Source organism: Aythya marila (genome assembly GCF_965140915.1).
Source record: "Aythya marila genome assembly, chromosome: 5".
NCBI classification, from domain to species: domain Eukaryota; kingdom Metazoa; phylum Chordata; class Aves; order Anseriformes; family Anatidae; genus Aythya; species Aythya marila.
In genome coordinates, this window is record NC_139046.1 from 26411230 (window position 1) to 26555117 (window position 143888).

A 143888-nucleotide genomic window follows, 5' to 3' on the forward strand; every position below is an offset into this window, starting at 1 on the left:
CGGCCCCGGCCCCGGCCCGAAGCGTGAGGTTTTGGTGCCCCTCTGTGGCCGCGGCCGAGAACAGCAGGGCCCGGCCTGCTCGGCCTCTGGGGCCAACGCGGCCCCGAGGCTCGAGGTGAAAACCCGTGATGGCTTCGGCCCCTTCTGCTTCTCCCCAGGAGCAGCAGTACAGAGCTGAAAGTTTATTCTGTTTCAAAACGTGATTCAATAAAGATGGCAATAAAGATTAATAAGGATCTTTCAGGAAAAAAGGTTTCAACAACACTGCCTTTTATTACGGGTGAAGGAAGCTCCCAAACTCTGCTTGACTGGCCCAAAGAGTCCACCCGGGGGAAGCTGCCTTTCGCCTTGGGGTGGGAGGGAGCCCGCTTCTGTCAGTGGGGGGCATTTGATCATCAGAAAAACAGCAAGAGCCACCAGAGTGATTTCCTACAAACCCCTATTTAAACACTCATTGGGAAAAAAACTTAAGGGCAAACAGAACATAAAGACACATTTTACTGACTGAACAGCTGACTGAAAAGAGCTCCAGGCATTAACTGAGACAATTCAAAGAGAGTTAGGGGGAAAAAAAAGACACCAGCAATACACATTCACTGGGGGTACCCTGCCTGGAAGCAGCAAGCCACTGTCTGGACAAAAGCTGAGAGCACAATGAAGTAAATTGGGGCTCACGGTACAATGCAGGCACCCAGTGTATGGGGGTACAGACATTTCAGTGTGAAGCAGAGGTGTAACCATCCTGGCATTGCTCCATGAATATTTGCTGCTGGGACCCGGTACCAACTGCAGAATGGCAACAGTTTGACGGTACTGATTTATAAAGACAGAGAAATTCAGGCTCAATTCAGCAATGACAACAGAAGGAATGACCTGGCAGGGACAGGAGATGGTGACACAAAGCAAAGGAGAATGCATGCTGCATATTAAGAAAACCTGGGCAGGCTGTCTCCCTTGGTATGAATCTGTTTAATCATCTTTATGAATGGCTGAAGATGAAGGGACTCTGGAGAAAAGAGTCCTGGGCTGGTTTTTCAAACTAAGGTTCTGCAGCATTTTTACCCTTTATCACTTGAATCCTTGCACACTATTTCTAGTCTAATTTTTGGCCAAAAGAAGATTTCTAACGTGAAATGGGCTTCCTAAGTCTTATTCTCATGCTCTGCAGCAGAGAAAAGAAAAGAAGGAGAAAAAAAAAAAAAAAAAGGCAGAATTAACTTAGCAGAAAACACTCCCCTCCAGGCAGAAAGATGATGAAATTATGAATGCCTAGCTTTCAGCAACAGTGGGATGGAGATTACTTTTTTTCCTGTTTTCAGTGCAATATGCAACAATATAATCTACTCAGAACACAGAACTACTCAGAACTACTTTACACCAGATCACAATCTTCAACAATTTTAATCCACAGCATGGGACCAGCTCATCCCATGGGGTGACTACACACAATCCCCCTCCAAGAGCCCTCTAACAAGCAGCTATGGTGTGTTTGCTTCAACAGTTTAACACACTCAGATACCTGCCCCTCTCAGAAGACAACAGGCACTGATGCTGTTGCAGGACATACAGAATAGGATGTATTGAGTACAAGCCACCAGTACCAGCAGTTTAAACTAATGTGTGAGTGCAAAATACAGCTGCTAAAGTGCAGAGGCATATTCCCTATTGACGTTCTAAAAATTGTTCTGTTTAAAATTCAGCTTGAAAAGGGCAAGCTGTACAGGTGTTCTCTGCTCGCACTTTATGTTGAACCACTAAAATCATGTAACTAACTGTCCAAACACCTAGATTTGTTGCTTGTTAAAACAAGAAACCTTATTTTGATAAGAAGAGCCTTTTTTCTTAGTACAAAAAGATGTTTAGGTTTATTTGACTAGTTTAGTTCAAAGACTTACTCACTGAAAGCTGATAAAACAACGGGGAGTTGAAAACCAGAAAGGCTTACTTTTCTTTTATAAAACATTAAGAAAAATAAGGAATGAGACTGTATATCAAGTTAGTTTCAAATACTGAAATGCATCAACAAACAGAAATAATCTGTTCAATTCCCTAAGTAGATGGGTGGTTTTTTTTTAGAATCAGATTTAACCAATTAAATATTTTCTTAAGTTTTAAGTAAGACTACCTTCAACAGTCTGGATAGATAACTAATAAAAATGTTAAGCTGATTTTCCATTGTAATTGAATTCCAATTTCAGTCCAATTAGATCTTGACACAAATTAATCTTCTGATAAAAATGAACCCACGATTTTCTAGTATAATAAAATGTAAAAATTAGGAAACTACATCCTTGCTTAACTCAAGCCGATACAGATAGACATAGTACATCTCTCTGGTCAGGAGTAGTAGTATACTTAGCATACTGACCTTTATGTATTTACCAAAAAAAAGAGGGACTTGATGATCACCAAAATAAAATTAGCATTTCCTCAGCAATTTAAAATGTAACATTGTATGACAAGATTAAAATAGATTAAAAATCACATTTCCTGTTTCTAATATAAGTCTTTGATCTGAATACATATACCCTTGCAAAATCCTGTAATGGAAATAAAATTGGACAAAGAAATTGGATTTTAACTGAATTTGTTAATCCAAAGGACAGGATAATGAATCTGATGGATTACTTTAATCTTCCTCGAGTTACATGGTGCTCAACAGTGAGAAAATTCTTGATTTGCAATGGATTTTCCTTTGACTTAAACTCTTCCTTATGAAAACAGAAGTTTAGCTAGAAAAGCAAACCTGAAGCCTTCCCCTTTCCTTACTCCAGGCAGTTGAGAAACCTTACTAAGTGCCACCATTCTTCCTGATCAATGGCACATATGAGAGACAGGGAAATATTTTTGGCCTTAGGTCTATGCACATGAACATACTGGAAAAAAAGGTCTCTCCTACCTGGCAGACTGATCACCCAGACTACTACAGCTTAAAAGGATTACCTGAAATCACTCAAATGCAGTTTTCAGATAGCTGCCATTTAAAAAGAAAACATGGTGTTGCTAAACATTAAAAAATACCACCATACAACTCAAAAAGATGAGATTTTAGTTGAGCAAATAAAAAGAAGAGGTGCTGCATTTTTCAAATCACACTGAAAAATTATGAATTATATACTTGTAAGACTAGAACAGGGTAGAGAAGGGAACTTCCAGCTTACAAAATTTTCTTGATTCTGAACCCTAAATTGTCAAACCTTTACTAGTCAACAGGCTGAGTACTGCTATTGTAGCTCGGCTCAGGATTTAAGATTTTAGATCAAAGATACTGTTCTAGTGAAAGGCTCAATACCTCATTTACAACCAGATGGAAATATTACTTTCAAAGAATTGTTATTTTTGTATCCAAACTGTCATTTTTTAGCAGAAAACATTTTCATTTCTCCACAGACTCAAACAAAAGGGAAAAGACTTCCTAACAAACATCTTCTCTAAGGAAGGTAGGGGACATCTAGAATCAATTCAAGTAGAAGGTATCTAAGCACCGAAAGTTTGATTTTCTCTGAAGGCATCAGTCTTATTAGTTTACTCATCCCTGGTGTTTTATCTGCTTTGTCTTTGGACAAAAAGCTGTATTTTCAATCTATTGAAATAAGCAGAAAAAGTCCCACTACCTTCTTCAGGGCCTGCCGCATATACACCTTAAGGCAGAGCACACAACACTGCCTTGTGCAACGCCACACACCCTGTCAGCACTAGAAATAACAGAAATCTCTCCCTGAGATAGTTCTAAGACAAGAGCATCAATGTGCTTGGGAAACAATACAATATAGTAGCTCTTTTTCAGACATACAAGATTTTATGCCATTCTTTCAGTTCATGACAATGAAATGTTTAGTTGCAGTTGTGCATGCCAGGCTCTATGGTACTTCCAGCAGAGAGTCGTCCATCCTGGAAAATGTTCCAGCTGAAACTAATGGGAACAAGGGGAGCACAACAGCTCAGAAAATCAGGCAACTTCTTCAGAGCCCAGCAGATTCGGATGCAAGTGGATGAGCATTCTCAAACTTTTTTTACTGGTAGTGATGTGCAGTCAAAACACACTGGAGATGACTGCTCTACAAAAATGGACTCAGTATCCCTATTGGAGCCATTTACCTTTACTCCAGACAGATTCTTCACCTAGGGACCCCTTTGTCTGTTCTATCTATGTACAAACACAAGCAGATACTCAACAAAAACCTAAATATATTTGTTTGTGCTACTTCAGTAGTAATTGCATTGAGAATGTGGTTGCTGGAAGCTCTCCTCTGACCCTTCTGAAGACTGATCTCATGTTTGTAGTCTTTTAAAAAGTTTTTCCTCTCTTTGATGTTTTGTCCAAGTGAGTAAAAAACTGACTAGATGAACTGGTACCCTCAGACAACCCTTCTGATCTATTGAATACTCTCGTTTCTTAGCATTTTAACCCTCTTACAGTACAAGAGAAATCGTTTTCCATCAGCTCTTTACCACAACTCTGTACGTGTACAAGAGTTGTGTTTTTTTTGTTGTTGTTGTTGTTTTTTGTTGTTGTTGTTGTTGTTTTGGTTTGGTTTGGTTTTTGTTTTTCTCTACATTTCAGCAGATTTTCCTTAATTTTAAGCCAAAAGTCTGTGAACAGTGGATGGGTATTTTGTGTTTTGTGCTCTTTTGCACTCTCTTCTCTCAGGGGTGACTGATCCATCCAGTCTTAATTCTACAGGTCAGTAGGATTCTCTTGACTCACTTGCAAATGACTTAGTAGTTCCACTCACAGTGCCATCACTAAATTTTTTTCCATCCACATATTTTGATTTTGTCAAACCAGTTCCATTGAATTGATGACAGGAACATGGATCTGTCACAGAAAGTATCCATAAACAGTTTAAGAATGGCTAAGAGTTAGCAGTTTAAGAACGGTAGGATTTGTCCTGCTATAAAGTTGGAAGAGGTACATCTACCCAAGACAAGTTTGTCAGTCATTTTGAGTTGGAAGTTCAAGAACTGACTTTGCATGATTTAGTTAGATTTGCTGCAAGGCCAGAAAACTTCAGCTGTGGTCAGGTCTACTTACATTTTATGGGCTGACTTTTGCATATGTTCTTCTGATTGATATGCATTTGCTGTTTCCAAGAAAGAACAGATGCTGTCTTAGGGTGGAAGTTCTGGCTGTACTCCATTTCAGAGACCTGCCAGCTGCTATACTGGAAGAATTTTCTCTCTGAGGGTGAACAAGAATGTGTATGACAACAAGAGATCACTTTTGTCCCTTACTATAATGCAGGAATCATCAAAGATATGGGAGCCATTGAAAAAAGACTGCCTGGGACAGAGTCAGGCAATAATCCTGGACTAGCATGGTCTTTCCTCAGGTCCTGGAAAGAGAATGGAAAGTATAACCTGCCTGTCATTTCACTGACCATACTTTACTCTCCTCTCTGAAACCAAATCAATAATTACAGATTGATTAAATGCATTTGCAAACTCCCTCTGTCAGAATTCAACCTGGGACATGACAGCATTCTCAGATGGCAACATCCCGTGAAGAAAAATAAAAATCAATGACTGTGACCTTTCTGGCCTCTGTTAAGGACACTACCTGGCTGCATTCTGCATTTTAAATTCTATTTTCCAATAAGGTTAATTTTTAATGGTATTCCTTCTGAGTCTCTGGGGAATCATGGGACTGCTTTGCTTATTCTCCTTTGGGAATCTCAAGCTGATCTGCCATGTTCTAAATCATTTCTCACAGTCAGGCCCTATTAATCACCAGGACTTTGCACAGCTGGGCATCATATTCTCCATTGATAATTCCATATATTTTTACAGGGCTGGAAGGATCTTCAAGTGCTTTTAAAATTATGTAACAAATCATCCTTTTCACACAGAAGTCAACTCAAGTACAAACAAACTGTAACATTTTTCAGGACAGGGGTCAATATCTTCAGTGATTCTGCAGTGTATAGAACTATGGGGTCCTGGTTCAGCCCTGTGATTTTACCTCCTCTGCAGAAGGAAGTATCTCCAAAGAATGATGCACAAACATATTTCTACCTGACTGAGTGTGTATAACCCAAGTGGATGGAGGATGAAGAATTAGCTTTTTCTTCTGAAAACAAGCCAGAAACACAGCCTTAAAAATGTTTAAGACAGAGAGATGGTTCATAGGAATGGCAGTTCCATGGATACACTTCAGAATGTCAAGACATCCCAGCATCCTTCACATCCTGCCATGAAAGATCCACCACCATGCTCCCTGCCTGCCTTCTTCCTGCTCAACAACCCTCCTTGGAAGGTGTAGTGCCACAACACACAAAGAAGCCTCCAATATGTTCTCTGCTTCTGGCCTGATGAAGAATAGATACTACTGAGCCTCAGGAGTCAGCTCACCCAGTGACAGTAGCTGCTGAAAATGGGGTATGTACTGAACAGCTGTACAACGGCTATACATAGCCCTGTTAAGACAAAGCTGTAGCTACAGCAGCATGGCCAAAGAAGTGGAATGACTTCACATGACCCTATGCAAGCATGCATCTTATACATCAGACAACAGGCATCAATCTCTCTCTGACTCAGGAAGGAGTATGTCAAGTTCACTTCCCATGAAAAGTGCTCAGTGCCTCCGTGCTGTTAGGCCGGGGAGGAAACACTGGAGGAACCACACACACTTACATGCCACGCATGGAATGAAGGAAACTCAGTCTCAGGCAGACTGACACCTCTTGAAAAGCAGAAAAACACTCAAGAGAGAGCAGAAGTAAAACAACACAATGCAAATTCTGTAGACATCTTCTAACTATCTGGAAGTCACAAGGGCCAAGCAACAGGAGAATGAGGCCTCTGCTTCTACAGCACAAATTATTTCCAAGCAGGCTTGAAAGATAAGGCAGTCCAGAGCATTATGGATGAGACATATTTATCTTTAGGTAACTAACAACAGCCTGACTAAAGGCATAAGCTTAGCTGACAGCAACATCTCAATAACTGCTGGGAGTCATCTCTACATACAATGAATAAGTAGATTTTAGAATCTGGAAGGCAAACAAAGGAAGTCCAAACATCCAGTGCAGATAGCAGACTTTGCCAAGAGCCTGATGGATCACATCAACTCTATCCCTCCATCAACTTGGACAGTATTTCTCCTGCTCAGGGGAGAAATAAAATAGCTAGTAATGTGGGTGTGCAGCGGTTATCCTTCTCTGTTCCCTTGAACAACTTTGAAGTATGGAAAATTTGCTAAATAATAGTATTCAGTTCTAAAATACAGTAAGAATCTTCCCTCTGTTTGGGATTCAATATCTTTCCCATTGCCCTGTCTGTGGAGGTCACCTCCTTTTTATCAGTTCCCACTAATTAAAAGATTAGGAGATCAGGAAAGTCACCCTGAGGAATCAGTTATTACTAGCAGTAACAACAGCTGACAAAGTGGCAGGCACATATTACAAAATGTCCTAACCCCCTTCTGTCTACACAGCCTCCAAGTTCATCAGAAGGGGCAGTAAGGGACTGGACACAATACTAAACATGATTGTTTTTGCTTCTCTGGCCTACAAAATTCATTTCTACTCTCCCAGTGAATATGCTTCTAATGATGTTTCATCAAGAACTGCTTTCCAAATGACTGCTGTATGCAAGCCCATGTTGCCAGCAGCAGTCTTCATCCTCACTAACTCAATTACAATCTCAGTTCGTTCTTCAGTGGCACATACACATGCGTGATGAAGGCCTCTGCATCCAATTGCTGGGTCACTGATTGGCAATAACATATTAACCCATGACACATTGTTTCTTTTCATTTTCAAGGCAACACTAGATACTTTATGTTTAGACTGTGTGCCTTCAGCATCGTGATGGCAGCGTTGTCTGTCGCTGGTGCCATAAAGGAGACCATGTGAGCCTCCAGTTGTTCTAACACTTGGGTAGCGTTGGAGAGGCTCTGGATTACTTCTGCTGATGCTGTTGCTCCCACAAACTAACAATGCATCCTCTATCTAGCCTTGCAGTTGTTTCATTGATGTTATCATATCAGGGAGCAGTAGTCATGGGCTTTGGCATGAATTAAGAACTAGGACTCCCGAGACAAAGCTCCAACACCTTGCTGGAAGCAATAAGTTCCCCTTGCTATTCTGAGGATCTGAGCCTCTTCCTTTCCCTGACAAACTTTCCTCTCTGGATTTCCCAGTCACCTTGCCCAATTTGACATCCTGCTCTGTGATTCTGTGAGCTTATTCCATGCAAACCACTAGCCCCCAATGTTAAAGACTTCTCACAACATTAACCTTTCTTGAAAGTGCTTTGAGAGTCATGGATAATAAGTACTATGAATTGCAAAATACATTAAGTGTTTTGGAATCATTTCCACATGACTTGGTTGACAGTGGGCCTTCTCTCTCATATTAGGGCCTGACAGCTATTATAAAACACTCTTATAGTAACAAACTATCTCAAAACAATTTCCAGCGTGAAATACCCAATAATGTTTCGTGTTTGCACCACCCTCAGCCACAACTACAGGAACATTCTTGCAGTAACACATATGGCAAAAAGAAAGCAGATTTCCTTGCTAGACATGAGCAATAACTCATAAAACTCTCAGTAGCTATAAAGAGATTCCGGAGACCACATTTCTTACACCAGACAATGACAGCTTTACACCAAGAATCATGCATGGGGCCAAAGTCTGCCAACCTGACATGAGTGGAGTTCCAAGCACTCCAAATGGAGCCACTTATGACAAAGCAGAAGTGAGCCTGTTCAGATATCAGGGAGACCTGAAACAGGACAGCATCTTAAAGCATCCTGGCAAGAAGTTTACCAAAGAGACAAAAGATTCTCTCATAGCAACAGAAAAATAATGAACTGTCTAGATCAGTTAAGTACGCTCCTGTCTGTACTTTCATAAATTGAAAACAGAAAGACTTCCACAGGAATTTAAAAAAATAATAATTATAATAAGTAGAGTTCATCAATTCGAAGACAATGATGCCCTGCCTCCCACTTTACTGTGAAATATCAGAAACATAAACAGCTTAGCACAACTAGTTCTATTACTATCCAGGGTTGATTTTTTTGCTCTCAATGTAAAGTTCTTTGAAACAACCAGACCTACAGACACCCAGCTTGTTCATCTTCACCAGACTTTCTAAGAGGACTGACTGACAGCCTGCTTGGCAGAAAGACTGGCAGTCTTCCATGATAAAGTCTTTATGTCTGGGTCTTGAAATTAATAGCTGCAGCCACTGAACCAAAAGAATTTTGTTCTAGTAAAAACTGTCAAGCTGATAACTCTGGAGACTGAGGTGTCTCATTTATTCACAGAACAATTAAATTATAGAAGGCACAGGGCACATTCCTCCCAAATATGCCTTTCAGATGTTACACCAATAAAATCCTTGTTCTGAGGCATTTCTGTTGGGATGAAGGTGGATTTTTTTATGGCTATGGATGAACCTGTCAATGGAAAGGGGCAATTAGTACAAATCCCTGACTGTAGATGTGCAATGGGAACATCTGTCTCAGCAGGAAAGACTGACATTCGAGATGTTTTGCAAAAGCCAGAGAACAGGCAACAGATGGCAGCAATTTTCAGTCTCCAGTGACCAGCTTGGACTCTTTTCTGGCTAGCAACTGTGAATGGCTCAATTATCTGGCCAGTTCCTCAGACTTCTGCATCTATCTAAAGCATCTATCTAAGAGAAGTGTACATTTGGTGAAAATTGTTTTTAAAATGATGTAATATAAACAGGGCTAGCAACATCCCCCAATTCCCATGAAGTTCAATGGGAGAGCAGGGATACTTAACTAACCGCTCACAGGCTCCAACCTGCGTCTTGTCCAGTGGCCAGACTGGTGATGTACCTGCTAAGTTAGAAGACCCACATTTTACAACAGGATTCTGGCTTTCTATCAGGAGTCTGACATAGGTACAAAAAGACCAAATAGCCAACAAACAGATGATTCACCCTTTAGGAAAAAAAAATGCAGCAATTTTTGCCTCTCATTTTGTGCACCTGTAATAGTTCCTGTACATGGAAACATACAAAAGCACATAAGCACAAGTACTCCATCTACCCAATGATAAAGCCAACCTACTGCCTGAAGACTTCTCCCCCTCCTAAATCCACCGAGCAAAACACAGGCAAATAAACATTTAGGATTCCTGGCAAACTACTCCTTTCCCAGCACACACTAAACAAATCCTTGCTATCTAACAGGGTGAGAGGATGAATTAACATAACCACTTCTCCACACAGCAATTAGCAAATGAAATCAAAACAAAGGAAATGTCCTCCATTAATCTTTCCCTGCCAAAGAGCACCCGACTGCCATATAATCCACAGCAATTAGCCAAATAATGGGAGCGCAAGAGATTTATCTTGAAGCAGGAATTAGGGAGGGCACGATTAATGTACTGTACATCAAGAGTACAGGCAAAAGCTGGTGATCCCTCCGTGCAGGGTTGTTTGAGGAAGCTGCAAAGCTTAGTAGCCTGGAACCAGTTTGTAACACATACCCCCTAAAATTCCCCTTTAACACATCCTGTGTAAACCAGAGTAGCAGTCACTGCATATGGTAGGATCTGAGTTGTACCCAGTCTTTAAAATCTCAGTGGTGCACCTAGGAACTTACCACTGTTTTCAGTTAAAAGAGGCATTTCGAAAGAAGATTTGAAAATAAATAAATAAATAAATAAATTTGCAGGCATGCAAAAGAGGTGGCAGTAGATCAGTAGAGATACTGATGATATGTCCCAGCTCACAAGCAGGACCCACCTGCTCCACTGGGCTTGGTACTATTTACAAGGGAAGTTATAAGCCAAAACTCAGGACACGTAGGCCCTTTGGCAAAAGACAAAGCAGAGTAACACCAGACTCCTGCTTTTAGTATTCACACCTACACTGTCTCTCCAATATTATTCTGGTGCTTAGCAGGATGCTGAGAAATATTTTGCAGATATTTTCTAACTGCAGCATGGTCTTGCTTTGGGCTACAGAAGGGCCGCCATGTTCTAGCCAGTTTGTTTTCTCCAGAGTCCCATGAAACTGAATACCGAACATGGAACAGCTTGCAGGGACACCACAAAGCTCTTACACTCACATTTGTATCAGTAATAGGGAGAAAATGAAGAGACAAAATCAACAATCCAGAGAGAAACAATCTTTGTTCTAAACTCTGCTGTTAGGCAACATGAGCCTAAAAGCTTTTGGCTTCTTTAGCAAAATAAACAAGAAGTCCAAAAAAAAAAAAAAAATAGCAATATGCTTAAACATTACAAAGCAATAAACTTAAACATTACACATTATGATAAACACGCAGGTTTTCTATCATCCAACAGGCTGGCACAGAAGAAGACATTTAAGGAGATTTGCAAAGATCAAGAGCTGTGCCAGAAATGTCTGCGCCAAAATGTTACCGTGGGACAGTAAACAATTGTCCTGTGACATTAAATGGAACAGGACACAGAGTAGGATATGGACTTATCCAAAGACTTATTTCCAGGATACTTTCAACACTACTAAAAATGAGACTTTAGCCAAAAGTAATAGGAAGAGTCCAGACTCTGCCTACTGCTAAAATCAGTGCTGAAGTGGTGTGCAAATACTGTCTTGTCATCAACTTACCAGGCAAGCCAACAGGGAACTTGCTTTGGGCAACTGGTCTCACATAGGTGTTGCTGTTATTAAGGCTTTTAGGTATTCAGACAGCTCAAGAGAAATTCTGAGGGCTATGTAATGAGATATATTTTAAAATGATCAGATTTAATCATAGATGTGAAATTTATTCTACAGAAAGCCTAGAAACAGATTTAGTCCTCCTCCACTGAGAATACGTGGCTTCACAGATTCTGTCAGCTGCTACACTGCTGCTTCTTTTCTGTGCTCTAGACCTGTGTCCAATGTCTTTCACACAGCAAATATAATAGAAATAAAGTTGATACAGGGTGGATCCACAAGGCATTCTTGAAAAAGCCTGCATGGACTCACATTTCTCCGCCTATGCTCTTGCAGTTGACTTGTTTCGATACAGCAAGCTTGATTCCAAAATCCAGGCTCTCTCCTACTCCCAGTCTGTCATACTTGTAATCAGGAAAAATCATGTACGTTGCAGTTGAAGAATACATGTATTACTTGTAAGTGAAAAAATACTCAATCCATATTCATCTAGAGGAGTTACTAATATTTCACAGCATGGTTGAGACCCTACTCAGTAAAAACATTTCTGTTTTCTTTCCTCTCTACTTCATCTTTATGTCTTACTTCTTTTCTTTCTCCTCCCTTCCTTTCCTATCCCCTCTCTTGCTTCCTCTCCAACAAATCTGAAGATCTTTTCTGTTATCCTGTCCTTTAAGCTGCACAAGAAGGACACGTTCAATCCTGGACTATATTGTATAGATCTTCTATATGTGCATAGCATACTCAAGAGTGGGGATGTGAGGTAGCAATAGCAAGGGAAGTAAGAAGCTACATGAAACTTCAACTCTCTTGATGTTCTCACAGCTGCAATCCTTCCCATTTCCCTGGAGTTCCATCAGCTGACCCAGCAGGGTCACTTTGCCCTGGTTGTGGCTATTTGATGTGGTTTCCCACAAAATCAGTTGAGTTGTTTCCCTCTCTCACATAGAACTGACTTCACCGTTGTTCCCATGGGTCTCTTTCCTTTTTTGAACTGTTAATGTACTGTGCTTCCTAATCATCAGTATTTTTACAAAGAAGTGATAGAACAGAACAGAGGATACCATTTCTGGTCTCCTCTTTCCAGCATACAGCAGTCATTTACCGAGTCCTGCGGACTAATGAATCTTCAGCTTGTTTGCTACTTTCCAACAGATGACCATGTTCTTGCCACCTTGCACTGGGGCTCCTTCTAAATGTGCATGAGAAGATAACAGCAGGTGACCCTCGGTACTGCCCTCTGGGGCATCCTTAACAGCAGCAAAACAAAAAGATTGTGCCAAACAGTTCATCCCTTAAGCAGACATTTCCACCTTCTCCCACAGTCTGTCTCCTGCCCATCGTGGTCAATACATTCCCATGACACAGATCAGCACAGACCTGCCAACAGAGACCAGCACAACTCCATCTGGCCACTTAGAGCAGTCTTTCTGCCAGCATTTGTTTCAAGGGAAGGGAGAAAAGAATGGCATTCAGCCAGTTTACTTGCCCAACTGCCTCGCAAAATGGAAATTGTGGGCAGAGCCTCAAAGATGGTCAAGTTAGGGCTGCAAGGTAATCTTTCTAGCTGTTTTGCTGTGAGCAACCCAGTGGCAAAGAAGATGTTGTAATAAATTTTTAGTCACTGGGGTATTAACAGACTTTTCCCATGACCCATTCCTAAATCATATTTGTAATGCCTGCCTCATCACGTAGACCAGCCTTTGTTTTAAGTTCCAACATTGCTGGCTGAAACTCTTTCAATATGAGTGCTCTCATTGTCATCCAAATATAAGGATGAATTTCCAAACCTCCTTGTTCACACAACATAAGCAACAATCACGGTGGAACCCCGGCAGCCAGAAGAGCATGGCCTGGTGGTATTTAGTAGGGCCTAGGCTGAACAAAGCTACAACCACACAAGGCATTCTTGACTGTCTGTACTGTGCCCCTAAGCAGGGACGTTGTTGTACATTAATTTGACAGCAAGAAAATAGGGATCGGTCTAAAAATAAAGCTTTATGTCACGATTTTCATCCTAACAGACAGATTTGGGACAGAGTCCTCATAATACTGATTGTTGAAATTCTCCTTTGTGAAACTGTGACAAATCTTATAGTGCATGGGGTGGATATTTTTTAACAGAGTCAACATACAGACGGATGGGTTTTTAGAGAGACAGAGACAGAAATATATAGATTTCAGCCAAATACAAAGAGGGAGAAACTGCCTGGAAAAAAATAACTGAGAGCAACTCAGCACGGCTTGGTATCGGGAGCTGAACTTGCAGCTTTGACAAGGCTGACTTTAAGGCGACCTTCAGTGGAGCTCCTTAACAGTGTATGCTGGGCAATCGCTGGTAAATCTTTATTAATTTTAATTGGCGGCACCCATTTATAAGAACCATTAAAAAGGATAAATTGAGCCCATCCGGCGTAATGTCTTTTGTTAATTAGTTTGTCAGCACTGTTTTAATATCCCCTAATGACTTCATATTTCAGGCCTGACATTAAAGGAGACGCTGTGAGAAAGGAAATGGTCTTATCACCGTGTACATTTTTTTCTTTTTTTGAACAAAAAGTGTCCTTCCAGGCCTGACCAAGGTTAGGTGTCATTTAATTCAGACAGACAGGTACCACAAGACTTGGAAAGGCCCTATCACCCTATCCAAACTTCACCTTGCTACTTACCAGCATGCTCTGCTGAGATTTTCTCTCTTTAGAGACCTGCACAACAGCAGAAGACATTCAAAATCATGTGTTGCTAAATTCCCACCCTCCACAGCTTGTCATGGGCATATCTCCAGTCTCAAAGCACATCCATGTGAGAAAGATAGGGGAGAAGCCTGAGACAGAATCACAGCAATGTCTCCCTTAAGTACAAGCAGGTTAAACCCCACAAAGCTGGTCTTTTGATTCACAAGGACATGCACAGCACCAATGATCCAGTCTATCCTGGGGGACACAGTCTTACAGGTGAGAAGCTGAAAGGACCAAGTGCACCAACAAAGAATGCTTCATGTGGGTTAAATGTTGAACTAGATGATTTACAGCTCTTTTCCAACCTAAACGAGTCCATGTACAAAACTGATTTGCAAAAGAAGATGAAGAATAAACTATTTCTCCAAGTATGATGCTTGGGCTGGAATAAATATAAGAGAATAAATCTGTGATTTTGGTTTCAACAGTTCTGTCCTTCCTCCCTGTCATGGTTTTGACTGGGACAGAGTTGAGTTTCTTTGTAGAGGCTCACACAAAGTTGTGTTTTAGTTTTTTTAACAAAAATAGTGGTGATAACATACTGATGTTTTTAGTTGTTGAAGAACAGTGTTTTCCAGAGCCAAGAATTTTTTTGCTTCTCATGCTGCCCAGCCAGCAAGGAGGCTGGGGGTGCACCAGGAGCTGGAAGGGGACACAGCCAGGACAGGAGACTGACCAAGGGGATGTCCCACACCATATGGCACATGCTGAGCATGACAGTAAAGAAGAAAGGAAGTAAAGAAGGAGGAAGGGGGGACGTTTGGAGTGATGATATTATGCATGATGAGCCCTGCTTTCCTGGATGTGGCTGAACACCTGCTTGTCGATGGGAAGTAGCAAATGAATTCCTTGTTTTGCTTTGCTTGTGCATTCTGCTATTGCTTTACGTAGTGAGCTGTCTTTATCTCAATCCATGAGTTCTCACACTTTAACCTCTCTGATTCTCTCCCCCACCCCACCTGGAGAGAGTGCATGACTGGCTGGGTGGCACTTAGCTGCCTGACGGGGCTAAACCACAACACTCCCCTGTGCTCATCTTGTATTTCTTGGAATAGCACACTCAAACTGCAAGCCTAGAAGATGGGAAAGTTGGATCCAGTTACAAATGTTGGAAAAACATGGGTTTAGTACTTCTACTAAGCACCATATTTTAGATCTTTATGTCTCAAATAGGTTATACAGATTTTTTTAAGTTTAATTTTATATTAGTTAATAAAAGTGACTTTTCTTCACTGTGAGGATGGTGAAGAATGGGATTAGGTTGCTCAGAGAAGCTGTGGATGCCCCATCCCCAGAGGTGTTCAAGGCCAGGTTGGATGGGGCATTGGGCAACCTGGTCTAGTGGGAGGGGTGTCTGCCCATGGCAGGGGTTTGGAATTGAGTGGTCTTTAAAGTGCCTTCCAACCCAAACCATTCCATGCTTCTATGATTCTGTGTTGATTAGGTCAAACTTGTAATCCTTTCTCCTGAGTGTGTGTGCACTTGGTAAGTTTTATTCAAGTAGGAAGTGTATAAAGTAAGGGTCAAGAGGAGGGTTAACAGTAGCCATAACAAAAGGCAATGAAATCTAGTACTGTCCTAAAGTTTCCTTTCTGGGGTTGACCATGTTTTCTTAGTCACCACTGACTCTCTCCTCACCGTTCTGCCCCATATGAATGTCTCTGAGCTGAGGAACACTGGAACTATTCACCCAGGGAACCATTCCTTACTGTGCAGTCTGCAGCACTGCGCTTCTTATCCCTTCTTAGTCTCAACAGTGCTTGATCACACAGACTGGGAGATCCCCAAATAATGTTCTCTGTCTGTGAAAGGCTTTGTCTTGAGGGCTAGATTCTATTAGTTAGTTTTTATTGAGGATTTCAGTTGGTAAGCAATATGAGGAAAATAACATTCCCCACCAGCTAACATCACACCTGATGCTTTGATGTCTGGTGTTAGGTAAGTTCACATGAGGGTGAAGTAAGACAGAAACAGATCATAAAAAAATTAGCTTTTCCTCTGTCTTATGTAGCTTTGTAAACCAGGAAGAATTTCAACAATTTTAAGGTGTTTGCATTTACACTGATAATAGTAAAAGAAAGCTAAATGTTTAGCTGACAAAATAGTATTGTCTTTTCTATGAAATTTCAGGGTAACCCATAAATGGCTCTTTATAAGCATCATACTGAGAATTGTAAAGAGGCATGTTCCACTTTGCTAGATCACCTTTCTGCAAAAAAACAAACAGGTAATAACTGTAAAGACTGAATCAGTTATTAGTTTTATTACTGAGCAAAGTCCTTGCCTCAAAGTCAATGGAAATCTTGCAGTAAAAGTCTAAAGAACTAACAATTTTTTACTTTTTCCATGAAAATTTAAGGCTAATGATTTCACCACTTTTTTTTTTTACTTCTTTTTTTTTTTTTTGGCAGATGCAGACAGCACTTGAATATTAAAAGCTGCTCTGTGATCTCCCAAAAGCCATTCTACCATCATTGCAAGACTGTGCCTTATTTCATGTTTCATGCTAATTTAATTTTTTTCAGGGGACTGCTAAAACTATGCCCTATGTGAAGCACACAGTAAAAGCCTGCCTAGGGTAAAATAGATATTCCCAGCAGGATGAACACCTCTTTGAATGAACTGCCTTTGCAGCTAAATAGAAGTCTTACGTTTTTCCTCTAACCAGCCTGTCTCTTGTGCACTGATGTGCTCTACAGAATTCAGCCTTTCATAATCAAAGCTCTGTGCTACACTGCCGGTATAGTTGGTACTTACTCTCCATTTTGCAGCTCTGACAAATACAAATTTACATAATAGTCTTTCATTTCTATAAAACATCATCCTTCATGATGCATATAGTTTCAGTTTTCACAACAGAGCAAAAACTTCTCTTTCCACTCTCCTAGTATTTTCAGCTTTCATTATACAAAAAATTCTACCTGCATAAGTATAATTTTTGCTACCTAGAGAGTGATGAGAGATTTTCTTCATATGCATTAAATGACCACTGAAACTCAGCCGGGAACTAAAAAAGAAGGAAACATATATTCCTGTTTTCAGTTACATGTAAAAGCCCTGGAATGACATCTACCACTGCCGAAATGTAGCAAACTTGTGCCTAGGACTTCCAGTCTGTTCCCCTACATGTTGCAGCATTGTTGTCACCAGTTGGTACCTGTCCTCATTTCATATAAAACTTTCTGTCCTCCTGTACCTCATTCTTGCTTCCGGTCTTCAAAATTTAGGTATCTGCTAATCAAATTTCCAAGTACTAATAAAATTTTTATATTTTCATAAAATAAAATTTAAAAGTTTCAAAATGCAGAGCTCTTGACCTTAATAAACCCAGTGCCTAGCATATTTCAGGTACTTTAATAAATATTTAATACTTTACAGTAAATTGCTAATAAATCTATTTTGTATCCGAAATGCAGCTTGCAAAACTCAATCCCTCACACAGACAACTTAGCACCTAAGAAACATGGCACCCATTACAATAACCTGACTAGTCAAAAAATTAGCCTATATTGTTAATTTTAGAAGTGTGTATGAACAGAACTACTGGGAGGCTCAATCCAGACCCTGTTCATTCCAACACAAGTTCCCTGACCTCCATGCTGGTTGTGGCCTCTTTACCTGCCAGGAATCATTCAGGAATTCACATGGATTTATCTGTGTGTCTGGATTACTTAGTGTATATGTTGAAAATGTTCATTTCCCTGACAGGGGACAGAGATCACAACCCCTATTTTCAATAACACGTTTTGATTAATAAAGTTATTGTTAGTAGAATTAAGTTGTGACTTATAACAGCAGATAACTAGGCATAAGAAGGCATTCCCTTCACACAGCTCACTCCTTTGCACACCATGCACTAACTTGCAGTTTCTGGCTGGAGCAGCAGCTGAGAGGCCAACCCCAGCTGTCACCTCACAAGCAGAGGATTGTACTCTCAGTGGCTTCCAGGCAGGTGCTCAAAGCGTGACAAGGGGTCCCTTGTTCCTGCTGCTGTATATATTTACCTGTGGTCCCTGTCTGCAGATATCAGCTACCACAGCCTCAGATATGGTATGAGTCACGCTGCCCGCTGTTGATCCTGTTGTTTGCTGGTGGCCTTTGACAGATTTGGCTGACTCTGATGCTAATTTATCAATGCTTGTAGATTTGATAGCACTGCTAGCCTCCGGACCTTATCAGTTTTTGGGAGGCTTTCAGACATGACTTCTCAGCATATACTTTTCCCCTCTTTCACTTGCTGTCTTCTGGTGCCCGTTTCCACCCCACATCCATTAAATGCTTGCAGAAGCCACTCCCTCAGAAGGAGCCTTTGCAACACACACGCACACACAGGAGTTTTTGGCACTTCTGCAGAAAAGCAGAGCTATGAGGCTGGATCATGTGAGCTGTCCTGCCATTTGCAGTAGATCAAGCAGAGCCAACCAAAAGGCGACCTACCAAAATTAGAGTAAAAGCTACAAATTGAATTGTTCACAGTGCATATGGATCTTTTTTCTCAGGGAAACAATTAACTATAATGGTAAAACAAAGGTAATGTTGCTCAAGTGCTTTTTTATTAACTGTAGTGAATTGTCTCCCAGCATCTGATAGCTCATCCCCTTCCCTTGTCATCAATTTTTATTCAAATAAAGCCATCCACTGAATAATCTGTGTGAATATTCTTGATCTGGAGCCTACGTAAAACTAGTTTCTTACATGTGTTTTGTATAAGAAATAATCTTACTTCTGCTCTTTAGCCAAAAATCCTGTAATTTTGGAACAAAGTTCTTGCTGAGACGGGGGTACTGACTTGCCACTAGATGGCAGAGAGAGTCCCCACCTTTAATCTCACTTCGCTAGAAAAAAAAGAACACAGAAGCCCTTTAAAAGCACCGAAAAGGTCTGTCCCTGTCTTCTCCCCACTACATCATGGATGGGCTTCTTACAACAGGCAGATGATAACCGGTCCAGGGCTAGCTGAAGTGCCCGTAGCCAGGTTTTACGTGCACAGTTTAACACAGATTGAGCACTGTGTTTGGGGAGAGGTGAGGGAGGAGATGCTCTCAGCCTGAACTGTGAAAAATAAATGGTGATGCCAGAAGACTGGGGCAAAGTGAGTGCAGACATCTGCTTCACTAGCCACACAGTGAGACCAGTGTCAACAGCATGTGCCTCTTGCTGTCTTTGTCAGCAGCTCAGCTTCTCGGGGAGATGAGCCCTTCCCATGGCCCAGCACTGCACCAGTTCTTTGGTCAGAGGCAAAACTTATTGGGTTGAGTGAGGCTCCCTGCTTTCCTGACCACTTAGGTTGGCCTAGGCACAAACTAGTTTAACATCTGATACAGGATGAGGACGACATTTTCATCCAAATTCATGAATTTACAAATTAATTTCCATGAACCATACAGACACAGACTTTGTACAAATGGCCGAAGATTGAGATAACTCCTGCACCCCAGGCTCTACCCCACATATTTTAACAATGTTGGCATTTAAATTCATTAGCTTGATACTCTGCCAGCTGGCTACCACCTATTTGACTTTAATGGAATTAGAAAGACATTAAGCAACTTTACAGCCTTAAAGGAAGCCGTGACTAGTGACCCTATCTTTTAGCATCTACTGTCCTGTTTATCACTGCCCTTCCCAGCTTTGCACACTCTGTTCGGCCATCACAACTGAGCTGAGCTTGTAGCTAGGAAAATTACCTTACACTTAAATTCAAAATGTTTTCTGTCCTGCTCAGTTCTGATCCAGGGAAGTAGATTAACTAATTTGGTAGTAAAAGTCTTCTTCCAAGTGAAATTTTCATCTCTGCTTTTCTACCTGAACCAGCCCTGCAAAGCTCCCACCAGTTCCTTGCTAGTATCCCCCCAGAGAGTCTCACCAGGCCTACTCCCACTGCTCTGTCTCTCTTCAATAAGCAGACAATTAACTTCTAGCTTCTCAAACTGCAGCAGAAGATTATGTAAGAGATCTCCTCTGAGAAATGACCTTTTTACCTCTGTTTTGATGCTGGAACAATTTCATGCATGTATTTTATGTTCCAACAAAAACATAAATTCTGGATGGCTGAGAGAGTCACAACTTCCCTCTGAACTTCTCTCTGCTGTAACAGTGCGACATAAACAAAAGGAGAAATGAATGACAGAGAGTCTGCTTGACAAGATCCTTTGGAAGAATAAAGATGGTTAATTAAAACAAAGATGAATGTGATGATGTTTTCTAGACCTGAGAGAAGACTGGCATCTTAGGAATTGTTGGAGGGGTGTCAGATCCTCAGTATAATATTGGCATGTAGAAAGGAGTCAGAAAGGCTTAGAGACAAATAAATGTACATTAAACCAAAAAGAACGATGTTCTTCCTGGTTCTGGCATTTGTTTTCTTGGGCATTACTCATCAAAGGGAGGGAAGTATTTGCTGAGTATGTAGAAGAATTTAGTGGGTCTGAGGTGCTGATTCCTCAAGCCCAGACACTTAGCATGCTCAATCCAGGAAAAGCAAAGAAACGCTCCGTTTCAGTGTACTTAACTCTCAGAATACTTTAACAATCAGCAGCGACATCCTTCAGAAGACAGCCTGCACAATCCCATCAATTGCACCAGGAGAGGCAGTGACAAATCCACTTGGAAAGCATCAAAGTGTGTGGACAGTCCCTGCACATTTTGAAGGAGATAGTTCTTTCAGATCCAGTTGTTGCTCAGTTAGACAGCTCACAGAAACAGCTCTGCATTTCCCCCATGCAGAATATTAGGGTACTAAGCAAAGTACAGAAAGATTCAGGACCTTGCACTGACACAGTTTTTGCTATTTATTCTGCACAGAGATCTCATACAAAACTCTCTGCCCTCGGGGTGATGCAGTAATATGAGTTCACTCACATGAACTCATTCATGATCTGAGCTGGCAAAAAAAAGGCAGTTCAATTGTTCAAAAACAGTATTAAAAAGTATTAAAAAGATAGGAAAAAAAGTCGCATAGTTGATTTTATGACCATTGTTTGCACAGTTTTCTAGAGATGGCCTAGTTACATGAAATACAAATAGCCAAATATTTTATAAGACAGTAGAATTCCCTTGTTCACTGACAGCTGTGCAGTGACATTGATCAAGTCCCTCTTCATGACAAAATAAACCAGATATCACCCTCATCCATGCAGAAATAGCAAACTGGGAATTGTGGATTTTTTCTGTAAACTGAAAATCAAACTAATTCAGCAGAAGCAGTTTGTTACACTCCATCCAATAAGCATACTATAGATCTTAAAAGAAGGAGGATTCACTTTTCTATTCATACATATCATTTATTTACTAAGTCTTTGAAATCCCTCAGAATCTGATGAAGCACGGGTTGGATAAATGGACTGTGAGGTAGACTGCAAACTTGCTGAACTGTCAGACTCAAAAGGTTGTGATCTTTGTCACAAAGTCCAGCTGGAGGCCAATCACTAATGGTGCACACCAGGGGTGATACTGGGGCCAATATTAATTAAGATCTTAATTAATTGTCTAGACAATGGGATAGAGCACACTCTTAGCAATTTTGCAGCTGATACAAAATTGGGAGGAATGGCTGACACACCAGATGGTTGTGTTGCCATCCAGAAGGACCCTGAAAGTCTGAAGAAGTAGGCCAACAGGTGTAGTCAATCCTGCACCTAGAGTGGAATAACCCCATACACCTGTACAGACTGCAGGCTGACCAGCTGGAAAGCAGCCCTGAAGAAAGGGATATAGGGATTCTGGTTGAACATGAGCCAGCAATGAGCCCTTGTGGCAAAGAAGGCCAAGGGTCTCCTGTACTGGATGAGGGACAGTACTGTCAGTGGTTTGAGAGAGGTGATCCCTCTGTTTTGCTCAGTACTGGTGAAATCCTACCTGGAGTGATGTGTCCAGCTCTGGGCTCCCCAAAATGAAGGATGTAAACAAATTGGAGCAAGCTCGTTGAAGAGCCACAAAGATGATTAAAGGACTGAAGCTCTCTGTCATACAAGGAGAAGGTGAGAGAGGTAGAGTTGTTTACCCTGGAGAAAAGGCAGCTCAGGGGGTATCTTATTAATGTGTACAAATCCCTGATGGCAGAAAGTAAAGAAGATGGAGCTAGATTCTTCCTAGGGGCATCCAGTGACATGTCAAGAAGCAGTGGGAACAAACTGAGATACAGGAAATTACATTTAAGTATAAGAACAAACTTTTTCAGAGTGACTGTCCAAATATTGTAATAGTTTTTCTGGAGAGGTTTTGCAGATAATCCTTGGAGACTATTCAAAAATGTGACTGGACATGGCCTTGAATAACCTGCTTTAGTTTTGAACGGACTTGGGACTATATGATCTCCAGGGGCTCCTCAACATTTCTGTGATTCTGTGAGCCTATTCTGAACTTTAGCTCAAGATTTATTACTTTTAGTAGGCAGCAATCTCCATGATGTGGATTGAGGAGATGATACATAGGAGGTACTTCCTAGAACACACTATTTCATCATAACTTTATTCAATGGCCACGTATTGTTCTCTAGAGTTGTGTATTCTGGCTGATGCACATAAGCATTCAGCAGTGTTCAAGATCCAATTTTCTGAGCAATCACAATCACATACTCCCCAACTAGCAAGTCAGGAAATATCCATGTAATGTTGATATCTAGCATAGTTCATGTCAATTCTGAACTCACTGCACCCTCAAAGGTTATTTGGAATGTTCAGGACATGCTGAAGTGCTTCACAGTAGTGAGACACGATCTTTGTTTCAGACTTCTGCGGCTTCTTGTGGGTTGGATGTATCTCATGCATACCTGGAACCAGAGCTTTTGGTTCCATTTTTTCCAAATGATTTCATATGTGGTTCACACATACCTGAATCATCCTGTAATATGATTCTGTAGGAGTGTGCAGTTAACAAGGGCAACCAGACCTGATTTAAAAGCACACAACTGTTCAGAAACAAAGCATCAAAGTAAAGGAATTGCAGCTGATGTTTATTTGTGGATCAAGTCCCAACTAGACTGAAGAATGAATATCCATCTTTGAAGCATTCTGAAGGTGTACTCCCCTAGGACAACCCAGTTAGCTACATCCTTCCTTGACCTGCTTAAGTAGCAGTGTATTTGTATTTACGAAAATGTATTTATGAAAAACTGCTGAAAACAGTAGATGTTACCTTCTTCATCCCAATCAAAATTTTCCTGGTGTAGTATTGCTTCATAAAACCAAAATCATAGAAAGATTTTATTTAAAGATGCACAAATGTGAGATCTCATAGAATTTTAAATAATTTACAGTTGTTACACTGTTATGAAATTTTATTTTTATAGTACTGCTTATAAACATAAAAACATGATTCTGTTTCACCAGTGTGACTCAAGAAATTAGTGTTATGTTGTGAGCCCAGGAATTGAGGGTTTCTCAAAAGTCTTAGTATGCACAAAGAATCAACAACACCCAGCAACATAACTGTGTCACAGGAAAAACAAAGCTAAATGAAAACTGCAAGTGCAAAGCTTTTGGCAGGAGGTTTGCACAGCAGAGGGAGCAGCTGCCCTGAGTCACTTTTTTTTCTTTTCATCATACTTTCTTCTCCCCACCCCCCCCCTTCTCTTGAGGAGGGGGAGTGAGAGAGCAGTTGTGGTGGAGTTTAGCTGCCCAGCAGGGTAAAACCACCACAGGAACAGTGAGAGCTGTGGGAAGCAACACTATAATTTGCTATAAAAACAGTATCTTCAGAGAGTCCATAGTTTATGATAACATTTAGGGTTATGGTTTTTAGTTCCTAAGATTGTTTGTAGAAAGTGTTTTGAAAGATTCTCTTGAGAATAAGACATGAGAGATAAAAGGTGAACAAAACGTATGACTTAAAAAAGAGTAAAGAATCCTTGCTCAGAATGGAACCCAATAAGAGCTACTCAGTCATCTGTGAAAGAAGTAACTACATGATTTATGATTAAAAGCAACACCTGGATTACTTTCAATAAACAAGACCACTTAATCTGCAATAAATTGCCAGAACTCCAGAACAGCAACATATAAGAACCAGATTTATCATAACCACATCATACGAAAGCAACCTCCACTTTTTAGAGACCAAGGAATTGATAGATGTTGTCTGCAGCATCAACTTTCTTTAAAGAGTCACTTTTCAAGACAGAGGGCATCAGTGTCCTCAGCAAAGTGAGTGAGAATGCCTCCAAGTGTGGCTGTTACCTCTATCTGCCTTGCAGCTGGCCACGCACTCACAGTGCATGCATCAAGGGTACTGACTACCAAGAAGTAAAACAGGACTCCATATGCTCAGCTCTGAGACAGGCAACAACCACCTATTTGAACAAAAGTACAAATTGGCCATCACTGTAACCCAAATGACCAGAAACATACAACTGGTGAGGCTCCGGCCCTTTGTAACAGCTGGTCTCAGTCCAAGAATAAGCTAGGCATCCATAGGGATGGCTGTGAATTGGCCGGTTTCCATCCACAAACACAGAAAACTGCTGCAGTTCAACCCACAAGTGTTCTTGGAATCTGCTCACTACAGCTTTAGAAGAGGTCAAATAGAAGGTGCTTCAAAAAAATATTTATGCTGCAATCGCTCTGGCTGCTTTACTTGGGCAGCTAACTCTGTGTTGTGACAGACAGCTGGGACATACAGACAGTGAGAGTCTGATCTGTATCCACATTTAAGCACTCGTGTTTCATGCAGGCACATGAACTATACAACAGGAATTTAGGGGATATAGCAGCTGCATTACGAGGAGAGATTTCTCTCCTTTATTTGGAGACGTGCAGGCTGTGGGGGATATAAGTGAGAATTACAAAATCTTGAAGGTGGTGGAGAAAGAACAGAACTGTTACTCACCAAACTTTGTAATATTAGAAGTAGGGGCACTCTCTCAAACTATGTGCAAGATAGCTAAAGCAGACAAAGTAAATAACTTTTCTTTATGAACAGAGCAAGTAATGAATTTGTGGAATGTGCTGTCACACAAGATTGAGCAGAACAATAATATCAGCAGGCTTGATGAAAAGAGCAGACTGTACAAAGAGGATTAATTTATGGGCAACAGCTTCAAAACAGGTACGGAAACAGGCACATGTGTACCTCATTATTACCCTAAATCCAATGACTGTGGATGTTAGGGAAGAATGAGGGGAATGCACAACAGGAAGCGTTCAGGATCATGTCTTAGCCCCAAATACAATTGCCTGCTGTTACTGCCAGAGGTAGATATACTAGCCTAGATGTGCCATAGGTTTGGCACAGTAAGGCGCTTGTAACAATTTTATGCTTGAAGCCATGGCTGGGGTAAAGTCATTGACACCACAGGCCTAAGAGCCCTGCCTCCCTGTATGAAAAGCAGCTAGTATAGCAAGCAAAATTACAGCACCCTGTAATTGCTGTCATACCACATAATGTACTTGAAAATATGTGTAGAAGTTCAAAGGTGATAGTACAAATTTTGGAGATCTGTTGCCCATTGGAGTACAGAAGCTAAATTCAGAATGGTTTCTTTTATATCCCTCTAGCTGCAACTACTGCACTGCTGGGGAAAAAAAAAAAAAAAAAAAAAAAAAAAACCACTCCTTTGTTTTGTTTTCCTCTATATGCAGTTCCTGTCCATAACACTCCCTGATGCAAATGAACTGTTTTGGGTTTTTTTTGTGCCTGTTGTAGTAGGGACTTCTCCACAAAACTTGCATCCAAATAAGCTTGCCTTATAACTTCATAAAAGAGGCACTTAACAATGACCTAGCAATGAAAAGCTTGTCCCTTTCTCACAGTATGAGAACACAGATCTTTAAGAGAAAATTCTGTCATTTGCTAGCATTCCGACACATGCTGACTTCCTCTGAGCACAACAAAGCTCACCTGCTTCCTTCCTTCTCCATTCAGACCCCACAGCTGTGACAGACACGTTACTGAAACACACAGCACCTGCGCCACACATCCTCTTACCTCTCCATTTCTGCAGCCCTGAAGAACTGAAAGGAAACAAAACTGGGCAGCAGCCGTCTGGATGTATCCAAGGCCCCACCAAAGACTCATGAGACCTGACAAACTTACTGCTCCTTCTAGGTGTTAAATACCTCTTTTTTCCAGAATTCTTCACAACTACATGTGCATTTATATGCTATGCATCCCCAAAGCCTTCTGGAGTACAGGATTTGCTGTATTACTTTAACTACTGACCCAACTGCAATGGCCAGTGCTCTACAAATAGAAGAAAAATTGACACAACAAACTTAACCAACTTTGTACTGTAATGGATGGGCAGGGGGATTGCTTGTGACTCCCTGGGAAGAAAGGTAAGAGAGAGAGAGACTCCATCTTATCACAGTGGAGCCCGCTCATTTCTCAACTCTAAGGGAAATGTCTGTTTCCATTGTTCCTGAAGACAGTCAGGCCAGTGAGAACACACATTTTTGGTTACTTAGATCTAGAAAATATGTCTATACACTAGCTCATTTCTTGGCATTCCAAATTTAACCTGAAATCATAGTGTTGTATAACACAAGAAGCCAAGCACTGCCAAGCAGCAGTAGAAATTTCATCTAGCTCATGCTTCAATGGGAACCGGACAGATGGAATTTGTCTGTTAAGTAGCTGGTAGCGGGATTAGTTACATTGGTCTGATAGCCTAGAAACTGAGTCCTCAGAAATTAAAACAGGAAAGAACCTATTAAAACTACACATTTTCTCTACCTGGCATGATGTGGGCATAACCCACTGTACCGTTAGACAGAACACATTTGACAAGGTTGCTGAGCTAACAGAGAACAGGGCTGGGTGACAAAAGTCCTGTCCTACACTAGAATCCTTCCCAGTGTAAGATTCTGGAGCAGTATCAACTCTTCTAACACCAAGAGCAATAAACAAGAAAGTTAGGTCCTCAGCAGAAGAAAATAGTTGATCTTTGCTAAGATCAGTTTCTTTTCAAATAATTTTTCCTCACAACTGAGCAATTCATAAGATGACCTTCTTCCAACCCCTAAGTAAAATCATACAGCCATATGATCCTAAAGTCGTTCTGGCTGTGGGAAATGGATAGCTATATAAAAATATTCCAAAGAAGAAACAAACTGTGAAACAGAAAATAAAAACAGGATGTCATTTGAACACGTTGAGAATAGCCAGCCTTTGGCATCAGACATCAAACTCACTCCTTGGCATCAATCATCAAACTTAAGTCTAAACTGATGTATAAATTTCAGTTTTTATAAATTCTACATGAATCATACGTCAATTATTAGGAATAGCTTTATTTTTAATTTTCCCGAGGGAAAAAAAAAAAAAAAAAAAAAAGTTACGCACATTTTCATTACTAAACCACTAGATGTCACTCTTCCCATTTTTTCTCATGTCTACACCATCTGTAACATTTCTATTCCAAAAAAACTGCTAAATAATCACGATAGTGATTAGAAATGATCAAATATGGCACAAAGCCTACACAAACACAGCCTCTTTGTAAGCCTGAAGAAAAAAATCTAGAGGGCAAATACTCATGGGTCAAGGTGTTTTGGAGCTGAGATTCAGCACCACCTCCAGTTGGAGAGGGTGAAAAGTATGATATCCATAGTTATAAACACAGACTTATTAACCATTCAGTGAATTTTGAGTTTCAACACTAACAAAATTAACAACCTGGGCAGAAAGCAACACCTCTTGAGCCTTTGCAGGCTCAATGCTCATACCCCCAGTATATAGGTATTAGGCCCTGCAGTATATTACTTATACAACATTCCCTCAGTAAATTTATCTTTTTAGCCCACAGCCAGAAAGTGGCTTCCCTCTAATACAGCTCAATGTGACAACATCGAGGAACCAGTGCTCTTTGCACTACCCCTTAACTCCCATGTAAACCCCATCCTATTTCAGAAATTTGCAGCCACAAATTCTCTCCTCTGCAGGAATATAGATGTCACTGGGTAGCATAAAGCACATTCAACAGGGTACCTACAAAAGATACAACACATTAGTTAATGTATAAGTATCATTGCCAAGAGAGTAGCAATTTTCAGCAAACCAAGGTAATAATGAAGAGCTGCACTGTACATTTATTTAAGGATAGGACTGGGTTTGTTGTAGTTTGGCTGGGACTCTCTTCAAACTACTTTTGTGTTGTTTTCAGGTCCTCCTTTGGTGTCCTAATGTGCCAGCTTTCCTCTAAGGAAGGAGATATATACTGCAAAGAAGGAATGAAGAAAAACTGATCCATTGGTAAAATATAAGCAGAGCTATTATTCTGGATGGCTTTCATGTTGGGAAGTGCATTTTCTTTTCCTAAGGGCCTATATATTTCTGGGAACTAAACTGGAGAAAATTGAGTTTGCTCTGAACTCAAGTGAAGTGCAAACTAAGACACCAGAGCAGTCCCTCTGGTCCTTTTCTTATGCTATGACTCAAGAGTTTGCAGAGGTTCTGTTTGAAGAAGGAAATGATGCGACTCCTACAACACTTTTCAAAGACTTTTTAACTCGTTGAATGGGGATCATCAGGAACACACTGCAAGCAGTATCCACTCACATTCCAGTTCCCTCACATTTCCCATGCTTGTCAAGATGGGAGAGAATGTTGCTGACTTACTCTACAATGAATGTCTAATACATTGTCCAAATCAGTGCTTCCACTCTGCAGACAGCACCAAGAAATAACTCCATCTTCACATTCTTGTCAGTAAGTTTGGCGTAATAGGGCCGTGAATAAATTAGTAACAGTGTGGAGAAAAAAAAATAAAATAAATAATAATAAAAAAGCACATCAGGAGCCAGGAGATTAACACTGACAAGAAGAATGTACCATTTATTAATAAAGTAAACCTAGTTTTTGAATGAAACATTTTACTAATATTCTTCTAATAAAATCCTCAGTGTAGAACAATTCCTTTCAATTTATGACATAATAGTGCAAATCAATGTATTGCTGCTCTAACTTCAATAAAGGAAAGATGGAAGTCTGGTCTATCAAGATTTAATTTGCATTTCCAGCAGTAAAAACAAACTAAGCACTTCCTTAGCATAACTAATCCCATTCCAAGTAATTCTCTCCAGTCCCCAAGATTCATCTCGTTATAGGAATTAACCCACTTTCCAAAAAATATTGCAGAGAAGACTTTCCAGAGGGACAAAATTTTCATTCCCTTGCCACTTATGTTGCCTAGAAACAAAAGACTGCTGGTTTGTGGCCCCATCAAATCTCTGCTCTGCCAAAATCTTCCTGTGTGATCTTGGCCAAGTCACTCAGGACAAGTTTACACCTCACAGCAGAGAGTGCAGCCAAGTTTGTTCCCAAATCAGGAATGCACATGGCATGGCACTGCTCTACCAACACGGGCCAGAGCTGGCACTGGTGCATTCAAATATCACTGCGTGGAGGTGTTTCTGAACCAGTCAGCTGGCTTACTCCACTGCCTGAACTGCTGGAGGTCAATGATCACACAGACAGCTCAGGTGGCTTTGCATCTTCAGTAAAAGCACGTGCTCAGGTTCTCTATCTCTTTTCTCCATTTGCAGAATGGGAAGAATAGTACTCTCGTGTTTTGCAAAGATGCTGTAGGTGTACCATCAAGAAAACAGATGAAGCATGGAGACAACACAGTACCAGAGAGGAGGAGAACAGAATGCAACACAGATCTCTGAAGCCCCTGGAGCACTTCAAAGTTTCTTTGGTGCAGTAACTTTATCCTAGGCTTCAGGAAACAAAGCATCTGTTACTACTGAACCACACAGATAAAACTGGAAACGCTAAGGATCAAGCTGTAAACAGCAAACTGCTTAGGACCAATTTTACTGAGAAAATAATTAGAATTAATCAAAAAATTCTTGAGAAAACACCTCTGTTCTTGCAAAACACCAGTTTATTGAAATTGGCTGAAGAAAAACAAGTTTCTGCTAAGAAAGGTTAGTTGGGTTCAGGGAGGATTTTCTGATCAAACCGAAAGGGAGAGATGCCAGTTCCAGAATGTCCTGACAATCTGTAGGGTCAAAGATAGGAGAGACTGAAGTTCAAATCGCATGCACGCTGGGACTTGGCACAGGGAATTGAACCTAAGGTTCCACATAAGCTCCTGAGCTACTGCACCTGTGGCTAGCTTGGGAGAAGTGTCTTTTATGTATATAGTTGAATGCTCGTTTTCACCCATAGAAGAAAGCCTGGCATTGCAGTCCAAGGTCACTACACCTACTTGAATGTGAGAAATGTATGCTCAAATCTCTATTCCACATGAAGCACTGGTGGAATTTGAATGTTGTTCCTCCAACAAACCAAATACATAGCCTGAATGTTCATGCATTTGTTATTCTGGTTCTAGTTAAACCTTCCAGAGGTGTCTGTTTTTGGTACCGGTGCAGAACAGGAAAAAGGGTCTTACGGGAGTAGCCCGTTTCCTCCCCACCTCTAGAGAAAATATCAGATAGAGAGAAAAGATAATAAGAATTTTATGATAAAAGAACCTTCTAGTTTTTTTTCTAAAAGCTCACCAGAGAAGGTAATGAACTTTAGAATCAGGTATACTTATTTCCAATTTATGCTACCCAGGTGTTCGGATTTTGTTTTTGATGTGTTTGGGGTTTTTTGTTTGTTTGTTTTGGGTGTGTTTGTTTGTTTTTTATGTAGTGTATCTTCAGACTCTAACTTTGCTATGTCTGTTTAGCACTCCTATAGAACAAGAAAGCTCTATTAACTGTCTTGGGACTCCTAAATCTGGAGTTTGCCACTCATCTTCAGAAAACAAAGCCTTTTTCCTTCCCAGCTAGGTAGAACACTTAATACCTGTTATCTATTCAATTTCCTTTCACAGAAATTTGATGTAAAACCATTTCAATCTATGGTCTTTCTCCGAAGGAAACAGCTGAACTTCAGAAAGCATCTACTCTTACCATTCTTGCACCAGGCCCCCAGGTATCAAGGTGCTTTTTCTGTTCCTTCTCCGGATTAACTAATCTTCAGATGCCACTTCTGCACACAACTCAAAACTCTAGCTTTTGGTCTCACACCCTGCCTCTAAGCTGGGGTGGCAGAGAAGCAAGACGTTTGTCCCAACCCTGAAATGTCACAGCCAAGCCCTGTCTAAGTCCCTTTCATCAACAGGGTTATTACTAAGAACAAACGAGAAACTCCAAATAAAACAAACCCATTGTAAAGTTGTGATCACCATGTACAGTCTTTGCCTCGTCCCAGTGAGTCCTATCCTTCCAGCCTTCTTGCATCCTGCTGTCTAGATCCCTACATGCAGGAAGATGTGTGGCTGGTGTATTATTCACCGTGTGACGGATGGGATGAGGGGTGCCATGTGACAACGTGCTGGGTTATGTGACATGGCAAGGTCGGTCAGTTGTGCCATAGCTCAACAGGCCGATGATAAAGGAAGATAAATGCACAAGTTTCACAAGTATTTGCTGACATTTCAGTAGTTGATTGGATCCATGCCTCTTTCCTCTTAGATCTGACCTACATAAGGAAAGTACTCAGTATAACTGCACCTGAACAGGAAAACATGTGCAGTCACTGTATTGGCCACTGATGAAGTCATTCTTAGCTGCCCACAAAACAAGGGCTGTTCTGGCACTGTTATGCCAGTCAATTGCCCAGACGGACTAAAGGTTACATTGGCCTTGCAATCAAATAACAGAACCTTTGCTGTTATCTGTAGAGATCTTCCTGAATAGACCTGCAGCAAAAGCAGAATTAGGGGCAAAGGTAGAATTCCTGCTACGAGCAAAGATCTGCTGCAACGTATGTATAATACTTGGCAGTACACTGACCTCACAAAGGTTTCCTGCACACCAGACAATTTCATTGCACTAGATAAAGACAATTTGTGTAATCAGGCTCAAGGCAGTACAGTTGCAAGCTGGAGAAAACTAAACACAGATAAAGGAAACAACACACAAACAAAAACCACCACTTAAAACATGACTTGCAAATCTCTATCTTTAACTGAAAGTAGCTTCAAAAAAAAAAAAAAAATCAAACAAAAGAGGTAGTTTGCATAATCTGTAAAAACAATATTAGTAAGAAAATTTCCATTAAACCACTCTGCTCTGATGTTCCAGCCTGATATACACCATTTCTCTCATTTAAGTGCACTAACTGGAAGCCATGAGGCTGTTTGTATGAACAAGGGTCAGAGTTTAGCTTACTTTACCACCAAGAGAGCCCTTCAAATCAGCAAAAACCCTCCCCCTCTTCAGCGAACAATACATTAGGCCATTGATTTTCAGTCAGAGAAGAAAGGGCCATAAAGGCATTTTACCAGGTCACACAGGTCCTTCTCCCTCCTCCCAAAAGCAGGATCAACTCTAACTAAACCATTCCTGACTGAAAGCTGATGAACAGTGCTTGAAACTTTTCAGTGATACGGACTCCATATTTTGCTTAGACCACTCGTTCCAGTTTTCCATTGTCCTTGTGGAAAGTTTTTCTAATTTCTAACCCTCCCATTACATTTTAAACTTACATCCCTTCTTGTTCTGTGTATCATGGAAGTGCAGAACACACCTATTTTCAGTGGCCTTTTCTGTACCTAAAGACTGCAACCTCCCAGCCTTCTCTTCCCGTAAATTAAACAGTCAGCTCCCCCCTTTATTCCACATGACAAACTGAGAGTCACATAAATACATTCACAGAAGATTGCATACAAATAATACCATACCTTACGTAATTATTTTGCTTAGAAAATCTGCAACTAAGAAGCTGCAGAGGTTTCCTCCCCACCCCTTCACGGAGCACAGCGCTCTGCAAAGCCCTCACATCCCTCGCAGCCCACCAAACCCCAGCTGGCCAAACCTCGCTTCCTGCCCTCCGGCCCCTCACTTCCTCTCACAGCTGCCACCAGAGTCAAGCCTGGAAGAAAACCTGAATCAAGTCAAGCCTGAATCTCCAGGAATGCCCCACAGTTTTCCTGTGGGTGCAAGGGGAGCTGTGGTACCTCGGAGCACAGTTCGCGGGGGAAGAAGCCTCACCTAGTATGCTGCAGGCTGCCTGGTGTCATATGGAGGCTCTGGGTGACTCAGGCCAGTGGAGAAATCTGCTCAAACAAACTTACAGGTGCCTCTGAAACAAGCATTCTGAACACACACGCAAATAAACAGAATATTTCTTAAAAAAAAACACCGAAGGAAATTGAATGTTTTCTGATAACAGCTTTAGAGCCACATCAACTGCAGGAAATAGGTTAAGAGAGATGCTGATTTGTCACAAGAGGCTGTTCACTGAACTCTTGAGGCATGTAGAAAAGGGAACCCACTCTGAAGGTTTCAAAAAAGGAACTGAGCAGCACAGAGAAGTTCAAATCACAAAGAGGCCAAGACAGCACAACCCCTGTCCATGTTACAAGCAACACAGTGCTACATGAAAGGCTCCAGTTCACGCTAAGAAACTGCATATGCTAATTAAACCATGGAAACAGTGACCTAAAATTGCCACCAAGAACTAGAAATTTCTGGTAGGTGTTTTAATTGCTGTTATGCAAGTTCATGGCGACACTGCTTAAATAACAGCCTGATGCTGTTGAATATTTAAAATAAGAAAATAAATAAGTGACAGCATACACAGAAATGATTGGCAGAAATCATTTCATCATCAAAAGATGAAATATTAATCAAAATGTAAAAGACATTACAAAACAGAAAGCATTATCAGTCACTACTGTCCATGTTTACAGAAACAAATTTTGGAGCTCTTTTAACAAAGATGAAAATCCCAAATTGCCTGTAACAGCAAAGGCAAGATTTTTTTTTGCTCACTACACTACTTGAAGACATTCATCACATATTTTGTATCTCCTGAACAATCTTATTCAAAGAAGTTCTGACTTGATTTCAAGCCTTTCTCTATCAATGTTTTTTATTCTTTCACTAATAGCAAGTCTTAAACTCCCTGTCGTAGTAAAACTTCACCCTTTCAAACCTTCCTCAGTTGTGATTCACAGAGAGTGCCTGCACAGCCTTACCCTACAGAGGCTAGACAAAAGAAAGCTCTATATAATTATTATTAAAGAAAATTGAACCATCTTCATAAAGTCATGGAATGGTCTGGATGGGACCTTAAAGATCATCCAGTTCCAACCCCCACCTCCCACCAGACCAGGTTGCCCAAAGCCCCATCCAGCCTGGCCTTGAGCACCTCCAGGGATGGGGCATCCACAGCTTCTCAGGGCAATCTGTTCCAGCATCTCACAATCCTCCAAGTAAAGAATTTCTTCCTAACATCCAATCTAAATCTACCCTTTTTCAGTTTAAAGCCATTACTCCTTGTCCTACCATTCCACTCCCTGACAGAGTCCCTCCCCAGCTTTCCTGTAGGCCCTCTTTAAGTACTGGAAGGCTGCAATGAGGTCTCCCTGGAGCCCTCTCTTCTCCAGGCTGAACTAAGCCAACTTCCTCAGCCTCTTTTTATAGGAGAGGTGCTCCAGCCCCTTAATCATCCTCACGGCTCTCCTCTAGACTCATTCTGACAGGGCAATGTCCTTCTGGTGCTGGGGGCCCAGAGCTGAAGGCAGTGCTCTTGGTGGCTTCTCATGACAGCTGAGTAGAGGGGGGAGAATCACCTCCCCCTTCCAGTATCTGGTTGTCACAGCCACAGTAATCTGCTGCCAGCAACGAGAGGCAGCGTTTGCCATCCATTACACAGCCTGTGCCACAGGTAACAACATTCACAGACAAGGAAATGCCAGCTGCAGAGACAAGGCGGAGACATCTCTGTCTCTGCTGTCACCCCACGCACGGTCAGTCCACGCTGCAGGGACCAGCTCGCTCAGCACAGCTGGGCTCTGTTTGCTCTGTTCTTTCCCAACTAAACAAAACATTGTGCTGTGTTATTACCTTAAAATACTGATCTCCTGCTGTCGCAACGTTATTTAAGTGATGGCCAGAAGGGAGGGACGCTGCCTAATAATTAACTCAGACAAACTGAAACAAAGAATCCCCTGATCAGCCTTATTTTGAGGCTTGCTGGAGATTATCAGCTACATTTCCTCTGAGTGTGCATTTCAAGGCATTAAAGATACATGGATAGTATTGCACTTCTATTATAGCACATCATTTTAATTCTTAGAAAATAATAATTCTTAATGGGCCACAAATGCTAACTAATCTTAAAAATATATATATCTCTGGATGCAAGTCAGGGTTATTAGCGTTTCCCTCTGACAGAGGGAAAAGCTGAAGCACAGAAGGCAATGAGAATGACCAACCATGAATTAGTGACAGAGTTCAAAACTGAAGCCAACATCCTTGCTTCTATGGCAGCTATACTTAAATTTAAGCCGGGGGAGGCAATCCAGCTCCAACAGAAGCATTTAAAAGCTTTGCATTGTCCTTTCCCTGGTGCTGTCACTGCAACTACACCTGCCACTCCACAAAAAAAAACAGTGCTGTCCCCCAGTATGGCACTAAGCCGCCATCTCATGCTGGGCACACTTCTGGTCCTGTGTTTGGAGGAGCTAGGGGAGGAAGGGATCGTGGAACGGGCATGGTGAACTGGTTGGACCAAACATGTCTGCTCAGGGGCTATAGTGGCTGCTGCCACAGGCTCTGCTGCCTCTTAGTATAAGGAGTCAACTTCCACCAGTCTCCACTTGCACACAGGTAAGAGGCAAAGACAACTGTAACACTAGAAATCTTACAGAAATGATTGATCAGCACTGCTCAAAGTCCCCACACAATAGAAAATCCTCACTCAGAGAAGAAGTATGGGTTAAGTATTATGGAAGTCAGTATAGGCTGCGTGAAGCACTACTAGTAGCCTGTTTTGGAGGCTAGGGAAAGGAAGAAAAAGGGGCATGCATTTAGCTTAATTTTCCTGAGAGAAAACTCACTTTTTGGCAATTTGGGCGATGTTGAGTTCAAAACAGATGCTGCATTCAAGTATTGTGCCCTCAGAAATAATCTCATGCGAACATCTGCCCACAGAACATTACAGGAAAAGTGACATTTCACTCTGAAATCCTCTGGCAGTCTCCATAAAGGTTATTCCCAGTTCTCAGGACTGCAGATCCCACAGCAACCATCCCCAGGATGTGTTTCCTTCATCCCCTACCCTGCTGCCAAACAACAGCCCTTTGTGTGGCTTGCTAAAGGCGAACATTTCAGGATGCCCTTTAGCAGGTTCCTCAACAGCTGACACGTTGCTGGGTATGTGCTTCTTTCACTTGGTGTCCAAGTTACAAAACACCTTTATGCTAGAGCTCCCATAAACGCATTAATGACATGTGGGACGTTCATATGACACGGGCGGGGAGGAAACACGGCCAGCAGCCCTGCCCATGCCCATGGGGTCTGTAAGAGGACAGCGTGCTACTGGCAGCATGCGGGATGCGGAGGGGCTCCCAGATCCGCATTTTGCTGAGCCCACTCTGAGCTGTATTTTGCCATACCGCGGGAGGGCTGCAAGCAGGCTGTGAAACCAGACCAAAACACCTGGTTTTTTTCTTTTTGCTTGCTCCATCGCCGCCCGTTATCTCCCGGCCCAGCCGGGCCCGGCCTTATCACCCCGGGAAGCAGCAGCAGCAGCAGCAGCAGCAGGAGCCCGGCGGGCCCCGAAAGCCGCCGGGGCTGGGCGGAGCGGGGCTGGGCGGAGCGGGGCCGGTCCCTGCCCGGCCCCTCCGGGGCGCGGCGGCTTTGTTACCCCGCATGCAGCAGCAGCAGCGGCGGCAGCAGCAGCAGCAGCCCCGGCCGGGGGGGCGGCCGCTGTCTCCGCCCGCCCCGCGGAGCGCTCGGGAGGCGGCGCGGCGGGGGCAGCCCCGGCGGCAGGCCCGGCCCCCTCCGCCCCCAGCCCCGTTGCGGCCCGATGCGAGCCCCCTGGGCGTGAGGAGCCGCCCGGCGGCCAGGCTGCCCCGGGGGAGCTGCCGGCCCCGGTTCCCCGGCCGGGCCATGCGGGGCGAGGCCCCCGGGGGCCCGGCGGCGGGCGGCGGGCGCTGAGAGCGGGCGGCGATGCCGATGCCGGGGGGCGGCGGGGCCGCGGCGGCCGCCGCCAGGCGCCCCCCGGGCGGCGAAGCGGCGGCTCCGGCTCCGGCTCCGGCTCCGGCTCCGGCTCGGGAGGAGGAGCAGGAGGAGGAAGGCGAGGAGGATCTGCGCGACGGCGGCGTGCCCTTCTTCGTCAACCGCGGCGGGCTGCCGGTGGACGAGCCCACCTGGGAGCGCATGTGGCGGCATGTGGCCAGGATCCACCCCGAGGGCGAGCGGGTGGCGCAGAGGATCCGCGGTGCCTCCGACCTGCCCAAGGTGAGAGCCCGCGGGGACCCCCCCCACAAGGCGCTGCCCGGCCCGGCCCGGGCCCCGCAGGGTGTACAGAGGGAGCGGAGGCTCGGGGCAGGGCCCCGGGGGGGCGGGAAGGTGATGGGGGGTGAGGGAGTGAGGCTGGAGGCCAAAGAGTTGGGGTGAGAAGCCAGGTGGGGTGCTGAAGCAGAAGAAGCCGGGTTTGGGGACCGTCTGCAGACAGGATTCTTGCACAGAGCTGTGCCGGTGGGAGAAGGGACCCCTGATGCCCAGGAGTTGTAAGAGGAGTTATCTAACACTCAGAGCCTGTTGCTGGTGTAGGGCCAGATGTGGTTTCTGAGTGCATCCCTGGCCTTGCTGTGGAGCGCTCTGTGAAAAGAGGAACCGATGATCGTTTCGCTTAACCTTGTGCCGGACTGAATCATTCGCATGTGAACCAAACCCTTGCCATAGCTGCTGTCTGCTGTTGCACCTCAGCTGGAGAAAAAGCTCCCCTTTCCATTGGCATCCTGTGAACAAAAGGCACTGCAAACACTTGGTGTGTCACTCCATTGACCAGCTAGGGGAGTGTTCCCATCATGCTGTTAGGGGAAATTCGAATACAAAAGGATGAAGGGTTTTCTTCTCAGGCTTCCTATTGCAAGGACTTAATTCCTTGGGATGGAAAATTGAAGTAAGTGAAACCGTGGTGTTATACAGTGCACAGACAATCAGCACCACTCTCCACGAGGAACTCTGGAGCAGTGTGTGATCTGAGCTCCTTTGTGCTGTGCACCCAGAACAAATCCTGAATCCTGATTATGGTCCCTCTTCTAACCCCACAAGACTTTGCTTTCCCTTTCACATTTCCTTCTTCTTGGACTGTCCTGAGCCTGGGCAAAGGCTGAAAGCATGTTTCTGATCAGTCAGAACATGCAGTTCTTAATTTCCTGACCAAAAGGGCTGGTTTGGTAGGGGAAAGGGAAGAAAGAAGCTCACAAGCAACAGAATGGTGCATGAGGGGAGGGAAGTACTGTGCTCAGTCTCTGCTTTGGGTCTTAATGTGAAGTACTTCTGCTTTTGTTCTCACTTAGCTGTCTTATACAGTCTTAGTGCCAGATGGTTACGGTTAGGGGACATAGCAGTACGAGCTCCTCTGGAATAACATGACATTAGTCTGTCCATTTGTGTGTGTGTGTCTGCTAGCACCCCTGGGAAACAGATCTATAAACTCTCGTCGGTGCTCTGCAATCTGAGATGCCATGCCCGAGCTCACCAGGCGTACAGATGAGAGGATGCTGGGATGCAGGAAACAGCTAGGATGAATGAGCTGATATCCTAGCTCCTTTCCCCCTCTAGGGGTGTATTTTTACCTTTGAGGTTTGCTTATATCACTATGCATCTCTGTGCCACTAAGTTTCTTTGCATGGCTGATGCAACAGATGAGAATTAGAGCAGTGAGTGTACTCTGCAGGGCCAGCTCCTCTGAAAGGGTGAACGCTGTCCATATGCTAGAAGGCAAATATGTCTTTAGGTGTTGGAGTCAGACTGTGGTTTGCCTACTTCCAAATTTTTGCCTTGAAGAGCGGCCAGTATTGGCTGTTGGGGAAAATAACTCTTTAAAAGAGTTGTCCATAAATTAAACTTACTGCCTTGAAATGATGACGGCATGAGGCTGTGATCAGACATGGAAGTGTTCACAGATCAGCAGGGGTTGTGTCTTTCACCGAGTTGTTGAGAGCTCAGAAATCTCCTCAGGGGTCCAAGGTATCCTTCTGGTAGGTTTGGGGTACCCACCAAACAAGCTGAGACAGGTTGGCAGGATGCAGTCGATTGGCTGTGCACACACAGCTTGTGAGTGCCAGCCTCTTGTAGGTTGTTTCCTTTCTAGCTACAAGGTGTGGTATTGCTTTGCTTGGAGCTGCACAATGGAAACAAAAAATGATGTGCACTCATCTCATTAAGAAAGGCAGGATTTTAAGTGTGGTAGTTAGGAGGGCAAAGACAGGAAGTATTGCATCTAATGGGTATAGATGGAGAAGCAAAAAATACAAGTTCTTTAGTCAGGCTAACAACTGGGATTGGTATTGTTCCCATGTGGCTTACAAAGGGGAAATAAGGGAGGAGTTCAGATACATAAAAGCACCATAACAGAAGCTGTTGCTAAACTAGGCTGGCCAAAAACATACCTCTGTGATATGGATAAGGGTGGAGCTTCTTTCCTCTCTCCTATCTGCCTTGTCTCATGTACAGTGTGTCCCATTTAGTACAGGAAAATCCCTTGTTCTCTGGATCCCCTTTCTGAAAGTAGAGTCTTATGCATACAGCCAGCCTGTCCACGTGCATGAATCTAGGAGTGGGGTGATGCAGCCCCTCCACGCAAGTGATGAGGGACCAAGGACACGTTCAAGCAGTCTGCTAAGCCTGGCAGAGGTATGTGCTCTGGGAAGTCTGGGCTCTCTTCCTAGCTCTCTCTCCAGCTTTCAGTGCAACTAAAGGGAAAGCAAAATAGATGTGATTTTCCCTCGTTTCTCTTCCAAATTAATTCTTCTTTGATTTCTGGAGGATTGTGAGGACTGCCTAATATTTATAGCCCTTCTGAGATATGCAGTGGATGGTGCCGGGCAAGAATAATGTGTTAGCGTGTCCAATCCCATCTGTGTGGGTTTGAGGGATGGAGACTTTATTCCTCTCCTCTCTTGCCCCAGTAAAATGCTGTAGACCTGATGCAAAAGAAACTGTAGCCCAGTCTGGGCTGCAGGCCCAGATCTGGGAGAGAGAGAGTGAGCACGCTGTACTTTCATCAGTTTAATTACTTGAGGTGCAGGCGGCTCTTCTGCATTAACTAGTCCCCTGCTGAACTGGTTGCCAGTTCGCTGTGTCAGTGCTACGTGGTCCTCTGAGGAACAGGGGATCTGGGGGGCTGCAGCAGTGAAAGGAGGAGTACCTGGCCAGAGTCATTAGTCTGTGCTGCCAACATGCACTTCATCAGTCTGCTTCCACCCAAAAAGGATGAGAGTCTCCACCATGAAGAAATGAAACAAAGTTAAATAGTCAGGCTGTCCTGCTTGATACCTCTCTCATTGTTTCTGCCTGGAAATGATTTCCTATGACTCGGTGTATCAGCTCACAGCATCCAAACTGACTCAGCTCGCACAGTTCCAGAGATGGCTCCATCCCTGCCCTGCTCTCTGGAGCCTTCCCTGCTCCTGCTGTGGCTGAACAAACCCAGTTTCATATCTGCCCCTGCTCTTGTGCCGTTTTCTGCAAATGCCTCCCTTTGCTCCAGGCAGGGCATGGAAATAAGGCACTGGAAATAACAGGTAAAGTGCTGGGGAAATGGGTACCAGTAGCCAAATGATGCTATTTTCTTTTCCCCCAAAAAAGAAAAGAAGGGTTAAAAACATGGGGGAGAGAAAATAGATAGAGACTGAACACTCAACGTTTACTTGCTGATGGTGTTTGGAGATAGCTTGAAAAAACACTTACAGGTTAGTTTCCAGAGGCAGGGCCAGCCCCTGTGCTGCGCTGGCACAAGCAGCGTGTGGCTGTGTGGCAAAGCGGGTCAGGGAACAGCTCGCACTGAAACCTAGCCACGCGCGCTGGCTCGGCTTTCAGCTGGTTCACTGGCCACCTCCGCCAACCCAGGGCGGGGGAAGACGCTACGGAAATGAGTGGCCACAGAAATGCATGTGGAAGGTGATGAGTGGCTTAGCAGTGCTGCTGGCTACACGTCTGCAGCTAACAGTTAGTGCAGAGCGGCGTGGAAGGCCCCAGGGGACGAGCTGGCTCTGACTCACTCTTTCTTAGGTGGGGGATAGCCCATCTCTGGGGGAAGTCTGAGCAGGAACTGAAATGCTCAAAAGCCAAGTGCTGGGGAAAGCTGCAGCCTGGTATCAGACGGATGTGGGAAAGGCAGGAGCTATCCTTCAGAGGGAAGGTGCCGGTTTCTTTCTTCAAGCCCGTCAGTAGCACCAAATTTGTGCCTTTTCCATTATATTTGTTGAATGGATGTGTCGTCAGGGCTGTCTGCCATCCAAGCTTGCCGGTCCACTGTAGCTGAGCAGACAGGACTGTTCTCCCTCCTTAGACACATTTTCTCAGCTGCCGACAAAGCTGCAGTTATCCCATGTGGAGCAAATGGAGAGGAAAATTGGACTGGGCCCATAAGGCTGAGGCCTCAGAATAGGACAGCAGCCTGAATGGGGAACTTTCGGAAGTCATTCTCTGACTACGTAATTCAAGACAACAGACACTGAAGGTGGGGAGTCATTATGCTGTCAAGCCTGTGTCTTAGTCAGTGCCAACTCACCCGAGGTGCCAGGAGGCAGTACGGGACTTGTAAGCCCTTGCTCACAAGCCTGTTCCGTGCTCCAGTGGCTTTGGGGAAATTCATTCTCAACTTTTGCCTCCCTCTGTCTCCGTCTTGTTTTTGTGTTGTGCCTTCCGGTTTGCATACTCAAACGAGCCCGAGCTCTCTTGGCTGATGGCCTTGCTGTCTGACATTTTGCCTTGTCACTTAATTGATCTAATTCTTCCCTGGTGATGCTGCCGAAGAGCCGGACCCTTTCACGTGGTTTCTCTGACAGCTCAGTGGTGTTGCCAGTTTCTGAATCCATGCCCAGCTATCAGGATGGGAACAGAAAGCTACCTGGTGTGGCCACTTCAGGCAGCAAAAAGGGGCCGGTTTTAGAGGAACACGCTCTGTGTAACTACATAACACTGAGTTCAGCGAGAAGCTGGAGGGGTTTGGAAGCGGTGATTGATGTTCTGCTCCCCGTTTCAGATTCCCATACCGAGTGTGCCTGCGTTCCAGCCGTCCACCCCCATCCCTGAGCGCCTGGAAGCTGTACAGCGCTACATCAGGGAGCTTCAGTATCCTTTACTGTTACCTTACTACATGTCAGAGATGCTGAGAGCCAGGTCTCAGAGGGACTGCAGTGTGTCACTTCACTGCTAAGGCATAGGTGAGCTGTGGTGGAGGGAGAACTTCCTCTCGGGTCATCCTACTCGAGCACTTGTCTCTGTAACTGTCTTAAAGGCGAGCTGGCAACCCTGCTTTTGTGTGTCTGTGGCATCCAGCCCCTCCGTGTGGGCTGTCACCATGGACTTTTGGGAAATGGAGTGGAAACCTGTATACACTGAGGAGGGAGAGAAAAACAGACAAGAAAGAAATACAGGAGTAAGGAGGGACTATAAATGGGAGAAATGCAGGATAGCGAGGAAGGAATTGTCTTGCTTTGGTGTTATATTTGTAGCATCCTGACTGCTGTGAGAATAGTAAGTAAATAAAGTTCTTCAGAAAGGTTTTCTTCAAGCTCTCCTTTCCAAGCTGTCAAGCCCTTAACGTCTTGTCTCCAGGTACAATCACACTGGGACACAATTCTTTGAGATTAAGAAGAGCAGACCTCTGACTGGGTAAGTGCTGGCAGCCTCTGCCACATTTAATCCTTGCTTTAAAATGTTAGGGCCCTGCTGTACCCACTGGCCAAGGTTAGCTGACAGTCAGTGCTTTCAGTGCTGCAGCTCCATCCTGCTTTAGCTGACTTCATTGTCTGTTGCCTGGGGTATGGCTGGACAGAGCTGCGTCTGGCCTGTCTCAAGGACAAGGGTAGGTTTTGTTGTCGTGAATCAGTAAATCCAGTAAAATAACAGAACTGTATTTCAAAGATGTACAGATCCTGCCCTGCTTTTAATTGCTGTATAACTACATGAACTTGATAGATTCTGAAGCTAGGTCCTGCCCTAAATGAGCCCTGTAAAGCCAAGCATCTTTACAGGGCTAACTTCATAGTACTTGTGAGCGCCTTTGCAGTATCCAGGCTTGCAAAACTCCTGCAGTATAAACCGAAAAGTTTATACTTTGAAGAAGGAGGGGAGTTCTGACCGCAGACTTCGGAGAACTGCACATGATAAGCTCCTGGAGATAAGCACCAGATGTTCATTGGTTTTATCAGCCAGCATATTGAGACTCTCCCCAGACTGGCTTCTTACTCTTGGTCTAGTCCATAGGTTTATGTAACCCCAGATGTTCTGTGTTGTAGTCAGTGCAATGTCTCCCCCACAGTACTTGCTGAATGAAGAGCAGGGTTGTTTGACGCCAAAGAAGAGGCCTTCACTGCCCTTGAGCCTTGTGAGGCAAATGTTGTTGGCACTTGGTCCTTTGAGCTGCTTGTGGTCACATAGGTGTCCACCCAGAACTTAATAAGCTGAGAGCTGCTGTCTCCCTGTGAAAAAGGATGGCCATATAGGCAGCTTTTTTGTTGCAACTCACTGAAGGAGCAACTTGTAAGCAGTGACAGTAAGTGGTGGAGAGTGGGTTTGGATTTCACAGCTTCCTAAGCAAGATATACACCTGTTCCCTGTCCTCGATGGGCCTTTGCCTCTCCTGGAAACCCACCTTGCATATATGCAAAAGAGCCGAACTGGCCGTGTTTGCATAGTGCAAGCCTCCTAACTCTCCTCGTCTTTCCCTTGTCCCACTCCACAGGCTGATGGATCTGGCCAAAGAAATGACCAAAGAGGCCCTGCCAATCAAATGCCTGGAAGCTGTGATCCTGGGAATGTATCCTTTCCTCCTGGAATTGTGCATGCCTGCCCATCCCTGCATTTCCTCCTCTGCTCTCTTATCATGCTTTGAGACTGCTGATAATGTCTCCAAACCCCACATCCGTTTTCCCTCCCGAGGTCTCCCTAAAACCACTGCCAATAAAATCCAAATCCAAGCAATCCCCTGAAATAGCCAAACTAGTTCTTCAGAGTTGTTCTTCCCTCCCTAAGAAGGGTGGTGCTGCTCTGGAAAACTCTGGAAGCAAGTAAAAGAGAAAGAAAGGATCTAAGGAACACGTAAAGGGGGGCAAGAATACTAGCTAGAGTTAGGTCAGGAGGTCCTCTGTGGATAACATTGTTCCCTTACTGCAGTGTTGCCTGCACGTGTTCTACACTAAGATAAATTAGGGATCCTCCCCAACATCTAATTATGGTGTATGTCACTTCAGTATTATGTCCAACATGCAGATTTCTTGCCTGTCAGCTTAGGCAATACCTTTATTAGTTCTTGGCTTGTGCCTTCTTAAAGAATATGTCTTTCCCAGCTACCTTCTAGGCATTACCTACGTCACTTGGGCTGGTCTGTTGGTGCACATTGGCAAAACCACCGGGAGGGGCACAGATGGCGAATGGTTCAGAAAAGTGGTCTGATGAGTACTTTGTCCTGGAGGTTCCTCAGTCTCTATTTGAAATAACAGCTAGTAAAACAGATTAAAACAAACTGATGAATAATGCTACGGTATTGCAGCTAGGTAACTAGGGAATATAGCACACTCAAGGTGTTAGTATTGCAACTTCTGTGTCACAAAATTGCCTGGAAATTAACTTCCCATTGCTGACTGCCTGATTTCTCCATGAAAGTAGGACAGCTTGCAATGAGCTGGACTGTTGATTTGGAGAACAAACCCTGTCGATGTGATGCCTGAATCGGCGGTGAGTGTGCTGAGCAGGCTGGCAGGGTTTGGAGCAGGCAGGAAATCTCTTGCCACACAAACAGTATCACTGGTTGTTTCCTGAACAGTGGCTGCTGGCAGTTACCTCACCAACAACATGACCACGCTGGACCGTTTCCCCATCAGCTTCAAAACCCACTTCTCAGGGAACTACTTCCGACACATTGTGCTGGGGGTGAACTTTGGGGGCCGCTATGGGGCACTGGGCATCAGCCGACGTGAGGAGCTCATGTACAAAGCACCCGTCTTCCGCACACTAAGCGAACTCATCTTTGACTTTGAGGAGGCGTATCGCCGCTGCTGGCACACGCTCAAAAAGGTGAAGCTGGGCCACTGTGTGTCCCACGACCCGCACAGCGTGGAGCAGATCGAGTGGAAGCACTCCATCCTGGATCTGGACAAACTAAGCCGGGAAGACTTCCGCAAAGACCTTGAGAGGCATGCCCGTGACATGAGGCTGAAGGTGAGCGGCGAGGGTGGAGCAGTAATTCGCTGCAGCATCCGCTGTCTTGCCTGGCCTGTGGCATGCTGGCGGAGCGAGTGGCAGGGGGCAGTGGCAGGTGGTGGAGTAGATGGTGAATTGGAGGCTCTTCTGCTTTGTTTTCAGGCTGGTTAACTAATGGGCACACACGCAGTACTGCTGTTGTGATACCTTGCACTGTATAGCCTCTTGGAGCCGTAGCTGTGATTGTAGCTTGTTTTCTATTTTCTGGCTTTTTGGCTTCTAAGTTTTTGATTCACTTGCCTTGCTTTTTTCTCTTTTATTCCCATATAATTAACAGCTGTTAGGCTTTGTGTTTTCCAGTTACTACTAGTATTTTTTTTTCCTGCTTATGGTACTCTTTTTTCTTTGGTAGATTGGCAAAGGAACAGGGCCACCATCTCCTACCAAGGACAGAAAGAAAGATGTCTCCTCCCCGCAAAGAGGTCAGGCCAGTCCGCATCGGCGCAACAGCCGCGGGGACCGACGGTGAGTGGGGCTGCTGGTCAGGAGACTTACCAAGAGCATCTGCTTTTTGGTGGCTTTCTTTGTTTTGTTTTGTTATTTGATAGACTGCCTTGCTGGGTTTCCTGGTTTGTTTTGGTTTGTTTTTTTGGGGATCTTTCTGATGACTTACCGGGGCTCTTTATAACAGGGAAGACTTCGCAGACCTGCATTAGCATTTTTCCCCAGTCTGTGTCTTTCTGAGTTTATCGCTGCTTGAGTGGCTGTTGTTTCTTTTTTGCTGTTGTTTATCTGTGTTTGTGTGTGTGTTTGGTGGTTGTTTTGTTTAAGTGGGGAGGAGAAAGGCTGCTTAAATAAACAGTGATCATGGTACCTGGTACTTAACCTTGCCTAGGGGTCTGAGTTTATATATCTCACAGACCTGTGAGATTCCACAAATTAGACTGTTCTCTTGAAAATGGTCTGGGGTATTGGTGTGGACTTACTATTCTCCCTGACCTATGTTTTCTTCCTGTGGAGACTGCTGGGAGAGTTATTGAATGTTACAGAATAATCCTGCCTTCAGTAGTACAGGATAAGTCTGAAGCTTTTCTGCTTGCTTCTCCTGTGCTGGCTTCTCTATGTGCAGGCTCTTCTGACTGGGAGAACAGTTTATTAATAGTTCTTAACCTCTTTGCTTGCAGGCCGTCTGGTGAGAAGAAGCCTACTGATTCCAAAGCCATGCCAGACCTCAACGGGTACCAAATCCGGGTGTGAAGAGAGCTGTGCCTTGTGTGCCTGGCTCCACAGACTTCTTGCTGGCCATAATTGGGACCTGCACCTGCAGCAATTCTGACAAAGGGGATAGGGGAGCAGGAATGGAACAGAGTGCTGGTCTTCCCAGGTACTTCGAGTGGGCCAGTCCCAGAGCTGGATCCCATGGGTCCCATAGGGTTCACCTGCCTGTTTCTGGGAGAGGTGTCCATCTTAATTCACTGAAACGAGTATTTTTTTAAAAAGAAATAAAAAGATCTGTACATTCGTGGGAGTGTGCTGCAGGGAGAATAGGAAGTGAGTGGGATCAGCGGACTTGTTATCAAATTTTTTGGGTTGACAGCACATAGATGAAGCATCTCGTCAACAGTACTTCTTCCCTGTCTGCACAGAAGTCTCGAGCCCATGCAAGGCCCACAGGGCTGAGGGAGGAGTGATGCTGGAATGGGATGGCCCCTGCGTCTTGTGCAAAAATTTCTGGTTTTGTCATTCTGCACACTTTGTTTAGCATTGCTCTTGTGAGAAGGCAGAATTTGCTCAGCCTGATGTATTGATCATGCAAGGGCCTCTCATCTGGGGTAATCATATCTTGTATGTTTGATCCTGCTTATTTCAATGCATTTCATTGACTCTGAGGTGGTAGATGGTGGGATGACAATCCTCTCCACCCATTGTGATGCTGAGGAGCTGTTGCAATATGTCCTTTTGTGGTAAAGTGGGTCAGGATATGCCCATGCCATTGCCATGTGAAAACAGGCACAGAGACATCAATCATCTCAGCAGTGGAGGCAGAGGGAGGCAGGGGATGGTCGGTAGCCTGAACTTTGAGTCACCCCTTCATCAGTCTTCTATTAACTTCTAGTGATTGCTACTGTGAAAGCTCGTGGAAGACATTTCAGTCACCAAGGTGTAAGTTTTAAGAGTGAATAGCTAATAAGGATTTGAAGATCTGAACAGGTTTTACAAGCATTTTTCCTTTCCACAAGGGTCTTTCTCCTCTCTCGCTGATGCTAGTGCTAGAGTTACAGGCACCTGTTGGTGGGAAGCCCTGCTCAAGGAGATTGCCTTCTTACCACTTCAGCTTGGAGCCTCCTGAAAGTTATTTCCCTTCCCAGTCCCAGAGCTGTGCTTGTGTTCTGGCTCTTCCAATTGCGCAGTATTTAACAGCACCACTTACACTAGCCTTCCCCAAAGGGCTGGGCCGGGCTTCTCTGCCTGGTTACAGCCTTGATTCTTCCTACCCTTCTTTTCACAGGAGTGTTGTACTACTGATTAAGCTGTGTAATGCTTGTCAGAAATCTGGAGTGTTGTCAGGCCTCTCTTTTGAGGCCTAGGGCTTGGACACTGGGGTTGCCAGAAATCAGAACAGTATGGCCTCAAAGAGATCTGGACACATGGATCCAGGGGATGCAAAAACTGAGCCTGGGAGTTGGTGTCCTGGAAAGAAACTGTCTTGTTTTATAACAACACTGACAAGGAGCTGAACTTTCTGAAATACTGAGTATTTAATTTTCTTAGAACTGGGCTTATGCTTTCTTGTGGACTCGTTAGAAACATGATGGAGCTTAGCTCCATCAGTACTTTTTGTTGTGGTATAGCTGTGCCATACTCATATAAGCAGTGCTATTTTGGTGGCGGAGAATGGGCTCCTATCCCCACACAAATCATCTCTTCTGTAGAGTTAAAGCAGTATTAATCACTGAAGCACCACCCACAAGCGATTTAAATGAGGCCTTACAAGTTCTTAATTGTAAATCCTTAATTGTCATACACATGGAGCTACATCCATGCCATGCAGTCTGTCCTTTCAAGCTCTCTTAATTATCTTTAGTTTTTGGCGATGCTACATGACTAGGAGGACAATCCAAAGGGAGATCAACAGCAAGTTAGGCTACCTAAGATAAGGTAGTTGCAAAAGAAGCAGCCTATTTCCACAGTGCAGTACAACACCTGTCCCCTCCCTTGCACTCCAGCTACATGCAATAATTTGAAATTAGATGTCATTAGCAAGCCAAGCAGCCATTTGAATGCATCCTCTGATCAATTTTGTGGCTGTAAATGAACATATTTAGTGTCTGGATACTAACAATGATGTTAGCTGTAACGGTACCGCAGCTAACTTTAAATAATATCGGTGACTTGGAAGCCAAAAACTGCCTTTGTGTACTGTTTGCTATGCAGCAGACTGAAAGTTCAGGTGCCACTGTGAATCATATAAAAAATGCAAGCAGCAAAGGAGACTGCAAGTCAGGCTTCATTAAAGTGGATGAAATCTAGATGGGGAAAAAATGTAATAGTCACTTACATGAAACTGGGATGCATCCTCACCATGATTTTGGTTAGTTAAATCAGAGCAATTGGAAAACTCTTGAGAATAGTCAGTAGCTTCATACAGAGCACGTTCAATAGCTGGACAGACCTAAGCCTTTTTAGCTGCAGAGGAGAAATGTGTTGAGGGGTCAGCTGCATGTTAATGATGCTTTTTTAAGAGCAGGGCAAAAGGGACGTTGAACAGTGTTGGATCTGCAGGGCAGAATGGCTTAAAACAAAATGCTTTGTTTGGCCTGGTAATTAAGCACTTTCCTGCAGGATGTAACTGAGGCCAATAGTTTAGAAAACCAAAGGAAGTGGATGTTTAAGGAATGAATGACAGGTAGAGTTCAAGGTTTCTTAATCTACATCCTCAGCAGTCACCACCTGTAGCCAGACAAGAATATCCTCTTTTGAGATGTAGTTGCACAATTGTGTACATTAGGAGGCATTTAATTCTTCTTACGCATCTGGTATTGACTTCTTAAGATGGACACAGGAGCAGACAGCCCTCTGCTAGGGTTACTATTTCAAGCATTCTTCTCTTTCTCTGTGTGGAAGAAGTTCTGCCCCTTACTGTCTCAGTATCCCCAGTTTAACAGATGGTGCAAAGAAATGGAAAATGACCAGTTTTCCCCTCCTTGCTCTTGCTCTACCCCCGATGAATAGCCTCAATACAAAGCTTAGCTTCCTTGCTAACAAACAAGACAGCATTCCCCTGTGACACAGAATCAGTGCAATCCATTTTTTTGCCCTAAGAAACTTGTGGGTACAAAGAAAAATGAACCCTGCTTTTGCACTTCAGCTCCCTCATCCAGCTAGCCTGGCTTCTTGTCTGTCTGCCTTTAACTGTGAGAAGAAAGGCTGAAGGCATGTCCTTCTCACTTTTGCAGTCTTGAGAGCTACAGAGAAGGAATGAAAATAAGGAAGCAGGGTGTATCTTGTACTCCATAGTGCCAGCAGGACAAAAAAGATGGCTCTTGAGGAGTCCTATTAATTATTTAATGTTAAATATTAACCTGACTGCTCACATAGCTCTGGCCTGTAAACTTCCACTATTCAGTAGGTCTCATCTGATATCTGTTCTGCAGCATGAGCCCTTCTGAACCCCTTGCAAGGGCATAGTGACCATACACTGAGAATGGATACACACTGCCTATGTTGTATGTGAAGTCTAGGTCAGCTTTGAAAGACTCGACTTCAACAAATGCTGGCCTACTACTAGCAAAACTATTTTAAATGTAACATAAACCTTGAAATAAATAATTTCTCTTTATATTTTATGTAGACAGGTCCCTTGATAGCTGGCCAATTGCAGGTTTTTTTGAATGGATAAAAGCATCAGTGAGCAAAACCAAGAACTTTCTGCTATGGTGTCACACTGGCATCAATATATACTGTGGAGTAGGATCAAGACTCCATCAGCCTGTGACACACTAGCTTTTTTTTTTAATTCTAATGTGATGAGCTAAATGAATCTTTAGGAAGTTAAGGTATGTTAGCAAGTGTTTTAGCTGGGAGTGGAGTGCTTTTATTCAGTTGACTATGACTGTTTCACCTGTGTGCCACTGTATGGGTCAGTACAGAGTATGCTTGGATGCCTACTGGAATAAATGACTCCAGAACTGTGGTTGAAACATAGTTTGTGTTCATACAGTAGCTGTGTTGCTGTTGCCTGTTTAACATGATTTTTTTTTTTAATTATTTTTTAAGTATTTCAGGTGAAAGCCTTAACCAGGTGCCTGCCCCTTAAGGTGGGCTCATGTGTGGTGTTGTATAGACTGAAACATGACTGTCCTTAAAACTGCAGATTTTAAGAAACCATAATGAACAGAAGAATCCTATGGTTGCCAAAGGGCAAGAGTCTGGATTAGATGGGCTTTACCCTGCTCAAGTGGTTCTGGCTAATTACTTTAGGTGGTTGCTTTAACCACTTGCTCCTTCTAAGTCAAGTGTTTAAAGCAGTCCCAGTGATGAGGTGCCAGATAGGAGCAGATAGGATGCCCTGTGTCCCATGTGTACTGTGTGTAAGTAGCTGAAATAACACCGCGTATCCTAGTGGTCTGACACTGTTGTCTTGTCAACATTAAGATCTTCATTATGGAGTTTATAACTTAACCTAAGAAAGCAAGTGCTATTCTAGCTTGGTTTTCACTCTGCCAGAGCAAGGTGGAGATGGTCCCTCTGCAGCCAAGCTGAACTCCTTAGGGAATTTACTATTTTTGTCTGTTTTCTGAGCAGGTGTTTACCTGTATCACAACCACTCTCCTTCAGTGATGCCCTGGCCCTGCCTGCTCAAAAGCAACTCAATTTAGGCCCAGAAGGCTACTGAATCCCCTGTGATCTCTGCAGAGCAGAGTTTCCCTCCAGGTCAGGGTTGAGATGGTGCTAGTGGGACCCAAGCGGTCCCCTTCCATGCACATCAGTATTCTACTCTAGCACTGATAGGGTGCTCCAAACCATTGACATCTTTATCACTGGTACAGCTCAGAACTAACTTAAGAAATGGAAGGTTTCTTTCTTTTAAAATTATATCATGTGTGTCTTTTTGTAATTAATCAGTGTGGTTCTGTGTCTTTATGTAGCCAGCACAGAACCCTTATTTAGAATTAGTTCTTACTGCACTCCCCATAGCCCTCATGTTGATACTTCTTCCTGCTTCCTTTGACACTTAGACAATAAAATTCCCTCTGTACTGCTCTCAGCTTGTGCAGAGAAAACAAGATGTCTGTACTGTCTTTCTTTCTGATTTAAACTTTCCCTTAGTCAGTTGAGAAGGCAAAAGCACAGCCTTGCGTGATGGTATCAGACAGATTAAGTATAGATGTCCTGTACTTTTGCAGCATTATGGAAAAAGGACACGGAAGAACCCTCATTGTCCATCAAGCATGTGACCAGGTAAGCATGTCCGTACACAACACAGCAGTTGCCAGAGAGTAAGAAGCATGCATGTGGCTGTGCAGCAAAGGGTAAAACTCATCTTTTCCTCCTCGGCAGCCATCTGCCAGGCTGTATGGAAAAAAGCCAGTGGATGAAAGAACATAAATGTCTGTCTTGAGTTGATACTCCTAAGGGTTAACAAGAGCCTCTCCTTCCACTATCTACTTACTCTTCAGCATATGATCCAGCCTCCTTTCCTGGCCAAAAAAGCAATTCTGCTTAAGCACTGTAGTTTAGTGACCTTCCAGACTAATGACCTCACCAGGACTCCTCAGACAAATGCTGGGTTAATAAAGGACAGTCAGCTGCAAGACTCAGTGTATTCCCCCAGCAAGGGGGATCCAACTTTATTCAGGCTATCATCTTTCAGGCATAGCATACCCCTTCCCTCGAGGGAAGTGAGTAATAGCTGGGACTGAGGCCAGGACGTAGGCAAGCTTACAGCATATGCAACTGTAGAGGAGAGGAATAAACATCCCCTACCCTGTCACTCCAAAGAGTAAGGCACATGCAGTATTCCCTCTTAGCCAAGTTAATTATACAAGCAGCCTCTGTCTTGAGGGAAAGTAATTGCACAGTACCTAGTAGGCGGTATGAAGGGACAAAGAAAGTAACCACATCATAAGACTTTGAGGTCTGTGCTCAGGCCCAGAAGATAATACAGAAACAGAAGGTGGCTTCTTGCTCCATGTTCTCCTGTTACTGATCTTTAAGCATTTAGTAAATGCTTAAAGACTGAAGTGGTGCAATTTCTATAAACCTATTTCAAATGCTTGTTTGAAAATACCCTCTGCCCCATGTCTTACAGATTTCACTAAAAATTAGGTAACTCTTGAAATCTCTGTAGACACATGGGTCAGGTTGCTTGCTAGACAAAGGAGTGAAAGAGGCAGAACTTGGATACAGCTGAGATTAAAATGAGACTTTCTGCTCACTCTTAGGTCAGACGTTCCCCCTGATACTGACAGTTCCTGCAATTCTAGGTTTTTAAGTCAGAGATTACACTACTGGGACCTCACTGAAAAACCTTTGTTGGGGAAAAGATACACAGTAATTTAAAAAAAATAAATAAATAAAAAAGTCAGCTACTATGCTGAGAAACCCAAGACTGCAAAACTTAAAGATCTCACATGCATAGAAGCATATAGAAATCCATTTGTGAGAAGGTGGGACTATGCCTTAAGAGCACTATCCATGCAGGGACTGCAGGAGTACGGAAAGCAAAGGAACATGACATGCTGTAGCTAGCAGTCCATTAGAGACTTAATTAAAATAGTTGAGTTGGCTTTCCTGATTTATATTTTTATTTTGGCAGAGTGATTTCTACCCTAACTCCAACCTCTTTTTTTTTTTTTTTTTTTTTTTTTTTTTTGAGGGCCAGGGAAGGAGAATAGCTTTAGGATAACAACTGCATTTGACTCCCAGTGCAGGAGCAACACCTGAAAGTGCACAGTAACTAAATAAACTTAAGGCTGCTGTAGAAAGCTTTTCATCCACAAAGAGAAAAAGCAATGCAGACTAAAAAAAAGAAGTAAGTAACATTGCTAAGGCTTGATGTCAAGTCTTTTTTTTTGTGTATAAAAGGAAAGACTGCATGGAACAAATGCATCTTTTGTTGTAGCACATGCCAGCTTCTAGCCCAGTCTTTTACCCATTTGTCACCTCAGCACCTTGAAAGTTGCTCTGTGTGTCTAACCAAAGTTAAGAAGAGTTTTCCAGCTCCACTATACAGCATTCCTATTCCCTTAGAGCACAAGAATGTGCAGGCTTGAACTGAAGTAAATAAATAAAAGGGAAAAGAGCTTCAAGACTAGAATGAATTTTCAGTGGAAGCTGGCAGATAACTTACCATAACAGGAGAAGCCAAACTTGTACAACTGACAAAAGGAAGGAGCTTGAGGCATAACACGCATCTATGTTAGCATTACAGCAGGCAAGTTCGCTGCAGAAACTCAGCATCACGCTTTGAAACATGATGCAGTACCTCCGATGGCAATGATCGGCCAGCTTGTTCATCTCTATGTGACCGAGACACAAAAAGCACTACAACCAACCCAGGCAGCTACAGTCTGGTAGGGAAGAGGTCACAGACAGCAATTCAATTAACTCGCACCACGGGAAGCCTACTGAAAGGAGATGGTATCCTACAAAGGCTTGTGCGCTCCTCCTTTAGATGAGCCACAAAAAGGCTTCATCTGCATTTGGATGAACCCTAAATGTTTGCACAGTCCTAGCTGTACATTCAGCAAACCTTCATTAGTAAGGTGGTAACAATGGGAGGAAAAATTGCAGTCTAGCAGAGCCCTGGCCTGCAGACTGTTTGCTAAGATAATCACTCTCAAAAATCATTAGGGGCCCAACAAGTACCTTGATCTGCTCTTGAAAGAGCATCTCTGAGATGCACAATTTTTCTTGGAGCATCTAGCAGACTCTAGAGAAGAGGAACTACGGTCCTTTGATCTCCTGTGCTTCACAAAGCAGGTGGCACGAAGGGCACTAACAGCAAATCTTGATTTCTTGATTGTTTTTGTTTTTATTTAACAAGAGTTATTCCTATCTAAGTGTTGGTTTCAGAGCTCCCATCCCTCCCACTTAACTCTTCAGAGATGAGGGATGGGGAACTCACTATCTTATGGCTTGACACTGTTAAAATGTTGAGTTTATAATACAACTTACCCCTAAAGAATTCACCCATAGCTTCTAAATGAAGAAATAAATAAACACCAGTAACTTAGAAAGATAATTGGATCTGGCAGTCATGGGAAAACAGCTGCCAGAAAGACACCTCATAAGGAAAAGGCATAGAGAAAGAAGACCTCAAGCAGCAGCCAAGGTTCATTTATTGACAAAAGGACAGAAATTAGAGCAATTACACTGTTTACCACTCCCCCATCCCACATGTTTTGGGGAACTGATTATAAAGGGCATCCTTGTGAAGTGACAAACTTAAGACTCTGAGAAAGCTAAAGAAGTTGGACTTCCATCTAAATGGTGTAATTAATTACAGCCTAGCAGCTGTGGTGCAATTTAAGCTGTTGTCTAGCTAAGATACTTTGTCAAATCTGTGTTTGCCTCTACAGCTGCATGTCCCTGCAGCTTAGGAGACTGATTATAGGGTAGGTATGCATGCTGCCAGTGGTCTCTGGCATCCCTTTCCCTAAGTACCAATCTCCCTGAGCTCTCTCTACATCACTACTGAGAATATGAGGTAGAACCTACCTCTATAACACCTCTTTCCGATTGTAGATATTCTTGTTCATAACTGTTTACATGCCTCTCTGTAATTTATCAGAAAGCCATGCTAATTGCAAATACTCAGACATTTAGGTCAAGAAACAGTGTTAAGAGTCTGGAATCTCTTAATTCTGCTTCCCACCTCCAGTTGCTCATTACCACAGTTTGTTATTATATCACTATGTGATATTCTCAAAGCGTCAGAGCTTTGATTTTGAAAAAAAGCATTATTTTCCTCCTACAACTATGTAATAGCTGCCATGTTGGTGGCAGGGACTATTTCCATCCATCCCACCCACAAACTCCCCCTACAGTCTGTAGCCATAGGCACTCACAGGTCTCCCAACTCTGAATTGCTCTAGAGCAGCTATTCTTCTTTCCTGAAACAGGGCAAGTCTGTAGGGTCTACAGCAGAGCTACAGGGACAGTAATCAAAACAACCACAGCAATCAACTGTAACGGTCCTGCATTTCTGCAAGTTTCACCCACAAATGCCCAAGGAAACATACGTGAGCCAAGGCTTTGGGAGCTACAAGATTGAGCTTTCTAATCCTCAGAAAGCAGAAATGGAAGATTTGCAGGCATCGTCCTGGGTTTTTTAAGCATATGGCTCTATATCCACAGTGTTCAGCAGCTTAACCATTCCAAGTCCATACCATACAATTTCATGTATTGGAAAAAAAAAAAAAAAAAAAAAGTGTTAGGCTGACCTGTGAAACAGATTTTCCAACAAAATATATCTGGAACCTTAAAGCCTCACGACAGATGCCTTCATACAAGATACACAGAAGAAAAGTCAAGTCTTTGGTCTAAATGTAATGGAAGAAGCACTTGTGATGCTCGAGCGCAGCTCCTATGCCTCAGCCACATCACAAAACTGGCAGGGTGCTTGGGCAACCAGCTCATCTGACAGCATACGGTGCATGTGGGGCAGAGGGGCAGCAGGCCTGTCACACACACACACGCACACACCCCTCCCACCCTTCATTACCTGACCATCAGACCAGGCCAGCAGCTACAACCAAAGCAGAAGGTTAACATTTCAAGTGGCAGCACTATGTGTCACAGTGTTTTTTGTTTTGCTTTTGATGGGTTGTTTTTAAACCTTCAGGGTCTTCCCAGTTTCCCTTTCCAATGTTACCAGCTGGTGGGAGTTATCTGCTACCAGGCTGCTTTCTGGCAACCTGCAAACAGCCTGGCAGAAAAATAAAGTTCCTAGTTGCACAGATTTCCCTTTCCTCCCCTCCTTTCACAAATAAAACCAGTAACAAAATCCAAGTTAAAATACCTACACAAATTAGTGCAACTCTCAAAATAAACCATCGACAGAAACACACAGCTCTGCATCCCTCCCCAGGCACAAGCACACCGGTGTTGGATGAGAGCCATTACCTGTGAAACTTGGGGCAAATAAAGCTGCAAGCATACTCACCCCAGATTTCTGTTCACTTACACAGATTCCTACATGTTATCCCAGCTGGTACAGCCAAAGCCATCCACACGTCACCAAGCAAATGCCACACCATGTGGCAGGGGCAAGGATATGCAGTTTGTATGCAGTCATATGGGGACAGCACACAGCCCCCACCCCTTGTTCCTGTGACTTACAGAAATCAGCTGTGAAAGATCAGCAGCATTTGGTTTTTTTTTTTTTGGAAGAAGGGGAAGGGTTCTTGAATGCAACCCATTTTGCAAGATAACCGCTGAGGCTAAATAGACCACCTCTGGGATCTGAGGATGCAATAGGAGACAACAGCTAGAGCCACTTCTTCCCTCTCATCACCCATCATTACTGTCTTGTGTAGCTAATTCATGTTCTCCTCTTTCATACCCTAGCCAGAAGTGCCTTGTTGAGCAAGTCCTCAAAGAGTTTAGCTACCAGGAGCACAAGCTGCTGCAGTTACTTTGTGTTTGTTTTTTCTTAAATTAGAAACATTTTATTTTTCAATAAAGAAAGTAACATTTAAAATATGAAACTCCCCGGTGTGACACAAAAAGAGGAAATGGTATTTAAAGTCTTTTTGTACGCTCTCACAAAAATCTGACTGAGGCAGGATGGGATTTCCCAGCCCCATTTGTGAACAGAATGTTAGAAATGTTTCTGTCAATATTGCTCCCATCTCTTACAGCAAAACTGAGCACCAGAAGTCATGCTGAACTAAGGAATCTGCCCCAGGAACAGGTACAGTTCTGTTGTATTTGTGCTGTCCAGGATACTGATGAGAAAACTACACTAACAGGACATCAAAGGTACACTGGGATCCGAGTGACTGCCTCCAAGGACACAGCCTTCCCTCCCTCCCAACGTCTGTCAAGAGACAGGAGTCAGTCCTATGGGTTCTAACTAAACGTGGCTAGCTCAGAAAGCTGGGAGCCTGGCCCAGCAGGATGCCATAGGTTGGTTTTCTGTCCCAAAAAGCCAAACAGAACAGGAAGGACACAGAAAAAGAAGGGCAAGCGAGAATCTCTTCAGCTCTTCCATTCGATGGCTGTTTCCTCTTTACACGTTCCATTTTCACCTCCCTTTTGGGAGCTGTAGACTCCTGGGGTCGTTACGTCTTACAGGACAGTTTTCTTCATCTGACATTCACTGGGATGAGCTTCTCCCCACAAGTTTCCTAGGAACCACTCCAAGACTGCCAGAAAGGAAGGGAGCCTTTCCCAAGGCCTCTAGGCCTTTGCTGTGGATCTAGAGCTCCTGTGGGTGGCTCTGTAGAACCCCTGCCTCCATTCCAAGCAATCCCCTTCCCTGGACCACTAGACACAGTAGGGAGCTTCTTGATGAAACGGCTCAACTATACATTTTTTTTCTGACGGCAGTTCAGCCCTTATAATTAAGTAAAAGCAATTTCTAAGCAGTTAGCAGAACCACTGCTCCCAAAGGACCACGCTCCATAACCTATCACCCAGAAATTAAAAGAAACATTGTTTTGGTGTGAAAAAAATATTGGTGTATACATGCCCTGCTGCTTGGTAGAAATGAACTGAACAGAAGTGGACAGCATTGCCTATTTCCCCAGTCCCTGAAGATCTTGTCACAGGACAAATAAACATGGGAGTGAGGTTGGTTCCTGCAGCACTAACACATCTGTTAAATGAAGCTGTGGATCCCTTTAAGAGATGACAATGCCTGAACATAACCAGAAGCCCACTGGAAGCAGAGACCCACAAAATACCAACACAGAAAGGGCTCCAACTCTTTCATCCCTGGTTTTTATGAGGGTGTAACGGGAGAAAAGGACTCTGAGGGCATGACAAAAATAAGAGTTTTCTTGCAAGCAGGTTGTGCATCCAAAGCCTCAAACCGCTGCGTTCAAAACAGCTTTTCTTTAGGGAAAGGGGACCATCACTAACCCTCTCTGAGGCTGGAGACCTCCAAGCCAAAGCTAGCCAGCAGGCAGAGATGATCAGATGAACAAAAAGGATTTGGTAAGCCATTTGCCATCAACAAGACATCTTCAGAGAGAAGGGAAAGGCGGCCAAGTAGCTTCAGGACTCCATCCCGGTACAGCCTGCGACCTGACAAAGTGGAAAGAAACATCAGCTGAAGGCTGGTGCTGAACATTAGCTCCACAGACTCTCAGAGGGATGCTTGTCAATGGTTTCCGATCCTTTTCCCGATAAAGGAAGACATTCTGCACAAACACTGCATGCACCTTTGGGTCTAGATGTGAAAGTAGTGAGCAACCTGTAATACTGCAATTCAATGGTTTCATTACTGCAATTCAATGGTTTCATATGCTTATCAAGAATATGTTAAATTCAGCAGGCAGTTGCTTACAGTGGAATGAAAGGCGCTTCCTATAAATCCTAGAGATAGCTTCAAATTTTCCCCTTCACTCCTCACTTCCTCCTCAAAGTTGACTCTGACATAACGCAAACCATGTCAGAGGCAGTTCCTGGATGCATTTACATGTAGTCTTTCATTAGACTAACTGTTGTGTCAGGTAGTAGAGACGTACTGTCACCGTAAGAAGAGTCACCTCCTTCTAAGGACAGTGCGTGGTCACAGTCAGACTTAAAGTCCGAGCTTTGAACTTAGGACTCAGCACTGCCTGTTACCAGGAGCACAAGTAGATAGATAGACAAAGGAAGCAGAATGCGTTCTGTTCTGGCTTCCTTAGAAGTCTACATGAACCTCCTCTGAGCAGCCTCAGTTTTTCCACACCAAATACTGTCTTCTTAGATACCTGAACAGATATTGCTTCCCCTTTGTGCATCACTTCAAAGTCACACCCTGTAGATCTACCCCAGACCAATGAACTGTTCTGCCCAGCACAGAGCTGCACTGTTATACCTCACAGCCCTCTCCCAATGCCGCAGGGATAACCCCTGCATTGCCGCACTCACCCCCTCTGCTCCCATTTTCCACAGGCTCTGCCGAGTAGAAGATATAATCAACGGTGGCACCAAGTCCCATGGGCATGGTTGTGACCTCTGAGCGTCCCCTCTGTGGCAGGTAGTGGCTGTAGACAGAGGTCAGGTTGAGGCCATGCTGGATAACACCTGAAGACCTGCACATGAACAGCCAGAATTTACCGAAAGGAAAGAGGACAATGCAGCGTTCAGTGTTGCAGTCACAGCTGAAGTTGGATGTTCCTTTGCTGATGCAACCCTCCAAACCATCTGTGTGTTTGAGAACACATACAGAGAGACAGCCTTCCTGAGATATTCACTCCCCTTGCACTGAAGACAGAGCAGACTAGGAACTTTCCTTGTCTCCAATACCCTGTCCTGTCTATGCCCTTCATTCTTGGCCTCACCGACCCAATGCTGACAGGACAGTGCCCAGTTACTGGGACAACCCTGGGGGGAGGTGGATCTGGCTGTTCCAAACAGCCCTCCTTACTCTCTTCCACCCGCACATTTATTTCAGTCTTGACTTTAGTCAGATTTTCAGCACTGAGGAAAATGAGACAGGGTTTGAAGAGCAGGACCACTGAAGGTGCACTCAATTACCTTGGGATGAGTGGCTGGAGATCGGGGTCATTCACTACAGCAGCGTGCTTGGGCCAGTATGCAGGGCGATCTGCAAGAGAGCAGAGAGATTCCAGACAAACCTACATAAATACTGGAAGAGGCTGCTCATCCCAAGTCTGAGAAGTTTCTCCTGAGACCAAACAAATTCTTTTGCCCAAGAAGAGCAATAGCTTCTAGTCAAAGGCACCATACAGGAAAATATTCAAAGGAAATCCCAGTCTAAGACTAACAGGAACATCCTGAGAGCAGATTGCTGCAAACAACTGAAAAGTCATATTCTGTCCTATGAAGGTAAGGGCATGTCCCTAAAGCATTTAATACTATCAAAGCCCAGGGTAGTTTAACCTTTAATCTCAAGTTCATTTGCCTTAGCCTACAGCTTACACAAAGGGCAACTAAGAAAGACTGAACAGAAATGGAGAGCAGAAACAGCTATGCCACAAAGCCCAGGGATGCAACAGTGCCTACTGGGTACCAGCATCCAGAGACATCTATGTTGCAGCCATTGTGATGTGATGGTCTTCAGGTTTGTTCTACTGCAACAAAAACCTTGAGGTGGTGAAAAAAATGCCTTTGTCAGAAACAGCCTCCTAAAGAGCCTGAATCTCCGTGCATCTCAAGGAACACAACATTGCAAGACTCACTATACGAGGACAGCAATACTGTCCTCTGAGTTCTCGTGGAATCCATTAATAATCACACAGCCACAAAATGCTACCCTTCCATCTTCACCTTTTCTCACCAGGCATCACCTCCAATTCCATTTTTCATCAAAATCCAGCTAGGAGAGTCATGAGCTGAAAAATATCGCATTAATACCTGGTTTAGCATCTGTCACACCTTCCAAGAGGACTAGTTGTGGTGGTCGTTCACAGGCAATATCGCAAAAATGGAACTGGAGCAGGAAGTCCCGGCTGTACTTACGTCTGCCTGCAGACAGAAATATAATTGAAGGGAATAAAGTGTCTGCAGCAAAGCCACATCTACAGGGGACATCTACATACTATTGAGACCTCTTTAGTTTGAGATTTTTGAGCCCAAGCACCTTTATGCCATGAGAATCACTTAATCTAAACACACATCACAGCAGGTATATCGGTGTAGAAGAACAGAGCATTTAGCTAACGCATCCATCATGACTAGACAAATTAAGGATGTCCTTTCTGAAACTCTAGGTCCTAAGCTCAAAGGACTTTTAGACAGATTGGCTAGCTTGCAACTTGAGAAAACTCAAGTCTGCCTAAAAAGAAAGCATGTTTCTGCAGATCAGGATGAATGCAAGTTTCATAGTCAAGCTTCCAACAAAAGCTGTTTAGCATGGGGTCATTTTTTTTTGAATCCTCGATAGAAACAGTCAGGAACACATTGATTTAAAGCGGGCTCTTGGTGATTTCTTAATAATAGTGTGTAAACACTGCCCAAAACTGCTCATACAAACACATGCAGCTAAAAGCTGTGGCTGCTGAAGATCATTTCCAATTGCACAAAAGCTAAAATGTGGGACTATAAAAGAGGTATGCAGGGCAACCGTTACTTGTAAGGGACCATTCAGCTGTTGACGAGGGAAAGATGCCAGAAATTGGGCTGCTGTGATAGACTCCAGAAAAATTAAATTTAATTCACATATCACGGAAAAGGATAGAAGAGAATCATTGCTGACTGCCTCATGCAACGCATGCCTCAGCTATGCAGAGAGTCAGCAATGCCCACAGACTCCCCAGCCTCAGCAAACTCATGTTCTCAGTTCACACCGGAGCTCACCTTGTTTCTTTGGCTGGCACCGAGTAACATATTGGCAGTTGTCTGTTACACCCAGTGAACACGGCCACAGAGGGGCCACCAGCTTCCGAGAATGCAACTGCTGCGAAAAGTCTTCCTGACCGGACACCTGCAAGGAGGCAAGGAACAGGAGGGGAAACATCAGTAACATGTAACAGAACTTTTGCAAGTTGCAAGCTGTAGACAATACATGTATACACACTCACCAGGAGCAACACAGGAGAATGCCCTCATGGAAAGATGTAAAATAAGCCATTTAGAATGTAGTTCAGACATTAAAAACCTTCAGCTCTGCAGGATGGATACAGTTAACTAAAATTCTCATGACTGAATATATTATGCAGACATCCATTACTGAGCTGAAGATTTAGCTCAAAAGCCAGTATCACATTTGAATGCGGATACACATTAACAAATTCCCACAGGAGTAGTCTAGCATAGGTCCATTTCATGAGCAAAACTGTTTTCATATCAAACATCTACATAAAATTTCAGTATGTCTCGGTGGAGTTGTACTTGCCTACACTTCTAGTCACCTAGGCACAAAAATCCCATAGCAAAGGAGAACCAGGACCTGAAATTAAGTGTCTGTTATCACTGGCTTGCCTCAAGAGAAACCAGAAAAGGTGAGTTGGAAACAGCACACATGCATCTGTCTGCTTCTTTCCTCGGCAGTGCTTGAGGCATTGAGGATGAGTCCTGAATAACTAAATTTAATATCGAGACTATTTCCTCACGAGGGAAAGAAATACAGCCATGCATTTCTTCAGCAGCACACAGCAAGAAGCTACACAATCTGAGCTCTGGCTGGCACCTACCTTCCAGGCTGGCATCCCATGATAGGAAAGCTGACCATTCCGGATGAATTTGTAAAGTGGAGAATCAGGCACAGAGTTCAGGTCTCCACACAAGATGACAGGATAGTAGCTGCCTTCGGGAGTTTTTGCAATCTTGTCGATCTCTGCTAGGAGCAAGGCCATCTGGGCAAGTTTGATATCTCCCCGCCGGGGATTGAACAGCACGTGAGTGTTGGCCACGCACAGAGGACTGACTGCCTTCAGATCCAGGCCCTCTGGGAGCAGAGGCTGTAGCAGCAACACCAAGCCCACGTTATCCCGATTGAGGACGTCCAGGCCAGGACGGAAATACTCTATGGGGCTGACGCTGATCAGCTGGAACCTGCTGTCCTTAAAGCACACCGCACAGCCATCGGTCTTTCTCCCAGTCCTCCGTTTATAGAAGCAATCAAAGCCTGGAAAGAAACCATCACGCATTAAAAGCTGATCTGGCCACTACCTTAGGCTCTCCCTCCATCACTGGAGAGTTCAGCAAGTCTATGCAGTAGAAGAAGCTCCCACTACAATTTTGGGAGAATGCAATTCAATCTGGGAGACCCGTCCAGAAGGATGATTTCTCCAATCCCTACACAATCCTATCTTGCTAATTTTCACACTGTTTTCTACAACAGAACTTGGCTTAACTACAAAAATCATCTGTCACTGGCCAATAAAGCAACCCTACTTGTGAAAACCTGGTTGCTTAGTTACATAACATTTTACATTCCAGGTCAGCATTCCTTAAGGTCTCAGTTCCCACTAGCTATAAGCAATGTTGGGGCACATAACAGGATTCATTACTTGGGAGGCATGGACTCCAACCTCTGTTCCTTTGGGTACAACATTTTGTACAATACAATTGCTCTTTTTGTAATGCCCTGGGCACAGCATTATACCCAATTCTGTCCCAGTAATCGCAGTTTATTATTCACAATCGTGAGTTTTTTCTCTCTTTGTCCTTCTAGGACCCTCTCAATTTTGTTACTCTGATCTGTCAAATAGGAGAAAGATCAGTTAGAAAAGAAAGGGTGAAACTCTAGGCAGACAGCCCAGAAGCAGGGCAAGCAGCTGCTCAGAGAAAATGGAAGAAGAGTTCTATGAAGACTGAGTGCTTTGAAGACGTTAAGCAGGAAGAACTGCTTGGCCAGTCCCGTGAGTTGGAGGTACAGACACACAAACAGAGGACGTACCCATCTTCTTGAACGTTGGCTCCAGCTGCTCCCAGTAATGGTTCTCTTGCACCTCCTGGAGACACAGAACCTGGAAGGAAGGCAGAGACCTCACTCGCTCCACCAGCATTTGCCAGTTACCTTGTTTTGGGGAAGGAAGGAAGTGCAAAAGTGCACTCACATACTAACCCTGCAAACAAAAAGGCCATCACTGCACCTCTGTCCTGTACTTCCCAGCCAGAGAATGACAACTGTCTGGGTCACATTAGCTTATCACTCAGTTATCCAGTGATGAGGTGAAAGATCCTTCATCACACCAACAGAGAAAGTCACGAAATCCTCTCCTATGCTGCCCTGCAAGCCTGGTCCTTCTCTCCCAAAAATGCATTACCTCTTCTTCCACTTCTGCTGTTTACTAAGTTAACCCCTGCTATCAAAGTATTACTAGTTGCTACAGAAACACAGTCCAAACAAAACAGGCACCCAAAAAATATGTACTTGAAGCCTCAATTAGTCTCAGAGGAATCAGCACTGAGTTACCAAGTAGCATCTTCCCAGGACTTCCCCCACCCCTATTAAACAAACAAACAAACAAGCTGTTAGATCAAACAAGAAGTTAAAATTCTGGTGATACCAACGTGGAAGGGGCTCAGTCATACTCACATCAGGATCCCAGTGCTGGATCTCCTGTAAAATGTTCGGAAGGCGGTAGTCCCAGTTCAGGATGTCTGGATGACAATGTATGTAAAGATCATGGCCCTGTTCCACCAAGTCCTGGGCCAGGATGTTGTAAGACATGACTCGAAATTCAAAGAGAGGAGGGTTTTTTGAAGCCTGCTCTAGCTCACAAGGCTGGACAGAAAGATCCTCCCAGTCTCTCCATAAAATTTCTATATGCAAGTGACAAAAAAGACAAATTACAGCCATGTTGGGTACCCTCCTGATACTTTTGTTTCCCTGAGACCCAGAATATAGTCAATCACATTCTCTAGGCTTGAGCAAACCCTCACCCACTTTGGGTTTTGGGTGCTTTGTTTGGATTCATTTGTGTATATGTTAATGAGGAAGGGTTAACAGAAGACCAGACTGAGCATACTGAAAAATTCTACCAACTTTTGGGTTCTTTCTGTATTTTTCAGACACAGTTCCTGAATTAACATATCAATATCCAGACAATCTAGAAGCACTGAGATTACTAGCTGAAAGCAGCCCTGCCTCAGCAAAAACTTACTTTGTAGCTTTCAGTAGCAGATCTTGTCAATTCTATACAAACTGATACAATCATTGTGGTACAGCCAGGAAGCCCAGACCCATTCACCTCACCCAGACACTACAACCTAACCAGGTTCCCAACAAATTCCCAACTAAACATTAGATTCAGAGCTGTTGGCACTGACCGTGGTAGGGTACCTCCTCCAGGAGTGGACAAAATTGTACAGCATCCTGAACAGGCCAGGCAGGGGGCTCTGTTGGCACCATCTCTGCACCACCTGCTAAGCTCCATGCCAGCACGGCCGGGTCTTCGTGCTGCCCTCCCACACCGATAGGGGCACAGCCAACCATCTGGTGATCCGTCTGTGGCACCACAGCTGCCCACGGAGCGCTGCCTACTACAGCCACTGTCTTCTCCGCTGGTAATTTTTCCAGTTTAGTCACTGCGTGGTCTTGTGGTTCTGAAGAAGCCAAGGCACATAGCTCCGTGAGCTGCTGACCGGCACGCCACGTGACTTCTGGAGCCGAATTCAGGTCGCTAAGGCTACTCATCAATAGCTCTGAACCTTCTAACCAGTCACTAGTGAGTGTAGCTGATACTTTCCCCACTGCTGGAGCACTCTCACTGGCTGGCAGATTCCCTGCTCCTTCTTCCAGCCACTGCTGGAGTAGGGCTTCCTGCTCTTCCTGGACCGAATTTCCTCTGGTTGCAGCAAAGATGCCTTCTATCTGGGTGGACGTGCTCTTCGCCAGAAGCACATTCTTTCGACAGGTAAAGAAAGCATCTGCCATTAAGAAAATAAATTAATTAACATAATACAGATGAAAAGCCTTTCTCACCTTTTTTTTTTCCCCCCAGTGCATTTGCTGTAGCTCAGTGCAATACAACCATTCCGCGTGACAACCCAAACAAGTGACTTCCCTGAAGAAAAGTAGATACAGCCTAAATAACTTACCCTGCCTCTTAATGCTAGGCCACAGTCCAATTCTAGTTATATTAGTCAAAGTCACTGAAATTGTACAGCACAACAATGGCTTTACCAATGCCACAGAGCGCAGTTCTAACTCAGGCAGTGCCACAGCCAGCCGGGTTAAAAGGTGCTGTGGAAATTGTACCTGCTCTCAACAACACATGAAGGCGCAGTCTGTAGAAGTTAGCTGATGGGGTACGTGGGTTATGAAGCCGAGTGCTTGTAGATGACCACTTGGAGCAAGTGTCTTTCCAGGGATTCAGTGAAAACGGTAAGGTAAGAGGCCTTGAAGTAGTTATTTAAAATATGAATGTGCTAAAATACTGTTCTGTAATGAATAGGTGAAAAATAAAGAAGCAGAGCGACAGATGTGAACAACTGAAGGCCTTATCAGAGAGAATATACGCACAGAAGGAATCCTGATAAGGATTTAAAAACACCTGATGATTGATATATGATTTAAAAAAAAATCCCTGCTGTTCACGTAACACTTTTGGATATGCTGATATCAGTGGTGTACAACAGAAAGAGCCGGGGGCTCCTTTCACCTGTATGGCCATCGCAGATGCCGCACTGCTCTCTTGCTACGAATTACACACAAACACTGCTCCCTGCTGCAGACCAGCAACTCCCTTCTCCTCCACACGGCTTTTTTCGCTGAGGTTCCCTGCGACAGCCGCCCCGAGCAGTCACACCCGGGGGCCAGCAGCACCTCCGTGCTGCCAGGCCAGGCCCCGCGGGGCGGCTGAGGGCCGGGAAGGCTCCCGAGGAGGCCGCCCCCAGCTCCCCCACACCCGCCCCGCGCCCCAGAGGCAGGCCCCGACACCGCGGGGCGGCTGCGGGGAGCCCCCGGGGCCTCCACGACGCCGCCCCCCGCCCGCCCGGGGCCGCGTTACCTCGCAGGGCCCGGAGGAGCCGCGCGGCCGGCAGCAGCACGTAGCACAGCACCGTGCCGATCATAGCGCCCGCCCGCCCGGCCCCGCTGAGGCGACGCCACGGCTCGGCCCCGCCTCAGCCCCGGCCTCACGGCTCCACGGCTCGGCCCCGGCACTCACCGTGCCCGCCCCGGCCCCTCAGCACAACGCCCCGGGACGCGCTGCGGCCTGGCCCGGGCCGGGGGTGGCGGCGTTAGGGCCGGGAGGCGGCGGCCGCCTCACCCCGCCGGCCCGGGGGCGGGTTTCTAAGCGAAAGGCTTCGCCCTCACAGGCTTTCAAAGCTGAACCTGCCACGCGTTGAAACGGGGCAGGTTCAGGGGAAAGGAGGGGTCCCACCTCAAGTGCACCTCTCTCGTGTTTTGCTTCCTTCCGCATTTTGCTCTGCGCAACGTCCAAAGGCAAACGGATAAACTGAGCGCCCTTTCAGCTCTTCGCACCAAACACACATATTTACTATTTTATACTAATATACAAAATGGTAAAAGCTAACTCAGCTGAACTACAATTACCTTTAAAATCACACTTGTCACCTGCTAGGGAGCATTTCAATCCTATACATTGTACCTCTTACTTATTAGAGGCTGATTTCTGCTTCATGTTAATCCTCGTAATATTTTCAGACAAAACCTTTGTGCTGCCTCTGGTGTTTCCCCTTCTTCTTGGGAAAGTCACACAGCACACCTCTGGAGGGTGATCTCACCAGAGATCTTCTTCCAAACTCTTATCAATGGGCTCTTGCAAGAAATTCAACAAAACACCCATCACCCCTGCCTGCTGTGCCGACCAGTGCTGCCAAACTGTGCCCTTGATGGTCACCTGCTGTTGTCTCTCCCGTTATCCTCAAACATTTTCTGTCTCTAATACTGTTTGTGTATTCTGATCAGTACAAAGGGCACCCCCAGCTAGGACCTGAGCTGATGTAATTAAGTACATAAATAATAATCCAGCCAATGTCATTCTAAAATCTGCAGATACAAAACCCCACAGATCGTTGTTAGCAAGAAGCACACTGACTACTGCAATGAGGTGCTCTGCTCTGGGGGGTATTTTCAAAGCAAAAAGGCAATAGTGTCTTTTTCAAATAGGCAAAGCAATATTTCCAATACCTGCATCCAGAGTTTTACATGGATCACCGTGCAGTGGCATCAGAGCACTTTCTTATTTCTGCTTCTTTGAGTTAGGACCAAATGTGTCATTGAGGGGGAAATTGAGGCACAGAAGCAGTGACCTGTCCCAAAATCCACAGATGTCTCTGGCAAAGCACAGCAATGGACTGTGGTCTCCCATATCCTGCTGTGGGAAGCAAACCTCTGGAAACCATCATTGGTGTCTGCCTAGAGCAGACAATGTTCGCCAGAGGAAAGATATGCGGCAGCAAGGGCAAGTGACCAGAGCATTTAAAACAAGGCTGTGCTGGGAGAGGAAAGATCAAAGAAAGCATCTGAAGGTCCAGCCCAGCCCACATCAGCCTAATTGGACTGGAATGGGAGAAGAACACTGGCCAGAACCACAGACAAGCATCTCGACAGCCACTGTTGTTTGGCCTATGCTAGAGAAAAATATTTACAAACTTTGGCAATAAAATCAAAGCTGACAGCAGTCGTTTGCTTTGGGGTCAAACCTTCCACTGATTTATGCAGCATGTTTTGTTCTATATATAAAATAACCCTATCATGGCCTCTAATGACTGGACTAGTTGGGAGGTTTATGTAGAACCTAGGGAAACAAAGACACTAAAAATACCCCATCTCTAGGGAAACAGAATAAATGTATCTACCAGTTCTGCTCAACCTTTATCAGAAAGCCTCTTGTGTTACAATTTTGGTTCTAGCCAAAATGGAAAGGTTACAGAGACCTCAGTGTAAGTTATGCAAAATAGTAAGTGTTGAGCAAATTTAGCACCAACATCAGCTGGTGGGATGAATGAATACATGATTCGAGGCTCCGTTAAGTACTGACATGTTTACAAGCCACACTGTTACAGAATATATGGGGAACTTGTCAGCAGAGAAGCCTGAATCCATTCAAGACGAAGAGGCTGATACACTCGTTTTACCCTAAGCTCCTTTAAGGCTGCACGTGCTCCAGCCTGATGTTCTCATGTGAAGCTGTACGAACCGCAGTGCTAACCCAGAGGGAGGGAGAGCTCTCACCAGAAGCCTGGCACCACTCTCGATATGCCTGGGGGTCTCACAGCCAAAACCTCATCCGCTCTCTTCTCCGTTACCGGGTGTTGATGCGATCCGAGCCCAAGCAGCGCTGGTTCCCGAGGCACCCAGAACCTGCAGACAGGATACGGAGGTGAGGTCACAGAAGAGCTGAGGGCACCGGGGTTCTCTTAACACCCAGCCAGCTCCTGCCAACACAAAACATCCTCGTGAGCAGTATAAATCAAAACGTCAACCTTACAACTAGCACCGTTGCTCTTGGAGGCTTGTCAGTTGTAGCCGAGCAGCCGTGCTTTGTGTGCACGCCTTAGAGGGAATGGTAGGGTCTAGGAGGTGGCTGCAAACCCCTCGCTGACAGAAGAGAAAAGGCAAATAAACCCTCAGCTCACTGGTGCTGGCAAGGAAACGTACCCATGGAGAATGAGTCTGAGAAGGACACAGGTGTGGTGCTTACTTACCTGCTAAGTCACTTCAGAAATAGTTTGAAGTAGGCAAAGGTGGATCAGCAGGATCCAAGGGGGGGAAGGCAGCAGGGAGGCACCACCACAGAGAAATGGAGTGAGTATGGACCCAAGGTACCAATGCCCAAACATTACAGCTGCCATCTGGGAGCTGTCTGCTAACAATCAGGCTGGCACCTTGCTTGGAGAACAAAATGCACCCTAAGCAAGCTGGCCACTACCAGCTTCCCAGCATTTATGCCAGCTGCCCTTCATTTCCCTTAATTTCCACAGATGTCAGAGCTCAGCACCACGTGAGGTGAGATCCTATTTCAACCCTCCCTTGCCTAGAAGGATGGGCAGACTTTTGAAGGTGGCAAGATAGTTCTGTGAATGTGCTAGCTGGAGTTAAGGTCTAGGTCTGTAGTATTTTGGCCTGATTTTCTAGCTTAGCGTGACTATTCCTGTACTGCTCCCTCATCAAATTTTATACTTGACCGACTTTGTCACAATGTGAGGGGAACTGGCTTTTTGCCCTGATAACTTTCAAGGTACAGTTGATTTATTGAAGTAAAGCAAAGAAATACTGAAAAGCAGTTGAGGTCTTCTTAGTATGCACCAAGAGTTACTAGTTATGCTAGTGCTAAGCATTTTCCTTATTAATAAATACAAACTCTTCATAGAAACACCAGTAATTGCCTTAATAATCCTTTTGTCTTCTTTAATTGCATAAGTAATTATATTTCTCAAATCTCAAAGCAAAACTTCTCAGTATCAGTACCTGTGGGAATGCTCATCCATTGTATACGCTGTTCTGAGTGTTCACTAATACTACGTGACTTTTTTAAAACAGATATTACACATCTGCTTCCAGTAATTACTGTGCTGCCAATGCTACCAGCAAGTTCTTCTCAAAGTTCAAAGCCTTTTTTGTGTTGTCACTTAGTCATTACAAGTTAATTTCTTATTTTCCTTCATAATACAATTACTTTAAAATAATCAAATGTATGAGACAACTCTCTTTGGTTCTTGTTTTCTTGTATTTAAATAGAACATAAAACAATTTTTCAAGTGTTATGTAGTCATTTTCCCTGATGATTGCTGTAATAGATGAGATCCTTTCTCAGGATGTCTTCCACTGTTTCAGAATAGCATTTGACTAAATATCTGTTCTTCTTTTTCCATAAAGATAATCTGTTTTGTTTTGTGTTTTTTGTTTGTTTGTTTGTTTTTTGATCCAGCAATAATAATTTACTATATGTGTGCGATTAGGCCCTTTTAGATAGCTTTTCTGCAAACCAGGCTTCTGTTCTTGGCTATAAACTCCTGAAGTTTTTACTCTGTAAATGGAGTCTGACGTAATTAGTGACCTGCTATCAAGCTCAAGTGATTATATTAAAGTCAATATTTCTTCTGTTTTTTTTTTGGACAGTATTAATTTCAAAAATATTATTAGGAAATATCTGGTCAATTAACAATTGGCTGCTGTTTTTCCTTACATATGGCATTTAATAATTCTGGGTAAAATGCTGGCTGAATCTGACTGATAGAAGCCATGAAGAGCTTGGTATAACTATTAATCCTGCCATATTCCATAGGCAAAATGTTGTCAAAATTTCTGGTTGTTTTGCTTTGTGTCTTTTGGTGGTGGTGGCGGCCTAAACTATTCACACTAGGGGAAAAAAAATCTATATTTTCCCACAAGTATCTAACATATGTTTATAATTTATCTAGAAATCTTCTGATATCCACATTGGCATGACCTAAAATAGGAGATAAAAAGTTGATAACCTTGGCTAGATGACCAAACCAGGACACAAGCCTCATTACTCATTCTTCAATAGCTGACAACTTTTAGAAGATTGGCTCCTAAATACTTTGCTTAAAACTTGCTTACGTACAAAATCACATGCATCTTGTAGCAGTTTATTCATAGATTCCTTCAACACTTTATACTCCTAGTTTAGTGTCTAGCCATATAGTTTGGCGCAGCACTTAATGAATGTAAAAAGTTGCTTCAATCTAAGCATTTACATTCGTATCATCTTGTCTGCATGCTGCAAAATGCTATGCTCCATTTTTCATTGCTCCTGCTGAGTTGTTATTCTGATGTATTTGTCTGCCTGATGTTCAACAAAGAGCTTTACTATCACAGCATCAGCTGCCACTGGGATTTATCATATATTTGTACAACACAAGAGGGAACGGAATAAAATAACGTGCCCAGAGAATAGGCATTGGTAGTCCAGCATACCAGAAGGGTTTTGCAGGTATCTGGATGCATCCCGTATCAGCCTTGCATCAAACCATGGAGTGACCTCCCCTCCTAGCTCCTGGTTCGTCACTGGTCAAAGCTGTGCCTGAAGAAGGCTGACCAGAAAGATGTGCCTGCAGCCCCAACGCCTCAGAAAAGGAGAGGGTGATAATGAATCTCCAGCCCTGCCTCTTTTCTCTGCGTTGATTCTAACAATGATGAGTGAGAGTCAATGCTTTTTGAGTATCTGCCTGAATAACCCCTTGCCGGTATAAATATCTGAATCAGTGTTAATTCCTACAGCTCCACAGGAATCAGGGGACCACTTCTGGATCTACCTTGCAAGGCTCAAACCATGCAGTGCAGGGTTGGCTGGACACAGGACAGCCCCATTATCAGATGATAAAGTCTGGGTGGGTTTTGCATAGCATACAAACAGGCTGTCTGCCCCTCAGATTAGGAAGTTTGTGGATGTCCAGCATCGTAGGGTCTTTGAGGAAAGACGATCTGTGGTTACTATCATAGTATTCCAAATCTGGGTGATTTCTTTACATGGGATTTAGACCTATTTTTACCTTTTCTTTTGCATTTCTCATGCTAAAGTAAACCCCTTTCTTTGAACAAAGAAAGTCTGGCAGAAGGAAAAGGCCTTAATGAAGGAGCTGCAGGGCTGGTTGAAATGCTGTGATGTGGGTGCCAGCTGGCCAGTTTTTTCCCTCAAGCAGGTCTGAGTGAACAGCCAAACTGCGAGCTCCATGTCATACATCAATCCTAAATGACACCCAGAAGGGCACAAACCAACAGGTCAACAGCCTGGAGCTCTAAAGGGAAGTAAGGAGTAAGGGAAGAAGGTGGTAAAAGCAGTGACAGGGAATCAAGTAAAGATTAAGAGTAGGTGAAGAAAGAAAAAGTGTAATTATTCACCAGGAATGATTTTGGCAAAACCATTCCTGATTCTGGTATGCATTTATTCCTCGTAAAGAGGAATTTTCCGAATTCTCCTTCTCTCTCAGTGTAAAATAAATTATGACCTGTACCACTTCCAGTGGGTCTGGTTACACTCAATCCCAACGTACAATAGCATTCAAACACTTCTGCCCTGCTTGAAGAGTACAACAAAGCATTCCCAGCCTGATAGCACAGGCAGCCAAGTGTCCTGCCAGTGCCTGGGGAAGCGTGAGGCAGTTCAGGAGAGCTGAAAGGAGCTGGCAGGGCTTTGGCTTGTAGGTTTGTGGGAAAGTAGGATGGAGAGGGGAAATTTGCTGTTGTCTGACAGACTCCAAAACCGCGGAAGGGGAGGAAGGCAGCTCAATGGGGAGTGAAGACGTGAGCCCGTCCCCACACCAGAGCCAGCACCATGTGGGTACGCAGCACGGGGAGCGGTGGGCACAAAGCTGTGCTGGGGCAGGAGCTCGTTTGCAGCTTGTTGAAGAGGGGTGCAGACTTCAGTGGGAGCAGTGGGAAGTTCTGTCACGTGCTGGGAGTCACAAATGTGCTGGCACTGACAAAATGAATCCGCTTGGTTTCGCAGCAGATCAGAATGAGGAGATATCAGACACCAGTGAGACTCCAGAGCCTCTGTCACCGCCCGAAGCCCCAGCAGAGAAGGCCACACAAGGCTCTGACATTGACCTAGAAGTTAAAGGTGAATATTTTCCGTTCATCTGCCCTCACTAGCTTTTCCCCTCACAGTCAGTGCTGCACCTACCAACAGGTATGTATCAGAAGTGGAGGCCACAGACACAAATGACCTGACATCCACTCCTTATCTGGCCATTGAGAAAGGCAGGGGGGATGAATTTCCCTCTAGGAGCTCTCCCTTTGACACCAAGCATCTTCCTTCAACTCCTGCATATAGGCCTGTTCCTTTGTGCCTTCCTCCCTCCTCTAGTCCTTAATAACCAGCATTACCAGACCAGCTAGCTGAAGCCAGGGCTGGGCCTCAGGCCCTGTTTGTGTGCTCCTGATGAAATGCTGAATGCCAGCTGTGGTCTGCATGCCACAGATTTGCCATGATTGTCCTAGACTGTGCTGGTTGCTCTTATCTGCTGCCCAGTGAAGTCAGTCCTCTGGCTAAACAAGTCTTGCACTCATTTTTGTCACAGTAGGACTTGCCTATAATTTAGGATGAGTGCTTGCTGATTTCTTATAAATGGAAGAAAATTTAAAAAAATAAAATAAGAATGCAAGGAAAAAAACTTTTGTGAGAGGCCTCAGTTTGAACTGGAAAAATGGTTTTGACGAGAAGAGAATTTGTCTTGAGGTCAGACCATTGGAAGCATATAACAACATGGAGAAATATGAGCTCTAAGTATGGGGTTTGATGAAGGAATTCCAAATGACAGGTTTTTATGGAAAGGCAGCCGCCAGCTGCATTGATATGTCTCACTGCAGCTGTGTCAACAACACCCAGTGGCCAAGTTGCGAATGCTAGGATTCTTTCTGCTGTTCGTAAGCCAAGATGTTCTGAGCTGCCCTAGCTCTGCTGGCAATATCAGCTGTATGCTTCAATTAAAATTTAAAAGAAAAAAAAAATGATGAAAATGTTTTTGCCTGATGTCAGAAATTCTCAATTACACCAAGAAAGGTTTAGTCATATTGCAGACTGATGAGAAGCTACAGATGCCAAATGGAGAAGCAAGGAGAATACATTAACTCACGGAGGTGTGGGATGAAGGGATGGGGAGAACCAGAGGGAAGATAACTTTCAAAGAGTGAAACCCTTCTGTTGTTGCATAGTGTTACTTAATTTGGCTCCACCATGTAAAACTTTACCTAGGGCCTGAAGCAATGAGTCTGGCACAGCTTGTTGATAGTTCAGTTTGAGTCATGAATCAAGACCCAAAAAATAAGGTTCTCGTGAAGGCCAAGAGTAAGAGTTCAGTTGAGGTGGCTGCTTAGTTCTCTGCAGACCACTGGCAGGCTATCCCCATCTCCCACGTTGTCGTGGATGCTGAGGTAAGAACATCTCTGCTCCTCATCTCAACTTTCCTGCATCAGGAAGTGTTACAGATATTGGGGCAAGTCCTGTGCTTAGCACAGAAATGCCAAGAAACCTGTGTGAGAGTGATTGCTTTGGGGAATTATTCCCTCATACTTGTCAGCTGTTCCTTGTGCAAGGGACCCTCTGAACCCAGAGGGAGTCAAGTGCTTGGGAGAAACAACCTCAGAATATGGAGGGCAAGCACTGAATGCACCACTCATCAATATATATTTTTTCTCTGTAGATCCTGGGAGAGCCTTTGCAGGTGTTACGGGTGCAGAGCTGTATCTGGAAGCATGCAGGCTGATGGAGGTGGTGCCTGTCTCGCACTTCACTCAGAACTTGGCCAAGCCTTATATAAACCTGAACCATCATGGTCTAGGACCCAAAGGTGTCAAAGCCATTGCTATTGCTCTGGTGGTGAGTAGCTAGTAAGATTGGGACCACTGCTGCCAATGACAGTAGGCAGTTTAGGCCTCTCTCAGCCTTGGAAGCCATCACTGAATACACAGTGTGGGAGAAAAAGACCTACCTTCCACAAGGGAACCCCGAGCCTCCATTATATTTCTAATCACCTGCACAGGAAAGCTTTGTGTGGCAACTGCTGGCCTTTGCTGGAGTTACCCCAAGTTTTGCTCAATGGACAGGCCCAGGATGCCTCTCTGGGCAATTTGAGCTTGGATCTGAACCTGGCTCTCCATGGTGGCAAAAAGCAATGGAAAGTCCTATCTACTCAAGGCCTCAACAAAAAAGGGTCCCTCTTTTGTATGCCATCTTCCACTGCTCTAGCTATGCCATGTTTCCTGACCACTGTCCTCCTCAGGACCCGCAACACCTTGAGGGGTTTGGAGGAAATGTCCAGTGTCTGTTGAACTAAGGAAACTACCCACTTCAGTCACTTTTAATGCGTCTTTTGTGTGTCTCTGTTTACCTTTGTGTCTTCCCAGTCCAATGCAACTGTCACCCACCTAGAGCTGGAAGATAACGGCATTCTGGCAGAAGGAGCCATATACATGGCAGAGATGCTACGAGAGAATTGCTCCCTTCAGGAACTGGTACCCAACCTGACGTAGTGTTTAGCCAACTGTATTGCTCACCAAGTTCAATCATCTGAGGAATTTCATGAAAGAAAACCAATTCATCCCATTCCAAGTTTGAACCAAATAACGGTTGCTTCCATGCAAAAAGATTCACATTCTGAAAGTCATATTTTATGCTCATGGAGTTTTAAAATGTGCAAGTTTCTAAAAAGCGGAAGCGTGCACGTGATGAGCCTGGTGAGGCTCCCAGAGCCTGGGAGCCTGGAACTGTTCTTTTCATTAGCAGATGTGACAATAATTACCAGAACTAGGTCTTTCTAGGTCATACTTAGCCAATGGAAAATATGTTTCGGTCAGGAACTTTTATTCTCCAGCATGATATGGGGAAAGTTTTGTAAATAGATTAAGGGAGTAATGCAAAACTTTCAGATATAAATCCTTAGGAATGTTCCTTCACTCTGAATCTGGGGTATGCAAAATGCATTTTACTAGGCCATGGGATGTGTTACATTGGAAAAAAAGATCCTTGGCCAAATGCCTCTTGGTTCACTGAAGACAATGATCCATGTGAAACTGATGGCTCTTGGACTTTGTTCCTGCTAGGAATGAACAGGGATCAAACATACCTGTAACTTTTATTAATTACTGCCTGGCTGGCACTTCTTTTTTTTTTTTTTTTTTGCTGATCTTGCATTTTTCCCTTAATATCTTGGTCATTAAAGATACAATAAGGCTAATTCATTCTCTGGGCTTATCCTCCTTATCCTTCCTTGTTTCCTCACAGAACATCTCCAATAACCACCTAGGCACAGAAGGAGCTGAAGCCATTGCCAGTTTGCTTTTGGACAACGCATCCTACCTCTATGCTCTTCAGCTCTCAGGTGGGCTGCATGCACCCAGTGGTAGCAGTGGAAGTGAAATACTGTGTGTTTCATTTCAGTCTCTCATCCCAAGAACATTAGTCAGACTCTCAGTTATGGCTCTGACAGGAACCCAGAGTGACAGTGTGGAAATCTAGATTTTTGTGATGTGATCAAAATAAATATTTGGCCAGCTAAACCTCCAGCACCTCTGAAAAACAGTCCTGTGTGAGAAATTTAGACAATTGCTGTGTCTCTCTTACATCTTGGGATAATTTTCCTCTGTGGTTTGGAGTAATGACTAACTTATCAAAGCCTGATATGGGCCATGATTAACTGGATGCTCCACCTCCTGTAGACCCCAACACAATGCCAAGGGAAATATCAGCACATTTTTAACACACATTTTCCTCCCCAGGAAACAACTTCGGAGAGGAGGCTGCATCATGCCTTGCTGAGGCATTGATGGTGAGTTACCTGCAATCCAAGGTCATTTGCAGCCCTGGCTGTGTAGCAGACTCCTTGTCCTGAAGCTGCTGTTCACTTGGCATGATTTCACGTGGCAATGCCCGTATGATTTCCTGGCATAATTCTGCTAAGTGCCTCTTGCTTAATTCAGAAATGAGGGAGGCTGGGAGGACAGAGAGAAGGATAGACTGAATTAACATTTCCTCAGGACAGCTGCGTGAGTCTGGCTGAGAAACAAACCTTCAGGGTTGTGTAACAACAACAGAAGAACATCTGGGTGATACCAAATTTTTGAGACACATAAGTAGCCCGGCTTCACAGCATTTTGCAATTCTTCAGCAAAAAGAAGCTTGACTTCTCTTCTTAGTTCCCGTCTCAAAGTTCCATTGGCACCACCAGAAGCTGCCATGAAGCTTTGGACTAATAATAGGAAGTGCTCTTGGTTGGGATGCAGTGGTGAGAGTGAAATAGGGGGCAGGAACAGCTGCAGGATGTGCTGCAGACCAGACATGAGCCGTGTAAGGGAAGTTTGCACAACACAAAGCCCCATTGCTTTTGCTGTCTTGGAAAGATACTTGCTGTGATGTTATATGCCTGGCAAAGCTCTGTCTCGGGGTACACAGTGCTGCCGTCTCCATGCTGATGAACCCCCATGTGCTGGAGATGTCAATGTGTTTGATATCCTTCTGTTTCATCCTCATGTGGGGGCCTCAGCACGGCAGCTGGCTGCAGCTGGCTGGAAGATCTCATTCTCCCTGCACATTTGTCTCTTTTCAGGGCAATTACCAAGTGAAGAAGCTGGATCTCAGCCACAATGAGTTCTCTGAGAAGGGAGGACAGCTCCTGGGACAGATGCTCGGTAACTTAATCCATTAGTCCCCCAGAGGCAGGATTGCCAGCACGCTTACTGGGAGACACGATGGGGTCAGCACCGTGAACACGTATTTCCTTCTCCAGCAAAATGTCCCATGCCATGACCTGGTGGGTAGTGCAAAATACTGGACTTAGGGCTTCCTGGCTGGTCCCCCTACTCACCCTCATCAGCATAGGTGACTAGCAACTACATTTGACTTCTATATCAGAAGATATTTGATTTTTTTATAGCCCAAACCCTAATAGCTTGAGTCATTGTACAGCAAGCAGCAAGGGAAACAGATTAGAAAGAAATAAAATAAAGTTGCCTTATTTAGCTGGTCAAAGTAAGTTCCAGAGCGTGTAGTAGCCCTGGAGAAGGAATGAAAAATAACAGTAAAAGTCTTTCAGGAATCTCAGGTGCTGTTAGTGCACTGGGAAAGCCTTGCAGGAATATCTGATGGTATTTCTTCCCTTGGTGTTCCCAACACACCTGCTATTGTAACAGCCACAAGCCTGTGACCAGAGCATCCTGTGTGCCTTACGCATTCCAGTAATACAAAGCCTTCAGATTAATCAGCACTTTCCTTCTCCCACTGATATGAACCTGCTTCTAACTGCAGTCAGTGTCTTTAAAAGATGAATCTGCGGTGAGGGACACAAGGCACTGTGCCCCTGCCCTGGACAAGCCTGCAGGGAACTGAAGCATCAGTGCTAAACCTCATGACCTTCCCAGCCCAGAAAAATGCATCTCCAAACCAGAAGGCCTTACGGCCCTTCTTTCATTCCCTCCAGCTCACTTGAGGCAGGAGCTGCGAAGATTATTGCAGAATCTGTTACTTTTCTGTGTTCCTTTTTCTTTTAAGGGAATATTTTTAAGCCAGCTAAATTCACCATCTGCCTCCGTCCATCCTCCCATCCATGGAAAATCTGGATGAGAAATTCTGTCTGAGAATGAGAAGCGTTGGCAGCAAGTCCTACCCCTCCCAGTGTCACAGCAGGCCCGAATGAATTCGCACATACCCTGCTCTAAGTGGAATTTACACTGCGAGGTGTGCTCTGCATGTGAATTGGCACCGGCACATATACAGCTGGGCACAGCTACTATAGGAAGCTGAATTCCTCTCCTCTGCTAATCAAACACAGGCAGAGCAAGTCTTGGTATTTTAGATGTGGCAAGGAGAATCCAGACGTTTTTCACAGTGGGAAACACAGACAGTGTCTACTGGTGGAAGAAATCCTTCCACTCTCTTCCTCCCTCCCTACTTCATAATTCATTCTGTGATTAAGTTGGAAAAGGCTGTCTTCCCTCTCTGCTTGTGACCAGCAGCCACTCTCTGTTCTGTGGATGCAGTGGAAGGGAAGACTCTGTATGTACAGGTTCCTCTTACAGCAATTAATGAAGGTCAAGGCTGAATCCCCTGCAAACTTTCTCTTAGCCCCTAACTATGGGTCAGCATTTGTGTCTAGACCACTCTTCAGGAGCTAACACCTCCATTTCTCTCTCTTAGCCAACAACACAGCACTGGAGATTCTGGACCTGAGCTGGAACCACTTGAAGAGGAAGGGGACTGTGGCACTTGGCACAGGTCTCAAGGTAGGAACACTCCTGTTTTGTGACACCCTGGTTGAGACACTGACTGGGAACGTACATCCCTGAGGTCTGAGCGGGGTTCAGTAGCTCTAGTAAGGCTCATCCTACTGACAGCAGGAGTCAGTGCCAGGAGAAGAACTAAAGCAGTGAGTAGGACGGGTGACTCCCATGGATGGAGAAACCCTGGTGACATTGCAGAGCTGCTGGGTTCACTGGGGCTGGGCTGGGTGTGACTTCAGAGATGCTTCTGTCTCATCCAGGCAAGAAAGGGTAGAGTGGTACACATGGTGGGCATGCAGCAGCTGAGATCTTTCTTCTCTTCCTGGAGGGCAATGGTGCACTGAAAATCCTCAACCTCTCTTGGAACAGCATTGGGAATGAGGGAGCACAGGCCCTGGGAGAAGCTCTCAAAGTCAATAGCACACTGGTTCACCTGGACATCAGCAACAACCAGATCAACAACGAGGGAGCCAAGAAGCTCTGCAGGGGCCTTGAAGTCAATGGAAAACTCGAAGTCCTGAAGGTAAAACAAAGCCCAGGCAGGGCTCTTTCATATATTTCTTCATATATAACTTCCACTGCCTCACCAGAGCAACGCCACAGCACTACCTTGAGGTACTGGTAGTATTATCCCCAAGGAGTATTATCAAGTCCTGGAAGAAGCCAAAATTGCCTCCTAGTAAGCTAGGGATCAATAATCCTGAAAGGGGGCAAAGCTGAATGAACAGCCAAACTAGCTTCAGAGGTTAAGCTTGAAAGCTAGTATGTCTTCTCAATCCAAAATCATTCTGTAGGAATTCAGCTCAGAAAAGTCAGCTTGCTTATGAGCTGGATTCTCAGCCAAATTTAACATCACCATCCTTGCAAATTCCCCATTCAGATGAACTTTAATAGCAAGCACATCTTCAAATGCAGTCCATTGCCTCAGCCTCTCCCCATCACATGGCTGAGCACAACCCACTTCAATACGCCCCTGCAACAGATGTAAGGGACCTGACATGGCAAACTTCACACGTGGAGGCAGATGGAGGCTGAGAAGGCAACTCCACTGGGAGGCTGCAGTGCAGAGTTTTGGGTGACAGAGACGAGGTCATGAAATAAAGAATAAACCCATCACAAGGGACCAGTTATTCTACAGACCTACTGAAGGACAGGAAGAAAGAGTCACTGCTAAGGGTACAGCATGCCTCCTGCATGAAATCCTCACTCTTACTATGCCTGTCTACATCTCTTCTCCCACAGATGGCCAATAATCCCCTGACCGTGGAGGGTGCCACTGCGCTAGTGACATCTGTCAGAAAGAACCCCAATTCCATGATGGAGGAGATCAACATCTCAGTAAGAGCTTATGTGCTGGAAAGCCTCAAAGTCCATACACTATACATTTTTAGGAACTACATGAATCCCAGAGCTGCCCCCTTCCAAAACTGTTCTGAGACTTGCTGCCTGCTTCATTTATGCACAGCCATTGATAAAAACGACAGCCCTTCTGGGAACCACATGGAAATTATAGGACTCTAGCCTAGCTCTGAAGAGATGTACCTCTAGTATCACCATGTTTCACTCCCATTTTGCAGTAGCAGAGCAAGAGCAAGAAATGAATTCACAGTGGAGGATGAATTCTGTCTCCCTCCAGGGTAACCTGAGATGGTAGATACCATAAAGTGCTTTGATACTCTGTCACGATGTAGAGGAGCAGAAAGATGCACTGAAAGCAAAGTGATTTTATTATAAATAAATAAATAAATAAATAGAAGCTAATGTGGAATGAAAATAAAATCAGAGAGGCCAAACCTTAGTATGCATTTCCCTCTGGAGCTGGATGGTGGTGTGACATATTGTCGGAACCTCATGTGCTGCTTCCAAAATGACAGACACAGAAAGAGTGAAGAGTGGGTATTCCTCTAGGGCAGACATTTTTTTCTGCATAAATTAAGATGAAAGAGAATTATTTGCCAAGTCTACAAGGAGTCAGGCCTCATTTTACGTAAGAAAACTAAAACAGGCTGTGTGTAGATAAAAGACTTCATTATAGTATCCATGGTTCTGTTCGTTCAGTTACTAATAATCTAAACAATTCATCAACTTGGAAAGAGTAAGATATTTTGGTTAAATTCTGAGCAATCAAATTATTGAAATGCATTTATTTAAATGGAGCCACCCGAGAAATTTTGAGGCAAGGAGTTAATTAACATAAAGAGTCTTCAATACAACAGAAATCTCACGACGTATTTCTGCTTGTCAGGGTTAAGTGATGCTCTCTTCTCCTTACCCCTCAAAAAGTCTAAACTACCTGGCATTTCTTAAGATAAATAGTTGATGGCATAAATTGATGATGACATTACAGGATCCCAATCAAATGTTTGTAGGTAAATGCCTCATCTCTCTGGCAGACTTCCTTCCAGCTGTGATGCAGGAAGTCTTGCATTTCATTTCAGAATATCTGCAAATACACATCTCCAAAGATCTGCTGCTGTCTTAAACCTTTAAGAATTTAGCAAAGGTTGTAATCTTTAACAGGAAACATAAGGGAAGACATAAACAAAAGCCTTTTCTGCCCCTTTTCCCAGTGATAAAAGTTTATCTTGACTTTCAAAGAATGAATAATTAGTGTGTCTGTAAGAAGAGTTTCAAATAAGGATCGTATCTAGAAACTTCTGCATGGGTTTGACAGTGTTAGCAAAGGTGAAGCGATAGAAAGGCACATTTTTAATGATGTAATTTATTGTTTCTGACAACATTTCTAAGCACAACTGTTCCCCACATTCCTTCCATAATCTACTCTTTATAGAGCTTCAGCTTGCAGTTACTGGCTATCAAATATTTTATGGGAGGCATGAATCAAAGCAGCTAACGTACCCATCTTCCCCACCATAGTACAAAAGAAAATGCCATTACCTAGCAGCTGCCTGTGTGTTGTTTTTTCCAAGCTGTTGGCTGACTGTGTCAAAGATGCAGAAATCCACCGCCTGGCTCCCTCCAGGTGACCCCAGCAAGGTTTGTCAGGCCAGGCACATTGCTGTTATGTGCATCTTCTGAGCTCACACTGGTGGTCTGCTGGCTTTCTGCTGGGGACTTGGCCAGGCTGGTAAGCCTTGGAGAATGCTGGCTGCAGGCAGAGCGTGTGCTGGGCTCCCAGGACTGAGATGCCCTGTTACCCTGCACTCTGCAGGGAGCTCATCAATGAGCCACTCTGCACCCATAGAAGAGTTGATTCTGAATGAAAGCCAGTAAGCCCAGCCAGACCCAGACTAGTTCAAGACTGTCCTCAAGCAATTGCAATCAAGACCTCACTGCAATGTAGAAATCTTCAGCTAAAAAGACGCTGTAAGAATTCATTGGGATACATTATAAACATACTTCAGGGGAAAATACTATGCTTGATGGCATGGGAACTTCCTACAGTGTCAGAAAAGAGAAGCTTTCATGACTTTCCTGATACTGAACTGCCTTGAAATTTCCCACAATTAAATATGTAACTAACATAATATATGAACAATTATATTTTCCTACCATCACAGATATGAACAAAATCTAAGCTATGTTTTCAAAATATCAGTCAAGATGAAAGTAAATTTGTTATAACTTAAATTTGGAAGAATAAATTATAGTGGCAACAATACTTTCATTGCTAGCTTATTTTCTATCTTCACAAAAATCTACAACAGGACACTGTGCTGCTGCCCATTCTGTAATTACTAAAACAGAAAACTGAGTCTGAGGTCTTATAGGGATCTCAGTGGTGAACAAGAATCACCCAACATAAGAGGTCTTCAGTGGAGACATTTACTTAATGTACATCTTCCTTGCGTCAAATTAATTTCTACACAAATTAATAGATCCTTTTCTAACTCAAACATGAGAAAAGAGAAGGAAGAAGAACAGTTATTTAGGGTTGGGCTTCTGTGGGATTCCTCAAAGTGAAGAGTAGAGATGGGAAATGGCAGCACCCTTAGGAGAGAAAGCTTACTGTTGACTGTAGATGGATTTGTTAATGAAAGCAAATCTTTGTCATTCTCTGGGCATGCACGCTGACTGCAATCTCCTTCCTCCTATGAACCAGAATGTGTTGGTGAATGAAAATTTTATCAAGTTGCTGGATTTTGTATGTCAAATACGTCCTGAACTAGATGTCATCTATGGTGAAGTTGAAGGCCGTATCTCCAAGATCCCCAAGCAGCACCCAAGTCCTATGAAACTGATTCAGGTGAGCTACTGAACTTTGTCTGCAGTTCCCCTGTGCACAGTACACAAGCCCCAAGCACCTGGAGGGAGGGAGGTTGGAAGGGGTAAGCTTTCTTCCATGTGGGAAATTCAGTCAAATTCCTTCAGAAAAGTATATTCATAATCACTATTGCATGTTCATTTATCTTAGTCCATGCAGATTGACTAAGCAAATCCTTTGATTCTCAGAAGATGAATGCCTTGGGATCTGAGGGAACTGGTCTAAAAAAAAAAAAGTGTTTTTTGATTTGCATAGTTGTGATTTAGTAACAATCATCCCATACCTTTGTATGACATCATTCATCCACATAGTTCCCTTTAAAATGCGCATCCAAATTATTTCTTCTACAGCTGAGAATACAAAGAGGAGCTGTACAGTTTGACAGGTTTCAAAAAGCAATGGCAAAGATGAAAATATAAGCAAACCCTAACTGCTGTAATCACTGAACAGCATTGTCTGCCATTTCTGTCTGAGTAGATGTTTGCTAGCTGCGGAAAACAAACTGATGGATTTTGGGTTTGACCCAAAGGAGCGTGCATCCTGCTCACCCAGCCCACCACAACAGACCCTTTCCTGGTAGTTGTGATTTAGCATCCGAATGAATGCGCTTCGTAAAAAATAGACTATGGTTATATAAACAAAACCTGCTCTAAACAGAAATGGCTTGGCTTTTTAAGGCCTGTAATTTTTACGAATAGCAGCAGATGGTGCTGTCCTCCTTGCTGGAAGGCACTGGAGCACCGCTGAGTTAGTAACACTTCTGCATTACCAGCTTCATTGTGCTTTTCTAGCTGCTGTGCGGATTTTCAGCTAATTGGGTGAGACGTTGCTGTAGACATGGCTTCAGCTGAAATTAAGTAAAAGTTTGGACTGTTAGTTCACATCAAACAGTGCCTCTGTCATTCACGGCTAGCGACACGCTAGCATGCTTTGCAGTTTTTAATAGTTACGGCACTCAGACATGTTCTCCTTTGGGCAGACAGGAATTAGAGAAGAGCACGAGTGATCAGGGAAGGACTGGCTGTAGGTTGGACAGCCTAGCCAAGTGGTGCTGGTGGGATGAAGACCAAATAAGCATGCACAGCTTGGATATAGGTTTACTACTGTGACCTGTTTCGAGGGAGAGGGTATAACTGAGAAGAATGGGATTAGCCTGAGTAAATGTATTTTCTTCTGATGGTGCCTGCATAAGGAGTTAAGGACTCATTTATACCAGGGATGGGCTGAGTAAAGGCAGGGTGACAGGCGGAGGAATAAGAGAAGAGCTTGTGGCACCTATCAGCAGCTGTCTCAGCTCATGGTTGTGCCTGTGTTTTCTCTCTGCTTCTCTTAGAAATACTTGAATGAGCACAACCTGCGACTCTGGGACTTTTTTCAGAAAATTGACAAGGACGGAAACATGAAGATCCCTGTGACAGCCTTCCGGAGAGCCATGATTCAGGTGTGCCCCAGAAAGCATGGCCGGGAGGCTCTCCTGACAGGGTACTGCTCTGGGGAAACCCCTCTGCGGCACCACAGCCACCAGTCAGCCCTGCTGGTGATGTTCCAACTAGAAGGCTAAATTCACAAATTTACCCACTGCAAAGTTGAGCCCTCAGCAAGACCCAACAGAAATGCTGTGACATCCAGTAAATACTGCAGAGGGCATCAGTGATTATGGATCACCTCTAGAATATCACAAAAGCCTTGTAACAACAGAGCTCAGATGTTTGTATAGGATATACCTACAGGATCTTGAAAGATAATTATGTCTTACTGCTATGGGAAAGTGAATGAGAGACATTTAAATCCTTGCCCCTGCACACTGAGTAAACAAGTTTCTTCCTGCCAAAACCACTATGGTGCTTGGATCAGTAGTACTGGTCAGCTTTCCATGATGTTATTTTACATCCTTACCAAAAAAAAAAAAAAGCTATTTTTATTCTCCCCAGCATCACTCTGGATTTTTACATCCCATTTTTTTCTATGAATCAGGCTATCTCCTCGCCTATTAAAAGACAACCGGGTCCCAGTCTGACATGGAGGATTTTTCTGCTTTAACGTACCCAGGTTTGCTAGCATTTCTCTTCTTCTCTTAGCAATCAAGCATTCCATTGGATCGAGTCCAAATTAGGGAATTAGTGCGACAACTGGACCGGAATCAGACAGGGATTGTGGACTACAGGTGAGTGAGTGACTCCACTTGCTGTCCTGTCCTGTGTTTCCTTTCTGCTTTGGCACAATACCAAGTAAACACATCCTCACTCACTTTAGGAGGTGAAGGGACATGTGTTTTTGGCCTGTCCTGCAACGTGACCAGACATCACTTACCTAAGTGGAAGGCAGATCACACAACACCTTGTATGCTTAGAAGCCCCACTGGGTCAAGCTAGAAGTCAGTATTACTTTTCTGTTCTATAAACTTGCTGTGCAAGCGCACGGATCTCAGAGCTGAATGGCATTTTCATTCACGCTCATAAGCCTGTGTGAGAAGCATCAGTTCAACACTGTTCTCCCCCCGAAGCTACAGTACGATTTGCAAAGACAGCATATCTGTGCCTTCAGACCTTTTCCTCCATCCTCGGGGACTCCTATTTTTTCCTTCTCTCTGATCCTTCTTCTTAGGAGACCTAGTTTTCCCTGGAAACCCACCTTCAAACCACAGAACTTTTCAATCTCTTGAAAGTGCATCTTTCTTAGTGCCTGTAGCAATCATGTCCAAGTTCTGAGAGTCTGAGCAGTCAGCAGCAAACTCCTTGGAGGTTGTCAGTCGCTGCAGGCTAAGCCGTTTGTCATTGGACCACAAATTTCCCCTTAGATTTGCAGTCAGCTCTGACATGTGACTCATCATCTGAAAGCCCTGTTAACCGTGGCCAAATATTCCCATCCCTCACTACATACTGATGGGTTTAAATGTGTGCTGCAGTCTAGTGTTAAGGCTAGAAGCAATGGGTCAGCTTTGCAAATCTTTTCACCTCTTAGCCTCCTAACGTCTTCAAAGAGCAGCTGAGAAGCGAATGACTTTGTTAGATCCAGTCTTTATTCCTTTGCGTCTGTTGGTGCTGTGCTAGAAGCATCTGTTCTCAGGCACTACATGGGCCTTAGCCTGGTTAATCTTGAATCAGAGGTTACATGGGGTTCCCAGTTACTTTAGGCACAAACTACAGAACTGTGGCTGAGCAGTAAGCAAACCAGGAACTGTTGAAACCCAGTGGACGACAAAGACTGCATTCAGTGCCATTAATGCTGCTGAGCTGATATGTAGGGAAAAAAAAAATACAGATTTCTACTCCTTATGTGCATTTTAGCACTGTAGCATGTGTGTTAATGGTAATCACTTTGTAGATGAGTCAGAAGAGTTGTGACCTTTGTTGTCCTTACTGTGCCCACCTCAGACTGGTTCCTCAGGGTCCTATCAGCAGCTTAAAGAATCTGACAGGCAAGATTCACTTTACTAGATCAATATTTTTTCATCTTTTTCTTTTGAATCAGTCACCTAAAAGAGCAGAAGCCAGCACAGAACCGTGTGGAAGGGAAAATGAAGGAAGAAGAGAAGGAAGATAAGTAAAAATGAAGCAAGGAGGTGTCACCCAGTGAAAGGTAGTAGGAGAAACACTGACTCTAAAACACTGAAAGCTAAGAGTGGCCCTGGGCTTGGGGAGGTCTGATGCTGGAGAGCTCTGATAGTGTAAGTCATTGACTGTGGAAATAAAGTTGGTGTTCCACTGCACAGCAGGTCTGGTCCTTTTGTTTGGGAGCAGAACAGACTGGCTGGTTACCAAATCATTCTGCATGCTGACAAAGCTGAACTTATTTTCAGAAACAGCGCGCAAAAGCTGGAATGGGGAAACCAAGAAAATTCATATATTGTTATTATCCCATTTAGAAGGAAAGCACATGGACAAAGACTGGAGCAAGTGCCCTGCAGACGGCCCCTACCAGACTTAGCTGCTTTGATGCAGAGACCTTTGCAAGAAGAACTAAATTAATGTGAAACTATAGCTAATGCTGCTTTAAAAAGTTATGGGTAATAGGAATTTTATTAAATAGCTCCATGGGAAAAGATATGCTAGAAGGGTGGGATCCATAACTGATTTTAAATGGCTCAGATACTGAACTGCTTTTTTAAAATCAACATAAAAAGCTAACAAAGAAAGATTTCACCAACCCTTAAGAAGTAATGAAAGCCCTGCATATACTAATATTTACAAATAAATGATAAAAAATATCATCAGAGAATCATGGAATGGCTCGGGTTGGAAGGGACCTTAAAGATCATCTAACTCCAACCCCCTGCCATAGACAGGGATGCCACTCACTAGATCAGGTTGGCCAGTATATACATGTGCAGATGAGCAGATCCACAGGAAGTACATTTTGCCATGTGAGCAACTTCCAACATAGACTATACCACAAAAAAACTAGGAGAATTGAGACATGTTGGCCAGCAAGAGGAGAGGAAACAGAAGAACTCCTTTCACTACCCATTCATTACACCCTTTTCACTCTCCATCCATTCACTAGATGACCTTTAAGGTCCCTTCCAGCCATCCTATGATTCATTCTATGAATTCTCAACTGGAAAAAAAATCTTCCATTAGAGTTCAGGTGGCTCCAGTGTCTCCCGAGAAGCCAGCCTGACTGCTGACATGAGGGTGGGCTATGGCTGCTCAGTAGTCATCTTCAATACACGACAGACTCCTAGCCTTTATCTCATTACCCCAGCCAGTCTGTGTCCTCTGCTGTCTGTGACAATCCCCCAGCTACTCACAAGTCTATGGACACTTCTTGTACACACACGTCTTTCTTCCAAGCAGAAGAATGCCACCCGTTCAATCATTCCTCAGAGGACAGACTCTGATGGTCCTTGTTTCCCTTCTCTGAACCGTTCCCAGATGGAATACATGGGAATAAGAAATGCAAAAAGCATTCAGGACATTGGGGAGTTTGCACAGACATAACACGGCGGGGTTTGTTGTTGTTCTCTTTTCCTTTCCTAATCATTCCGAGCATGCTGTTAGCTTTCCTCAGCCATTACTGAGCACTGAGGCATGCTTCCACAGCACCACACACCAGACCTGCAGCATCTTCCTCCTGAATACCGAGGCCCACCGTGGAGCCCACCCTTTCCTACGTGACAAGCAGGGAGAGGGGCGGCGTGCCTGCCATTTTACAATCAAGAGCACTTTCTTCTTCCTAAGGCAGAGCTGCTGAGACACCGCTCCTGCTGCAGGGCTCTGCGACTGCCGGCGCCGGCCACCAGATGTCCCCTCAGCACCAGCGCTGGGGCGGGGAGCGCGGCCCGGGGCCTCCCCGCCCTGCAGGCGCCAGGCCTCGAGACCCAGCGGCCGGAGGCCATTTTCAGCCCCTCTTCTGGAAACGGCTCCCTGCCTTCTTTCCTAAAATAATGCTAAATTTCACGCCCTGGTGTGCACGGGGAGGTGTCCCCGCTGCAGGGCAGTTTGGGTCCCTCTCGGCCCCGCTGCGGCTGCTGCAGGTGCCCACAGGCCCGGGTGCGCTTGCCCAGCATTTCTGGAGGGGCTGCTCTTTAAAACTCACGGGTCATTTCTCAGCCCTTCTCCAGCAGCACCAAGCTTGTTGACCAAGTGGTCACCATTCACTGCCAGTGTAAAATATCCATGTGGCTCGTTTCCCCGCAACCCCAAAAACTCCCATTTTGAGTCTCCTTTTCAGCCTCAGAGGCGTACATTACAAACACCAAAATGTGCAGGCTGAGAACTAAGGCTGGAGGCTATCAGATGTTTGGGGCCAGCTAACAATTTGAATCTGTACAAAAAATAGTGGTTTTCTGTTTTTGTTTTTCATGACTGGCAACCATTGTTACCTCACAGAGATGATGATTTAGGAAAACCCAGATTTTCTTCCAAAATGAACCTCTTGGCTTATCAGCACGCAGATGCTCTATGAGTCAGTTAAGCTGGATCAGAGGTGAGAAGTTTCTCACCATTTCTAGACTTGTGTGGAAAAAAAAAGACTAAGATTGGCTTTCTGGGTACTGACAGCAGAGAGTGAGGGCTGTGCTCCACTGTCCAGAGAGCACCGTGTTTGTTCTGCAGCTCAAGGGTGCACTTCTGAGCAGGGAGTAGCACGTATATACTAGGAAATATCTTCATCTTTTATTCCTGCAGCATCTTGGGTTTGTCTTGCATATGTTACACATGAATCTTTATCTCATGCACAGTGCTGTTGTGTATTAGTCATGCATTACTATTCTGCTTAGGTTTGCACAGAACTGGCTGCCCAACTAAACTGATTTGTCCAATTATCACCCTTGAGATTCTAGATTAGATACAGCCATCAAAAACACAGTCTTCTGTAAGAAAACAACATAATCAAATATAGATGGGTACTGGCCGGCGGCAGGTGTGACTTTTATTTATTCGAGTGTCCACTTAAACTCCAGATTCAACAATGATGTGGCAGCTAGGTTGTACCTTTACACCACGGAAAACCTCCAGGGAGACTGGATGGTTTCTTTCACAGAAAGAGAGAAAGAGAAAGCTGATGAATTTGTGCCCAAATTTCTAGCTCCAGAAGGGTTTAGATAAGTTAAAATTATCTACTTCACCAAATGCACAAAATCTAAAGAAAATGAATCTCTCTGGAGGATGTAGGTGAAACCTTATGTCCTTTTGTGTGGCTCGATGCAACTAAAATAGCAAAAAACTGTAAGTGCCAGTGAAAATTTTAATTCTCCAAACTCACATGCAAGCAAGCAGTGCAGGGGAGGGATGTGGTTGCAGTGTTGCAGAGTCTCTCTGAACACTCTTGGATCAATAAAGCTTTTTTAAGCTTGGTGGCAGCATTTGTCCCCGTGCTGGCATTTCAGGGATGAACTGAGGTAGGTGCTGAGCAGGGATGGTCTGGGAGTGGAACATGAATTGCTCGGTTGATCCCACACCTGTGAAATGGTGCAGAAGGAAATGTTTTGGCTGCCATAAATTAAGGCAGCTCTGAGACTCATCTAACATACTTCAGGAATTCAGCCTGCCAGCACAAAATTGGGCAGTGTGGAAAGCTGGCAGAACAAAATCTCTGCATATTCCATGGGCTGAGAGAGTGACACAGCTGAGTAACATTTTCAGATCTCTTTGATATTAGAAAGCAAATAACTACCATTAAGTAACATGTTTTGAAAACACAGCATGCACACCACGGTATTTAATGTGCTAGCTAGTTTAGATGAATCTCTGGATCTCACAGGGAAAATCATATTTCTGTTACGGATTTCACACAGCAGAATGAGGCCCAATTCGGATTGATTTCCTACCGCCACTGCAACAACTATGACAACACAGCATCGCATTAAAAAAAAAAAAAAAAAAAAAAAAACACTGCTAATCAGAATCTCTGGAAATCTCTGAGTAACTACAAAATCTAATGCTACATGCAGTTATCTCAGCTTGTTCATGTTTAAGATCTTTGATCTGTCTAGCTGAGCTGGCCGAAAGGGTTTTGGCTTTTCTTTCAAAGAAGAAATCTCACAAGCTGCAGAAGTGTGTACACTGATACCAGTCTTCATCTTTAAGCTTGCATCAATAGTTCTTTGTTCCAAAGGCCTCCCATCCATCTAACGAGTATATCAAAAGATGTTCTGCATTTATCAGTGGAGATAAGCCTTGTGCAGAGGGGTGTCCTGCAGCTGTGCACAACATCCAGAATCACGGGACTGGAAGCATGCAGTGCACACTGCAGTGGACCGTGTGACTGAGATGCTTAAGCTCCCCGTCTACTCACTGAGTAAATCCCCAACTGAACATATCACAGCAACTTTACAGAATCTGAAGAGATGATGGAGCTGGTTACATCAGGTACATATGTGCCAAGAAATAGAAGCAGGGTGCTGGGATCAGCCGTTTAACATCTTTGTCAGTGACACGGACAGTGGGATTGAGTGCACCCTCAGCAAGCTTGCCGATGACCCCAAGCTGTGCGGTGCAGTCGACATGGTGGAGGGAAGGGATGCCATCCAGACAGGCCTGGACAGGCTTGAGGTGGGCCTGTGCGAACCTCATGAGGTTCAACAAGGTCCTGCATCTGAGTTGGGGCAATCCCAAGCACAAATACAGGCTGGGCAGAGAATGGATTGAGAGCAGCCCTGAGGAAAAGGACCTGGGGGTGTTGGTTGACGAGAAGCTGGAGCACCTCTCCTATGAGGGCAGGCTGAGAGAGCTGGAGTTGTTCAGCCTGGAGAGGCAAAAGCTTTAGGGGGACCTCATTGTGGCCTTCCAGTCTCTAAAGGTGGCCTCCAGGAAAGCTGGGGAGGGACTTTTTGTCAGGGGGTGGAGTGACAGGACAAGGAGACGCGGTTTTGAACTGCTGGGGCACCTCGCCGCCTCTTCCCCTGCTTCCACCGAGCAGAGGGCGCTGCGCCCTCAGCAGTGGCCGCCCAGCACATTCCCGGGACGGAGCCCAACCGCTGGAAGGAAAAAAGTCCCGCACACACACACAGCCACACACACCCTGAGACAAAAAAATAATAAAAATAAAAAATAAAAAGACGAAAACAAACTGCGCGCTGAGGAAAGCTGCCCTGAACCCCTTGGAAATGCCGCCAGGCAGCACGCTGCTGAGGGCGCCTCAGCCCCGGGGGCGGCGGCCAGGCACGGCGCAGGCCTCGAAGGCCGCTGTCGCGACAGGGCCCCGATCCCGACTGGGCCCCTGTCGCGACAGGGGCCCCCCTCCCCGCCGCCCCCGGCCCCCGCAGCGCGGTGGAGAAGCCACGGGGCGAGCGGCTCTCTGGGGGGGTGGAGACAGACACAGGCGGAGTCAGATCGCAAATTCTTGAACCTTTAACATCCTTTCTGTAATTTGAAACATACTTGTTCCCATTCCAGAACCCTTTTTTTTTTTTTTTTTTTTTTTTTAATTCCTTCCCTGAGGCTGTGGAAATACGTTCAGAAAAAAAAAAAAAAAAAAAAAAGAGAGAGAGAGAGAGGGAGGGAGGGTGAGGGAGAGAAAGAAAAGAAAGGGAGAAAAAATAAAATAAAAAAGCAAGCCCACTACTTATCGGAGGCTCCAAAACAAAACAGAAACGTGAGAGCTGAGCCCTCCCCAGCACAACTGCTGGCGGGCTCAGGTTTCGGTGGCAGGGTGGCTGCGGCAGCTGGCCCTGCTGAAACCAGGCCACCAAACCCCAAACCCCGGCTGCTCGGCAAATGGCAGCCACCTCCCGCTGCAGCAGATCCCGGGGCTGGGAGGAGAAGGAGCCACCAAGTGGTGCCTGCTCACCTTCAGGGGGTGGTCGGCTCCCCCAGCTTCCCTACCCAGGGCAGCCCCTTCCAGCCGCCCCCCGGTTTGCCCAGGGGAGAGGGCTCAGCACCCCTCTGCTGTGCTCCAAGCCCCCCAGCACTGCGGCAGGGAGACGGTTCCCATGTTTAGGGTGGGGTGTGCGCATATGGGAGAGGAAAGCTGGGCTGACGCAGGCTGTGAAAGGCTTTGGATGTCACTAATCTCCCCGAATGGCACGGAGGAGCAGCGTGCGGCGCTCTTCTTGCATCAGCCAGCCCGTGGGACCCACTCCTTGCCCCCTGGGTAAACCACAGCAGGTGATCGTGCTGGTGCAGCAGGGCTTTGTGTTTGCTTTGTGTAAGGAAGCAACGATTACCAGGGACACCAAACACCACCCCAGGTCAGAAGTGTCCTGAAGCTCCTGCTGGCACGCCAGCAGTAGCAGTGCAGCTGCCGTGGCAGCGCTGGGCCAGGCAGTGCTGGAGCAGGGCCGCTAGGTGGGCAGCAGCAGTGCCTACCCTGCTCCCATCCCACAGCAGGACCTGCACCTTTCTTTCAAACCAGAAAAACAAAGCAGAGGGGAGAAGCTTTCATGTTTCTTTGCCATTATCATAGGTCTCGACTGCATTAATGCGGTATCGTGTTGTTTACATGTGTATGTATATGGATGGGTGTGAGCAACCCTTAAAGAAGGCGTGAGGTTTTCCAGGAGAGAGTCAAGCGGGCACATGTGCATCACCGGAGGCAGCTGGAGGGCTGCCGAGCCGGGACTCACCTCTGTGCGTGGGGGAGAAGTCATCCAAAGGGAAGGGCAGGGACTCGGCGCAGGACACAGCCCCAACCTGCTGTACTCCTCCCTGTCACAGCCACGGCTCTGCACAGCCCAGGCGTTTCTGTTTCCTCAGGTGTGCACCTGGAGGAGAAGGACCAGGGCTCTGTGAATGGGGCAGATACTTTTATAATTTTGGAAGGGACGGAGACCCACTTCAGGGTCTCCCCATAGCCAAATTGGGCCTTTTAGCCACATGCCCCTTGTAAGACGGCTGTAGGTTACGCACGGAACTCGTCTCCTTAACCCAGCTCCTTGCAGTACAAGTCACTGATACTCTGCAGATTGGCAGGAGCCACCACAAAGCCCATGTGTGCTTAAATATTTCACGTCACACAGCACATGTTATTCTGGCTGCCTGCAACACTGCAGCATTTGGACTCCCTCCCTCTGAGGAGATAAAGCATCTTGATAGCTTAGCTGTGTTTATCCAGACACCCTCAAGACAGCCTTTGTCTCTGAAGCTGGAGAGTTGGAGCTCACTGCATCATCCTGTTTCTTGAACGTTGTCCCCAGATAGGAGCCATCCTGCTCAGGGCACCCCCATAGTCTGTGCCTATCCTTTGCCCTCAGCCTGGATTGCTGCTATTTTAGCCAATATGATCTAACATGGTGTCTTCTTTATCACATCTCTATCACTTTTTGGAATATAAGCCCTTGATACGAATACAAAGGCTCTGACTTTTTCCTTGACATCTTGGATACAAAGGGGTTATAAGTGCTCTGTTCTCAGGCACCTGTTGGTAATTGTCCCCTTCACTTTACTGTCATGCAAACCTAGTTGGAGTTGCTGTTAATATGAAACAAAACTTCAGGTAAACATGTATTATGCTAAGTTAATTACTTCATGGTGACATTCTAGAGATACAACATGTGACTCACTGAACTAGATGACAAACCAAGGAACAAGTTCTTTTTCCTCGTCAAGTTTGTAAGAGCAGGTTTCTCCTGCCCTTTTTGCAGTGAACCCTGTCTCACAGGTGGCACACGGGCCAAATGAAATCTGTCCCTATAAGGATTGCTCTCTCCTGCTAGTTTTCACTCTATCCCAGACCCACAGGGTTAATTCACGTCCAAATAGCTGAAACAAAACTGTCCAGTCCCGCCAGCTGAAAGATTTTGGAGGACGCCACTTGGACTTAGTGGGGTCATTGTTAATGGACAAACTCTGTAGGCAAGACTCCCCGAGCCAAATAGCGTGTGAAGAGGGGATGGCGAAATATCAGCACTTGTCAGCTTCCCAGAAAAGAAAATGTCCCAGCCCGTGCCCTTCCTCCCCTGCTGCTTCCCTGTGCTCGTCACAACTCCTGGGCACCATCTGTGGACCTCTGCAGGGCTCATGATCTAAAGCACGCAGCATGCCAAAGGTATGTGGGCCAGAGCCAGCCTGCAGCTTGTCGCCTTCGCAATGACAGGCATCTCTAAAGGGATATTAAGTGCTTCACAAAGGTAGCTGAAAATTCCCCTTACATAGGGAAATCTCTGTAAGATGCTAAGCTAAGAGAGGCATCCTACCCGTCTGGCCATGCTGCAGGGACAGGTGGCATTTGGGCCACAGGCCAAGGGCTCCTTAGCTGTTCAGACCAGGGACCTTCATGTCTTCAAGAGTGAAGGAAAGAGAAGCTTTTACCCATCTTTGCCCCTATATCAGGCCCTAGTATCAGTGGATATGGCTGGGAATATCAGCAGGCAGACAGAAACCTCCTGTTTTATAAGTACCAGTTGCCCGTTCCCTACTGGGCTGGTTATTCATTGCTGGGGTGAGTTTGAGGATGGGACAAAAACGGCAAGAGAAAACAGCCCACAGATGGGGCAGCAAAGAAGAAAGGACTAACAGGACTTGGAAGAAGAGAGCTGGGGCTGTCTCTGGTGACAGAAGTTTGTAGGGGCTGAGGGGAGACACGTTATAACAGGCTGAATGGAGTCATAGCAGTGCTGGGAGATGGAGAGGTGCTAACGTGCAAGCATATGCTCTCTGGTGACTTCACCCTCCGTGAAAAGCAGTACGAGCTGCTTCACATGAGGTGAGCACAGAGGACTGCTTTAGTAGCCTCATCTTCTCTGCTAACCTCTAGCAACTGGATCCTGCTGAAGAGACAAGAGCACATAGTCAGACCTGAAATGAGGATGAGACTCCTGAACTCAGTATGACGTCTAACTGCTTGTCCCAAACACAGCCTGTGACTCTGTTCCAGGCTCTGGAAAGCCCCAGAATGAAGATTCAGCTGTACAGGAGGTACCCGTCTGTATCCCTGCACAAAATGGAAGCAGGGTGGTCCCTGGCTGATGTCAGTGTGCAGAGAGGCAGGGATTTCTGAACAGCAGCCTCCCTCTTGACACTGATTAACAAAGGAACATTTTGTCTAGCAAGTCTGTTTCTCCCTCTTATTTTTTTCCTTGCCTTCAGAAAATGGTGCAAATAAAGCTGAGCTGCCTCGGAGCTTGTGAATGTCTGTGCTATACTGTACAGCACTCCCAGGAGAGGAGTTAAAAAGGGAAAAGGACTAGTTTGTGTCCTTGCAAGGACTTGTGTCCATGCCAGAAAAGGGTGTGATGCAGAGTCCTGCTCCAGGTCCATTCCCCAGCCTGTTCCCATAAGCTGTGACTTTTGCTAATTCCAGTCCTGGGGCTAGAAGAAAGTAAGACCGACGGTTCAGTTCACTCTGACAGGCCTGAGCCCTGCTTAAAAATACAAGGAAACCTCCTGAGTCAGCAGCTCACTTGCTCCTACTCTTGGAATAGCTGAGATTCCCGGACACAGTAACTTGACTCTGCTCCTGGCGCAGGGCAGCCACTAGCTGAAAGGCAAAATAAAATCCCCTCCTGGCCCATTAACGAGGCCTATTCTGGGTTCAGGAGAAACCAGTCTGACTGATGAACTCCCCTGGCTCAGGGGCTCTGACTGGGGCTGGGAGAGTTCTTCTTGCCTTATTCAGCAGACAGGAGGATGTTAATGGAGAGCATATGGGAGGGGAGGGAGCACTGTGGATATTGCTGGAGGACAGCCAGGCTGAATCAAAGCCCCAAGCAGCCTATTCTCCATCCGGGCAATGCTAAAACAGGCCACGGAGAGACAAGAAGTCCAGCTGTGATATGGGGGAGTTGGGAAAAAAGCTCTCTGCCTTCCCCAGCCTTTTTACTCCCACTCCAAAGGGGACAATGGTGCGGCATTGTCGCAGTCCTGTAGGCACAGTATTCACAGTGGAAGCCTTTCTGGGGAAGAGCATGCCTCAGCCAGGCACCCCATCCTGAGAGTCCTGTTATAGATTTTGAGGAAGCAAGAACTGCCTCTGTGTTTGCAGAGTGCCACCTAATTTATGGCGCTATAGAAGTGATGAATTGCAGCAGTGCTACGGGCTGGGGATGGAAAAGCCCCGTTAACTCCTCCAGCCCATCTCCTGGAGCTGATGCAGGACTGTTGCCTCTCACGCATTTCCTCAGTTTCTGTCTGGGCGTGTTTTGAACAAGCAAGCAACCAAGGTTCCCACTTTTTCCACTTCTTAATTCTGCTTTAAAAATAAAGCCTGATGTGATGGTAATGTAGTACAGGCTACCCAGCTGCTTGGGGATGTCAAGCGGGATGGAACAGAGTGCACCAAAGGCAGCCCCACACCTGCCTTACCTTAAAGACAAAACGGAGGACGAGCCAGCGAGGCCTTGATCGCAGCTTGAACTAAGAAGCCTCACATGAAGTAGGAGGGCAGTTCGAATCAGCTCCTGTAAAATTAGGCGTGTCCCTTTTGGCTCCCGCCGATCTGTTCGCGCAGCCCTGACTGAGGCAGATTTGGGGCATCCATGATGCTTGGCCTTGCATCATTCACCAGAGCTTAATTAACGAAGGAGCCTGGCTTGTTTAGCCTAGCAAAGGGGGATGTAATTGCTATCTATAAATAAATACTTCAGGGGGTGAACACATGGGGAGGAGGAAAGAGCTATTTAAAGATAAAGGACAATGCTGGCATAAGAACAAATGGGTGTAAACTAGCCATGCATACATTTAGGCTGAGGATTGTCAGGTTTCTAGCGCTCAGAGCACTGAAGCTCTGTGAAGGCCTCCCAGTGGGTTTAGGGAGGCCAAAAACCATGCTGACTTTAAGAGTCAGACACATTTACTGCAATGATTGTAGGATATGGCTGCCTGGGCGAGCAAGGAGCTGGACCAGAAGCCCAGGGGAATGCCCTGAGGTTCTGCAGGCTGCTCCAAGTGCAGGAGATTTGGCTAACCAAAGCCAGCAAGGTGGGGAAGAACAGGAAGACTAATAAACCTGGGAAATTTAAACCAAATCTTCATTGTATTTGGGGCAGATTATCAATCCAGGTCAAGCTGGAGCCTGAAACTAACCCCTCTCCAATGGCTGTGCTGGCTGGCTTCACTTAGGGAGGGTTGTGGGGGCAGGAGGAGAATATCAACAACAGCCTGGAAGAGTCTGTGACCAGTTTGTGTGAAGCTGTACACAAGGGAAAAGAAGAAAAGAATTGATGATTGGTTTCGCTGCAAGCAGGTTGAGGCTGGGAAGCCCACAGGTCTCTTCTGCCATCCTCAGAGGCAAAAAGATTTCATGAGCCAGGAAAAGCAGCCATGGGAATGTCTTGTCGTGTTCTCCGGTGGAATAACAGCTCGGCCTGACCTCGGGCTGAGACCTGTATGTGGTGCCCTGCACACAGGAACCCTTCCCTGTAAAGCCAGTGTCACACAGGCAGTGGGTGTCTTTCCCTGTGGCTGTCCTGCAAAACAGCCAGAATGGGAGACCTTGACCCTTGACTAAGGCATGCCAGAGAGGCAGACGTCCAAATCCTATCCGCCTTATCCAACTGGAAGCTGTAACAATAAATCACAGGCTCCGGTTCGCACCAGCAGCATAAACAAGGTAATGGACCTTATACCAGAGAAAGATGTGTTGTAATATAGCGCTTTGTTTCATCCTGTTCCTGCTGGGAGAAGAGGGATGAGGGACAGCCTGCAGAGACGAGACAGCTATACAAGTGGCACAAATCTCCCTTGTATTGGGGGAGTTTTCCTGTGGGAATCTCCTGCCTGTTTGAGTTCTCTCTATGCTCCATAAGCACTGCAAAGCAAATTTAGCAGAGACCAGAGAATCTATCTCAAAATGCCTTAGGGGGGACAGAGAATAGGGTATAAATGGAACCGCAGTGATGTCTCTTCTAATTCTCGTAATCTGTCACCCAGCTACGACAGTGATAGGTGCTTTAGAAATCCACAGACAGACTGAATATGATTTGATCACATTAGTGATGGCCCGTGCATCAAGAGATTCAGAGGTTTTATTCAAAAAAGCCTTAAAATAAAGGTGGTTGTAGTTCCAAATCTCTTTTGTCTGGGAAGAGGATATCTCCTAAGGCTGGCTTTACTCCTGACATTTCTCATTCTTTGCTTTCCCTCACATACCAGAAATACAACACGAAACGCCTTGTCTTGCTGTTTGCATAATACTGCAGTCAGCCTCAGCAGGAATCCGAGACAAAGAGGGTGGGAAGTGATGAGCTGAGTCAGGTCTGAAATACGGCTCCTTGCACTGGAAGGACGTAGACGTGGCTTCGATTTAAGCCACCGGTTCAGGTCTTCATGACACACTGTGGCTCTTGCCATCAGCTGCAGGGTTTCCATCCAGCTGCTGGCTATTTTCAGGTAGCAGCCTAGGAAGCTGAGAGCTGCATGAATGAAAGCCACAATGCCCTGGCTGGGGAGCAACGCGCACGGGAAGCCTGTCCTGCTGCTACTTGCATTTTCCTGGCTGCGTGAAGCGTAGGCATTTTTCATCCTCCAGGTCTCAACTTCTTGGCCTGGTAAGCTTCATCACGTGAATCAACTTTAAAAAACAGGAGAGAAGATGAGGGGAAAAATTATTTTCCTTTGAGGGGGGCTTTTTTCTTTCTTCCTTTCTTCCTTTCTTCCTTTCTTCCTTTCTTCCTTTCTTTCAGATACAAACCAACAGGTTTTTTCCTTCGACCTCCCAAAACCAACGAGAATTTATGGGTCATTTTCACATTTTTAACTGACATTCTAATTTTCTTCACAAAAGCACTTCAAACATTGAGAACCTCAATAAATCTTGAAAGCACATGGCTAAAAGTGTTCACACAGGCTGTAAAATTGTAACTCTGGATTTGTACAATTCATGCTTATGGTCAGTCATGTCAAGCTTTAAAGAATCTACCACTTCAGCCATCTCAAAAAGGCAGTAAATCTACGTTATGTATTGAAAGTGCTTAGGGAGTCTGGGTATTTGTACCAATGAAATGCCAAAATATTTTACTGACATGCTCCATTTTTTATATTCTTCTACTAGCAGTTACTTTTTTATACATATATATATATATTTTTTAATGCTGACAGTTAAATTTTGGCAACTTTTAGTTTTCAGCTGGCTAAGCCTCTTCCAGTCAAAACAAGAGGCTGCCCAGTTTCACAGACATGGCACCCCGGGCAGAAGAGCGTGGCAAACTCAGATCTGTGCATGCCCAATATATTTCAGGATGCATCTTCTGAAGCTCTGCAAATGTCACACGCAATTTCTGGCTATTTCCACAGGAATGATTCACTGGGGGGCTGCTGCTGAAAAGTCTGCGCTAGTCCCCGGTGTCCCCACGCAGGGCTCGAGGTTGTGGCCCTGTGGAAGTGAAAGGGGTGACTCAGAAGGGAATATTTCTTCTGTGCCAGAAGCACTTTACAGCATCCTAGGGGGGTGTGCAGCCAGGAGAGTAAACTGAAGCCTCTGAGGGATGTCCGCCGTATCGTGCAGTTAAGAGGCATCTAAATCAGCCTTAGTACCCAAAGCAATATAGCTGCATTCATGTAGCTCTCTCACTGGACTACTTACCCTCGCTTTTAAACGCACGCACCCGGCATTGGTACATTTCTTTCTGACCCAAATCGGCTCTCCTGTCTAATTTGAACATCTCTGGATGATACTGCTCCGTGCTACCCAGGCATCACCAGTGGCTCTCTCCGCTGGAAGGGTGCCAGCAGCACGTTTTGTGTATGGATGGCAATCACTTAGAAGAGGCTAAATTCCTTCTGGATTTACAAAGAAGTTACACAAAGCGGGTGCATAAAAGATTTAAATGCAATCAGCTAAGTCAGACCAAACTCACTCAGCATAAAGGAAGAGTGGGAGCATTGTCAGTGAACCCAGCTCCAGTCTCAGGCACTTGACACCCCCACACCAGGCAAAGGATCCCGATGAGGTTATAAACGGCTCGTGGTGCTTTTGTCCTGACTGTTGGGGCCCTGATCCTTCACCTGGGAATCCCTCCACCCTGCCCATGGCCCAGGACCCCATTTCAGCCCCCGGGGCCATCAGTCCCTGCCCCAGCAATGCTGTAGGATGCTGGTCTCCAGCTCCCACAGCCTTGCCCTCAACTTGTCACCGTCCTTGTCCCCATGGAGGTGCCCAGTGCCTGGGGCTGCTGTAGCTGACCCCAGCTGCCCTGCTCCTGGCGTGGGTGGTGGGATGGGCTCTGGCTCTTTCTTCCCCTCTTGCTCACTTCAGTCCAAGTTGCCGAAATGAATCATCACCTCAAACAGTAGGTCACAACTGCAGTGCTTTCACCAAGCGAAGTTGGTCCGTGGCCAAGACTGCTAACCAGAGGCTGGGCTGGGCTGCAGGGGGGCTTCAGATTTGCCCTGTAGATGCTCCCATCCCAAGCTGAGCTGAGGAAGATGATTTTAGCTTTGCCAGCCACATCTAGGGGGACGTGCTGCTCACCTAATGTTACATATCAAAGCAGTGACACAGACAGAAGACAACCAACCATATTCAAGGCCTCCAGTATCACAGAAATGGCTTAACAGCAGCACCATGTGCTAGTGACCCTGAGAAGTCTGCTCCAGGAGCAGGAGGAGTCTGCTGCAGGTCTCTTAAGTGCTGCAGTAACATCAATAGCAACAGACTCGCTGTATAGAGGCAGCCTTTTGTGCTTCTCGTGGCACTTCTGAGTACCATTAAAAATAAATCCCCAGTGTAACAACTGTACAGAATGCAGGGGGCTTGTAAGGGATCTGTTTTTACTTTCTGGCCACAGCCATACAATCTGGGTCAGTATGGATGGCACATAGAGCCATGTGGAAGGTTTCATTCCTTCCAGCTGCTCCTCATTACCATTTGCTTTCAGTAATTTCAAGGAATACTGCAGCTACCCTGTCCAAGTCTCTGTCAGGCTTTCTTCCAGACAGAGGGATTCAGGTGGCTTTAGTTGTTCCTTTTTTTTTTTTTTTTTCCAAAGAAATTTGAGTTCTTTTTAACAGTGTAATAGGGGCACTGTGTCCCCAGGAGGGACTAATTCTCATTTCCTGGCCCAGTGCTTGAAATAGGTAAGTTACCAAAACACTTCTGCGATCTGTAGCTACCGGTGCACACTGGAGATGGCATTTTTTAGGAGCAGGCTAAGCGATGACCCTCTGTTTACAAAGGAAGTGCGGTGAAGTCAGGACCGGTCCGCCCCCCGGGAAGCATGGCGGGGCTCCCCCCAGCAGTCCCACTAACACAGCAGGAGTGGTGCCATGGGCTGCTGCAGCAACCAGCCGCAGGCATCCCAAAAAAGTGAGAGAGGCACTGGTGGTGTGGGATGCCCAGGAAGGCCAGGTGCCATCTCCTCCTGCCGACCGCTCGGGCCGCCGGCTGGGAGCGGTGCCCGGCCAGCCGACGTGCTCCAAGTCCAGCTCAGGACGCTGCGTTTGCCAAGCGAGAAGGAACAAAAATGTGTTGAGCAAAAGATTTAATTTCCCAGTGTCTACAGGGAAATCAACAGACAATGGGAAGCAACATAAAAAACATATACATGAAAGACTGTTATTTAAAACCAGTTGACATAGTCATTTTCAATGGAATCTGGCCGGCTCTAGCCAGTATTTAATTCAAAAATTCCTCAGGAATGAAGGTCTTTTGCAGGCCAGCTTTATTTGGCTGGGGTTGGGCTTTGCTTTTTCCCACATCCCGCCTGCTGAAGTTAGAGGTTGATGGCATGCAGCCTGATCCCTCTGCCTCTTCCTGTGACGGATGCCTGCAGCCAGTATCACCTCCTTTGTAAACTGTCGGCTGAAATGGCTGCGTGCAACAGCTGGAACAGGACGGAGCAGGAACAGCATCATCTGCTCTGCTTTCCGAGAACAGAGCCAACAATTACCTGACAGAAGATGCTGGGAGGAATGAAAGAAGCTAAAGAAAGCAAGTAGAGCCCAGAATGTGTTATGTACAGCCCCATGGCAGAAGCAGCTCTCCTACACGGTATCTCATAAGCCCAAAGTGCTGCAACGAGAGGCTTTAGTGCTTAATGAGCAACAGCAGCAAGGCACTTGCTGCTAGCTCTAGACACTGAAAAATAAAACTGTGACATACATAAAGAACCTCTTCAAAGCACTGACCAGAAAGGGTGAGGTGATCACTCTGTACCCTCTCAGATGTGCAGCTGAGCTAGGGGCACATAGAAACTCTGGCTTTACAAATGAGGGACAGAAAAATTTTGTCATTTTAATGTTCGCCAAGGCATATAGCAGGCAGAAAACAGGCTGATGAGGTTTAGGTACTCCCATTGTGAAGCCCTTCGTGTGACAGTAGTAGGGCAGCCCACGGGTAAATAGCACACCCCACAGCACTGCACCTCTCTCCTGTCTCCTGGCCCTCAGCCTGCTGGCTCCATCAGGCTGGGGTGGGGGGGGGCAGAGGGATACTGCAGCTCCAGATGTGCTCTGCCTCTTCTTTGCGACTGTTCACCAGAAAAACAAGAAGCCCACGTCGCCATGGAGACCGTATCTCCAGCTCCGATGGGCCCAGCGGGCGGCAGCAGCCTCTGGCCGCCGCCGTGCCGAGGCCTGGGCCTGTGCCGGCTCCTCGCTGCCTCACGGGCGCTGAACCACGGCGCTCAGCAGGGCCAGGACATGCCGGGTCGGCCAAGGAACGAGGCAGTGATGGACACAAGGGTCTGGGTTTAGGATTTGGGTCCCAGAAATGTATGGGAAAGGCAGACCGAGGTGAATTTGGAGGCACGCAAAAGCCACGCCAAACGCCTTGAGTCTGGGTGAAGGAAGCTGGTGGCCGCTACTAAGGTGAAACCATTTTCAGAGGTTTTAATGGTGGTGTTTACAGGACTAACACTAGGAATAGTGGAGAAACTAAGCCAGACCTTGATGCAGAAGGGTTTTTTTTCCAGGAAAGCAGCAGAAATGCCATCTTTTGAATCATTTAGAACTTCTCACTTACTTTGTAAAGGAAACGATCCGCTGCCGGTCCTCAGGAGACACATGAAATGAGACCAATTAGGGCTTCTCCAGCTCCAAATACTAGGACTGTGCAAAGACATACTTTATCCTTATTATCTTTGAAAGTGAAAATGAATAGGGTGTATCCCAGCTGAATAAAAATCAGGGCTTGCATTATGTAAAAAGCTACAGAAGATGATCTACTCCGTCCTTAAAATTTCGGAAAACATGAGCACAGGGTTACCAGATGGAGGGGGAATATCTGTCCGTGAAGTCCAGCCCTGACAGTGCCCACCTGGTGAAGCCTCAGAGGCCAGGAGGATCCCAGGTAACCTGCCTGGCAGGGCACACTGCAGGGATTTTCTTGAACCAGGGGAGTGACCCTAAAACATGAAACTCCTACCTGTTTTAACTGTGCTCTGCGTTCACCATATCATCACTGCTTTCCCATTAAATGTCGGTAGTGATCAGAGGTCATCCAAACCATTTCACAGCTCAGACTTAATTACCAGATCCAGTTTCAATCCTGGTATAAAATGGTACATCCTAATCAAAACCCCAGAAATCCCCAGAATTGTAACGTTACTTCTGACTCTTTGGCTCTGCAGCGAGCAGCAGGACAGGGGTTCACAAAGTGCACACAGTAACCCCACAAATAAAGGTTAGGCTGTGGGGTTTCCAGAAGAGCCATGTGCTGGGTTATCCAATGGAGCAGATGTAGATGCACAACCTTCTAGATGTGCTCACCACAGCCTTGGGAAAGGTCTGGATGGTCGCCCGCTCTCCTCTACATTTTTTTTCCCCAAAGCAGTTTTGCTTCATTACTGCTCAAGAAACGGAGAAGGGTTGTTGACAGGAAGAAGCCCTATTAGCAGAGACACCCTCCTGGAGGTGGTGAGGAGCAGACATTAGGCTGCTGTCTAACTCATGCACCAGGCCAGCTGGCCGGGGCTTATTCCTCGTGACATCTGCTTGCAGAGGTACTGCCATCCACATTAGATTCCGTCAAAAGCCATTTTGCCACCAAGCTGCATCGCTTCCTGGGACGTGTGTCACTGCGGGGGGACAGACCACCATGCCCCATCCAACGTCCTGGAGAGATGACATCCACCCCAACAAGAGGGACGGGGGAGCTACAGAGCCTTTGTTGAGAAGCATGAGAGGTCTCCCCCACCTCAGAGATAAGCTGCATTTGGCTGGTTAAAGTGAAAAAAAAAAACTCGTAATTTGCTCTAACTGGATTAGAAATGGAGCCACTGGTGACATTTGCTGTGAAGCTGTCTAACTGCAGGCAGTGTCCCCATCAGAGCTCAGACTCAGGGCTGGCTGAGGGGTGGCACCTGCTCAGAGGACGGCAAGGTGAGGAGATGCTGCAGGATGGGTGCTGAGCGTTCAGCAGGTGGTGGGCCATGAGCCCATGAGCCGGGGCACGTGGCATAGCTAGGAGACTCATCGTGTTTTAAAAATGGAAACTCCCTTCCTGGTCCTGAAAGAACGCGTGGCCCTGCTGGAGAACCGTGGTGTTAATTTATACTCCAAATTGAGCAATTTCACTTTGCTTCCTGAATTTTCCGTATCACACATGGCTGGATGCAGCATCCTGCTACCCCAAAGGCTGCGCAGCGTTGCTATGCTCTGGTAAATAACTTCCTCCTTCCTTGCCAGAAATAGCTCCATTTCAATAGCAAGTGAAGAGATACCAGTATTTATAGCTTCTGGAGCTTCACCTTGGGATCGCTGGGATAGATAAGCATGAATCTATGGCTTGATTTTGCTGTCTGGAGAAGAAGCAGTTAATAGGGAGTAGCATCCAGTACGGCCAGTTTAGCCACTCCACTATTGCCTAGCAGGAAAAGGAGATTTCTGCCCAACCACTGTCTCCTCTGCCCTTTCTGCAGGTCTTTGCACTCAGACAGCCCGTGAGACAGAATTTTGGAGCCTGAAGAAGACAGAGCACTTTAGCAGTGTTGTAAGCTGTGTTTTAGACCCTATGACTGAGCGCTGAGTTGTTTCAGCCCTTCAGCTGGCTGCTGATGTCCCCCTTCACCTGGAGTCAGCCTCTGGACCATCAGGGAGGCGAGCAGAACAGCCAGAGCTGCTGGCAGGGTGTCTGGGGAGGTGGATGCACGCGGCAAGGAGGTGAGGGTGCTCGCTCGCCCTAGGGCTGCTGTAGCTCCGAGGTGGTACAGGAGCTTGGCCCCTCTCCAGCTCCAGCCTTCCCGAATTGCATCATGGCTTGAAAGCAGCAGGACCGAAGAAAGCGCAGCCCTGCTTAGCCACACATGGCAATAAAGCAACGTCTACAGTAATGAGGGGAATCGAGGGAAAGGAGGTGAAAGGAAGGAGGGAGATAGGAAAAGAGGGAGGGAAGGCGCGGATGGCAGGGGATCCTTTCCAGCCCTGCTTACAAGGTGCTGGATAATTCATGGCTCTTGTTTACACTGCTCCAGACCACATCACAGACATTCCTGGCTAATGGCTTCCATCTGGAGCAGCCATGTGCTGCCCAGCCTCCCCCTGGCTGCGCTGGGGTCCCTGCCAGCAGAGGAGTGTCTCCCTCCAGACCTTCCCACCCTCCCGCCTCGCCTGCTGCTGTCACTGGCAGGACTGGTGCACGCGCCGCCTCGAGGCTCCCGGACCCAAGAGAAGGGGCTGGGGTGGACCTCGGGGAGTGAAAAGCTCCATTAATGTGGGGTGCACGGGGAACACGATGCAGGGACACCCAGCCCTTCTGCACGAGCCCAGCCGGAGGCCAGCAGGGATTCCTAGCTCTGGTGCAGCATCAGCCCTGGGCTGCTTCCCAACAGGACCACGCGAGTGTCTCCACATTGCATGGCCCAGCACTCTGGGTTTGGGAGGGTTTATTAGCTTGGGGCCATGCCAATGTGAGCTTTCTTTCAACAGTGCTGGGGCTAGGAGAGCCTCGCAGTGCTCACAGCACGGGGGGAAGACACCTGCTTGGCCTGGCCAGGTCGCTGCTAAGCTGGGTTTAACAGGCCCTGCCGGATCCAGCAGGATTTGTGCAAAAACTCTCGGGTGTCTTTGCACCATGGAAGTGGACTAGCCAGGGACAGTAGCAAGGAGGGGCTGCTGCAGAGCTGGATAAACTGCATCCAGCCCGCAGCTGGCCCAGAGGTCAGCAAACGAGGCCTGAAACCTGAATCGAGGCTGTCGTGACGGCGCAAAAAATTCAACGAAGCTGGATTCAGACCCAGGCTTCTGAGCCAGTTACAGCTAATTTATTTCTCTGAGTGTCCCGCTAGGTGTTGGAGGTGTGGTCGTGGGTTGCAGGGAGAGACACCGGGAGATCAGCCCCTGGCTCTGCTCTCTTTGTTCCTGCCTCTCCCTCTCTCAGCGAAGCCACACATCCCCGGCGCCTGTCGCGTCTGATCTGCTCCGAGCTCCAACGAGAGGCAGGCGAGGAGCTGAGACGGGAACGAAACAGATTCCCGGGCCGTGACGAGGAGCTGAGATTCCTCACTGCGCCCCGTGCGGGTTGCCCTGTCATAAATCATCGTTTGTCAAACCCAATAAGCATCCTGAACACAAAAAATGACGCTATCTCCTGGGAGCCCCGAGTGCCTGAAATTCTGCACAGATGTGGAGAAACCAAAATATGAGGGAAGGGGGGGGAGGACGGGGAGGGAGGAGGAAGGGGGACAGGTTTTGCATGGCAGGAAGGGGATTTTTCCCCGTGCTCTGCTCCCTCCATGTCCTTACACACACAGCCGTGCTGTGCGCTGCAGCTTAGGGCTGGCTCTGGCTGTGCACGTACAGGTTGTGCTGCACTGTGTCAGTGCCTAACACGCTGGGTATAAATAGGGATACATGCAAATACCCACAACAGCCATTTTGTCTTCCCCTCGCACCACACTGCCTATCTCCAAAATGTAAGATACGAGCCTCCAAAACTGCTCGAGACGAAGCAGCACACAAGAGGATTGAGCCCAGCGTGCAGAGCGGGCACCCCAAGGACACAGCTCGTGCCACGCCGTCACATTTGCAGCGCTCTGTGCCCCAGGCTCTGCTGGGGTGGGCAGGGATGACACGGGATGGCCTCCTGAGGATGCACAGCCGGGTGCTGGGGCTTCAGCAGGCTCGGGCTGGGGATGGCACAGTGCTCTGGGACCAGCAGGGTCCCACACAGGCTGAGCCTTTCCTTCTGCCAGCTGCACAGCCACTCACACCCCTGTTAATGAATCACACAGACCGCTGCAGACACCTCTGTAGCCACCTAGCACTGTTTGTCCCCTCCGTGCTATGTATGCTACAGAGCAGCCATTTTAGAAAGAGGGAGAAGCTTCCCAAAGCCTCTTACAGCGGCTGGTTTGAATCCCTCTGCTTGCCAAACCAGGCGGATACCCGGGTGCCACAAAGCTAATTGCTAAAGCTGCAGAGGGGCGGTATGAAAATGCATTAAAATTCCAAATCGGTATTTAAAAGATCTTCAGTAGATAAATATGCCTTGACTTTGAAGGTCAGAGTATTGATCCGTGTGGAGGCTAGAAGCACGTACTTTGAGCTGCACTTGTGATCTCCCCTTTGCTGTTATCATCGGTATTGGCATTATTGTTGCAGTAGCGACACCTCAAGGACCTATTCAGGAGCCAGCTGCCATTATGCCGGGGACGCGGAATTCAAATGAAGAGACGTGTGCCGACCACCACCTAATGTGCACCACAAGCACCCCGAAATGTGACAAAACAGGCACAGCAAATCCCTGTGAGGTGGGCTGCACGTTGCTGCTTGGCAGAAATGCAGGAGCCCTGCCGGTAACCTCGCTCCCGGGTTTCTGCCAGACGGGTTTCTGCAGGGGCAGCGTGAATTCCTGGGAAGCGGGTGGTTGTTCGGGCAGCTACCTATGGATCGCGTTTCTCTAGCAGCCCTGGTTAACCTGGATTCACCCAGGGAAAGCGAGCTGGGGTGTGCCTCCGTGTTCTGCAAATGCACTCCACAAATCCAGCTCGGCTAGCGTGCCCGGAGAAAACCGGGGAGAGGCACACGGTGCTGTTACACAGGTCGCTTACTACAGACATGGAAGTGATTACCAGAAAGCGGGGTGGGGGCAAGTAATCTTAAAGAAATAAATCAGCCCTCTCCCCTGCCGTAATTCCTTGGCGATAGCTTTCCAGTGGGATAAAGCTGTCGGATTTTTACTCCGCAGGGAGATACCAAACTAACACTGCATTGATTCAGGTCTGATTCTTGCCTCACTGCAGTCTTAGGCCAGGTAAATCCTGCTTGGTGAGAGGCATAAATATTCTTCTTCAGACTGCTCTCCCAAGGAACGAAAGCTGAGGCGATTCTGCTACCTACACGCCTCTCCCTTGACACCTTCTGAACCCCGTGACGAGTTGCAGTCCAATTTGCAGCATTCACAAGCAATGAAATCTCGGGCAAAATCTCAGGTAATGCATTTCATGAAATGAACTGCACACTGGCAGCTTGCAGTATGTGCCGTTCCCCACCCAAATGGGGTGTTACGGAGGTGTGCAGGTAACAGGGCTACTGCCCAGTCTGGGGAGAAGTCACTGGGAAATCAAGCACCACTTGCTTATGGAAGATCCTTTGTCAGTGGCACCTTCCTGAAAATTACTGCAGGGAGGGAAAGGAGAAGCTGTATGGAAATGTTTTGAGCACACGGCTCCGCCGTTAATGACCACACCAGCGATATAATGCACATAGCCGTGTATCTGCTCATACCTTACATTTCTGCTAACCCTCTGGGGTACCGGCAGCAGAAGTTCACAAAAACAAAGCAAAGGTCATGATGCTGACAGGGTATCTTGATTGCTAGACAACTCCCCAACCCCCCCGTGATAAATGAAGGCCCTTATTCCCGCTTAACCCATAACCTTTGGAGCAGACCCTGAAGGTCGCCCATTTCAAGGTTCCCAACCTGGGGCTGGGGGCAGGTAAGAGGGCTGCATTTAGAGGTCCGTCTCCTTCCTGCCTGACGTACGAAGACAATCAGATGGCCTCAGCAGTGCATCCACACCCCCCGGCACAGGCACGCCGAAGACTTGCAGAACCGCGGGGCGGCGGAGCAAAAGCTGAGGGTTTCCATGCGACACTTGCCCAGGCGCGTTCCCTCCCGGTGGCGCCCCCTCCCCCTTGTGCTTTGCGCATTAGGGAAGAATTTTATTCCCTAGTATGCTCGGAGGAAAGGCGGCATTTTGCCAGATTTCAAAATGGCCTCATTTATCACCTAAATCCCCTATGAAAGCTAGGGAATACGGTTTGTAAAACAGCCCAGATTAATGAGGCTGCATCTACATCTTAATAGCTTTTGTGTGTGCACAGTACTTGTACATGCAGTGGGGTGCAGTGGGTATTTCTGAGCTTTGTGGGCTCCACTCACTCCTCTTACCCAGTGTATCTGCATGCGCTCGTGTTTCTCTCTCATTCTGTCTCCTGTGCTCAGCACATAAAACCTCCTTCTGTGTCTGTAACCGTTTATGCCACACACAAGTGAAATCCTCCCTGTGAGTATCTCTGGTTTTGCAAATGCATCCTGTGTTCAGCATCTCTGTGTGCCAGAGTTTTGGTATGGGAAAAGCCACCGCTTCGGTGCTGGCTCCTTAGGCAACGGAGGCCCATATTTCATCCCCGTGCTGGGGGAATTTCATTTTGCTGCTATATATAAGAATTCTGGTGAAGTAATTAACAGGAGCCTCCAGAGGCCCGGTTATGAAAACAAGGCTCCACGTGCCTGCTTCAGAGGAACCTTGTACTCCTTGCAAACTCCTCCAGGCAAGGAAGATATTGCAGCTGCAAAGGGAAACAACCCAGGGCAGGGAATGGCGAGCACCAAGGTCGGGTTCTCAGTCCTTGAAAACAGCTTTAGCAGAAAGCTGGAACACGCAGCAAATTAGAGAACCAGGTTCCAGATGGGATCGCGAAAGAAAAGGGCATCAGCTCCATCTACAGTGATTAATTTTTAAATCACACGCCAAAAAAACCCTCGGAAAGCATTTGACCTATATCAGCCTGGTGGCCCTGATCATCTCTTATGTGGGACACAGGGAAGACTTGGAAATTCCCCTCGCAGAGTTTCCCCTCTGGTTCTTTCTCTGCAGCTTCTCCCTGGATTTCTTTTTCCCTTTCCGTACCGATTTCTCCTTCCATCCCTCTGACGAGGAGCTGCTGCTGCTGCTCCTTCCCTCCCCTCTCCCTCCCCCTTGTCTGCTGTCAGCCATTTCACTTGGCTTTTTCTGCTCTTGCATTCACCAGAGCTGAATTCAGTGACAGCCCCTTGGCAATTTCCCTTTGCTGGTGACTCAGGTAATTGGATCTGGTGCCTTGGGGAGCTGCCAGGCATGATGTCACAGCTCTGCAGAAAAAAATACCCTATGTAATTGCTTGATACACTAGCTAATGTCTCATCCCGGCGGAGGGAGGAACTCGGAGTCTGGGGGTTGCCAAGATTTCTGAGACTCGGGGCTCTGTGGTTGAGGTGAATAAAGAATTATCTTCATTTCTTGCTTACACAGGCTCTTGCTCGTTTACTACGTGCTCATTAACTGCCCCCTGAGCAGGGAGTCCGAGGGTTCATAACAAATACCGCAGTCCCTTTATGAAAAGGGAAGGATTGCGAGCCCTTCATTAAACAAAAGAAAATGGGAGTGAAATATCAATGCAGCACAAGAAGGAACAGCTCTACATATGGTGGTGTAACCCTGCATCGGGGACTACTCTGCCCTTTTTTGACATTTCCCTGTAGCATCTGAATGCGCTCGGATACTTCACTTCTTCCAAGCCAGCAGGAAGACCTCGCTCTTATCCTAGTTGCAAGGAGCGGATCTGGAGGACAGGCAAGGGATCAGAAAGGGTCAGAGTCAGTCTCAGGGTAGACATCAGAGTGCGTCTGAAATCCATTAAGTGAAGCAGCAAGATGAGAATGAGCTAATGGATGATTCTTGCTAATACACTAATAAAATGGAACTTCAGATTTCTGGCTCGTCCCTGCACTGCCCCATCTTGCTTGGAAAAGAAACTCTCTGGAGTTTAGTGTTCAGATGAAATTGACTGTTCCAAGTTCTGCTTTTCAGATGTTTTATGTTGATCTTCCTCCTTTTGTAGACTGAAGGAGTCCAGCCAGGAAGGATCTGGCAGGGTGAGATGTTTGGGCCTCAGCTCTCTTCCCACAGTTCATCTGCAAAGCAAAGGGCTGAACCCATCGCTAGAGGTACCGATTGCTTGGCCAAGAGGAGGGGATGGGACTACGAGAATCCAGAGAGGAAACCTTCGATTGTCTTCATTGCATGAAACATTTTCCCCGAGCAAAATTGGGACCTGGTGCGACAAAGTACTTGCAAATGCTTCAAAAGACCCCACACGAAAATGGAAGCTCGGTGTCAGATCTGACGTGTTCTGGAACTCCAAGGCAAACAGATGGGTTTGCTGCAACAGCGCTTTTGTCCTCTCCACTGCTGCAGCTGAAGTGATGTTGAGTAACCTGGAAATGCTCAGGAATAATCAATCATTTTTAGGTAGGTCACATGCTCCGGCTAGAAGAGATCAGTCCCGACTTTCCACCGTGCTCTGTCCAACTCAGCAGATGATAATAACCACACCACTGAGCTGGTTCTCACACAAGCACAAATATCACATTTCTGAGCTCTCTATTGAAGCTGTTTGTTTAGGCAGGTCACCAAAAGCTGGGTTAGCTCTCCTGCTGTATTTTCTAACACCCTTGTGTTTCTAATCCTGTCTGCCCAGGCCATCCCCTGGCCCCCTGTGGCCTCAGCGAGGGGATGAAGTTTCCAACTTTGCTGCTTTAGTCCAACCCTCACAGAGTGCCTGTTTTAGTTTTCCCTTTAGATATTAGACCCGTGCAGTACATAGGCTGCTCTGGGTGGCTTGGAAATGATTCCGACAGAGCCTGCAATAAGGGCCAGGGGGGTCAGTTCCTGTTTTTTCAGACTCTTAGCTCCTCAGTCTGCCTCCCAGCATCACTCTGGTGTAAGGGAATCTGAACAGTATCACAGCTGCAGAAATCTCCCAGGATGATGGTACAAGAAAGTGTTAGAGGTCTTGCTAGGGAGAAGAGGCCAGCTATGTCGAGCCTCTCTTTAGGGCCTCAGATAACCGCAGTGTCTTCTCCCAGTGACTCCGAGCCCCCCGCTACCTACCAGGTTTGTGAGGTAAGAGCCTTTTCAACAGCTGGGGGACCAGCCTTAGAATGACCTTGAAACACAAGGGAAAAAGGCAAATAATCCACTCATTCTCATTGCAGTTACTATTTTCATGACTTCTGCTCTTGGGAAAACAAGGCATAAACAGAGAAGTGATGTGCTCAGGTTTTGGGGAATGTCTCTCTGCCCCTCATGTCTGCACAAGGAGCTCACGCCATCTCTGTCAACCTTTCCAGGACTGATATACAGCTTTCCCTGGCTGTGCATGCAAACCCAATACACTGACATGTATGATTTATGATGCAGTACACAAATCCATTGTTTTATCCTCTCAGATTTCTTACTCGGCTCTCCTGAGATGCTCAGGTTAGTCATTCATATTTTAAAAGATCTCTTGCTTCTGATTTCTCTTCTTTAAATCTCCAGTCAACCAACAGAAGCTGTGTGTGGATATAAGGACTTGGAAGCTAAAGTGACCCGCAAACAATCCATATATTTACTGGTGTAAAAAACACTGCTGTGTCATGACAGGGCTGCAGCACAGCAGAGCAATTTGGATGCCCTGCTGTGGAGTACTGAGAAGAGCGGGGCACTCAGGGGAATATAAGCTAGTCCCAAAGGAAGGAGTGGATCCAAAGGCAGCCTTGCCAACTGCCCTCAAAATCATCTTAGGAGTCTCCAGTCTGCCAGTCTGAAGGCAGGGTCAGCATACAGGTGGGGGCACAGAGATCAAACCACCAGATAGCCAGAAAAACAACCTGGCTACATACTTAGCCCGAGGGCGAAGAACAATTGCAGCAGCGACTGCCTCGGCAAGCCCAGAGATCAAAGAACAAAGCGTTATTAATTACTGCCATTATAATCATTAGCAAAGTACCCAGTAGTCCTGGTCATGGACCAGTACCCCAGCATCTTAGCCAGTGTGCAAACACAGATGAAAAGAATGGGCCCTGCCCAGGGAATGCGGAGCTTAAATATTAAACACGAGATGGCAACAATGGGAATGGAGGGAACAAAGAAGCAAGAGTGTCACAGGCAAAGGAATCCAGAGCAATTGCTGTGTATCACCAGGGCAGCTACTGAATTGTCTGCCAGCAGTCAGGGTTGCCTAAATATCTTAATTGAGGTGGTTCGTACCAGTGCTACATATCCGCAGGCTGTCTCTTGAAGCACATCAGCCAAAGACACATTAAGTTATTCAGGGAGATGTCTCCACCTGGAAAAAGGGCTAGTTAATGTCTGGACAGCGCAGGCACCCTGCTAGCCCCCGTTGTTCCCATGTTCTAAAAGTCACCTGGCACTACTTGCTCTCCAAGGAGCGACTGAAGACTGACCAAACTAGCAATTAGACATTTGAAATTAAAATAATTCAGTTGGAAGGGGCCTCCAAAGATCATCTCCTCCAGCTGCCCGACCACTTCAGGGCTGGCCAGAAGTTAAAGCAAATTACCGAGGGCATTCTCCAAATGCCTCGTGAACAGGTGTGGGGCATCAACCAGCCCTAGGCAGCCTGTCCCAGTGTTTGAACACCTTTGTGGTAAATATTTTTTTCCCGATGTCCAGTCTGAAGCTCCTCTGGCAGGGCTTGGTGCTGTTCTCTTTGGTTTGTCAGTGGCCAGGAAGAACTACACATCCTCCGATGGCCCCAGAAGTGGTGTGAGGCTGTATCACCAGCAGAGAGGATGATGCCTCAAACACAGTGAGACTCACCCCAAGCCACATGGCCAGCAGTGGCACTGCAACTTGAAAGCAAAAACGACATGACCCAATGACGCTGGGTCTTCTGGCACTGGGCATTGCTCCCCTGCTCTCATGTGATTCCCTTCTAACCACATCCATGCAGAAGTCCTGCTTAAAGCTGCCTTTTAATCCTTCTGATCTCTCAATATTTTTATCTTGTAATGGCAAATGTATATTTTGCTCATTTTTCCAGTGCCCTAACAACCTCCTCAGACAGTGATTTGTTCCCTCTTTAAGAAGAGGTTCCAGCCACTTCTTGGAAATCTCTTTATTTTATATATCTCTATACCAGGTCATTGGAGAAAGTCTATTCCTCAGTATCTGAACACCTCATAATCTTTAAAGTACTTATGATGACAATACCCTATGAAGTAGGCAAATTTTACACTCCCCATTCTACAGCCAGGAGGTGGAAACATGGAGGGACTGCCCATAATGTTCCTCAGCTAAGCGTTCACGCTCCGAAAGTTAAGGCTTGAAGTAATGAGACATTTTTAAACACTGACATTGCTGTCGGTTTTCTCAGTTGGATTTCTGAAATTGTTCGGGGGTCAATTTTTTTCCCCGGCTTTTATCTGCTGTCATGAGGATCTAAGTGTGCTCACTTAATGAATCCCGAAAGTCTCATGACTCCAGGGTCAATGGCTTGAAGACCTGCACAAAAAGAGATTAGACTGTGCCTTCCAACATGACCACGAGGAGATATCCCAACAGCAGCGAGGAGTGCTCCTGTCTTGGTAGCTCCCTCCACAGTAGCCCAAAAGGAACCAGATTTATTTAATAAGAGCAATGTTAATTTGTATGATACTGACTTTTTTATTATTATTATTTTTAATCAAATGCTGATGTTCTCTCCCTAAATACAATCTCTACTTGGCACTGCTGGAAGCAGGATAACTAAGTTAGCTGGACCATTGGTCTGACCCAGTAGGACATTGCCTATACTCTTATATAGTTTGGGAAACGAGTAAAATCCCTTATATTTATTAAATCCATTGCTACTGGATTTGTTTAACAGAGGCAACTTCAAATACAGATGAAAGGATATGTCTTTTTGGCCATAACACAGGTACTACATGGTGTGTAATGAATCCAGACCACAGGTCTGCAGCCCGTCTCCGTCTGAATGGTCCCAAATGACGGGCCATATAATTTCCTTCTCTTAGTCAAAGGCTGCAGGCTCTGTCCCTAAGTGATTAACTGTCGAGCCTGGACACCAAACTACCTCAGCAGTGGTATGTAGATCTGTGTATCTGAGTCAGTTTATGGGATAAAAATCAAAGCTGGATGCCTAGATAAAGAGGTATTTAGAGCCCACATGGTCATATGAGTAGAAATGATTGTGCATCTCTGGGAACAGGACTATTAAAAGGAGGAATGAGGAACTTTCTGAGGCTGGCAAGCACCTCGACTGACTGACATCAAAAGATGAACTAAACTGCTCACCTAAAGCACTTCAGATTCAAAGAAACAGAATGGCATCCCAAAGGACATTTAATCCTAAAGTGTTTCACCCCACCTATCTCAGAAAGTAGCTTAGAAACAGGCAAAGCTGGAAAAGGGGAAAGCTGATGCCAGGTGAGATGTATGCCACTCTGCGTTTTTAATTTTGATTTCTGTTTAATAATCTTGAAAAGACCACAAAAAGTCCAGCACACAGGAGAAAATAAGGCTGTGTGGGCAAATATTGACAAGGCTAGGTGGCATGCTGTGTGGCTGCTCAGCCTCACGTTAGTTCTGGGCAAACTGGGAATCAGTCAATGAAGTATGAAAAGATGGTGGCACGACTGATACCAAACAACACGACAACACGGAATGTCTCATCTAAGAACATTGTTTTTGATGAGCTTACAGATATGGCTGATAAAGTAACTGGTACTGATATTATATACTTTGGTTTCTCTAAGGTAGCTGACTTTCTGGCATAAGATTAAAAAATATATAATAGCACTACACAAATCAATGTTGCCCTTACTAAACAAATTAAATTCCCACTCAACTGGTATATCATTAAAAAAAGTAATTGTAAATAAGGAATCATCATCTTATGTAAGTCATTCTACTGAGCACCTAAGAAATCTGTTTTGGGCATAAAACTACTCAGTATCTATCAATTAACTAAAAGAAAAACAGAATCAATGTGTGTGACAGAAGAATTGGCAGAGAAGTAAATAACAACGGGACATGGTAGTTCCATTTGGAAAGCTTGGTAAGCTCTGAATGGGTGTCTGGCTACAGTCATGTGCAAAGTCATACAGCTTGCACAAGAACTTCCAAAATGGGACAGCCTCCAGAAATGCAGGGACCTGGAAAAATATTTAGAGATTACGAGAGGTAACCAAATACACACATTTCAGGAAGGATGTTGATCAGCTGGAAAGATTTCTGAAGCATAACACAGGAATAACGTGAGAGCTGTAAAACACATCCCTCCAGGACAGATTGGGATGGTTAATGTACTTATTTGGGGTAACGTGATTGCAGTCTCTAAGGGGGCATATAGGAAAGTTTTGATGGTACTTGACTGTCATTTGTAAGAAAAAGGCATAACAATATTTGGTGGTTTGAATCAGGCACTAGGCAGGTTTAGATAAAAACACAAATAGAGTTTAACAGTGAGATCAATTTTCTTGTCTAGGCTGCAGGAGATTTTGTGCCGTCCTTTAACTCAAAAGAACTTAAAAATATGCTTTCCCTCAACCCTGGATTATCTGTTGCATGACTGATCCGGGAACACCTGGTGAGGATCAATGGTTTGTATTACACACAGCACAAAATGTCCTCTGCAACCTTCATTTTCTTCAGCTGGCCAGCAGTGGGACATTAGTTAGTGCTACAGGACTTGGGGAGATGGGTGGGAGTCGAGCGTCCTCATGCCGCCAATTCACTAAACTAGAAGTAATGGTCAGAAAACAGACTGATTTCCCTCTCCCTTCTTGGGCTTCACCACACAACCTCTGCCCAGCCTGATGAAGCACTGCCTATCTTGAACCACGACCCCAACCCAGCTGCCATGGACGTGATGGGCGTGCACAGCAGAGCAACACCCAGCCCATTCCCTCACCTGCGCTGGCTGGTCAGAGCTGGCAGCTATGTGCATCAGGAAAGTCACTCAGACCAACTCCATGTTCAGAAGAGAGAAAAAAAAAATGAGAATGTTTCTGAGTCTTTCAACAAGAGCTTCTGGGGTAAGCAAATAATGACCCATATCTTAGGGCTGAGCATTACCCTTTCATAGCCATGCCGCACGCCAATAATAAAATTGGAATACTTGAAAGTACCTCTGTATGTTGGTGTGTGTCTACTTGCTTTTAAGGGTGTTAGCATTTCTTTCCTTGTGTCCAGGGGAAAATATTTGCATATATTGTGTATCTCTCTTTCCTCTCTGAATACCCAATGAGCACAGGACATGAAGTGTGTGCGTGTGTGTGTATGCAGGGATTTCTTCTCCTTTTATATTTTATAGAAGCTGACTGTGACAGCTGTGACTGCTGATTTGAAATGACCCCAAGTCAGACACCGAGCAGCCCTTTGAAATAAATTCATCATTGCATTATTCTGATTCTGGGCTTTGATACGGGTTTGCTTTTTTTTTAAAGTTGTTATTGCTGTTGATGTCGCAAGCTCCAGCGCACACACTTCAGTTTAGTCTCCACTGTCGGTGTGACACATGCCACTCAAAATGATAAGTTCGTGGCTACACGTTTTGCCAACAAGAACTGGAACACACACCAAGGCGAGAATCAATCTTTCATCCCTAAGACTGGCTGCAGCAGAAAACCTGATAGCTGCTGCTTCAGGAGTGCTTAATCCTTTTTCCCCTGAAAACTTTCTTGACCCATCTTCCCTTCAGCTGCACAGACTTCTGCCTTATCTTTGTTTCTGCTGATACACACAAAGGTCAGATTAAAAATCTGCTGCCATAGGCAACGATATATTTCCTCCTCCAGAAATATTACATTTGCATATCGGTTCCTATATACATGTATAATGTATTAAACGTTTTCTTGATCATCTTTCTTTCCACAGTGTTGGAAAGGCAAAGCTTGATGCACAAATCTCAGCACAGCAGCTGCACACAAGTAGGCAGCTCAGGAATTTGGAAGCCCGAGCAGGCTCTGTCCTGACCCCATCCACATGAAAGCAGGAGAAAGTCACCTCTGGTCAGTGGAGGAGAAGGGCTACATCATCTTGAGAAACAACAGCCCCAGCTTAACCTATTCATGTACACCTACATTAAGATTGTAAGAAATGTTATATAGGGCTACTGGAAAGAAAACAGCCTTACAAAACTGCTGTTTAATAAGAACATCAAGCAGAAAAATCTCATCTCGGTCAAATAGTTAAGTAAATAGAAGGTAAAGATTGTAGGGCTGGAAGGACTCTAAGAAATTGCTCTTGTTCTAAGGCAGTATATCTTACCATGTGCTCAGAGAGCTCTGTCTAATCTATGCTGAAATGAAAAAAACACTAAAGAAAAGGATGCTGCTTGCCTCTACTGACTCATTTTTTGGCCATTTCTCTGTTAATCAGAACCTTCCAAATTCCCGTCTTTGAATAGGACCAGCACGGACCTGCATGGAGGCTCCTTTTGAAATGCTAGCCACCCATCCGACAGCAAACTACTGACTGAGAACTCCTCCTTAAAAATGTATTTTCCACAAATTATGCTCCTATTTCATAATGATTTAATTTACATTGCTTTCCTGCCATATGCCTAGACGAAGGTCAGATGAGGCATTGTTGAAATCCTACAGAAACCCAGACATAAACACCTATTATTTTGCCATTCACTGCTAGGCAGTTACATTGTCATAAAAGGATTTAAATTGCTTTGACATTATTTGTTCTTAACAAATGAACTCAGGCTGTCCTAGATTACCTTGATACCCTCTAGGTGCCTGTGAATTGATTATTTGATAATTTATTCTGGTATTCTTTCAGATACTCAAGCTATCTGACTTGCTTAAAATGTCAAAGGCAGCTTTTGCCCCTTTTTAAGCTGGGTGCTTCCCTGCCCTCTATTAATTCTCTTTAACCTCTTCACGCGTGTGTATACCGAGCAGGTGATTAAGCACTTTGCTCAGCAGTGATGCTGCGATCAACCAGTGTCTCATACTCACTGTGAGGCATCCCTTGTCAATCCATTCCTGACGTAGAGGCCTTTTGTGCATTACTGAATGCCGTGAATTGCCATGCCTTCCGAAACAGCTTTTGCTCATTTATTTCAGAACAATAGTTAAGATTTAGTTTCTTATTTCACTTCTGCAGAGCATGCAGCTTGCAGACGCAATTTCACTGCTTCGAAGCACTCTCCAAGTGTAGAGCAATACAGCCTGTGAAACTGGATCTTGCTAACATGAAAATTCACCAAAGCAGTTTTCAGTTGAATCCCTGATGAGGAATGGGGGCACACCATGATTTTGCAAATCTTCATCAGACTTCATGTATGGAACAGGGGAAGAAGTTTGAGGTGGATTCTAACACGGTATAGCAAACATAAAAACAGGTGGTCCTACCACAGGTTAAATAAAACCCACTAATAGTTTATGCAAAGAAAATTTAGAGAATTATTTTGTCCACTGGTAAGTCTAAAGTGGTGCAAACGGCACTGCCTGGCTGGCACTGTGTTGGAAGAAAGCTGGGCAAGAAGGCTGAGCAGTCACTGAGCTATTGTTTAATGGCCGGCACTGCAAAATGCTGGTTGCAATGTATGCTTTATTTAGGTTTTTATGTCTTAATTTTAATCGACAGTGTTTTCTAGTATCATGAACCAATTAATGATTAACTACCCTTTTAAAAACCTTTATGACACTGACACTAAAGCAGTGCCACGACACTTCCAGGAATTACAGTCCTATTACAATCCTATTAAGCCCCTTGGACAAAAGGTTTGTGGGGCTTCAAAAGGTTGTGCAAGGGAGCGGAGATATTGCTCTCCTTGCTCCTAGGCTCACAGTGGCCCTGGGATCTGCCTGGGAACTGCAGATACCGGTACTGTTCCCGCTGGTACCCCGGGAGCTGTGGCATGCCCTTGGAGTGAGAACACCGCCGCAGTGCACCGGAGAAAACCTCCTTTTAAAGTTGCCAGATGGAAACACAAGAAAGGCTAAAGATGACATGACATGAAAGTCTCGTGATTTGGGGTGTGATGCCACATGGATCACTGCTGCCATCGAGTCAAATGCTCTTTTGAATGCCATTAGAAAACAGCTGTGAACCCTGCAGCACAGGGCTTTATTTTGCTCATGTATCGGGTGGGAAGCCTGCACAGAGCTAGACGGGCTGGAGCTGTCTAAGCAGGGACATTGCCTATATAAGCATCTCTGGCTGTACTGCACTGCTGTTCCTTTTTCCGTGTGCTCATAAACTCTCCCAGCAGAGTATCTGAGAGCAGAGCAATGCATCGCAGCCTGATTTTATTTCCCATGTCTCAGGAAAGGTAATTTTTTTTCTTCATAACAACTGATTTAATTGTCATTTTCAAGCTGTTTCTTTCCTCACTCCCTCTCTCTCACTGCTTTAGCTCTTTTCACTCGTGCTTTCTTTTTATCTTTTTTTTTTTTTCTTTGCACCTTCTTGCTTTTTCTTTGCTGTTTTCAGATCTGTCTTCAGAAAAGCCAGAGAAAGGAGATTTGGATCTTCAAGCAGAGTGATCTGTGAAGCCATGACCCTGCAGTGGAGAACACCTTGTCTTTCATTATCCCAGGGTTCAGAGGAACAGTGCTATCAACATGCAAAGAAACAGGCTTTTCTAAGACATTATTGGACACTTTCACAGAAGGCCTTGAAAATAAATGTCAAGACCTAGAATTGATGTAGAAAGTACTGGGGGGAAGGCTGAAGCCTTTTGGGCCTCTTCAGATGACTTCTTTGAAGGCTGAGGAAGCAGCAATCCTTGACCATTTCATGTGAACAACCATTTTTACCAACAGAAAGGATCCACTTCAAAGGCTCTTGAAATATCGCTGTTGTCTGAGCTCAGAAAGTTCCACTGAGGCGAGTTGTAGCAAACACCGCAGCCAGCTCCAGAAGGATGAACACAGAAGTCCTCTCCCTGTCTGCGGGTTTGGAGGAGGCCGTGTGTCTGTGCTGCCAGCACCTCCATCCAACAACCACGCCTGAGATCGCAGTGATGGGGAGGTGCAGGAGAAGCAATTCTTTGTGGGCCACGCTGCCACCTTGTTTGTGTACGGGAGGTTTGACAGCAAGCAGTAGCTTGGAAGGTCTGGTCCCTCCAGAGGTGGTATCGGCCGGACTGGCTGAACAACAGCACTGCTCAGAGCAGAGCAAAGTTTGACCTCTTCAAAGGCACTGCTAACATCTCTGGCCAGCTGCAGCCGCTACCAGGCTTCCCTTACCAGCCATAGCACACGTGGGCCTGACTTACAGGTGGTGACTGGTGCTTCACAACACGTCTTAGTGGTTCTGTGATACCAAAATGCCTTAAATTGGAGAATGGGGGGATGCTGCACTGCATCTTCAGTTCAGGGTGTACTTTCTTCACAGGGTGTACTTTCTTCACAGGGTGTACTTTCTTCACAATGCTGAACTTTCACAAGAAGTGCCCAATGAATTTCCCCGTAGTATGAAGAACAACTCACTCTAGGGGCATAAAAATACTCTTGATTAACCAAAAAGCATGATTCGGATGTTGTAACTCAGTATTTTTAAGGACAGCATGCCTGTAGCTGAAAGTAGTGGATGGGATCATCCATCACCATACACGGCTTTCAGCATCCATGCAGGCACACTGTCAGAGCACTATAATGCCTTACAGCAAGCCAACTGCAGCTTCCAAGTCTGCATATGCAAGTAATTAGGAAACTTTGTGTGTGCAGTGCTTTTTTCCCTCTGTTTTCTACAGTACCTAAAACACTATAAATTAAAGTTAGAAAAATTTTACTTGATCCCACTTAAATCTGTCCCTTTACAGCCAGTACAGTGGCTTCTTGCAGCGAAGCCTCCAAGCACTTTTCCAGTAGCACGTTCGTTGTGTCCTTCTAGCTTTGCTTACACGTGGTGTGATGGAGAATAACCCCATCCACTCTGGGCAATTTAAAATTTACTTATTTCTCCATTGGTGCACATGGGCATTCTTATCAGCTTTCTCAAAACATTTAACACGTGTTTATCCATATCTGTATTTGACTATACCTACATTTGTCTACATGAATGGACTTCATATGCTGAAAGAATGTTTCTGTGCTCACTTGGACAGGATTGGATTTAAATGTGCTACTGACTTTACGCTGCTTATGACTTTGGGGAAATGCTCTCTCGCTGGAAAAGGCCTTACTGAGTTGAAAACTGTCTTTTTGAGGATGTCAGAGAATCCCTCCTTCCTGACCTGAATCTGCCCTAAAATTCCATGAGGTTGCTTGTTTGTGAAGACCACCTTCTGCCACGCTAGCCAAAACCACTTCACTGCCTCCTGGACCTCCCCCCTCTATCTCTGCCCATTGCTTGTCTCTTCTCTTAGACTTAGACCACAAGCACTTTGGGGCAGAAACCCTTTTTCAGTACCACAGTATTCTGTGATCTTAGTCCCTGGTTAGGACTCTGAGGTGCTACTAGGAAACAAGTCACGGTGCTACGCAAGTGCTCTAAAACCTCATTTGGCAATTTGTAACCCCGAGCTTTGCATCCCAACAGACACCAAAGAAAGAGGAGTAAGGACACTGGACTCTGGACTTCCTGATTTCATTGTTACATTCTGGTATGACTAGTTATTCCTTTGGAATCAGAGATGTGTTTAATGTAGGAGAGGGAAGAAGACAGGTCCCATACCCTAAGGCTCTAACAACCTACATCTGAGCAGGGAGATCTGAAAGCCTGAGTACATCTAGTTTGTTAAGTGTCAAACACGGAGCAGGAAACAAGGGTAACTGCAGCATCTGTGGGAGGCGAGTACCTAAGGCAGATAAAAGGCAGGAGAATAAAAAGATTTAATAGATAAAAATTGGGCGAAGGAAAACATAGGATGCACACGAAGCACCAGTCCCTCCCTCTGCAGTCTGGCAGGCTGCAGAGCAGTCTCAGACGTGACGGGGCCTAATTAGAAATGTCCTTAATTTCAGGTAGTCCTGGGCCTCAGAAATGGAAATTGCTCGAGACTGCTGTTTGAGCACATTTATTTACTGTTTGAAGGGCACGATCCAAGACTGGCCCTGCGAGGAATGCAACAGTTTAGGCATGCTCCGACTTCCTAATGTCTCTCAGATCGTGAAAAAAATGGGATGAAATGTTCAAGCACAACCAGAAAACCTTGTACACAACCACCGGCGGGGCTTGCTGTAAGGAATGCATCCACGAGTGGGTGACAGGAGCAGCTTCCCAGCAGCGAGGCGGCTTTAGTGTTGCAAACACAGAGACGCAGAGAGTAGCTCCTGCTGGAGCTCGTCCTGTGGGACCGGGCACTTTGGCCGTCCCGTGCACGGCACAGCCGACCAGCCTGGCTGCTCGCGGCCAGCAGGCTGTGTTCTTGGTCTGAGCTGGACCAGCCGCTGTTCCCCGCTCCTTTGACGTGTGCGTGTGAGTGTGTGTGTGTGTGTGTGTTACATGACTATAGAAGGAGCAATCAGTCAGCTCCCAGGAATCTTAGCAACAGCCGCGTCCCCAGAAAAGGCTTGCAGCAGCTGGAGCGCTGATGACTCAGCAGCATGGGCTCTCTGGCCTCTCGCTGATCCCTGGCAAGGACGGCAGCCCCGAGCCCTGGCTCCCTTGTTTGGGTCAGTGCTTTCTCGCTGGCACCAGCAGATGAATTCCTGGATCCTGCTGCTGGCCTTGGCGTTAGAAAGCAACCAAAAATGAGCCGAGAGCTGCAGCCAAAAAAAAAAAAAAAAAGTTTTTGTTCTCTTTTTTTTTCTTTAACAACAAATTTAAAAAGAAAAGAAAGAGCCCCACAGAATACCCGCTAGTAAGTTATAACGGAGGCAAATGGCAGAGCTCAGCTGCGTAGGGGAAGATGGCTGCAAGCCAGGAGAGCCGCGTCCCTGCCGCCCCTCACCGAGGGGTGGGCTTGGGGCTGGGCTACAGGCTGCCCCGAGCATCACTCGAAGGCTTGTTTTTTTATGTAACGAGAGTTTGGGAATGCGAGGTTGAGTAACTGCGCTGACATTTCACCTAGTTTCAGCCACTGGTGCGACGAATCCGTTTGGCCTCGAGTTGTTTTTGCCTCCGAGGAAAATAGGTTTGCGCGGTGCAGCCTCCCCACGCTCCCGTCCTACCTCCCCGGGGCAGACATGGAGGGAGATGGGGATTAAAAAGAGTTGTGGGTCGGGAACACGGCGTGTCTTTGAGCAGCAGGAGGAAAACATGGCGAGGGGACAGTGAGGGGACACTGAGGGGACACTGAGGGGCTGGCGAGGGGCTGTGGGCCGTGTTGCCGGCGGTATGAGGCCCCTGCCTGAGTTCTGGGGGGAGAGGGTGGGCGAGAAGGGGCGGCGGGAGCCAGGGCTGCATGTCTGGGTTTTTTTGGCAAAGGGCTGCCGGGAAGCTTGCTGGTCGGCTGCCAGGCTCCGGCGAGCTCTGCTGGTCCCTCCCTTTCACGAGCACTAAAAATTCGCCCTGAAACAAAAACATGCATGTGTGTGTAACAATCTGCCTTCTCAGCAGCACCGCCACCACCCCGGCATCGCTGGCCTCATTACTCGGAGCAGGAAATGAGTAAAACATAAATGGCTTGGAAGGAGCCAGGAGGGGCCGCTTCGCTCCCCCGCTCCCTGGCAATGGCCGCCTCTCGTTACAGTTTAATCTTGGAAATGCCAGACAGCTGTTGGGGTTGCTAGGAGACTGGCACACATTATGCAGATGTCGGGGACCTCAAATGTCTGCCGGAAATTACAGCTCATGTTGTGCGAGAGGAGACGTGCGTTTCCCTGTCTGGGGAGCCCAGCGGGAGCCCTGTCCCCCTCCCCTCTACGCTCCCCACCCCAGAGCTGGGGCTGGCAGCCCGGGGCTTGACAAAACCCAGCGAGGACACCGGCTCCAGAGGGGGAACACAGATCACAGGCGCAGGAAAATACCTCAGGAAGGGGAAGGAGGCCAGCGGGAGGGGGGCCATGAGCAGGCCTGGACGCAGCACGGCTCCCCGCGCAGGCCCCCACAGCTGTCCGGGCAAGGCCCTCTCCTTGCAGCGAATTGCCCCAAGTGTTTTTAAAATAAATGTCCCGTGGCACGTTTATTGCCCCAGGTGGGGGTCCCGACGAGTGCCTGTGGGGGCTTGGCGCTGTCGCAGCAGCCTGCTGGTGGTGGTGGTGCTGCAAAGAAAGTGTGGCCGGGGCCTCCTGCTGCCTAAAAATCCACGCTCTTCCGAGCAGGGAGCCCGAGCAAAATGCTGGGAACGTGGGAAAGCGATCCGGGTGCCCAGCAAAACGGGTTAGAGGAGGGTGTTTTAAGTGTAGGAGAGCGTACGAGCGTTCAGATGCCCTGGGGAATGTCTGCCTGAATATCCCAGCAGCACCTGAACCGCCCCGCGCAGCGAGGAGCGCCGTGCCACATGGTGCGATTCCAGCATTACTCACCCCCAGGACACAGCCGCTTCCCCACCCTGTTACATATGACCAGGAAATTATAGCCTGCGCGGCTCGGAGCCTGGCTGAACGGCTGCCATATCATATGATACACAACAGTGGTGTGACTGATGAAACAACAGAGCAATGTGTTTTCACAGAAACTCCGATGCCTCACAGAATAGACGGGCTTGGCTGGGTCAGACTGTCATTTGGTGTCTTGAATGCATGCTCCCTCTTGCACTTCTTGCCATTAATTAAAAATTCTGGGTAAAAATGAAATCTTAATCTTCCTTTATACTCGTTTCTCACTGCCCTCCTTTTTCTTACAGCAGGCTCCACGGCCAGCCTCTGTGTGGCTCAGACATTGCAGCTCCTCAGTCTTTCTTACTCCATCCATCCCACCTGTACCAAGGTTTTAATTTTTCTTCACACTCAGCAGTCACAAGATCTTTCTCCTACAGCCATCCCATGCAAGGCCTCTGCAGCTCTCCTCTCTAGTATTATAACATTCACTTCCCAGGTCTGCTGCACACTTCTCCTCCCTGCCAGGACACAGCGCATGCAGCCGCAAAGGTCATCGCTGCAGCACACCGTATCATCTCATTCCTCTCTTGAATTTATCCACTGCTTGCTTCTTAACTTTGAGCTTAAGGAACTTGTTATATCGAAGGTCACCTGCGCAAGACTGCTCATCCATCTTTTCCAGTGTGTTTCTGCCTGTCTCCTCTGCTAACAAGATAAGTCCTTGCCTGCCCTGTCAGTCTCCTCACCTTCTTTCCTGCCATCTCCCCGCTACACACCTCCTTTTGCTCCACTTTCTGCAGCAACATCTCTACCCGGGTCAGCTCTCTGCAGCTAAGGTAGTCCAATTTCCTACAGGTTTGTGCTTCATCAAATCTAAGCAACACAGAAAGCCTTCCCTCTGGGTATTTTTAAGAGCTGTAGCCCATGCAAATTCTCTGAAGTCTGAGAATATACGAGCTCCTCCTACTGTAACCTTCTCCTGAGCTGAAGAAAAGGGTTTTCTTTTCATTTGGCTTCATATTTTAACAATTATTTCTGAGACAGCTTGAATTTGCTTGAAGTTGAAAATTACACACGTATCAGACAGACATATGTTATCATACACACATGCTCCCCCATACACAAGGATCTTGTAATCACATAAGACTTCTTTCTTTGCAAAAGCAGACATAAATTGTAACTGCAAAGCCCTGTGCTTCTGCTCATTACACCCCTTGTGCTCTGTGTTAATTGTTTTTCTTCCACCATTCCTCCATGTTTGCCTTTTTAGACCTTCTACTCCTAAGGGCAGGGACCGGTCTCTCTTCTGTGCCTGGAAAGTGTTAAGTGCCTTACGGGCATTACAACAATTTAATTAGTTAATAAGTACTAACAATTTGCATTAGTATCATGCTTCCTGCATGTCACATCAGACCACTGCTCCAGCCAGTCAAACATTTTCTCAAAACAATCTCTTTCAAACACCCTTTCTCTTGGTGCCCTGAATTAATTGTCACTGCAGCGAGGCCAGGGCCTGGTGTCTGGTAGTGGTCAGCCCCACCATCCCAGTCTCATTTCACACAATCTGTCTAAGATTTTCTCCTTCTAAATGCATCCTTAGTTTACCCTCTACAGTATCTGAGCTCCTACTGTACTGGCTAATGCAGCTCAGTAACACGTGTGACGAAGTGAGACTCATCAAGGGATGAGGGCTCTGCAATACTCCCAGCATCGCACTATTCTGGGACAGGCAAAATAGTAGGATGAAGCAAGAACCCGCATTGACCCCAGTCCTCATGGGCCTCACAGCAGGAAGCTTTCCTGCAGTGGTTACACTTGCTACTACCTTTATCTTTCTTACAGAATCTGTTTCTTCTTCAAAATATAATAGTTTCTTCAATAACACTGTGCAGTAGCAAATTCCACAATTTATCCATTTATCCTGCAGCTTGCTGCTTCAAGGAGAGAATCTGTAGCGGATAACATCGAGTGATCTTTCACATCCTGTATCAATCATATTGAATTGCAAGGAAAACTAGGAGCCTCCTGGAAGGGTTTGATAGCTTTGCTGTGGAAAGAATCAGGAATGTGAGACTTGGGTGAGGAATTTCAATTAAAAGGAAGCCAGGAAGACCTTTGAGACAAGGTGGACACCTGCATTATATTTTAAGAGATATCTTTTATTTATGTATCTTATACCCCATATCCCTGCACAAGCCCTTTATATTTCAGCAGTGAATCCTACACTGAGAAGCTGCAGATGGATGATTTGGTACAACAAACGAACCATTCACGAGGGAAGAGATGGGCTTCTCCTTAAACATTGTTCATATATCTACTGCTTGGTCTTGGAAGCACGCCCGTCATCCTGCTGAGGAACAGGAAGGCAATTTCAGACAATGGAAGCAGCACGAGGAAAGAGATGGGACATGGATGCATCGGCACGTGGGAGGGCTGCAGGGAAAATGGAAAGCTCGCCATAGCTGGGCGAAGCCAGGAACCGCTCAGGACGTGCAGCTGGAGGCCGTGGTGAACACACCACAAAGGCCTTCTATGGGAGGTGGCACTGGGCCTGCCCCACTGCTCCTGTCACAGCAGCTGGCCCCTGTTGGGCACCGTGACCCCAACAGAAGTTATGAGGGACTGAAGACCCTAAAGAAAGTCCAGTCCACCACACGTGCTGCCTCAGGGGCTGTGTGAAATGAACAGCTGGGAAATGATGCCAGGGCTGCCGTCAGTTCTGTATCACTGCTCTAGGGCAATATATAAGAAGAATGTGGGTCTTACTGCAGGCACGCTTAGACCATAGGCAGCAGACCTGTCTTTTGGGGCGACGGGCCCTGCTGGAGCACGGCCTGGTCGGTGCCTGAGCTAGCCGTTGTTTACAGGCTCCAGATCCTCACAAGCAAATCAACCAAATGAACCAAGCGGGCGATAAAGCAGAGCGGAGAGCTGCTTTGTCCTCCTCAGAGCCATAAAAACCCAGCTCTTTTACAACTGCTGAGTGCTTTGCCAATATCATGCCAAGGTGAGAGCGGCGGGGGGAAGGCGGAGATATCGAACAGGGAAATCAACGGGCCAGGTACACAGCGCTGCCGCCGCCGCCGCAGCCGGGTTGTCATGGCGACCGGGGTGAGGAAGAGGAGGAGGAGGAGGAGGGCTGCGGGCGGATCGATAGGCCTGCGCTGCCTCATCTGGCTCCCATCCACGTGCAGCTACGGAGGGGGAGAAAATCAAAGAGCCGCACGCGGGGCAGACAGGGCCGCGGATTCGATGCCCGGCAGCGGCCCGATCGATAGCTTGTTGGAATTGACTCCCGGCCTGCCAGCCGAGAGCGCCGCAGAGACAGAGGGGTGTTCGTTAGCTACTGAGCCGCAGCTCCGCTTTATCGGCCGGTGTGTTCATTTAGTTGATTTGTTTGTTTGCTCGAGATCCCCTCCTCAGTCGGCTTTCTCGCTGGACCTGTCAAAGGCGAGCACGGCTGCAGCAGAGCCAGCGCCGCCCTCCAGTTTCTCAGTCACTGTCCCTCTCCCGTCCTTCCTTTGGTCCCGTTGGTTTGCTAATTGCACACTGGCAGAGATTTCGACAGGGGAAGCTGGAAACAAGGACATATTTTCTTAAGGGGTTTCTAGAGCTTCCTTTTCTGCCTGGGTCTGGGAGCACTTCAGTACAGCTCCTCCAGGGATGGTCTACCCGAGCTCTACCAGTAGCCTCCAAAGAAATCAAATCGTTCTATTTCTGCACTTGGCAGACCAGGTGAGGTACAGGCAGAGATGCACAACTGTCTTTCTTGTAGGTCTGCCATTGTCCAGAGGAGTTAGCTGCTGAGGGTGACCAGATGATGCTATTAAAGACCGAAAAAAAACGACCCACCAACATCAGAGGGAGGTGTAGCAGAGGAAAGGGAGGAAAATCAGGGCATGCTGAGAGGAAAAAATAACACAAATAAAAATATGTTTTAAAAAACACAAGCCAAAAAAAAAACAGGAGGATGCAGAAAAAGAGAAAAGCGTGTACTCGTGAAGCACTGGGATAGCAGAGGCTGATTCTCCCCTTCTACCTAGACCTGGGCACAGAGCCCTGGCGCAAAGCCCCCGCCTGACCTTCAGGCAGGCAGTGCTGCATTTATAAACAAGCCCGTACAATAAACCAAGCTCACCCTCATGCTGATTAAGCTTCTGCAGGCATTTCCCAACAAAACAGAGTGGAATTTGGGTGGTAAAAACAGGACTTGTGTTTTCTATCTTCTATCAAAACAAGCAGCCCAAGACTCCCCGTCACCTCCCCGGGGCACCAGGAACCTAATTGACTTTAGCAGGAACAAAGCGCTGCCCCTCTGTGTGGCGCGACGCCCGTTGGCACAGCGCGGTCCATCTCCACTCCGAGATGCTCTGGGTGGCAGGGACCATCTGTTTGTTCTGCGCTCGTCTATTGTCCAGCTTGCTGGAGTCCTGGTCTACAATGAGCATTTAGGCACTATGGTAATAATAAGGGTAGTAGCAAACACTGCTGGATAATTGGTACTGCTTTGTGGAGCAATGAGCCCCTTAGGGTACTGCTAAGAAGAGGCACACCAGAAGTATCACTTCCTTCAGTTCTCTAGATTTTTCTTGGAGCTATCCCATCCAAATGCTCTGCAAATGCAATTTTATTTAGCTTCTGAATTAAAAATGAAAACTCATTTGCTTGGAATTCGGCATCTCTTAAGCTAGCTGGCAGCAGTCCAGCTCTCAGGGCTTGTGCTTTTCGGGTCTGATCCAAATCCCAGAGAAGTCACTGAAAATCTCTCCACCAATTTTAGTGAGTCAAACTACTGCGTGAGGAGTAAACTGCCATCTCTCGATGCTTTTCTTTTTATTATTGTTATTTCCTTTTCATGCTTTGAAGCACTAGCAGGTGTATCTCACGGAAGCTGGATGTAAATCACAGCGGGAGGAGGGGGGCTGCGTGCGTACAACTGCTCCCCATTGCATAACCTGCAAGATGCAGGCTACATCAGGCGATGCTAACAGCGTGGGGACTGCAGCTCTTTTCATTCCCCCGTACGTCTGCCGCTGGAAATATTTACAAAGCACCCAGAGATGCCTCTGTGCCCTGTAGAATATTTTCCTTCAGTTCCTCGGTGAGTGGGAAGATAAGAGCTTCCTAACCTCTGGGCATAATTTATGGCAGAAATAAATAGCAAGGATGATAGAACAGCTCTAAAGTAAATTATTGAAAACGTTCACCTCCAGAGAGAGCAGGCAGGTGGGTGAGCCAGAATCAAGTCAGACGAAAAGCCTTAGAGGAATAACAGTACCTTCTAGTCATAAAGGAACAAAAAGTGTTTGCTGCACCTGCAGACTGTTTCCTCTCAAGAAGGAAGCCGGAAGATCGGACAAAATATTAAACAAGCAATGAAACAGCCTGTCGTCAAATTTGTGCTCAGGCAAAATAAATAAAAGGACATATATTATTCTACATTGCTATCAAGCTAAATGCCTGGGCTACCTGCCAGCAAGAACCGGTTGCTGAAGCTCTCTGCACAACACGGCTGAGCAAAGAAAGGGGGAAGACATGGGAAGGGCGGGATGGGTCTCTTACGCGTCGGTACAATCCCAAAGAGTCAGCTCGGCGAGTCTGGCTGGCTAGAGAGCAAAGTCAGGGGCCTGCCCACTGAAACATAGTCTGCATTCTGGCAAGAATGAGGTAATCCAAAAGTGCTGGGAGCATATAGCAAGGGGAATGATGCAATGCACAAACAGCCCACGTCTTTCTTGAAAGGGGCCTTGAAGGTCTCTCTTGGGCTACGTGGGAGCTGGAGGAGGGCACCTCCCCTGCCTCTGCCCTGGTGCACTTTCACAGCTGTATGCACAGGCCTCGAAAACAGGGTCCCTTTAAATGTCTGGTTGCCTACCAAAATGCCACTTTCTAGGAATTTGCCCAGAAGCGTTCCTGGCAGGGAACTGACGCCTTCGGAAAGCAAGAGCAGTAGGGTTAACTCTATCTCTATCAATAGTAAAGCACAAGATGTTGATAACACAAGGGCTCCTGAATCCTAAAAAGCAAGAAAAACAACTGCAGTCCTACACTAGGAGTGCTTCAGTTCTGCAGTGCATACCGTAATGCTTACCTAAGGCCTCAAAACAGGGGTCATGAAGCAAATCTGGGAGTGTTTAACCGAGTTGTCTGACTGGCAATCTGTGGGCTGGGACCACACTTTGACAATTTCCTTTGAACACCATCTTTGCAACACAGGAGCTGGGAAAGGTGATTCAGGAAGCCCTTGCAGGCCATTTGTTAGTGCTTTTCTCTAGCCACAGGCTCTGCAATTGCTTTTGTGTCCAGCGAGGAGGTGGGAGGACAGACTGGAAGCTTGCTTCTGCCTGTGCCTGCTGGTCATCGCAGCATCCACAGGGCACGCCAACGCTGTACCCACATTAGGTCCTTTAGCACTGGAAAAACTGGATACCTTAATAACCTGAGAAACTGTTCTAGGGAAAACACAGAGAACAAAGAGTGCAGAGGAAGATCTGCTTCTGCAAGAGCAGCCAGTGGGCAGGCGAGACTGATTCTGGGCTTTGCAAGGACCTGCTAGGATTCATACAAATCAGGACAACGCTTGGGAGGGTTGCTGCCACTCCCAAAATCAAAACCAAATCTAGGAATTGTGACAGTGGCTTAGTTCAGCCCCACGGCTGACCTGTGAGTACTCAGCACGCCCAGCAGAAGGCCTGTTCCAGTGCCAGAACAAGCAGCCACCTCATCCTGGGAGTCCTCCTTTACAACAAAACGCACACACAGCCTCCAGTCACTGGCTTGACCTTAGAGCACCTTCAACCTGAGAGCCCAGGCCAATGCCTATCAGCAATATAATTTAAATCCTAAACTCTGGTGCTGCAATGATGCATTGTTTTATGATTAATGAATGCCATTAAACCAGAAAGCCTCTCCATCCAGCAGTGAAAACTCAGGAGAAATACCAGAGGCAGCCACAGTCAAGGGGGCTGAACCAAGAAGAGAAATAAATGCTTGTGGTTTAAGAAATCTGACTTTCAGTCTCCTTTCGAGATTGCTCCATCCTAAATTGTTAATCCACATTGATCTGCTTTCAGAAAGCTCGCAGGGCTGCCTTGTGCCTGTGCAGTTCCCCAAACAGGAGGAGCTGAGCAAGCTTAAGCAGGGACAGGGCACCACTGGGGTCTCTGGGCCCCCCCACTGGTGCTAACCTGCCTCCTGTTCCTGGCAGGAAAGCAAAGCCTGGACATTTTGCCGACACTGCCTCGGGTTCATTTAGATACAACTGATCAAACAGCCAGGTGAATATAAGGAAGAGGAAGGTAGCACGCAGCCAGCAGTAGCTCCAGCTTAGCCACATATTAGTGTACTTGCTCTGCCGTCGATGTAATCCCACGCATGCAGGGATTTGTGCTGAGCTAAGCAGAGTTAGCTGCTTGTAATCAAAGTGCACTTCAGTTAGCTCACCTGCAGTGAATGCTGGTGATTATTTGGGGCTTTACAGCACAGATAACCTCATCAGTGGTCACAGATGGTTGAGTCGAGACTATACTTGAATATAGACAAGAACTGCTGTATGGGCTTTGGGGGCATAGCAGAGCAGAAAGTGAAAAATGTGCTGATTAAACAATTAGGCTTCCAGTCACTTGTGAATTTGGACCCTTTTTTTTTCCAGGTTAGCGACAAGGATGATTTCTCATGCTGTGTGAGAGTCCAACTGCTCACACTAGCAATGTGGCAGGCAGAAGAGCCTGGGGAGAAGACAAAGAAAAGCAGCTCAAAGCAGGAGGAGGCTGGGGAAAAGCAGGAGCCAGGCAGCAGAAGCCTGTGGGGAGGGTACACCCCTAAGCAGTGAGGACTGCAGCTGCCTTGATGCCCGCGGTGCCACAGGGATGGCTTTAAAGTAGCTCCAGTTCCCATAGCAGCAGCACCTGGCAGAGCTGAGGGTCAGGATGCAGCTCCTGCGGAGGGGAGGAGAGGAGCCAAGCTGGCTGCCTGCCCCAGCCCCTCCAGCGGCAGCACAAAGCCCCTGTCCCAGGGCAGCTGTGCAGCCCCCAGCCTGGGCTCCCTCCTTAAGCAGGAAGGCAGAGATCCCTTCACCTGAGCTCCCCATGAGAGATGGATCAGCTGAAAAGCAGCTCCTGCTCTGCAGCAATGCCCCGGTCAATTTTTGGATGCCCAGGAGAAGAAGAGAGAGGCTGAGCTAAACCTCAGTGCCTGGCAGGACAGGTGAAAGGGCCAGCAAGCATCCTCAGCAGAAGGGTGCAGAGGGATATCTCTGACATATCACCGAGCAAATGCTTTTCCTTCCCCTTGTGCCTGCCTTCTGGCTCATCTCTTTACCTACTACAGCTTCTCTGCTGCTGATTTTTGTTCTCACCCTCTTTTCTGTGCTCCAGCAACATCTTCTGCTTTGTAGGCACGATGCCAGTGCAGGCTGATGTTTACCAGCTCCTGTAGGGTTCACTTTCTCACTTGCACGATTCACACCTTCTCCCAGAGAGAAAGAAGTGAGAGGCTGCCATTAGCAGGATTGAATGTCAGACACCTGAGAAAGCTGACACCGAAGAAGTGATGGAGGCAGTTCCTAGCAAACAGGTGGCTACATCATAAAACCTCGTACACTTGATGCTAACCGGCCCCAGCCTGGCAGCCTCGGTGGAAAGGCCAGGGGCCAAATGGGTCACAGAGAGTGAAGTCTCTGATGTCCCGAGGGGTTCTTCTACGGCTGGGCTGAAGCGTGCTGCAGTGGCTGAGGGCACGCTCTCACCTGTGCCTGCTTCTACTCCTTCTCTGCCGTCCTCTTATCGGGGCTGAGAATCTCACATCTTGCAGCAGAATTTGTTTGACATTGAATGCAAGGAAAAAAAAAATACAGGGAAATCGTTAGGCTCCGAGAAATAAACATTTTCAGGAACAATTTCATCTTACTGACTGTGGAAATGTGTGACAGATCTGAGCTCAGGCAAATCAAGCGGACCACTATCCATATTTCATTCCGATATTGTGAGGGAAAGCAGCAGCAGCCAGAGAAATGGAAAGATCGACAGTTAATTGGAAATGTTACATCTGCTGTTTATGCAAAAGGCATAAATATTTATATCCTGAAGCCTGACTTTTGGGTTCGCTCCTCAGCAGGAAGAGATTTACATTTTGAATAAAGACTTTTTTCTTTCTCCTTCTCAGTAAACGTGAGCAGTTTATTATTCCTTTAAACAGGAATCTTTAGCCCAGCTCTGCAGTCCCCTTAGTTCCATGCAGCTTCCCTGGGCTTCGACAGAAATTACAGGTGTGTGCAGCCTGCAGCACCAGCCTCCTGGCTTTTAGGCAGAAAGAGAGGGGTAAGGCTGAGACAAAAGGGCAGGAATGGCGATCTCAAAATGAGAAGGCAGAAGATAGGGTGGCAATTCAAAGGCACCTGAGATGCTGAACTGTTTTTCTACGTCTGCTTTTAGTAAGAAAATAATGAAGGTCTGTGCCCTGAAAGCATAGAAAAATTGGACAACGTTAGCTGTTGATACAGAGGAAAGAAATCCTAGGAAAATGTAAATGCATTGATATTAAATGCATTGCTATATTGGAGGAAGCAGCCCCCACAGCAGTGAGATGAGCGAACGCGCTAACAAAGCCATTTGCGCATGCAATGATCCTCGAAAAGTCAGGGAAATGTGCAGAAATATGGCAAAATTACGAACAGTGACACAAAGTATGTTATTCTGCAAAGCATTGTGTACTTTATCTGGCCTCCAGCCCTCCTGCTTTCTGTGACTCCTTGCCCTGTACTTGGTGAGCCAGGCTTCACACCCCTCCCCGCGCCGCCCCATGCCGCCGTGCCCTCGTCTCCCACGGTCTGCCACCCTGCTCCCATTTCTCTTCTCATCTCTGCCTGCTTCTGTCCTCGTCTTCTGCTTCAGGCTTTGCCTGTTCCCTGCCTGCCCTCTCACTGCTTTGCGTTTCAGCACACACACTAGGCTCCAGCACCCACCCTCTGCCCCACCATTTCCCAATTTGAGGTTTCCGCTACCACTCCAGCTATTCCCCACAGCTTCTGCCTCCATCTGCTCTTTCCTCCCCCCCCCCACTCCCAACCTCAAACTTCATGTTTGACTTACTGCGTTCTCAAGAGACCCCCAAATCTTTCCATCTCTGTGCGGATGCTGAAGCTGTTTGCCTCCCTCCCTTCTGCAGCATCGCTTCTTTCTCTATTTCAGTTGTTCTCTCTGCTTATCCCTAACATTCAAGCTAAGAAAAGAGTTACGGTAAGCACTAACTAAACACCTGATGAGATGCAGGGTGCTGTGGGTTCCTCTCCTGGGCACACACCAAACAGACGGGCCCTGCCTGCAGACCAGGGCGCAGGCAGCAGTTGCTGGAGCTCCAGCCCTGGACATCTCCACCAGCGCCTCTTGCCCCCTGCTTAATAATAAAAACTGCACCTCTCGTAGGGCCTGAGGAGGCTCCGAAGCTGTGATCTCATTATTTGCAAGCACTTGTAGGGGAACGGGTGCATGGAGCCTGCTGCGGACCAGAGGGCTACCTGACTCGAGTACTGATTTGTGCCTTCCTGGCGCAGAGTTATCAGCGCAGAGCGTCCCCGCGGGGCCAGCGGACCAGGCCAAAGGTATCGTGGAGTTTACTTTCCAGCCATCACTGGATTACTTCCAACTCCTTCTCCTTTGTCTCTCCAAAGAAATGCAAGGAAGGAAAGCGGAAGGACCGTGAGAGGCTGTTTGTATTCTCCCCCTGCTTTGCCCCTTGTTTCTGAAGCCCTAGAATTTCAAAGCAAGATTTGATTTCAGTTTAAGGGAATTTTTGTGCGTGTGTGTTCAAATGGTTTGTCCTCTGGGACTATTTTTTCCTGGCTCCCATCGTTTCTGTTGCCAAGGCAACTACAGCTGGCTCAGATGTGCTGCTGCCATGGCAACTGTCTGGTCCTCCTTTCAAAGGATGCAGCCAGACAGGAATGATATTTGCATCCCCAATGCTGCACGGAACAAATCTCTTTCACCACTCCTGGGGAAGACATAAGACAACTGTATAAAATCAGCACAAAATCCAATCTAAATCCTCTCGGAGAGGGTTTTAGACAGCTGGTGATGTGAGAGAGCTGCAAAGAAATTGGGCTTGGGGGTGGACTGGCACTTGCCTGGCATTTTCAGAGGCTGTTCTGGGCAAAGCAGTATGCTTGGAAATACCCCTTAGAAATCACCCATGTGGCAAGAACACGAGATCTGCCAGGAACAGCTAATTCATGTAAAAACTAACACATTTTCTGTAAGATCTTCGGGGAAATTGTGATCTGTTAGGAAACGCACAGTAAGATACACCTACATGTAGGTATTTCAGCCTGGAGAACAGCCCAGAGCTTGCGTGCTGCATGGCCGTGTGCTGAGCTATGGGCAGCACAAGTTGCGAGCATCCCTCTTAGACAAACCCTGCTGCAAACTCACAGGAGGATCGATATTCCCTGTCATTGTTTGATTTTCCACGCTGTCTGCCTCCCAGCACCCTGTCCACACACGTACGCACCCAGCTGAGGAGGAGGAAGAGGGGGAAGAAGAGGTGGGTGAAGAGGAAGAGGAGGAGGAGGAGGTGCAGTGCCAGGCCCTGGCACAAAACAGCTCAGCCACAAGCCTCAAGAAGCCCTGACTCAGCCCGCGTGTCACGCAGCGTGGTACCAGAGGGGTATTCCTTCCCAGTGGCACCGCGCAGTCGTGTGATTTGTTTTGTGGGCTGTCTACTGCCTTTATTCTTGAATCTAGCTCCCTCGTGTCATCTACGTGTGCCAGGCTGCGCTTTGTTCTTTGTCTTCTTGTTTGTTTCTCTCTCTTTGGTCTTGTTGCTACTGCTGGGCCGGGTGGGAAAGGCAGACACAGAGAGGCTGCTGTGTGAGGCTCGGCTAGCCCCATCCTCGGCAGTTGTCTCCAGCAGCTTCCCCAAGGACTACGGCGTTCACAACAGATACCAAAAGACAACAACTGTGCAGTGGAGTACTGTGGAGAAAATGAGAGCATTTCCTTGGGGAAACAAGGAGTTGTCCCCTGTATTTCATATCACCAGCCGCCAGCCCTGCCTTGTCCTGGTTTTCATCACTGTGCTGGGCTGGATGTGATCTGCTAGAGGGGTGCAGCAGAGCCCGGCTGTTTTGCCCTGCAGACGTGCGCCATCCCTGCTGCCTTCCTGTAAAACAGTCGCTACCTGAACCACTGCATGGCTCCGAGGTGAGGCACCTTTGGTATCTCTCCCATCAGCAAAGACCAATTAAAAGCAGTGCTGTTAGTGGAGAGGAGTAGGAAGGAGCAGGAATAATTAAGAGCAAAGATCACCGCAGGCTCCAGGCAGCTACTGCTAATTATTTATCTGCTGCGTGTAGGCCGAGCCTCTCTTATGTCACAGGGCACGGACAGCACACCTTATTTTTGAACCATTTTGCCCTATAGCACTCCATCCACTTCCACTGCTGTCTCCAGGACTTATTTGGTCCCATTAGCAGAGGGAACATTGTAGACCGGCACGAATAAATCTATTCTACCACCTCGTGCCAGAGGAAGATCATTATCCTCACTGCGGAGCAGAGGCAGGGGAAGGATGGGGAACCTGCCTACATGCAAGTTGGCCACACAAACGCAGGCGCTGGAATTAGGAAACCATCTGCTCAGCCATCGCATCCCTCTGCAGAAACCCTGGTGTCTCGTCACTGCGTCTTGTGCCCAGAGCTTTCAGGCAGTGAAACACCTCTGCCATCCAGCTGCAGCCTCAATGTGTAACCAACAGATCCTGAGAAATTTCTGGATAAGGTACCAGGTTCTGTGTGGCTTTCCCTCAGATATTTCGGGGATATTCAACAAAACTAACCTTTCACTTCAGAATGATGGAATCAATATGCTTTGCCATCCGTTATGTTGGAAGGAGGACCATAATACAGCTCTGCTTCAATTACAGAAGATGGAATCAATACATTTCACCTCCATTTATGTGGTTAAGGTCTAAGTCAGCATGGCCCACCTTTTATTTATGGGGGCGGCCTCAATACAGTTCGCTTTCATTTAAAGGGGAGGAACTAATATGTCTTGCTTTCACTTATGGGGGGTGAGAAGGAGGGAATCGATACAGCCACCATCATTTATGGGGAGGAATCTACAGATCTCACCTTGATTTACTGGGGAGATCAATACCTCAACCTTCATTAAAACGGGTGCTGTGTTGGACTGAATAAGGCTCACCTTCAGGGAGAGCAGACTGACTGGACCTGGCTCGCCCCGTACGTGGTGATTCAGCGACAGCCTTCGTGTGTACGAGGCTTGGGCACCGTGTGGCTCACCAGCTGCTTGGTGTCAGGCCTGGAAAGTCAGGGGCAGCTTCGATACAATTCGGCTCTATTAAAGCACGTGGGAGCCTGGACTCGGTGTAATATATCTTCCTTTCCAGGAGATGGTCTCAAGATAGTTCTTCATTTATGCAGAGGTAGATTCGGTGATGTTCTTCATTTGCAAAAGCTGGATTCCCTGTTCCTCATCTTCTTTTATAGGTAGCTAATGTGAACTGTAAATTAATTTTCAGAGTAGAGAAATGGCCGTGATGTATTCCAGGCCCACCTTAGGGCAGTCTAACTCAATGTCAGGGAGGGAAGTGCTTCTCTACAGCTCCTCGGAGCGCAGTGAAGCAGAGGAATTGAGTATATAGATATGAAGCAGGGGGAAGATGGCAAGAGGCTCCTAAGTGATTTTTACACAAAGGCTGCTGCTGGTGTGATTTGTCTGTGCAGCACCGCACGGTCTCTGTGCAAGCAGCTGATCTCACTGCATTTTACAGCTGCTAATTCAGGCCTAAATCTTGCTGTCTTTCTCTCCAGCAGACACTAAGCACCATTTTTTCCTACCAGCCTCCCTCCAAAGAGCTCAAAGCCCAGCTAAAAAGAGTGTGACCTGATCTCCCGTCACCTGCTAACCACCCACCTCCCCAGGCCTGCCGAGAGAGCTACGCAGACCGCGGCAGGGAGCCTTTATTTTGGCTCCTGATTTGTTTGCAGCTCAGATTATCAGTGACCAGAAGTAAATGCTACTCGATGCAGCCAGGGGGGATGCATGATACGCATTAGGGGGCATGGGTATGTTTCCTGGGGGAGAAATGTCAGAACAACTTAGGGAAAAACCTCAGCCCGACTGCCCACCTGGCTGGGTTTCTCAGCGGGGAGCCCGTGGACTGAAAGGACCCCAGCGACGGAGCTGCCCTGTCACTTCCCATCAGGTGCGGCAGCTGCATGGCACACAGCACCTGCAGCTCCTGTTTCAAGGTGAAAAGACAAAAAGCAAACGGAGGAGGCTTTAATAACACCGCTGGAACACACCGCGTTGAAAATACGGCCGTCCCTGCTGCCCCCTCCTTCTCCCTGCACACCCAGGGGAAATGGGTGAGGGTGAGGTGAGGAACCCAAAGCAGCCAGGTTCCGGCTCAGCCCCGCTGCTTCTTTTGGCTGACGAAAGCCTGCAGCAGATTTCTGGGAGGCAGAAGGTGGAGTGTGCATTTTCCATCCCCGAAGCTGCAGGCACATTTATTTTCATCGCTGCAGCGTGTCTGCATCGCTACTGCTCCACGCTGGCTGCTTGCAGCGCGGTGCTTAGCGCTGTGCGTGTCTCTGTGTCAAGTGGGGCTTTTCACAGGCTTCCTTCTACATCCTACTGGGTCAGCCAGATAGGCTGAATACGAGAATGCCCATTTGCACGCCGAGTATTTCTATGACAAATAGGTTAATTCCACAAAGAGTTTCGTTCTGTTCCAAGCCCTCTCATGTCTCTTAATTCTTGTCCTCAAATACCCTGCCTCTTCCCTCTTTTTTTTTTTTTTTAATTCTAATTTTAACATTAGGCTTTCTGAATCTCCCTTTCTTTATTCCCCAGTGCCCAGTGTCCTTTCTCTCTCTCCCCAGATGCCTTCTTTACAATGCCCTTCCTTAGACCTCCAGGTAAGCTTCTGTCTTTTGTCCAAGAATCTGACCATCCTCCAAGCTCAGTCACCTCCACAACCCACGTAATGCCGTATTATACCTCTTGCTAGTCTAATAGAGCAATAAATTAGAGGCAGAGTCATTCAGTAGGTCAGCCTTTTTCCTTAAAGCTTTCTGGGAAACCTCCAGCAGCTATGGGGGACTGCGTGAGTTGTGCTGCTACCAATTTCTTGAGGCCCACAGCACTGGCAGCATCTCCCATCGCCGCGTAGATGAACTCACGGGCTGGGATTTGGACAAGCACCAAGCAGAGGGAGGAGATCCGGCAGGCTACCTCGGAAATTATTGCAAATTCCACCCAGAAGTGGTCTACAGCATGGGAAGGAATAAGAATGCCCTCCTTAGGGCAGAAGTGTGCCTTAATTACAGAATGCAAGGGACCACACGGTACGATGATGGGCTTCTTAGAATAATCAGCACTCATACCCAGCTCTTACATGCTGCTTTTTGTTAGGTTTCAAAACGCTTCACCAGTGGCACAGAAATGACGATGCTTGGCCAAAACCAGCCAGTGGCAGGACCACAAATGGAAAGCAGCTGTCCCCAGCGTCCCGGGAGAGTGTGCTAGTTTCTGGCCACGCTTCCTCCCATAAAAGGCAGAAAAAAAACCAGTCCTGCTCCTCGCACCGACTGCACCGCGTAAAGGAGCAGGAGGGCTGCTATGAACCATCGCAGGGGTCCCCCTCATTAAATATATAGAGAGAGATTTATCTGTTTGCCCTACTTTTGGCAACCCTTCTCCCAGGCAGAGCTGCTCGGGGTACGATCTCCCCGTGCGGTCCGGGATCCTGCGTCAGCCCCCGCCAGCAGCCCGGGCAGGGGGAGAGGAGCCCAACCTGCGCGGGGAACAAAGCCAACTGCCCATCGCTGCCGGCTTCAAGGCACGCCAGCTCCTCTCCTTTGTCTCCCCTTTGTGAGCAGAGGAGCGAATTCGGTGCAGTGATTGAAAGGTGCTATTTCGTGATCTGCGATGGATTTTCACACCTTTTCAACGTGGGGTGACCACGCAGGCTTTTTGCACTCCTGCCGTATCTATTTGATTGTGCTTTCAGAAGCTGTAAACAGGGACACAATAACAGTCTTCCGTCTGCACGGAGCCTTGCTCTGCATTATTCATACATTTCCTTCCCGTTTCACACACTTATGTCAGTCCTCATTCAGGCAAAATTCATGTTAAATGATTCACGCGCTCTTTCTCTCTCTGTGTCTTTCTCTTTTTCTCTGCCTTTGAAATAGGAACGAGAGAAAAATGCAAAAAAGGAACCTGTGATTAGGCTCCTCTCTCTCCTTTGCCTTTCCCCTCCTCAGTCAGCCCCCAGTTCTCAACAAGATCTCTATCTGCTCTCTCGACTTCAGTGTCTGATGCAGAGGAAAATGAAGCAGAGGAGATGTCAGTGTTAAAAAGTCCCATCGGTACCATCCAGCTATGCGCTGATTAATCCTAATTTCTGAAATTAAAGAAAGGAACGCCCATCTACGTATCCTCTTTGCCCCTGACAGAGATCTGTACCTATCTCCTTTTTGCCTTGCCTTGCCTTCTCTTCCCTTCCCTCAGGACTTTTGCCCCGAGAAGCCTCCCCACATATCCTAGGAGCATCCTAGAGATCTCAGTGGCAATTGCTCCGGGGCTTTTCACTTGCTGGGTGCTGTGAAGTTCTGCCTTGCCACTTTCATTACTTGGTATTCATATGGGATTAATAGAAGGACGAGCAAGAAGGCATGGCTTGCGGCATTTGTTATACAGGGATGAATCCCGGCTTTGTGGTTCATCTTTTTTTTTGCCTTGCATGATGCAGCTGAACGCCTTAACCCACAGTTGCCTGCCTGTGACTCTCCAGCACTGCATCGAGAGAAGACCGAGGTGCTGGTGACGGGTTGAAGGGAGCGACCTGGGAGATGGCAGGCCTGACAGAAGGCTCCCCGATGGCTGGGACCTGTTCTCACTGCCACATCAGCTCGCACCACAGGGAAGCTGTCAAAGCCCAGGATGGCTTTAGATTACCACGGTGTGATGGTGTCCAGGAATGCCTTTTTCTCTCTTAACGTGGCTGAAAGGTTGCAGCCACCCCTCTCAGAGCAGCAAGCCCTGCTGTCATCCGTGCCGTGTGCCGTGCCCTGCTCGCCCCAAAGCTCTGCACCAGGGGCCGTGCTATGAGCGCGGCAGGAAGCCGAAAGCAGCGCAGAATGCAGATGACTGCCAGTGAAAGAGACTTCCTCACTGGGAGCTGCCA

At 46.1% G+C, this 143888-nt stretch overlaps 3 protein-coding genes across 5 annotated transcripts; 2 read left to right on the forward strand and 1 right to left on the reverse strand.

Annotated features, from left to right (window-relative positions):
* The first annotated feature begins 36992 nt into the window (after positions 1–36992).
* VASH1 (vasohibin 1) lies at positions 36993–57482 on the forward strand. Of its 2 annotated transcripts, XR_014317635.1 has the most exons (9): positions 36993–37560; positions 42320–42408; positions 42895–42951; positions 44024–44098; positions 45117–45498; positions 45893–46005; positions 46665–46864; positions 51888–51942; positions 57348–57482. XR_014317635.1 is itself a non-coding variant. In XM_082762062.1 (7 exons), the coding sequence occupies exons 1-7, from the start codon at positions 37270–37272 to the stop codon at positions 46735–46737; spliced, it is 1080 nt and encodes a 359-aa protein (XP_082618188.1). In that variant the 5' UTR covers positions 36993–37269; the 3' UTR covers positions 46738–51767. The 2 variants fall into 2 exon arrangements, 1 of the variants encoding a protein (XP_082618188.1); XM_082762062.1 differs by lacking the exons at positions 51888–51942; positions 57348–57482 and having other exon boundaries at positions 46665–51767.
* A 1085-nt stretch (positions 57483–58567) lies between these two features.
* Positions 58568–67311, reverse strand: ANGEL1 (angel homolog 1; the record flags this gene model as incomplete). 2 transcript variants are annotated; one of them, XM_082762061.1, is made up of 10 exons in its annotated part: positions 67221–67311; positions 65380–65979; positions 64646–64872; positions 64004–64073; positions 62796–63229; positions 61960–62086; positions 61018–61128; positions 60178–60247; positions 59569–59732; positions 58568–58737 (listed from the first exon to the last, which is right to left on the reverse strand). In XM_082762061.1, the coding sequence occupies exons 2-10, from the start codon at positions 65744–65746 to the stop codon at positions 58568–58570; spliced, it is 1740 nt and encodes a 579-aa protein (XP_082618187.1). In that variant the 5' UTR covers positions 65747–65979; positions 67221–67311. The 2 variants fall into 2 exon arrangements, with proteins under 2 accessions (XP_082618187.1, XP_082618186.1); XM_082762060.1 differs by lacking the exon at positions 67221–67311 and adding an exon at positions 67062–67152.
* Positions 67312–69681: 2370 nt separating this feature from the next.
* LRRC74A (leucine rich repeat containing 74A) lies at positions 69682–87531 on the forward strand (the record flags this gene model as incomplete). Its single annotated transcript, XM_082762830.1, has 14 exons — positions 69682–69709; positions 73494–73607; positions 75190–75365; positions 75893–76000; positions 76770–76866; positions 77264–77313; positions 78091–78172; positions 79677–79762; positions 80088–80282; positions 81002–81097; positions 83823–83966; positions 85318–85425; positions 86063–86148; positions 87456–87531. 14 exons carry the CDS (start codon positions 69682–69684, stop codon positions 87529–87531), a joined length of 1446 nt encoding a protein of 481 aa, XP_082618956.1.
* Between the last annotated feature and the right edge of the window lie 56357 nt (positions 87532–143888).

What these genes read in the sequence shown, in the direction of transcription:
- VASH1 (XM_082762062.1), top strand. Translation starts at nt 37,270, where the DNA reads ATGCCGATGCCGGGGGGCGGCGGGGCCGCGGCGGCCGCCGCCAGGCGC. An exon ending in CGCTACATCAGGGAGCTTCA is followed by an intron (nt 42,409 to 42,894) that starts GTATCCTTTACT and finishes TCTTGTCTCCAG; the next exon opens with GTACAATCACACTGGGACAC. An exon ending in AAGAGCAGACCTCTGACTGG is followed by an intron (nt 42,952 to 44,023) that starts GTAAGTGCTGGC and finishes CCCACTCCACAG; the next exon opens with GCTGATGGATCTGGCCAAAG.